Raw genomic sequence first — 144179 nt, 5'->3', positions numbered from 1 at the left:
TTTTGTATGCCTTGTGACTACCTTTATGTCTTCTTGAGAAAAAGGATCAGTTTAGTTCATCTGCTCTTTATTTATTTTTTGATGCTGAGTTATATGAGTTTTCTGTATATTTTGGATGTTAACCCTTTGTCGGATATACCATTTATAAGTAACCTCTGTTATTCAGTACGCAGCCTTTCCATTTTGTTGAAAGTTTCTTTTGCTGTGCTAAAGCTTTTTAGTTTGTTGTCACATATGTTTATTTTTGCTTTTGTTTCCCTTGCCTGGGGAGAGAGATATAAAAATATACTAAGACTAGTGTCACAGACCATGCTGCATATTATTTGTAACTTTTCTCCTTTTTCCTTGGTTAGACTGGCTAGATATTTTATCAGTTTCATTGACCTTTTCAAAAACTAGCTTTTGGTTTCATTGATTTTTCCTCTGTTGTTTTCCTGTTTTCTATCTCCTTAATTTCTGTTCTAATTTTTAAATTTCTTTTCCTTGCTTATGTTTAAACTTTTTTTTTAAACATCTAGTTTCCTGAGGTGGAAGCTAGGTTACTGATTTTAAATATTTCTTCTTTTGGATATATGCATTTAGTGTTCTATAATTTCCCTAATTATAGCTTTTATTTCATCCCACAAATTTTGATAGCATATATTTTCATTTCATTTCATTCATAACATTTTAAAATTTGTCTTGAAACTTCCCGTTGGTTCTATGTGTTATGTAGAAGTATATTTTTTACTTTTCAAACATCTGAGGATTTTCCAGCTACTTTTGTTATTGATTTTCATTATAAATCCATTACTATCTGCAAATATGATTTGTATAGTTTATATTGTTTTACATTCGTTAAAGTGTTTTTTGTGAGCCAACATGTGGTCTATCTTGGTAAATGTACAATATGAGCTTGAAAAGGATGTCTATTCTGTTGTTATTGAGATGGAGTATTCAAAAAATACTGGATCAAGTTGATTGATATTGCTGTTCAAGTCCATTATAGTTTTACTGGTTTTCTGCTTACTTGATCTATTAATTACTGATGGGGATAGGTGTTAAAGTCTCGATCTATAACAATGCATTTATTAATATTTTTTCTTTCTGTTTTTAAATCATGTAATCTGGTGATCTATTGTTTGACAACTTTAGGATTCTTGAAGAATTGTTTTATTGAAAAATTTACTCCTTTACCATTATGTAATGTCGAAGAAGGGGATGACAGAGAATGAGATGGCTGGACGGCATCACCGACTCTATGGACATGAGTTTGAGTGAACTCCGGGAGTTGGTGATAGACAGGGAGGCCTGGTGTGCTATGATTCATGGGGTCGCGGAGAGTCGGACATGACTGAGCGACTGAACTGAACTGAACTGAACTGAATGTCCTTTTTTATAACTAGATACTTTTCTTTGATCTAAATTCTACTTTCCTTGATCTAAAATTAATGTAACTACTTTAACTTTCTTTTGATTAATATCAGTAAGATAAATCTTTTCTACTTCTTTACTTCTAGCCTATTAGAATTTTTACATTGAAGGTGAAATTTTGTAGACAAAGTAGTCAGATTTTTTTTTTAGTCCATTGTGATGATCTCTGTTTTAATTGGTATATTTTACTTTGACCATATTTAAAGTGATTATTGAAATAGTATTGAAACGTAACTCCATCACGTTTGCAATGCTTTTTATTCATTATGTTTGTTCTTTGGTATTTTTGTTTTCCCCCTTTTTTGGGGCTTCTCCAGTTTTAATTGAACATTTAATATAATTTTATTTTATCTATTCTCTTTTAAATAAATGATTGTTATCCTAGAGTTTGCAATACTTTTAAGCTAATTTAAATCCACCTTCAAATAACTATAGCACATAATCTACAATGCATTGATTTTATAACAGAGTACAATCATCTATTAGTATCCATGGGGGACTTGGTTCCAGGGTCCCCCACAGAGGCCAAAATCCATGGATTCTAAGGTTTCTTGTATAAAATGACATAATATTTGAATATATCCTATTCATATCCTTCCATATACTTTAAATCATCTCCAGGTTACTTATAATACCTAATAAAATGTAAATGCTATGTTAATAGTTGTAAATGCAATGTAAATTATATGTAAATAATTACCAGCATCTGGCAAATTCAAGTTTTGATTTTTAAACTTTCTGGGACTTTTTTTCATACATTTTTGATATGTGATTCATTGATTCTACATATATGGAACACACACATATGGACTGCCAATTGGATTCCTAATTCCTCTCATATTTCTTAGCATTGCTGTCATCCATTTAATTTATTTATATGCTATCATTGCCAAATACTTTACTATTATTGATTTAAATAGAGTTATATTTTAGATTCAGTTCAGTTCAGTTCAGTTGCTCAGTCGTGTCCGACTTTTTGTGACCCCATGAATCACAGCACGCCAGGCCTCCCTGTCCATCACCAACTCCCAGAGTTCACTCAAACTCATGTCCATCGAGTCGGTGATGCCATCCAGTCATCTCATTCTCTGTCGTCCCCTTCTCCTCCTGCCCCCAATCCCTCCCAGCATTAGAGTCTTTTCCAGTGAGTCAACTCATTGCATGAGGTGGCCAAAGTATTGGAGTTTCAGTTTTAGCATCAGTCCTTCCAATGAACACCCAGGATTGATCTCCTTCAGAATGGACTGATTGGATCTCCTTGCAGTCCAAGGGACTCTCAAGAGTCTTCTCCAGCACCACAGTTCAAAAGCATCAATTCTTCGGCGATCAGCTTTCTTCACAGTCCAACTCTTAGTTAAGAATAAAAAAATTTTTAAGTTTTATTTAACCTTCACCTATTCTTTTTCTGATGTTCTTCATTTCTTTATGTAAATATGTCAAAGTTTCTAACATATATCCTTTCGCTTCTCACTGAAGCCTTTGTAGGACAGTTTGTCTGAGTGTAAATTCTATCCATTTTTATTTGTCTGAGAAAGTATATTTGTCCTTTGCTTTTTAAGAATAACACCACTGAAGTGAATTCTAATTTGGTGTTTTCCTTTCTTTCACCACTTTAAATATATGTTATTATTAACTATATGACTGTAGTTATGTTTGTGTATATTATAATGTATGCTGTACGTTAGGTTTCTATAGCTTATTTATCTTATGACTGAAAGGTTTAACTCATGATTAAGAACTCCACATTTCCCCCCACCAGACTGGGTAATCATCATTCTACTTTTCTGTTTCTACAAGTTTGACTTTTTAAAAATTTCACATATAACTGAGATCATGCAGTATTTATCTTTCTGTGTTTAGCTTATTTGACATAACATGCTCTCCCAATATCATACATCTTGTTGCAAATGGAGGAATTTTCTTTTTTCCTTAAGGCTGAATAATCATTGTTGATTAGTCCCTAAGTCTGACTCTTTTGAGACCCTGTGGACTGTAGCCTGCTAGGCTCCTCTGTCCATGGGATTTCCCAAGCAAGAATACTGGAGTGGGTTTTCATGCCCTCCTCCAGGGGATCTTCCCGATCCAGGGATCAAACCTGTGTTCCGTATGGCTCTTGCATTGACAGGCAGATTCCTTACCACTGAGCCACCTGACAAGCCCATATTAAGGTCATGCAGGGAGATCAAACCAGTCAATCTTAAAGGAAATCAACCCTGCATATTCATTGGAAGGACTAATGCTGAAACGGAAGCTCTAATACTTTGGCCACCTGAAGCGAAGAGCCGATTCGTTAGAAAAGACCCTGATTCTGGGAAAAATTGAAGGCAGGAGGAGAAGGGGATGACAGAGGATGAGATGGATGGCATCACTGACTAAATGAACAAGAGTTTAAGCAAGCTCTGGGAGATGCTGAAGAACAGGGAAGCCTGGTGTGCTGCAGTCTGTGGAGTCACAAAGAGTTGGACACAACTGAGCAATTGAACAAGAACAACAACAGCAATATTTATAATTGCATCCTTTTATGAATTGACTCCTTGGCCATTGTAAAATAACCTTCTTTGTCTCTTGTTACAGTATCTGTCTTAAAGTCTATTTTGTCTTACATTAACATAGATATTCTCATTCTTTTCTGTTGTTCATTTACGTGGGATATCTTTTTCTATCCCTTCACTGTCCACCTGCATACATTCTTAAATCTGTAGTGAGTCTCTTATAGGTAACATGTAGTTGTTTGCATTATTTGTAATCCATTTTCTGGAGAGTTTAATCCATTTACAATTAATTATTAATAGATAAAATTTTACTGTTGACATTTTGTCTTTTTTTTTTTTTTTTGCTGCTTTGTAGTTCTTTATTGGACCCTCATTGTGAAAAAATCCTGTGAGTTTCCTGGCAGGAAAGTCCCAAAACGTGTGGGCTCCCCTTAGACTGAGTTCCCAGGAGTTTCTTACTTTCATGCTAGCTGACACTCAGTTTCCAACAATAAATCTAAATTGTGAATTTTCCTGTCAGTTAATGACTTCTATTTTGCCTCTTCCAGTAAGCAAATTCCCCCTGTGTATCTTACTGAATACCACTGTCTTTCCAGATTTGGAGTCTGGTGTTTTATTCTATGTCTTCAGTTCTCTGAAGCATATGAGAAAGTCTTTGCTTTTTAGATTGTCAGCTCTGTTTTTTTGAGGCCTCTCACCCTCCAGCAGGTGGGCTTAGTCTTGTTCTGTTGGTGAAAGTAGAGGACAGGAGAAAAGTGGATGTGTATAATGTCTCTTGCGGTCTAAGCTTGGAAATGGCTCAGTCTCTTCAGTCACATTCTGTTGGCCAAACAAGTCATGAGGCCAGCCTACATGTAAGAGGTGGAGGAATGAGTGGTCGTCACTTCTTGATGGCAGGAGCTGCGGTCATACTGCAGAGAGTGTGGATACAGGCAGAGGTGGAGAATGAGACAATTTTTTTGTAATCCACCTACTTTAGTAATCACACATCGGAATGAGGGGTTGAATTAAATGACCACTATAGTTTGTTCCAACCCTGGGACAGAAACTTAATCACACTTGAAAGTAATTCATGATTCTTTTATCTCAGAACTGTGGTTTCCTAAAAGATGTATACCCTGCAGTGCCTCTGACAGGATTAATTGTTGATTTTAATTCTTAATGAGGATGTCTAGGTGTGTCAGTTTGTTTCTCCAATAAGCAGACACCGGGGTGGAATTCAGTGTACAAGGGATTCACAGAAAATACCCGTGCAGGTAGGGAAAGCTTTAAATCTGTAATGCTGTTTAGATACCGGTGCAAAAAAAGGGGGGGTGGTGGAAGGCTTTGGGTAGGGAGAGCCTTGGATCTCAGTGCACTTCTGGGGAGTTTGGGCCATGCCAGTATATAGAAGGGACCCAGTTCAAATATCTCTGCTATGCTCAGTTACTGGCTGGGAGCTGCCTAGGTAAAGTGTATTTTTGTGTGAATACGAAGGTGTGTCTCACAGTGAGGCACCAGGAGGTTTGAACAAACTACGGGAGATAATGAAGAACAGGGGAGCCTGGTATGTTACAACATGGGGTCACAGAGAGTCAGACAGGACTTAACGACTGAACAACAACAATACTCCCTACATCAGCTTCTATTGAAGGGAATTCTGAGTGAATTAACTCTATCCTACCATGAAGATGGGCTGTAAAATAAAATAAGCACTCAAAATTATGAGGGCCAAATTATTTTTGTGTTGGTCATATTAATATAATCAGACCCAAGACTAGCTATGGACATGTGGGTATGCTCATTCATGTCCAGCTCTTGACAACCCCAGGGACTATAGCCTGTTAGGTTCCTCTGTCCTTGATATTCTCCAAGCAAGAATACTGGCGTGAGTGGCCATTTCCTCCTCCAGGAGATCTTCATGACCCAGGGATTGAACCTGCATCTCCTGCATTGGCAGAAGTATTCTTTACCACTAATGCCACCTGGGAAGCCCCTGAACGTATGGGATGCATGTGGGCAGGAGTGAGTATAACAATAGGAATAGAATCCTGTGGATGGATGCCGAAATTGTCAATGGAAGACAGTTCAGTTCAGTCGCTTAGTCCTGTCCGCCTCTCCGCGACCCCACGAATCACAGCACGCGAGGCCTCCCTGTCCACCACCAACTCCCAGAGTTCACTCAAACTCATGTCCATCGAGTCAGTGATGCCATCCAGCCATCTCATTCTCTGTCGTCCCCATCTCCTCCTAACCCCAATCCCACCTAGCATCAGACTCTTTTCCAGTGAGTCAACTCATCGCATGAGGTGGCCAAAGTATTGGAGTTTCAGCTTTAGCATAAGTCCTTCCAATGAACACCCAGGATTGATCTCCTTTAGAATGGACTGGTTGGATTTCCTTGCAGTCCAAGGGACTCTCAAGAGTCTTCTCCAGCACTACAGTTCAAAAGCATCAATTCTTCAGTGATCAGCTTTCTTCACAGTCCAACTCTCACATCCATACATGACCACGGGAAAAACCATAGCCTTGACTAAACAGACCTTGGTTGGCAAAGTAATGTCTCTGCTTTTTAATATGCTATCTAGGCTGGTCATAACTTTCCTTCCAAGGAGTAAGAGTCTTTTAATTTCCTGGCTGCAATCAGCATCTGCATTGATTTTGGAGCCCAATACTCAAGCACAAAAAATGAGCTTCTTGTTTGTTATGGATAGTACTAAACACGCCTTGAACCAGGCCCTTCTACCACCTACATACGAAGCATGAATGTTATGTCTTCCCTATTACTTATGTTATCCTTTTTGCAATGTCTCTTATCTATTCTCCACTTGTCAAACATCCATACTTACTATATCTGTCCAAGTCTCCACTTCTATGACCAGTATAAAGACAACACCCTCCCTCTAAACACCTAAAGGACATTGTTATCATGCTACTTTTTACATCTTAATGTATTTGCTCATAAAATTACTTAGCTTGCCAAGTTCTTTAGAATTTACGTTGAGAGCAGAGACTTCAGGCCACCAACTATCATAATTTTTTTTCTTGTTCTTTTGAGTATTGTAGAGAAAGAAAAAGAAACTGAGGGGAAAACCACCCTTTTTTAAAAACATATTCAGCCAAAAAGATGTATATATATGACATAGGGATAGAAAAGTAAAGGTTATTTGATGTCGTGAAAAGAATTCCAAATATTCAGACTATGCTTATCTGCAGATACAATCTTTGTATCATTTCAGTCACACCGAAACTATATAGGCAGGATCTATGGGACTTTGGAAATTAGTAAATCTCCCTCCCCTAGGATTCTTTATTTTCACACTCCTATTGATTCCATCTCACATCTCTGACAACTCTCCATCCTCATATCAGCATCATATTGGTTGGATGTGTAAAAACATTAGTAAACACAAACCTGAATTAAATAGAGTTGAGAGATCAGAGGAGGGGTTTTCAGGTTCTATGATGGTGGCAGCACTCAAAAAAAGAAGGAAGAAAATCTATTTCTTTTCTGGCAACAACCCGGTCAATGAAATGCCATTGACTCTGTTTATGATAGCCCTCCCAATTACCCTTTCCTTTCTTTATAGAAGAGTTTTCCATCCTTTACTTTGCAAGGATTTGCATGTAGTTTGCCATGGCTGCAGAACTCCAGCTGCAATTCTCTGCTGATACTGCATACATTTGTTTTTGCTGGAGAATTAACTGACAGGTTCTGTGTTTTAGGTCGACAGATAGTAGTGGTAGCCACAGGACTGTCCTCCCTGCTCTCATTACAATTCATTTATTTACCAGCATCCAGACTCATTATATGTTGATTATAAATATGATTATATCACTTCTCTGTGAGAAACAGTGAAGTGAAAATGAAAGTCGCTCAGTCATATCCAACTGTTTGTGACCCCATGGACTATACAGTCCATGGAATTCTCCAGGCAAGAATACTGGAGTAGGTAGCCTTTCCCTTTTCCAGGGGATCTTCCCAACCCAGGGATCGAACACAGGTCTCCCACATTGCAGGTGGATTTTTTACCAACTGAGCCACCAGGGAAGTGTGAAACAGTAGTTCACTACAAGTTTGAAAATATTCAAATCCCAAATATTCTTCATGTGATTTTCTTTCTTTGTGGAAGCTCTTGAAATTTTCTTCATGTATTATAACTCAATGGTCCTTTTAAATCTGGAATTCATTTCTTCAGCTCTGGAAAATTTATTGTTACTCTTTTTATAAGATTTTCCCTTTTTTTCTTTTTTCTTAAATTTTTCTAGATAGATCCTTTGGCTTTCTTACATTTTAATCCTAATTTCCATTTTTCAGTTTTTCACTGGGAGATAGAAATGATTTACCAGAATGTTATTTCCCAAACTTGCTTGCAAAGATTATGGTTTTAATGAGCTTGACCTCAAAGTTTATTTTGATGTGCTTAACCTTTCTGTTAAGTGATGAACCAGGATTAGTTTTCATTTTTTCCCCTGCTATCTCTTCAGTAGTTTCACACATCTCATCTTGCACTGATGGGTTTTCTAAGAGTTTAAGTTAAAAAATCACTGATAGAAAACTCACAGTCCTTCTCCTGTGTAAGGAAAAACCCAGTTCTTTTCTATTATATGTTTCTTTTCATTGTGTGTCTCCATTACCTTCTCAAGAACACTTCAATTCTGGTCCCCAAATATATGAAGGCTTCCCCACTCTCACCAACTGGTTCTCCTGCTATCTTAAATTTAATTCAACTCTGACATTCTACCCAGAGATAGCATCAGATTACACAGGTTGAGGGCTCAGTCTTACAAGACTGCACACTGCCCAACTTCAGATGCCAATCACAAGCCCAGGGTTTTACCTTAGTTCTGACCAACAGGCTTTAAATCAGAGGTTCCCATAAACCCATCCTCCAGTTCAATTAATTTGCTAGAGTGGCTCACAGAATTACAGGGTTTTTATGGAGGCATCATTTCATAGGCATGATTAACTGAATTGGCCATTGGCCATTAATTCAGCTGCTAGCCTCTTCCCCTGCTGCAGAGGTGAGGGAATGGGACTGAAATTTCCAGCCCCCTAATTACCTAGGATTTCCAGATGGTGCTCGTGGTAAAGAATCCACCTGTCAATGCAAGAGGCTTGGGTTTGATCCCTGGGTCAGGAAGATCTGCTGGAGAAGGGAATGGCAATCCATTCCAATATTTTTGCAGGGCAAATCCCATGGACAGAGGAGCCTCACGGACTATTGTCCATGGAATTGCAAAGGAGTTGGACACAACTTAGCGACTAAAACAGCAACAATAAATCACCTAGTTGGCTCCTTTGGCAACCAGCTCCCATCCTTAAGTGCTTTACAAAAGTCATCTTATTAACATAATTGGTGTTCAGCAGTTAAGTCATGTCAGACTGTTTTGCAACCCCATGGACTGTAGCCTGCTAGGTTCCTCTGTCCATAGGATTTCCCAGGCAAAAATACTGGAGCAGGTTATTATTTCCAACTCCAGGGTATCTTCCTGAGCTAGGGATCTAACAGGAATCTCTTGAGTCTCTTGTATTGGCAGGTGGGTTCCTTACCATCTGAGCCACCAGGGAAGTCTATTAACATTATATAAGACACCATTATCACTTTCAACACTTAGAGAAATTCTGAGACCTGTGAGCCAGGAACAATGGACAAAGATGAAATATATATGAGAAATGTATTTTATCTGAATGGACAAATATATATTTCTTATAGACCACAATATCACATTTACCAAGAAGTATGTTCACATCATTTTTTTTCCTTTAAAGCAGTGAGATAAATTGGGTTGTTAGAAGTGAGGGCAAAGTTCAATGTAACATAAATTTAGAAAGTAGGTCAAGTCCTACATCTGTGTCAGGAATAAAAAATGAGTCTAAGATTCAGAAAGGGAATATTCAATAATTGACACAAAGACAGAGCTCCCCAAAGTCAAAGTCATTTGTCAGTTGGTTATGGAATTCAGGAACTTTAATCAACAGCGTAAACTCAAGGGATGGTAACTCCAGGCTGTTCACTGTAGAATTTATAAGGTATAATAAAATTTTAAAAGTAGAGGCTATAAGAGAAAAGAAGAGCGAGGAAGAGAGGGATACCAGTGGTCAGGCAGCATAGAATAAAGGGAAAATCACTGGATTTGAAATTGAATTTCATTTTGGTTCAGTACTTGTGACCAAGGGCCAGGCAGACGTAATGTCTGTTGTGGCTCATGAGCCTGTCATAAAATGAAAGCATGAAATAAAGTAGGTGACATCTTGGAGAAGTATACTTTTTATAAATTTAATAATTCTTATGACTTACAAACTATTCAGTTTACAGTAGGATCAGTGATACATTTTAATTGCATTTTATTATAATAAAAATTGCATTTCCTTTATCATCTTTTTCACATTAGAAAATTGTCACCAAATGAAAGTGAAGGATCTCAAAATACATAAAAAACATAAAAATACATAAAAAACTGTATAAATTTTGGTCCATTAAACATAAGGAAATTTAGCTGAGAATTTATGATGACCTGCTCCACATGCAAGGAAATTGATGTCTTCAAAGGCTGTGATGACTTTTTCTAGTGTGGTTGATAAAATATATGGTGAGTTTGACACATTGAAACATTAATTTTACATTCTTTGTGCTCTCATTTGTCTATGGTAATTAGTCCTATCCACAGCAGAAACAGACAGTATATGACTCTAAGATTATTTATTGAAAGAATTTAGAAATAAAATAAATCTTGTTAGCAAATGGAAAATATTTGAAAGTGTATAAAGGTTTCCTTTATTAATGTCCACTTGGCTGGCATCAGTAAGATGCTATGTGGCACTATTTACAATAGCCAGGACATGGAAACAACCTAAATGCCCATCAGCAGAGGAATGGATAAAGATGTTGTAGATATATAAAATGGAATATTAATTAGTCATAAAAAGAAACAAAATTGTGCCATTTGCAGAGACACGGATGAACCTAGAAACTGTCATACAGAGTGAAATAAGTTGGAGAAAAACAAATATTGCATAAATCGTTTATGTGTGAAATCTAGAAAAATGGTACAGGTGAACTTACTGACAAAGCAGAAATAAAGATACAGATGCAGAGAACAAACTTATGGATTCCAAGGAGAGGACAGAAGGATGGAATGAATTGGGAAATTGGGATTAGCATATATACACTACTATACGTTAATAACAGAGAAGGCAATGGCAACCCACTCCAGTACTCTTGCCTGGAAAATCCCACAATAGAGGAGCCTGGTAGGCTGCAGTCCATGGGGTCGCGAAGAGTCAGACTCGACTGAGCGACTTCACTTTTACTTTTCACTTGCATGCATTGGGGAAGAAAATGGCAACCCACTCCAGTGTTCTTGCCTGGAGAATCCCAGGGATGGCGGAGCCTGGTGGGCTTCAGTCTATGGGGTCACACAGAGTCGGACACGACTGAAGTGACTTAGCAGCAGCTTATATATTAGTTATAACATATTAATATGTTAGTATACCCACTGCTCGGAGAAGGCAATGACATATGTTAGTATAACATATATACAATACTGTATCTATAAAATAGATAACTAATGAGTCCATTCTAAAGGAGATCAATCCTGGGTGTTCATTAGAAGGACTGATGCTAAAGCTGAAACTCCAATTCTTTGGCCTCCTCATGCGATGAGTTGACTCACTGGAAAAGACTCTGATGCTGGGAGGGATTGGGGGCAGGAGGAGAAGGGGACAGCGGAGAATGAGATGGCTGGATGGCATCACCGACTCTGTGGACATGAGTTTGAGTGAACTCCGGGAGTTGGTGATGGACAGGGAGGCCTGGCGTGCTGTGATTCATGGGGTCGCGGAGAGTCGGAAACGACTGAGCGACTGAACTGAACTGAACTGAATGAGAACTTACTGCATAGCACAGGGAAGTCTACTCAATGCTCTGTGGTGATCTAAATAGGAAGAAAATACAGAAAGAGGGAATATATGTATATGTAGAGCTGATTCACTTTGCTGTACAGCAGAAAGTAACAGCATTGTAAAGCAACCATACTACAATAAAAATTAATTAAAAATTAAAGTTTTTAAAAAGATGCTATGAGGCTACTAACAAATAGATTGGTTAGATAGACTCTGGAGAACAATTCTAGCTCTAAGAATAGACCACAAATTAGTCATTGATTTCTGAACCATTCCCTACGTGAAATATTGTTCTTAGAATATTAGAATATACATCTTTTCACTTATAGTTGCCTCTGGGAAATGTTTTTCCTTTATTCTTAGCCCAACTTTGCATCTTGAAAGCTCAGTATGTGTCATTTCACAGATAAACCTTTACTAATGTTATTTTTTATTTAAATATTAAGTCTCCATGTTCCTATCTGCATAGTATGATGCTTTTTACATTATCTGAAAATTGTGGGTCATTAGTCTGTGTTTCACATGGACTGCATAAACATTAGGGCAGGACCTTATATAATTATGTTTTCCTAACTTCTCACACAATACTAAACCAGTTATCATCAGTAAAGCAATGAAGTTAAAGGAAACAGCATGGAATTTATAATTGGAAGACCTGAATTTGAGCCCCAGTTCAGTTTACTTCTAGCCATTTCACTTTGGGGAAATCAATAAACCTTTCCAATGGGGGATAATAATAACTTCGTTATATGCTTTTTGAGAGGTAAATGTGAGATTTTGTAAAGCTACTTTGTAAGCAAAAACGCTCTACTCTAATACTACCATTATTATTCTACAAAAGGAAAGAGGTGGTATAACTCTCCCATCTCATTATACCAGACAAATGCTGATATCAAATGCCTTTCCATTTAAAAAGTATCAAACCCCTCTACAAATATGTTTCCCAACTAAAATTCTATTATGAAACTCAGAAGTATCAAAACTCCTGACAAACATCACTGAGGGAGATGATCATGTTTGAATGCTTGAAGTCAAGTGTGGGGCAGGAGTGCGGTTAATCTGTCAACGATGTCACAGAAAGGGAGATTGGAGACAAAAAAGTCATGAAGTAGAACTTGAATTTTGTTGCTGTTAGTCACTAAGTCATGTCCTACTCTTTGCAACCCTACGGACTGTTGCCCTCTAGTCCATGGGATTTCCTTGGCAAGAATACTGAAGCTAGTTTCCTTTCATTCTCCAGGGTATTTTCCCTACCTAGGGGTCAAATCCACATCTCCTGTGTCTCCTGCATTGGCAGGCAGATTCTTTACTGCTGAGCCACCAGAGAAGCCCATTAGAGCTTGATTTTATCAATCTTTAAATGAATAATTAGAAAACACTCTTCTATAAAATTTATAAGTAAAGAAATTCCTATTCAGAAATCATAAATATAGATATTATCTAAAAGCTAACAATTACAGGAAAACTGGTTTTGATGGTTTCTCTTATCAGTGGCTGTAGATTAAAAAATATCTAGCAACATTTGGAAAAGATTAACTAAGTTATGATGTATGGATTTTCCTTCCTTCGAAATAAAATTTTGTCAGTCTTCATTTGTATGCTGAGAAGCCCTGAGTAAAAGTGATTTGATATGTGTCCAGAAAATCTGAAAGTAACTCCCATGTAGAAGTGAAAAAAAAAATGAGGAATGACATTTATTTAATTTATGTAAAAGGCCAAGTCAGGATTTCTGCACTGAGATAGGAGCAAGGAGACCAATGCTCCTGCCAAAACCAACTAGAAAAGTCAGATAAAATAAACATTTTTTAAGATTTAATGTGCCTGAGAACAATGGAATTGTGGGGACTAGAGAGTAAAATTCTAGGGAGAGGAAAGCTTTTAGATGGTGAAATCCAGACATTCAGCTCTCACTGTGGACATTATCTGATTCAGGGCATGTGCTGAGAGTCTGGGCTCAGCCTAGGTTGCAAGCTACTTCTAGAGTATAAAACAAGCACCAGAGATTGGAGCAGTCATGAAAGGTTAGTGTGTGCTCAGTTGTGTCCGAATCCCCATGTTCTGTAGCCTGTCAGGCTTCTCTGTTCATGGAATTTTCCAGGCAAGAATACTGGAGCAGGTTGCCATTTCCTACTCCAGGACATCTTCCCCACCCAGGGGTGGAACCTGCGTCTCTTAAGTCTCCTGCATTAGCAGGTGGATTCTTTACCACCAGAGCCACCTGGGGAGTAACAGATTTAGAGATGTGGACGTTTTTAAACAGATGGCCAATTTCCCTTTAATACATGAGCTGAACTACAAATCTACGTAGAATAGGAGACTAAAGAACTAAACCCAAATCTCAGAAGAGCTGAGTGGAATTTTCCACAGTTTCCTGCTATTTAGAAAACAAATACTTGCAAGAGGCAGGAAACTTGAAAGCAAGAGGTGAGAACTGAAAATTCTTTTAGGACTGGTGAGCTGACACAGATGCAAAGCTCCAACTTTTTCTATGGAGGCACTTGCAGATCTGATACAGCTATAATCTGAGAATGCAGGTTTGACCTCTGAAAGAGGACCATTGCTGTAGACAGAGAAACCAGCAGAGCTTTTGTGATTTACTCAGAATTGGAGTGATAAAATTGGAAACTTGATGGGACTTTAATCACAGTTGGCCTCCTTCTCAAGACAGTTGTCAAGCTGTGATGTTGTGTGGGATGGGAGGCTAAAGAGCTAAGCTGAAACCCCTGGAATTAGAGCAGAAATTCCTGGAGTTCTTCATTGCTGAGGAGACAGAGATTTACAAAGATCTCAGTGGAAAACCATGAGGGGCCATGCCCTAGGAACCGGTTCAAAAAGGAAGTTGACTGAGTCTTACCACATTGCACCTCAGCATTGGCCCAGAGAAGCCTTGATTAGATTAATGAGCTGGTCTCCTGCTAACTATTTAGCAAAGGAAATAGGAAACATTTTTATGGTATTTAAAATAATTGGAAGCATCTGCACATTTTTTTGCCCAAATATATGGCATTCAATAAAAAATTACTAAGCATGTAAAAAGACAGAATAAAGGACCAAATGCTAAGACACAAAACAGACACTAGAGGTAAACCAGTCAGTAGCCCAGATACTGGAGTTAGCAGACAAGTTTTTAAAAATAAATTTGATTAGAATGTTCTAGAAAACAGAGGAAAAGAGGGAAAATAGGAATATTGTACAACTTTAATAATGGAGTTTGAATACATATAAAAAGTCAAATGGACATTATGGAGCTGAAAAATGGCAGTCTCTGAATTGGTGGTTTTGGTAGCAAATTGAACGTAACAGTAAGTCATATCTGACTCTGCGACCCCATGGACTGTAGCCCACCAGGCTCCTCTGTCCATGGAATTTTCCAGGCAAGAATACTGGAGTGGGTTGTCATTTCCTTCTCTAGGGCATCTTCCTGACCCAGAGTTTGAACCTGGGTCTCTTGCATTGTAGGCAGACTCTTTACCAACTGAGTCATGAGGGAAGTCTGAACATAATAGAAGACAGAACAGTGACTAGGAAAAACAGCGAAAAAGATCCAAAGAGAAGCACAGAGAGATAAAAAAAGAGTTAAAAAATTTACTAAAATTATCGTATGTTGGACTGTGAAGGAAGCTTTACAAACAAATAATTAATAAAATTTAGTTACAATGTCTCCTCCCCAGTGGAATTAAACCAGAAATACATAATAAAAAGACAACTTTAAAATTTCCAACCTTTTAGAAATTAAACAACACACTCCTAAGTAATTAGTATGTCAAAGAAGAAACTACAACTCAAATTAGAGAATATTTAAATGGAATTATAGCAAAGATACAACAACTTAGACAGCAACTCATGAGATTCAGCTAAAGTAGGACTCACGCAAATTTTTAATTTTATATGTATGTATTAGAAAACAAACTGGTACATTTTTTAAAAAGCAGGAAAATGAAATTAAATATGAGAGAAGGAAAATAATAAAATTAACTGTAGATATTAATAAAGTATAAAAGAATACAGACAAAAGTTGATTCTTTAAAAAAAAATTAAGATTGATAAAAACCTAGAAAGAGTGATCAAAAAAAAAAAAAAGAAGAAACGAAAAAGAGGGAAGGAAGGAAAGAAAGAAGAAAGGCAGCAAGGCAGAGGAAACACAAATTATCACAGAAAGAATGACCATCGCCACATATGCTACACACATAAAAGTGATGAGGATGTTAGAAACAGCTTTCTGCCAATAAGTTTGACTATTTGGATGAAATAAATTCCTTAAGAAAAAACTACTCAAACCGAAAGTAATGGGAACAAAAATCTCTTACTTAAATAGCAAAGAAATTGAGCTCATTATTAAATACTTTCCATATACAAAAATAACAACAAAACCCCAAAACATCCTCTTGTAATTGTACCAATGAATGTTTCCAAATATTTAAGGAAAAAAATCCCACCAATTTAAAAATATTATCAAGGAATGAGAACAAAAGAAATAATTCCCTATTCTTTTTGAGGCCAATATAAACTAGAATTCAGAACCTGATAATGACATTGCACAGCAATTTTTCTCATGGACATAGATGCAAAAATTCTTAACAAAATTTTAGCATAGTGAATTCAGCTACACATACACGCATACACTCATAATTATATATGATAATACATCTTGACTAATCTCTCTCCACTAATATGAGTAAGCTAATATTTGAAAATCAAGCAGTGTAGCAATTCTCCATATTAGCAGGAAAATGAAGTGTGTGAGGGAAATCAAATTATCTTTTCTCTTGATGCAGAAAACCATTGGAGAAATTTCAACACCATTCAAAGTTAAAAACAAAAACAAAAAATGAAACCTTTCTGTAGACTAAAAATACAAAAAGTATTTCCTTATTCTGGTAAATATGGATGAATTTCTCATTGTATCAAGGCAAAAAACCAAATATGCAGAATGCATACCGTGTAATTCTAGTTATACAAAATTAAAACCAAGGAAGAAGAATTTATGTTGTTAGAGGTCAGAACAGTGGTTACTATTTGTCTCAGTCTGTTTGGGCTGACATAACAAAATATTGTGAATTGGGTGGCTTATTCAATATAAATTGGTTCTTTTATGGAGGCTTGGAGTCCAAGATCCAGGTGTCAGTTTTCATTTTGAGGCCTCTCCTCTTGGCTTGTAGGTGACTGCCGTCTTAATGTCTGTGCACAGGATCTCCTTTTTGTGCATATATAGGGAGGGATCAGGGTCTCATGTATCTCTTCTTTAAGGGCACTAATCCCATCATAGGGGCCCCACCCTCATGGTCTCATCTAACCCTAATTATCTCCCTCAATCCCATCTCCAAATGCCATCACATTAAAGGTAAGAGCTTCAACAAATGAATTTTGAGAGGGTACAAACATTATACACAGCATCATCATTCAAGAGAAAGTGATGGCCAAGTTCTGATTATTGAATTGGTCACTGTTTTCATGGATGGGATCACTGTAAAAATACAACAATTTATACATTTAAAGTCTGTGCACATTTTGGTGTATATGTTATGTTTTTTAAAAAGTGCTCAGAAACTTTACATGATGTCCTTCTTGTATATATTATAACTTTATGGCTCTTGCCCCTTTTAAGATTTAGGGAGCTGGACAAGATAATCTATATAAATTTCAATCACTTTTCCCATCCTAGGTTTTACTTAGTATTTCTCAAAAAGTTGTCCAGTCTTCTAAATATGAAGCCTTTTTTGAACATGATTTATGAAAATTCAACACAAACAACAAATCCATTTACAGATTACAATTTTTAAGATTTAAAATACAGAATTGGATTGGATTTCCTTCTTGATTCTTTTTAACTTCGGATTCATTTTGTTTTTATTGCTTCCCATTCCCTGCAGCTCTATTCTTACAGAGCTGTGGCAGGACATTTAAAAATTTCAGTAGAAAACATTAGAAGGCAAGTCTATACAATCACTAGTGACTAACTGCTGGGAACCTATTTTCTCAATTTTCCTGTATGTTGTGTGCTTTGTATTCTTAAGATGATAATATATTGTGTATTTGGATTGTCGAAAATTGAAAATGAAGTTTAAGATATGTATATATAAAGCACATGTATATTATGTTGGAGAAATAAAGATAATTAAAAATATAGAAAAAAATTTAGCAAGAACTTAATTTCCAGTTAGCATTCCTACATAATTCTGAATCATTCTATTTCATGCCTTGAGTCCCCAGGGTGCCATTAGTATTGTGGGGAAAGGTACTTGGAAGAGAGGTAAGTGAGGGTCACGTTCTGGTACTTTTCTCATCCTGGTTTCCCTGGAAAATCATAAGTAGCTACTGTTTTTACTGTTGTTTTTTTTTTTTTTTTTTTTAGGGGGAAAGCCAAGACTAGTGCAAATTTGTCTTTGACCTGTATTCATGAATATATGAGAGAGAAATGAAGGGAATCTGTTTCTGGGGATGCTAACCAGATGATTTTAATTGCAATGCCCCTAGAGATCTGAAGGGCTTTCCAGGTGGTACTAGTGATAAAAAAAACCTGCCTGCTAATGCAGGACATGCAGGAGACCTGCATCCCTGAGTCAGAAAGATCCCCTGGAGGAGGAAATGGCAACCCACTCCAGTATTCTTTCCTGGAGAATCCCATGGACAGAGAAACCTGGCGGGCTACATCATAGGGTTGCAAAGAGTCAGATGTGACTGAAGTGACAGCATGCACACACGCAGGGATCTGTAACTTTGTATTTCAAGGGCATGAGCTAAGAGGTAGTGATAGATAATGAGCTTTGACCCCTCATAAACAGGCTGTTGGTCTGGGGCTGTAGAAATCTGTCCTCTTTTGCAGAGGCTGACTCATGTAGCATCAGAACGAAGCTGTTTATGTTGTCTCACTTTTTAAAACTATTGTTTATAAGCTCTATGACAAAGGCTGCTAAATAAATCTTCCTGCTTGGAATTAACATACATATAATGCAACAAGAGAGGCAATTTTCTTGTTCTTAATGACCCTGGCCCATGAGTTTAAAATAACTTGGTCTACTAATCACTAAGCAGATTTTCCAAATTGCCAAATAAATATTTACTAGTGTGCGAATCCTGTCTAATTGTGCAGATTTCCATCATCCTTTGGAAAATACAAAATAATAAAATGATGTTAGTATCTGCTTTAGAACATTGCTGTAACCCTTGAATTATGGTACAAACAAACAAAAAAAGTTTGTTTATTACATCATTCAAAGTGATTCCTTTCCCAGTTTCTGCTCATCCTTTATCTCAATATGGGCTAAGGCTTTCTAATTGGACCTAATTTGCTTTTCTCTGCCTCTAATTCCCCTTTTCTGCCTCTTCATCGCCAAGTCTATCTTTATAAAATGCAGATCTGAGCATGCCATTCTTTTAGTTAAAATCCTTCCATGTATCCCCATTGCTTTCAGAGGAAAACTTGAAGTCTAACTTGGAATATAAGACATTTCATCACTTGGAGTTTGCCTAGCTATTGAGCTGAATGGCCTTGACCATCATAGCCTCTGCATCTCAGTTCACTCCTCTTCAAAACTGGGATAATGGATAATGAAGTTTCTACCTCACAGGGCCCTGGTGAGGATTAAATGAAATAAGATGTTTAACAGACTTTGCTCAGTGCACTGAATGGAGTAACTGAGCAAGATGTTGGCCTTATAACTATAATTGTTTAACAATAATTTTAATGACTGGGCTTCCCAGGTGGCTCAGTGGTAAAGACCTTGCCTGCCAATAAAGGAGATGCAGTTTTGATCCCTGGGTCAGAAAGTTGCCCTGGAGAAGGAAATGGCAACCCACTCCTGAAAAATTCTTGCCTGAAAAATCCCACAGACAGAAGGAGCCTGGCGGGCTACAGTCCATGGGCTTGGACACGACTTAGCAACTAAACAAGAAGAAGAGCAACAATTGTAATTGTTATCTCCAACCACTTCCACCACACACTCTCCTTCCAGTCTTAACAAACCTTACTGGTTGCCACATCAAGTGCTTCTTTCATTCTCCCGCACCCAGCCATTTATTTAACTTGGTACAATTTGACACCAGTTCCAATCTATGTGTTTGATTTTTTTTACACATTGATTTCCTTGGGACATTCACCAAATGTCCCATAAATTCAACTCGATTCTGATACTATCTACCTGGACTTAACATCAGATTCCACAGGTTAAGCTGGGTTCAGTCCTACAAGTCCACTTCCACTTCAGATGTCCATCTTAAGTGCAGGTTCATATCTGTACCTCTGGCTGCGTATAAATGAAAGGTTCCCATGACCCCCCTCCTTGATTGATTAATCTGCAAGAAAGGCTCACAGAACTCAGGAAATCAATTTACTCACCAGATTACAGAATTCTTACAAAGAATGTTGAAGGTAACAGCCAGATGAAGACATCCATAGGGTGAGATCTGGGAGGTACCTGAGCAGGGGAGCTTCTGTCCCCATGGAGTTCGGGTGCATCACCTCCAGGTACTCACCAGCCTGGAAGCTCTCTGAACCATGCCCTTGGGGTTTTATGGAGGCTTCATTACCTAGGCACCAATTTATTAAGTCATTGGCCATGAGTGATTGCAGCCCCCCTCACTCCCTGTGAGGTCAGGAGCGTGGTACTGAAAGTTCCAATCCTCTAATCCCAGGGTTAGTTCTACTGGAAGCCAGTCTCCATCCTCAGGGGTTTTCCCAAAGTCACCTCATAATCATAAAGAAAAACATCTTTATTGTGCCCGTTACAGGAAATACCAAAGATTTTACAAGCTCTGTGCCAACAGAGGTGAACAACAGTGACCTCAGACCAAATAGGTATTTCTTATTATAAATCACAGTATTATACCTGGCTGTTTCCTTTGAGTTTTATCTGAAGAATGACCTGATCAGAATGATCTGTTCCAATAACATTGTACAGAGTGTTTCTACTGCACGTGCCTTTCACTTGGCTTCCTTTGTCTTTTCTGCACCATTCTTGCTATGCCTGCAGTCTTCAATGAGACAATCAAAGCATGTTATTGAAGATGGGGAGATAGAAACTTAATACAAATGTCTGTGGATTTCTTTTCCTTTTCTTCTTCTTTTTTTTTGTTTTTATGATGTGGATAATTTTTAAAGTCTTCATTGAATTTGTTTTGGGCTTCACTGGTATCTCAGCTGGTAAAGAATCTACCTGCAATGCAGGAGACCCCGGTTCAATTTCTGGGTTGGCAAGATTCACTGGAGAAGGGATAGGCTACCCGCTCCAGTATTCTTGGGCTTCCCTGGTGGCTCAGCTGATAAAGAATCTGCCTGAAATGTGGGAGACTTGAGTTCAATCCCTGGGTTGGGAAGATCTCCTGGAGAAGGGAACAACTACCCACACCAGTATTCTGGCCTGGAGAATTCCATGGACGGTATAGTCCATGGGGTCACAAAGAGTCAGACAGGACTAAGGGACTTTCACTTTAATTGAATTTGTTGCAATATTGCTTATGTTTTTTGTTGGTTTTTTTTTTTTTTTTTTTGGTCAAAGGCATGTAGGATCTTAGCTTCCTGACCAAGGATCAAACCTGCACCCCCTGCTTTGAAAGGTGACGTTTTAACCACTGGATCACCAGAGAAATTCCATCTGTGGATTTCTTAAGTGGAAATCTAGCACTAATTGCATTCTTCGTTTATGCTTAATAAGTTTATTTATTTATTTTTGGTTTGAAGTCTCTATATTTTTCACCCTTTGCTCAGTTGCTCAGTCGTGTACAAATCTTTGTGACCCCATGGACACAAAGAGCTAGGCTCCTCTATCCATGGGATTTCCCAAGCAAGAATACAGGAATGGGTTGCCATTTCCTTCTCCAGGGGATTTTCTCAACCCAGGGACTGAACCTGTGTCTCCTGCATTGGAAGGCATATTCTTTATCACTGAGCCACCCAGGAAGCCCCTTGCATCCTTTAGGTGAATACAATATTATCAAGTGGTTCTTTTCTCTATAGCTTGACAGAGATCTGTTCCCTTGTTATTATTCTGGGGAACCCTGACAAGCACATCTTAGGATGGAGTCAATGTTTTGTTGTAATACAAAGAGAGAGGTGAGAGCATTTTCAGTCTTTGATTCTGATGGATGGAATGGCTGTGAGATGCACCTCAGTATGACAGCTGAGGGCCTCTTTCCTAGGGTTTGCAGGTGACAATCTGAAATGCCCACAGCAGGGATTGTCCCCAGGTAACCCGACAGTGACAACGACAAACTTTTCAATGAGGCCCAGAGCTCCTGGCATTTTGAAGTCATTGCTGCAAGGAAAGGCAAGTTTAATTACTGCAGATGAAATAAATCAGAAGGCTCTCATTGGAAATGCAGGCATACCAGACAGCCTTAGCTGCAGTCGTCTCAGCCATCTGCCAATAAGGGTAATTTGTTTTAGCTTCTGAAGGAACAGACTGCACAGTCTAAGGGGAAAGCTTAAAGGCAGAGACTCCAAATGCCTGTACACTCTCTGCCTTTAGGAAAGCAACTAAGGAAATGTTGATGAAATTGAGGGGAAATAAATTCAGTTCCAGTACCTGGGTGCCCTCTCTGACCCACTTCATCTCCACCCACACAGCTTAGTTTCCAGCTTCTGGAAGCTTTAATTTTCACTGTCCCTTAAATATGCTCATCACACCTTCGCACAAACTAGGACTGACTGTGTCCTCTACCTGAAATGCCCTTCCGCAACACAGTTGCAGAGGAGGAGATGGTCGTAGGCATCATTCAGTCAATGGACATGAGCAAATTCCGGGAGAAGGTGAAGGACGGGGAAGCCTGGTGTGCTGCAGTCCATGGGGTTGCAAAGAGTCAGACACGACTGAGCGACTGAACAACAATGCATTTGTCTCTGCTGTGTTGCATCTTTATATATGTCTGTCTCTTTACCCATGAGGATCTTGAAACACATGCAATTTCATGCTTATGTACCTACACTTACCCATATCTCAGTATTTGTTAAATCCTTGAATCTCTACACTTCTGCCTGAATCTCTACATAAAGCACATAGTACCTACTCAGAACAAATATTAGCGTATACAACATATTTTTGGAGTATCTACTCTTGGAGCTAAATCTGACCACCTTTTGTGCATTTTCTCATTTAATTTTCCAAAATGCATATAATCTTGATGATGTCATCACTCCAATTCTATGGAGGTATGTAGTGCCAAGGAACTTCAGTGACGAGTGCCATGTCACAGAGCTTGTAGGTGGCAGAGGTGGTTCAGTTCAGTTCAGTTCAGTTCAGTCACTCAGTCGTGTCCGACTCTTTGCGACCCCATGAATCACAGCACGTCAGGCCTCCCTGTCCATCACCAACTCCCGGAGTTCACTCAAACTCATGTCCATCGGGTCAGTGATGCCATCCAGCCATCTCATTTTCCGCCGTCCCCTTCTCCTCCTGCCCCCAATCCCTCCCAGCATCAGGGTCTTTTCCAATGTGTCAACTCTTCACATGAGGTGGCCAAAGTATTGGAGTTTCAGCTTCAGCATCAGTCCTACAAATAAACACCCAGGATTGATCTCCTTTAGAATGGACTGGTTGGATCTCTTTGCAGTCCAAGGGACTCTCAAGAGTCTTCTCCAACACCACAGTTCAAAAGCATCAATTTGTCAGCGAACAGCTTTCTTCACAGTCCAACTCTCACATCCATGCATGACCACTGGAAAAACCATAGCCTTGACTAGACAGACCTCCATCAAATCAAATGATTCAAGGATCCTAAAATTTCACCTAGCACATTCTTCTTAGCTGGCACTGAATTGTGGAGTGTTTGTTATAAAACAACATTATTATAAATTAAATTTTAGTCAGTCATGTGCGACTCTTTGCAACCCCATGGACTGTAGCCTGCCAGGCTCCTCTATCCATGGAATTCTCCGGGCAAGAATATTGGAGTGGGTAGTCATTTCCTTCTCCAGAGAATCTCCCTGACCCAGGGATCGAACCTGGGTCTCCTGCATTGCAGGCAGATGCTTCACTGTCTGAGCCACCAAGGAATAGCACAATCATAAAAACATTAATATTTTTTATAGCAGTAGTCTCACCCTGGCAATATAGCTGATGAAAATAATTCTGTAAAAAAAAGAAGCTGGAATATGGGAATTTGGGATTGACATATATACATACTATTGATATTATATATAAAATAGATAACTAATGAGAACCTATTATATAGCACAGGGAACTCTACTCAATGCTCTTTGGTGACCTAAGTGGGAAGGAAATCCAAACAAGAGGGGATATATGTATATGTAGAGATGAATTACTTTGCTGTAGAGTTGAAACTAACACAACATTGTATAAAACCTATATTCCAATAAAAACTTTTATTTGTTTAAAATGTTTTAAAAATGATAAATCCTGAATGTGAATATTCAGAAGAAAGACAAATAGGTACAGCTTATGAATAAAGACTTACATCTCTAGATTAATATTGTTGATGGTTGCTTCTTAAAATTTTCTATGTTTTAATATATTTATTTAGAAATATTGTTTTAATATATTTTAAGTATACCTCAAGACTAGCCTATCCTTGTTAAGTGACCAAGGAACTTTTCTTTCCTAAATTAACTAAATAACTTCATCTTCATTTCTGCGATAGGGTTCTTGGATTTCTAGCCACAAAACAATATAATCACAATAATATTAATGGCTAACAGTTGTTGAACTTTTAGGTACACACTGTTCTAATGTTTGCATGTGTTAAACCAATGTTCAAACAATCTACAATTATTCCCTTCTAACAGGTGAGAGATGGAGGCACAGGAAGGTTAACTTAACCCCTTTCATCAGAAAAAGGAGGGTGTAGTTATAAACCCAAGTATCTGGCTCAAACTGTATCCTCCCAGGTGACTCTAGTGATCGAGAATCCGCGTACCAATGCAGGAGACATAAGAGATACAGATTTGATCCCTGGGTTGGGAAGATCCCCTGGAGGAGAAAATGGCAACCTACTCCAGTATTCTTGCCTGGAAAATCCCATGGACAGGGGAGCCTGGAAAATCCCACGGACAGACAGGAGTGAAGCGACTTAGCATCCATGCGTGTGTCCTCACCTCTAGCCCTGAGCACTAGGCTGGGTCCCTCTGGACCTCTCTGAATCTTCCTGGTCTGTTCCACACCTGGACTAGGTCTGTCCCTTGGGTATAATGCTTCTGGCATGCAGCTTCCATTCTCAGTTACTGATACACATGAAATCCAGAAGTCAAGATCCTGCTCCATCTGTTGCTCAGATTTCCATCGTAGCCATTTCCAAACTTACATTTCAGTACCTCCTGTGACACTTAACACACTTATGGAAGATTTTTAGTTGTCTCAGCAACTGTGTCAAGGATTTTAAGACCACCTTCAGATTTAGTGATTTTTCTAGAAGGACTCACAGAGCTCAGTAAAACTGTCATCCTCATGGTGAACATTTATTACAAAATGAAATCATACAGATTAAAATAAGCGATGGAAAAAGGTGCATAGTGCAGTGGTTCAGGAGAAACCAGGCTTACCTTTCCTATTGTGTTCTCCAAGTAGAGTCATATAGACAGCACCTACCTCTCCCAGCAATGCTATGGGATGATACATTCGAAGTATTGCTAATGGAAAAGTTAACCTGTGCTTTGGAGTCTAGGGTTTTTATTTTCTCAATAGGTCAGTCCTATAGGCCTAGAGCGCCTGCAAGACCAAGCTTAGTTACTCAGCCTCTTTCCCTCCTCCAACCGCCCAGAGGTCACACTGATACAGCAACACCAAGATCCCAAGCAAATAAAAATATGTGCTCATCATAAATCACGTTATTGTTATAAATCTAATTTGTCTCAAGTCCCCAGGTATTTAAAGATACTCTTATCAAACAAAATTACAGAGACTTAGAGGTTCTCTCACACAAACTTGCACATTTCTTTGGAATGTGCAGGGTTTAGGAACGCAAGCCTATTAAATTAAGCCTTTGTTAGTTGCTAGTCATGTCCAACTCTTTGCAACCCCGTAGACTGTAGCCCACCAGGCTCCTCTGTCCATGGGATTCTCCAGGCAAGAATACTGGAATGGGTTGCATTCCCTCAAGAAATCTTCACAAACCAGGGATTGAACCCTTGTCTCCTGCATTGGCAGGTGGATTCTTTACCAGTAAGCCACCCGAGAAGCCCCCAAATTAACCCTTGACTGCCTAGCAATAGAATTATACAATTCTATTGTATCCTCATCAAACAATAGGAAACTCTTATGGTCTCAGTTCAGTTCAGTTCAGTTCAGTCGTTCAGTCGTGTCCCATGAATCACAGCACGCCAGGCCCCGCTGTCCATCACCAAAGCCTGGAGCTTACCCAAACTCATGTCCATTGAGTCGGTGATGCCATCCAGCCATCTCATCCTCTGTCATCCCCTTCTCCTCCTGCCCTCAATCTTTCCCAGCATCAGGTCTTTTCAAATGAGTCAGCTCTTCACATCAGGTGGCCAGAGTATTGGAGTCTCAGCTTCAACATCAGTCCTTCCAATGAACACCCAGGACTGGTCTCCTTTAGGATGGACTGGTTGGATCTCCTTGCAGTCCAAGGGACTCTCAAGAGTCTTCTCCAACATCACAGTTCAAAAGCATCAATTCTTCGGTGATCAGCTTTCTTCACAGTCCAACTGTCACATCCATACACGACTACTGGAAAAACCATAGCCTTGACTAGATGGACCTTTGTTGACAAAGTAATGTCTCTGCTTTTTAATGTGCTGTCTAGGTTGGTCATAACTTTCCTTCCAAGGAGTAAGCGTCTTTTAATTTCCTGGCTGCAATCAGCATCCGCAGTGATTTTGGAGCCCCCCAAAACAAAGTCTGACACTGTTTCCACTGTTTCCCCATCTATTTCCCATGAAGTGATGGGACCAGATGCCATGATCTTTGTTTTCTGAATGTTGAGCTTTAAGTCAACTTTTTCACTCTCTTCTTTCACTTTCATCAAGAGGCTCTTTAGTTCTTCTTTGGAATATAGTTTGATCACTTTTTTTTTTTTAAAGAAAAAACAAAACTAAACATCCTCTGCATAGGATTCAGCAACTGCACTCTTTGGTACTCCTTGACCAAAGAAGTTGAAACATGTTTATGCAAAACCTGCACACAAATGTTTGTAGAAGCTTTATTCATCATTACTAAAATTGGGAAGCATCCAAGATATTCTTCAGTAGATAAATGATTAAATGTATAGGGGTACATCCAGACAATGGAATATTATTCAGTACTAAAAGGAAATGAGCTATCAAGAATAAAATGACAGGGAAAAAACTTAAATGCACATTACTGAGTGAAAGAAGTCGATCAGAAAAGGCTTCATACTGTATGATTCCAACTATATGATGCTCTGGACAAGGCAAAACTATGTGGAAAGTACAAGGATTTGTGGTTGCCAGGGGTTGTGAGTGTGGAGAGAGGAAGAGATGAAGCACAAGAGATCTTTAGGCCAGTGAAAATATTCTGTATTATCCTGTAGTGATGGATACATGTTATTATACAGTTGACCAAATGCACAAAATGTACAACACCAAGAGTGAACTCCAATGTAAGCTATGGACTTTGAATGCTTATGATATATCAACATAGACTCATCAGTTTAAACAAATGTACTACTCCGGTGGGGATGTTGATAATGGGGGAGGCTATGCAGCAAGTACGGAGAAGGCAATGGCAAGCCACTCCAGTACTATTGCCTAGAAAATCCCATGAATGGAGGAGCCTGGTCGGCTGCAGTCCTTGGGGTCGCTAAGGGTCGGACACGACTGAACGACTTCACTTTCACTTTTCACTTTCACACACTGGAGAAGGAAATGGCAACCCACTCCAGTGTTCTTGCCTGGAGAATCCCAGGGACGGGGGAGCCTGGTGGGCTTCCGTCATGGGGTCACACAGAGTCAGACACGACTGAAGTGACTTAGCAGCAGTAGCAGCAGCATGCAGCAAGTATATGGGAAACCTCTGTACCTTCCCCTCAATTTTGCTGTGAACCTAAAACTGCTCTTTTAAAAGTCTTAAAAATATTGAGTCCATCCTAGAGCATGTCATATAGAGTGAAGTAAGTCAGAAAGAGAAAAGTAAGTATTATATATTAATAGGTTAGATAGATAAGTAGACAGGTTTAAAATTTGCATAAGGAAATTTATATATGATGAATAAATGCTAGTCTATTGTTTTCACTTTTATAATTTTAATTTTGCTTAGGGGATTAAAAGCCTTTTGGCTTATTTTTACAGCTTTGTATTTTTTCCCAACTCTTACAAAGATGAGCCAATGATTCAGGGGGAAATGACTCCTTTAGGTGGACAGTTTCACCAAAATAAATAGGTTTGAGTCTATCTGAGTTTTGGGATCCATCCTGGGGATCCAAAAAATATCCAGTTATAGACACTATCTTAAGAAAGAAGATGATTCAGTTGCTTTGTAGCTGGCTGAATTGTGCTCCTCGTTTCTCACCAATTTGTTTAGAGTCACATGCCCCCATAACTCAGGGGAGGCTGATTCAGAGGAGATTCACACTTGGGAGTGGGGTGCTGTATACGTTCATTTCCCAAGAGTTTAGCATCCTTCCTCCTTAACTAACTGTATCTGGTGAGCTATAGAAAATTTACTGTTTCTATTTTAACTGTTCCCAGAAAACCATCAGAGGGTTTTAGCTAGAGTGTGTCTATGAATATTCATAGACAGTCAGCTTCTGTATTAGAAACCACACCCACATCTCTGCAGTATCTGCAGCAAGATCAAGGGCGTCCTTGGGGACTCACGGGGCAGCATGAAAACCTGACAGCAGTCTGCCTGCACGATGATATGAGGTTTGCTTTGCTGCATTGACCTGTATAGAAAAGCCTTTCTGATGAATTTTTTGGTCTCTTGGAAATGTTTTTCAGTTTCTTTTATCTGTTGAGCATGATCTGCCTAATCACAAAACCCTCATTAAATTAAAAGTCATTTGCTAAAATCAGAGATTGATAATGTAGCTTTAAAAAGAGTACATATATTCTTTCTGTATTATTTTGGGATGTACAATAAAGTGACATTTTACATATAAACATGGTTATGAATGTAGAAAGGTGGTTAAATATATAGACGATATGGTTAAATATATAACTAAATATGATGGTTCATGCTATGCATTTCAATGAGACTATCATTTTGAATTTGAGTTTGATATATGGAGGCATATATGAAAGAGCTGATATATGGGAAAAGATTGGCAACTTGCCTAAAATCACATAGCTATGTAGCTAAATCCAGTGTATATGACTTATTCATAGGTATTATTTATGTAAGTCTATACTGTGTAACTGGAGAAGGCAATGGCAAGCCTCTCCAGTACTTTTGCCTAGAAAATCCCATGGATGGAGGAGCCTGGTAGGCTGCAGTCCGTGGGGTCCCTATGGGTCGGACACGACTGAGTGACTTACTTTCACTTTTTACTTTCACACATTGGAGAAGGAAATGGCAACCCACTCCAGTGTTCTTGCCTGGAGAATCCCAGGGATGGAGGAGCCTGGGGGGCTTCCGTCTAAGGGGTCACACAGAGTCAGACACGACTGAAGTGACTTAGCAGCAGCAGCAGCATACTGTGTAACATGCTGCTTTGGTGGTTCAGTGTAAAAGAATCTGCCTGCCAATGCAGGAGACGTGGGTTTGATCACTGAGGCAGGAAGATCCCCTGTAGAAGGAAATGGCAGTCCACTCCAGTATTCTTGCTTGGAAAATCCTAGAGACAGAGGAGCCTGGTTGGCTATAGTCCATGAGGTTGCAAAAGAGTTGGACATGATTTAGGGACTAAACAACAACAACGATGACAAATACTATGTAACACAAACGTCAACTGGGACCTTCCCGTCCCTATGGGAAGTAAGGAACCCTCTACACAATACTTTTTGATTAGCTCTTATGGCTTAGTCTCTCATATATCCCTCTATTTTGAACATAATAAAGGCAGAGGAACCAGAGATCAAATCGCCACCATCCGTTGGATCATAGAAAAAGCAAGAGTTCCAGAAAAACATCTACTTATGCTTTATTGACTACACCAAAGTCTTTGACTGTATGAATCACAACAAACTGTGGAAAATTCTTAAAGAGATGGGAATACCAGACCACCTGACCTGCCTCTTGAGAAACCTATATGCAGGTCAAGAAACAACTGTTAGAACAGGACGTGAAAAAATGGACTGGTTCAAAAATGGGAAAGGAGTACGTCAAGGCTATATATTGTCACCCTGCTTATTTAACTTCTATGCAGAGTACATCATGAGAAATGCTGGACTGGAAGAAGCACAAGCTGTAATCAAGATTGCCAGGAGAAATATCTATAAACTCAGATATGCAGATGACACCACCATTATGGCAGAAAGTGAAGAAGAATTAAAGAGTCTCTTGATAAAAGTGAAAGAGGAGAGTGAAAAAGTTGGTTTAAAACTGAACATTCAGAAAACTAAGAACATGGCATCTGGTCCCATCACTTCATGGCAAATAGATGGGGAAATAATGGAAACAATGAGATACTTTATTTCTTTTGGGGGGGGGGCTCCAAAATCACTGCAGATGTTGACTGCAGCCATGAAATTAAAAGACGCTTACTCCTTGGAAGAAAAGCTATGACCAACCTAGATAGCATATTAAAAAGCAGACAGCATATTTAAAAAGCATATTAAAAATCTGTCTAGTCAAAGCTACGGTTTTTCCAGTAGTCATGTATGGATGTGAGAGTTGGACTATAAAGAAAGTTGAGCACCAAAGAACTGATGCTTTAGAACTGTGGTGTTGTAGAAGACTCTTGAGAGTCCCTTGGACAGCTAGGAGATCCAACCAGTCCATCCTAAAGGAAATCAGTCCTGAATATTCGTTGCAAGAACTGATGTTGAAGCTGAAACTCCAATACTTTGGCCACCTGATGCGAAGAATTGACTCATTGGAAAAGACCCTGATGCTGGGAAAGGTTGAAGGCGGAAGAAGAAAGGGATGATAGAAGATGAGATGGTTGGATGGCATCACTGACTTAATGGACATGAGTTTGGGTAAGGTACGGGAGTTGGTGATTGGCAGGGAAGCCTGGCAGGCTGCCATCCATGGGGTTACAAAGAGTTGGACACGACTGAGCAACTGAACTGAACTAATTTTGAATATTGTCTTTTAGTCTCTTTCATTTTTTAAATGTTTTTTGGAGTACAGTTGCCTTACAATGTTGTGTTATTTTCTGCTGTATTAAATAGCAAAAGTGGAGAGCAATAGATTTTTGAGAACTGACTACCAACTCCCACACCCAATGCCAGTGAATCCGCAGGCATAAAGACATCAGTGGACTAAGACTTAGCGAAGTTTTCTTTTGGGAGTGAGAACTTAAAGCTGAACACAGAATGTCAATCTCTTCAACCCTATTTCTTTCCTAAAGTTCCTGCCAAGGTGTATCCCTCTGATCTCGCTAAGCATCCTGCCTTTCTTTTGTGTTCTTTCTTCCCCTATTTTTTCTGTAAGGAATTTCAGTTCTTTTTAATGTGCAGAGTAACTCAGCAAACTTGCCTAGCTCAAATTTGCTTACCCTAACCTATCAATCTGCTCTCAAAACAAGGCTTTTCTCTTTAAAATATCCTCTTTAAAGGTGAGGATGGGATGATTTGAGAGAACAGCAATGAAACATGTACATTACCATATGTAAAATAGATGACCAGTGCAAGCTCAATGCATGAAGCAGGGCACCCAAAGCCAGTGCTTGGGAACAACCCAGAGGGATGGGGTGGGGAGGGAGGTTGGAGGCAGCTCAGGATGGGGGGAACACATGATCGATTCATGTTAATATATGGCAAAAACCATCACAATATTGTAAAGTAATTATTCTCCAATTAAAATTAATTAATTTAAAAAAGAACAATTGGGATTATATAATATAAAACATGCTTTTCTTATTAGACACACAAGGCTTTTTCTTAAGTGTTGGTGCCTCAGGGTTCCTGTTTCAACTTACCTCCTTACCTGATATTCTTCCTGGATCCCCTTTGCTTCTCCAGTGCTTCAAACTTCAGTTTCTATTGAAGTGATTTGCAAATTCCCTTCTCAACATCCACCTCCTCCTGTGCAGCAAACCCACACACCGATCTGCATACTGGACATCTAGATTTGGAAGTCCCTCAAGCACCTTAAACTGAGCATATTCAAAGCAAATCTCTTTATATTCCCACAGACAACCTATTCTTTTGTGTACTCCTGTGTTTGTTGATACCAGCACTGTCTTCACAAACACCCAACCCAGAAATCTGGGAGCCATTATTAAGTTCTAACTTTTCCTTATACTTCATTTTGGATTACTAAATGAAGAGAAATTTAGAGAAATCTCTCTCCTCTAAAATCTATAGTTTTCTTGCCAGGGGTGTTAGCTGTCCTTGAGACCTTCAGTATTTTTTTTCTCCTAGGCTCTGGAAATACTAAGTTAGTCTAGGTCCATTTGGCCTTTTCCTGTTAGAATCTAGGGCTTCCCTGGTGGCTCAGTGGTAAAGAATCCACCTGCCAGTGCAGGAGATAGAAGTTCACTCTCTGGGTCAGGAAGATCTCCTGGAGGAGGAAATGGCAACCCACTTCAGTATTCTTGCCTGGGAAATCCCATGGACAAGAGGAGCCTGGTTGGCTACAGTCCATGGTATGGCAAAAGAGTCAGACACAACTGAGCACACGTGCACATTACAATCTATCCTCTTCCACTCATGCCAGAGAAATCTTTCTAAACGACAAATCTTACTTTCTCCTCCCATCAAAGGTCAAGCAAAAGTCCATAAAGTATTCAAATACAATGTCTTTCACTCTCTGGCTCGAGGTGACTATCAGACTTAACTATTTCTGTTTTTCTCCAGATTCCCAATGCTTGTCTAGCTTCTTTCTACATTTCTCAGTAAGTTTTCACATTTGATGTTTTATGTTTCTTTGTGTACCTGTGTAACTGTTGCTGCTTTTGCCTTGAAAAAGGCAATCTTATTTTTCTGTTTAATGCCTCCTCTTCTTTCTGGATCCAATCCCAAAGAATCTTCTCCACCCCTGTTCTTTTCTCTCCTACTTAGCACTAACTCCCTCTCCATCCCTGTGTTTCTATAGTAAGAATGCTTTATACCTTTAATAAAGCATATGATTTATTACACTGTAATTGTTAACTTACCCCTTGATTTCCTCACTAGATGGGAGCTCCCACATCAGGAATGCATCATATTCAAATGTATTCCCTCCTTATTTAGTGCAGTGCCTAGAGCAAGCTGGGTGAATGAATACTGTTGAATTAAGCAATAAGTGGTTCTTATTTAATTATTGATAGCTGGAAGCAAAGGGACTTCAGATGGGCTCTTGAGAAAACCTTTTATGTGAAAAAGACCCTCTCCCCAAACTTTAGTCATGCTCTTCTGAGCTCTCTTTGTGACTTCACATTGTCCTTGGGTCCTTTGGTATGTTGAGTTCAGTTTTAGCAAAAATTCTGTTAAGTAAGTTTAGCAAAACTCCCTGCCTTTCATGTTTTCTCTTAGTAATTTTCCACTCACTGACCTTTAGGTCGGCTTCTTGGCTCTGAGTCCCCAGCTGTCTTTCTGTATTCAGTATTAAGCCCTATCTGGTGACGCAACCCAGTATTCTTGCCTGGAGAACCCCAAGGACAGGGAGCTGGTGGGCTGCCGCCCATGGGGTCACAAAGTGCTGGACATGAAGCGACTGAGTGTGCACATCTCTTCTCTTGTGATAGGCTTGAAACCTTTTGTAATAGTCCTGAGTAAAATATTCCTTAACCTTTTAGCTGAAGTCAGAATAAATGATTTTGCTTTAACATATGCCGTGTTGTTCCCTTTGAGGAACATAAATGAGAATCTCTGAGAGGTACATTGACTCTTCCAGACCACTTTTAAAAATTCTACAGAATTGATGTTCTTTCCAACCTACATGATGGTTAATTTGTGTCTACAGGCTAACTTACTTGTATGTCAGAATTTGACTATCTATATTCAGGCTAATACCATTTTTAGTTCAGTTCAGTTCAGTCGCTCAGTCGTGTCTGACTCTTTGTGACCCCATGAACCGCAGCATGCCAGGCCTCCCTGTCCATCACCAACTTCCAGAGTTCATCCAAACCCATGTCCATTGAGTCGGTGATGCCATCCAACCATCTCATTTTAATATCTCATTAATACATATATGTTCATATTTACACATAAAAAAACTGGTTTTATAAAATAATGCAAAAGTATATGTACATTTAAATAATTATTGATCACTGAAATTCTCTAAATGAGATAAAAATGCTAACAAAAGGAAATCACCCAGTGTCTAAGGAAGTCTAAGCATTTGTTATATGCTACTTTTCCATATTTGCTTAATCAATATAATATCCTTAAGCAACTGTACACTTATTCCAATGATATTGACACTGATTAAATGCTAGAAAACTCTCCCAGGAGCATATGAATTGCAGTATTTTAGGAAAGTCAATACTTCATAATTGCACTTCAGTGTTTCTTAAATATTAAAATGTCTCATGCCTACCTCAAAAGACATATTAAACAGTACATTTCCTGAGTACTTTGTTAAATATTTTTTCAGCACCTACTGCTAGAGTCTAAGAATATGGATAAAAATCCAGAGCAAGTTCTCATCCTCATAGAGTTTATTTTGTAGTATAAGAAAATGACAGTAAGAAACATGGGGGAAAATATAGCAGTGCAAAAAAAATAGCAATATAAAAAATATAGCAATGTAAAAGAGATGGAGTTTATATACAGGATGTTGTTTTACATGAAGTGATCTGAGAAAGATCTCTGAGAAGGTAATAATAGAGGAAAAATCCAGAGAGAGAGAGAGAGAGAAGACCATCCTGTACAAATCCCATATGAACACCCAGTGCAAAGGTGAGGTTGGACTGTTGAATTATTCAAGGAGCAGAAGGGGCTGGTGATAAGAGAAAGGCAGTATACCGGAGATGGTAGGGCCAGATCATTGTAAGGCCTCTGGATTTTAATTTTGAGTAAGATGGGACCATTGGAGGGTTGGGAAGAGAGGAGTGACGTAGCTGTCTTTGTTTTTAAAATGATCACTCAAATCACTGTGTGAACCATTGACTTTATGAGGACAAAGGCATAAGCAAAGAGAGTAGTTAAGAGGTGAGTGTAATAACACAGAGGAAAATGACAGCAGTTTTGACCGGCAGTGTAGTCAAACACTGGGCTGGTTTGTGGATATATTTTTGGAGATAGGCCTGCAAGATTTGCTGATAGAATCACAGTTGGATGAAGGAGGAAAAAATGGAAGAAGGATGCTTCCATCTTGCTTTCTCTTAACAACATGAAGACTAAGATTACTACTTACTGAGATCAGAGGAGTGGTGATTTTGGGAGGAGGGAGTTGAGTGGTGAGGAGATCAGGAGTTTGCTTCTGAATGTGTTAAAAATCTATAACCAGTGCTGTCTTTTAGAAAAGAAATATGTTGCATTTGTTCTTGCCAAGATAGCAAGAGCCTTAAAGCTGTAGTTCTGCCTATGCAGTGAATCGTACACATAGATGGTCAGACATTGTAATGTGAAGGTGGGTTACTCGCCTCAAAACCTACAGGTATGAAGATGGAAGTTAAGTGTCCCAAAGTTACCAACAGTCTTTCCATATTTCACGAAGATAGAAGTGGTCTTCTAATTAGATAATTAAGCTTCAAAGCAGCTTGGATAGAACTCTGTCCAGAGAAAGCCTGCATCTTTCTCTCTCGCATTAAAGTACAGACAGCCTTCTCAGTTTCAGGGACTCTTCAGCATATAAAAGTACCACTTCTAGCCAAGAGGCTTTCTGTGCTTGCTTATAAAGGGTGCTATGTTGCCTCAAAAATAAGAAATCATCAGTGTTGTATTTCTTAAAATTATAGGCAGGTCTGGAATTTGAGGTAGACATTTATGTCTTTTATATCTCTTACATATACAATATGTAATTAGATGTCCTTGCATGCAAAACTCTATGAAATAGGTCGGACTATTTCATAGTTAATGAAATATTAACTATGAAATTGTTAATATCATTATTAGTTATTACTGTTAATATTAACTGTCATTAATAGTTATTACTATCATTATCATTACTTGTTATTATCATTATCACTAGTTACTATTAGTTGGACAGTTATTATCACTGTGAGCTAAGAAATCCAAAGTCCCCCAAGAAAGAAAAGAAAAGAATAGAAGAAACATGGCGGGTGGAAGGTGGGATGAATTGGGAGAGTAGTATGAACTGACATGTGTACACTACTGCGTGTAAAATAGACAGCTAGTGGGAACCTCCTTCACAGCACAGGGAGCTCAGCTCAGTGCTTTGTGACCTAGAGGGGTGGGATGGAGAGTGGGAGGAAAACCCAAGACGGAGGGGTTATATGTACACATATAGCTAACACAACATTGTAAAGCAATCATACTCCAATAACAAAATTTTTAAAATGTTATCAAATTTAAAAATGATAAATTACATTCTAGAAGTAGTAACAGCACAAAGTTACAAACATGCTTTTATCAGAGCTGAGATGAGGGAAAGGTGTCTTAACTTCTGGTGCAGTCATCTTTACAACACAGTAGGCAAATATAATCACTGAGCATTTAACTCTGTGTTTCTTAATTTCTTATGTAGGTTTTCTTTTGGACCCAGCAAGGATCCCTGCAGTCGAGTTTATGTATGAGTGTTGCTGAGATATAATTCAGAGGAAGTTATTGTCAAGTTGAGGAGGGACTTGCTTTTATTGAGTGATCATAAAATATCTTATATAAGCAATTGGAGACTATCCAGTTCTTTCCGGTTGCAGAGAAACTTATCCTTCAGCTCCTGGAGACAAGAATTTTAAATTCAACCAATGAAGTGCAGGCAAATAGCATTACCTCACCCAAAGAATGTTTCATTGGCTGTTCACTTTCCAAGTTGCTTAAAAATAGTTTCTAATACTTTAACCCTTGTGTTTGTAAATCCTACATGATGCAGTGTTAGAGCAAACTCTTAATACTAAAGACATTCTATGTGATATACACAAAATCTATGGTTAGATTAAAGAAGCAAATGCAACTTATCTCCATTAAAAACATACTATAATGCCAATGATCAATTTGATTTTTAAAAAGAAACCTTAATTTTCCTTTTGCTGAATCATAATATCTGTATTTGCATGCTAGAAATGTATCATGCTGCTGCTGCTAAGTCACTTCAATCGTGGTCCGACTCTGTGCAACCCCATAGACGGCAGCCCACCAGGCTCCCCCTCCCTGGGATTCTCCAGGCAAGAACACTGGAGTGGGTTGCCATTTCCTTCTCCAATGCATGAAAGTGAAAAGTAAAAGTGAAGTCGCTCAGTCGTGTCCGACTCTTCACGACCCCATGGACTGCAGCCTACCAGGCTCCTCCATCCATGGGATTTTCCAGGCAAGAGTACTGGAGTGGGTTACCATTGCCTTCTCTGAGAAATGTATCATACTTGAACTAAAAGAGCAAAAAGAATCACAAATAGATGGTCTGCTATGTGTACCAAATCCCACACCTTCTGAAATATCCAGCATTTTCCATGGATTATACTTTCTCATACATTTGTCTTTGGCAAGTTGAGAGTTGCTACTGGTTTATGTGCTGGAGAGGGAAGTAGAAATCTATTTATGTGTGAAAAAATGATGAATCCAATTAAGGAATTTGTTGTTGTTGTTTAGTCACTAAATCGTGTCCGACTCTTTGTGACCCCATGGACAATAGCCCACCAGGTTCCTCTGTCTATGGGATTTTCCAGATAAGAATCTGAGAGTAGATTGCCATTTCCTTCTACAGGAGATCTTCCCAACCCAAGGATCGAACCCGGGTCTCCAAGGAAGCTACCATGGATGCCCCCAAAATGACCATAATTCTTAATAGCTAATAGGATGATGAAAGTTTATTCCAGAAGAGAAGATCTGAGTCTTCTCTCTCTTTTACAGTTTACAGACCTAGTTCTTCTGAGTTTTAAGGTGGTTTAAAGTGTCATGATCTTAGAAAAGATCTAGATTTGACAGTCTATCACTTTCTGAATTGTAATTTCTGACAAGTTATTTGAATTACATGAGCTTTACTTTCCTTGTCTATAAAACTAGGAGAAAAGGAACCCTACAACAAATAGTTGTAGGGATTAGAAAAAGTTGCATAGATTCTTCCCTCTTGCCATCTTCTTTACTGTCTTCCCTTTATTCTGGGTGAAATTTTTTCATTCTGGATGATATTTTATTTGTATTAGTTGCTTAGTCGTATCTGACTCTTTATGACCCCATGGACTGTAACCTGCCAGACTCCTCTGTCCATGGAATTTTCCAAGCAAGAATACTGAAGTGAGTACAGGTTGCCATTTCCTCCTCCAGGGGATCTTCCCAGCCTAGAGATCAAAACTGCATCTCTTGTGTCTCCTGCATTGGGAAGCAGATTCTTTACCACTAGTGCCACCCAGGAAGCCTATTTTTTTCTTAGCAGGAATTTTCTAGTGTCACCTCCCACTTTACTCATTCCTGTCCCATCATGAGATGCTGAAACATTTCACTCATGGCTTAATTACTTTCTGAGTCTCCAGCTAATCTCCATCAAAACAGAAAGAAGTACATACACAGCATCCAGCTCCCAAATTAATGAATATTGCTTTATCTTGAACATCTGAATGTCACAAGGATACAGCCTTAAGCTTTACCTCTGAAGTGTACTTCTTTGTTCTGAACGGCTGTGCCTTATTTTCCTGTTCAACTATTCAGTTCCATGATAAAATAAGTCTTAACCTTTGACATAGCCATTGTTGGTGGCACCAATCTTTCCTCAAGAATGAGCCATGCTAGCCTCTCAAAGTATGGGGACTCTTTTCATGAGCCACAGGCTTAATTTGATTCTATGTTATAACTACTAGTAGAAACCTATTTGTCTTGATCTTTTTGGGCTTTCAGTTCAGTTCAGTTCAGTTGCTCAGTCATGTCTGACTCTCCGCCACCCCATGAATCATAGCACGCCAGGCCTCCCTGTCCATCACCAACTCCCGGAGTTCACTCAAACTCATGTCCATTGAGTCGGTGATGCCATCCAGCCATCTCATTCTTTGTCATCCCCTTCTCCTCCCGCCCCCAATCCTACCCAGCATCAGAGTCTTTTCCAGTGAGTCAACTTGTCGCATGAGGTGGCCAAAGTATTGGAGTTTCAGCTTTAGCATCAGTCCTTCCAGTGAACACCCAGGATCGATCTTCTTTACAATGGACTGGTTGGATATCCTTGTAGTCCAAGGGACTCTCAAGCGTTTCTCCAGCACCACAGTTCAAAAGCATCACTTCTTTGGCGATCAGCTTTCTTCACAGTCCAACTCTCACATCCATACATGACCACGGGAAAAACCATAGCCTTGACTAGACAGACCTTGACTGGCAAAGTAATGTCTCTGCTTTTTAATATACTATCTAGGTTGGTCATAACTTTCCTTCCAAGGAGTGAGCGTCTTTTAATTTCATGGCTGCAATCAGCATCCGCAGTGATTTTGGCTGTGCTGGGTCTTCATTGCTGTGTGCAAGCTTTCCCTAGTTTCAGCCAGCAGGGGCTATTGTCTAGATGTGATGCAAGGGATTCTCATTGTGAGGACTTCTTTTGTTGCAGATCATGGGCTCTAGTGCTGGGGCTCAGTAGTTGTGGTGCATGGACTTGGTTGCTCCATGTCATGTGGGGATCTTCCTGGACCAGGGATCGAACCCATGTCCCCTACCTTGGCAGGTGGATTCTTAACAGTTGGATTACCAGAGAAGTCCTGGGCTTTACATCGCTGGGCAGCCAGCTGGCACACACCCTTCGAGATTAGCTCATTCATTACCTGTTTCATTTTTTCATTCATTCCTTCATTCATTTTCTGAGCATGTAAACGCTACTTCAGACCCTTCAGTAAGTTCTAGGACGCAGAGTAAAATATACTCGAGTTAGTTCCGTTGGTCTCAATCTGACCATGTCTCAGCTTCACCTCATACAGCACTTATCCCAACATGACTTATAGCTGAGCCTGACATATCCTTAAATGCTACCTTTTACTATTTATAGGAAAAGATTTTCCAATGGGAAATGAAAATGCCATTAACAGATCCAAATGCATATTGAACAGTTTGGATATTTCCTGAAGTCTTTAATTCACCTGAAGACAAATAAGCAAATAGTCTTTTCCAAGTAGAATTATTTACATTAAAAACAAAATAAGTTAGAAACAGCAACATCTTTGGAAGTATTTTTAGGTAACATACTGCACTTTCCTAGGGAGAGGCAGAGCATGGGACAAAACAAATTTAATACAGAACTCTGCCTTCTCTACACAAATTCTCTAATCTTCCTAGTGGTTGATTTGTTACAGTTCTAATAAAGTAAATGGAAATGATAAAAATCTTTCCAAGTATTTCTTGCTTTTATTAAAAAAATCAATACTCAGCTTTCCATCAAATTGCAATAAAGAATGAAGCCAATATGTAGACTTTACAGAGTCTGCCAGAAATGTCTATTTAAAATGACCTAATGCAAGGACAAATGCCCTAATGCTTTTGTGGCCCTCCAATGCTTGATCCACTGGCAGCCAGACTTGTGTTCTCTGAGCCAGTCCTTACAGGAACAGTGGTTGTAATTGGCAGTTGCTTTTCTCTGGCTGATCTTGAGATTAAGTCATATACTTCAGTCTGAATTTCAGTGGTCACATGGAATCTCTTTTCATGTCAAGTTGACCTTGGATTTTGTATGTGAAGATAAGGGCATAGCACAGCCAGAATTTCTAGCTGGCCCTAGAACCCCAAGTTGATTTCCATGTTAGGGTTTCTCTCCCTGAATTGTTAGTTCCCATCTGAAGGTTGTTTCTTCTTCTTTTTTTTAATTCGCTCCTATCAAATCTCCCTGGTGGCTCCAAAGTAAAGAATCCACCTGCCGTGTAGGGGATTCAGGAGATGTGGGATCCATTCTTGAGTCGGGAAGATACCCTGGAGGAGGAAATGGCAACCTGCTCCAGTATTATTGCCTGGAGAATTCCATGGACAAAGGAACCTGGCAAGTGACAGTCCACGGTGTCTCAAAGAGTTGGACATAACTTAGCAACTAAATAACAACAACGATGATGACAATGTAGTCTCAATGATTAAGATTCTCTTATTCTCTGCAGTTTTCAATTCATTTATTTTTGAAACAAATATTTATTGAACAATTACAATGTGCCAGCCAGGTACTGGATTATACCAGTAACAAGATGAGATTTTCCCTATTTCCACAGAATTTAGAGTCTATTGAGGTGATAGGTATGTAACAAGACATTACTTTAAAATACAATGAGTGTTAATAGGAGAAGTATAATACCTATCTCCTCAAGGGGCTCAGTTTCGAATCTGCTCAATGAGGAAATTTCCTAGAATCGTAACAACAGTTTACCTGATTGCCAAGAGTCCTGCTCCTCTCCCTTTCAATTTCTCCATACCATGTCCTCCCTACCTGATTCTCCTCCTCCCTCAACACTGATCACTTAGAAACTCATAACTGAGTCTTGTTCCACTATTTCAGTATGCTCAGAGCTACCTGGTTATCTCTTCAGCTGACCTCAGTTTCAAGGTCAGCTCCTTCTAGTGGGGCTTTGGCATTTAGCCTCAAGCTAGCCACTGTGCCTTACTCTTCCTCCCAGCTCTACAAGCAGAAGTCCCAGGATTCAATGCATATCAGCCTATTAGGCTGCAGGTGCGAAAAAAAGTATGTTACTTGCTCAGTTGTGTCCAATTCTCCACCGCCATGAGCTGTCACCCACCAGGCTCCTCTGTCCATAGGATTCTCCAGGCAAGAATCCTAGAGTAGTTTGCCATTCCCCTCCCCAAGAGATCTTCCCAACTCAGGGACTGAACCTGGGTCTCCTGCATTGTGGGTAGATTCTTTACAATCTGAGCCACCAAGGAAGACCATTTGGCTACAAAGATCTCTGCAAGTAAATATTTATGGAAATTTGGATTTGAAACTGACTTTTTCTGTAGTTAAACCATGTCAGTGCCTTAAGATACAATGTATTGTTTCTTTTTAGGAACTTGTAATCTCTAACAGAGAGCCTGATTCATTCCAAGGCAATGTTATAATTTAAACTTCCTTAATGAGGTATGCACTAGTTTCTCATGTGCCAAACAGAAATAATTAGTGTTGAGTTGAGGATCAAAAAGAGATAATACACGGGAAAACACTTCAATGCATCACAGCCATGTGAAATAGTTTTAAAGTTGCTTGCTAAAGGATACACTAGTAAGATGAAAAAGCATTACTACCATCAAAATTGGCTTGCTTATGCCCAAGAGAGTAAAATTTGTTCTTCAGTTTTCTCTGCTATTAAATGAATGATTTTCCAGTTTTAATACTGATTCCATTATACTATTGTATCTTATCGATGCTTAAATATTTTAGTAAGATCAATTAATAACCAAATCCACTATCAACATATTCCGGAGAAAGCAATGACAAGCCACTCTCAGTACTCTTGCCTAGAAAATCTCATGGATGGAGGAGCCTGGTAGGCTGCAGTCCTTGGGGTCGATAAGGGTCGGACACGACTGAGCGACTTCACTTTCACTTTTCACTTTGACACATTGGAGAAGGAAATGGCAACCCACTCCAGTGTTCTTGCCTGGAGAATCCCAGGGACAGGGGAGCCTGATGGGCTTCCGTCTATGGGGTCGCACAGAGTCGGACATGACTGAAATGACTTAGCAGCAGCAGCAGCATCAACATATTCATAGTCAAAGTGTTACCAAAAGGTATGTGTGGTGTCTGGCTGCTCACCATTCAAAAGCCAATGAACAGGCCAGGCTGGTGAAAACGGAAGTTTGCTTTACTTCAGATGCTGGCAGCTGAGAGGAGGAGGGTGGTGGGCATCTGTCCAAAGGCCAACTCCCCCCACTCCCACTGGCAACCAGTGGGGCAAGAGCTTTTATAGACAGAGTGGGGAGGGAACTACATACAGAAACAGCACAGTCAGCTCTAAGAGTCATCTTCAGATTGGTCCACTGTGGTCTGACCAGCATCATCTTGGTTGTTTTAGGTAGTTACTCTTCAGTTCCAGGGTCCATTTGTTCCCGTTTCTTTGTGGCCAGTTCTTGGAATTGCGGCAGCTCATGTCCTGGGTACAGTCTGGTCATCATGTAGTTAACTTCTCCACCTGGTGTTTCAGTATCTATAAGACAGTTCATAGGATAAGACTCAGAATATTATCTGTAGTCCTTGAGAAAGAACTAAAGGTCCTTGACTATCTTTAAGGACTGCATTATTATTATTTAGTCTCCTTTGACTGTTTTCCTTTGTTTCGGCATTTCTCACTTCTCTGATTAAACTTATTTTTTGACTAAAGTTTTCCACAGACAAAAGGAAGGCAGAAGACATGGTGGGAAGAGGCGGGGAGGGATGGTGGTAGCTGGGACCATAGAGTCCTGCTCTGTTTCAGTAGAGAGTCCTGCTGTGTTTCAATTACAGGGCCTGTGTGACAGGCTTCCGAAAGCATTTGCTATTTTTCATATTAGTATTAGATAATTAGAATTATCATTTCTTTCTACCAAGCAGACGATGGGATAAATAGCTCAGTAAATATAGTTTACTGACTCTTGACAAAGAGAAGCATTAGTAGTGCACTGGATTTGAAGTTGCAAGCCTTGGTTTCAGGTTCCATTTTTTCCATGTGTTAGGTAGGTAGAATAGGGAAAAGGGGTCCAAAATGGCAGTGGTCAAAAGACAAGGAAGGGAAGAGCCCACAAAAATAGAACAAAGGAAGGCCCGAGGACCAGAGTGAGGACCTCAGGTAAAACAAACAGCACTCCTGGCTGGCCCAATTTACATAGGACAGGCCCAGGGGGAAAAAAGCGTATAAAAAGAGGAGCCAAAACTAGCTCTCTCTCTCCTGCATGCTGGGGCGCTCTTCTCTTCGCATCTTTGGATTGACGTGCCCTCACGCCTTGAAGATGGATTTTCCTGCTCTCTTCTAAATAGAGCTGTAACACTGATTTATCTAAGAGCTATAACACAGTCTGTCCAAGACCTGAGAGCTGTGACACGCTGAAGTCCATCACTCCAAATCTTTGTTGTGACGAGGCAAAAACCGAGGAGCATACACTCCCATGACACATGAAATACTTTTGGGCAAGTTGTATTACCTCTCTAATGCTCAGTTCTCCCACCTGTATAAATAGTTAAAGTTTTTCTTTACAGAGCTGATTACCTCACAGGGTCATTATGAACTTTAAAAATAAGATATTTAATCATCTGAAAGGTACTACATAAAACGAAATGATTACATGTTGTCTTCTAGCCTGTTTTATTACAAATAATTCAAGAATTTATTCAATAAAATGGGTATGGCACTTGTACACTTTCAAATATTTTTAAGTATAAAAATAGCCTTAGCTCTGGCAGCCTGGATGGGAGGGGAATTTGGGGGAGAATGGACTCATGTATATATATGGCTGAGTCCCTTCACTGTTCACCTGAAACTATCATAATGTTGTTAATTAGCCAAACCCCAATACAAAATTAAAAGTTAAAAAAAAAACTAGCCTAAACTCTTTTATCACTTGTAACTTAATTGATGACTTAACATTGGCAGGATTGGATTAAGCTGTTAAGAAAACTCATAATTATCAGTTTGCGGGGAAAGAGCCCTATGTACAGAATTTGCCACATGGGCAAAAGAGTTGTCAGGAAACCAGCAGTAGGGTGCAATCTGTGCCTCACTGCCAAAGCTTTGAAGAACAACAGACTGTATCCTCTTATATATGTGGTCCAAGTTTCAGACTGGAAGTATATTATACATTAAAAAATACAGGAATGAACACATTACCAGCATTAAGGCTAGCTCTGCTTGGAAGAGATTTTGTGGTGCATTGCAGATAAACAGCAGCTGCACTGCTGAGTCCAGTTCTGGAATCAGCTTCAGTTTCCACTTGCTGCCTTGGTCAATCAGCTAAGGAAACGGAAAGAACCAGAGTTCAGCAGTGGACCAGAAGGGATCCTGAGGCAATTTTCCAGGGAAAGTTAAAAAAAAAATCAGGGAAAAGGGAAAAGACTCTATGCTGCACTGAGTTGCTATAAAAATCAGATTAAACACAGAACATCCCAGGTGAGAATCCTGTGAAAGAAAATAATTAAAAAATGTAATTTGATGTAAAAGCTGTATTCCAGAAGGATGTACTGAGATCAATATTCTCTACCTTTGAAAGAAATGTGAGTGCTTCAGTCGGCTTTCCCAGGTCACGTGTGAACACCTAGTGCTTGATGCTGTAATGCCATTATCCCGTTTATCATTCCCAACAGTCAGAACAGTCCCATTTTCTCACTGGGGAAATGGATAGGGTTTAACTGCACTAAGCTCACAAACTGGCCATTTCCAGGTTTGTTCTTTCTCACTACTAAACCCCAACCATCATTCAAATCTGTCAAGCAGAGAAATTTTATAAAATGCACTTAAAACTTAAGTGGTTGAAAGAGCCCACGGTTGCCTAGCAACAGAGCTTTCAGAAGTAAGCAGTATGACGTGCTGAAGAAGTCTCTAGAGAAGAGAGGAAACCTTGCTTCTAGCTTTAGCTTTCTTGCTTCTTTAAGTAGGGGAAGCATTTCTGCACTTGAGAGAACTCAAGTATAAACTGACGTGCTTGAATTAGATTATCACTAGGGTTCCTTTCATTATTTTATCTGTGATTGGATGAAATATCAAATTATTATCATCTCAGACTCTGAGACATGACCCTTGGGTTTAGATTTTAATTTCGCTTGCTTGCTAAATCGCTTCCGTAGTGTCTGACTCTGCAACAGTATCTGACACTGCCAAGCTCCTCTGTCCATGGGAGTCTCCAGGCAAGAATACTGGAGTGAGTTGCCACACCCTTCTCTAGGGCATCTTCCCAGGGATTGAATCTGCATCTCTTGCATTTCCTGCATTGCAGAGGATTCTTTACCCATGAAGCTATCTGGGATGACCAGATTCTAATGTTTTCATTGATTAATGCATTTTTGACCATTCCCAAATTCCTTGCTTGCCTAACCCTCTAAGTAAGATACTGTCCTGTCAAAATACAATTCTTTTGCATGATTTACTTAAAGAACAAATGTTTCCTGAGAAAGTATAGAATATAAGGCACTATACTTGGGCTAAGGGAATAAAAATGAGTAAATCACAAACTGCATCTTCTAGGAACTTGCAGCCATCCAGAACCAAAAATAAATTAAAAAATTATCTAGATATTCTATTTCTTCTTGTGTTGGACCATTTCTCTTTAATCTTTGTTCCTTCCTCTGTTTTCCAGTACCTGGAAAAATGCAGTTGTTCAAATAATATTTATCGAATGAGTAAATGACTTAAAAGTGGATTTGGACAGAGGACACTGGAGGTCACAGTCCATAGGGTTGCACAGAGTAGGACATGACAGAGCAACTAACACTTTCACACTCACATACATATACGTGTGTGTATATCTAATTCTAGTGTTTAGTTGAGCATGACTATAAGAGGCTTTGCCATGAGGCTTCATAAATCATCTCCAGATGCTTAGGAAGAAGCAGAGTAAACAGACACAGGCTGGGTCAAAACTAACAGACCCAAATGTAGTACTCATCTCTGAGAGCGTACATAAACCTGAGTGAGTTTATCCACAAGCAATGTTAATTATTTCTTGATCTGGGTTATCATTTAAACACAAAAGGGTGTGGTCTGATGGATGGTGCAAAGTAAAGAGAATGTCTAGATAGTAGAGATATATCTAGTCAAGTGAAATCAGCATATGATTGCAGGAGATTCATTTGGCCTCAAACAAAATGGAAATCAATAAAGGATATAGAGAAAACAAATTTTTTTTTATTGAAAGAAATCCATACTTCTTTAAAATTAAGAACTGGATAAGCAGACATAATGAAAACACTTAGCTGAAAAAGTATACTACTGTATGAATACTGTCCTAAGTCATTACAATAGTCTCCTGATAGTAGCTGGCAAGAATAACTTGGAAAATAACTTAATACAGTAGTAGGAAAAAAACATCATCAGTAGTAGTTAATATACCTTTTTTATATGTATATAACTATATGCATGCATGTGTGCTAAATTGCTTCAGTCATGTCCAACTCTTCCTGACCCCACAGACTGCAGCCCTCCAGGCTCCTCTATCCATGGAATTCTCCAGGCAAGAACACTGGAGAGGCTTGCCATGTCCTCCTCCAGGGGATCTTCTTGACCCAGGGATTGAATCCCTGTCTCTTATTTCTCCTGCATTGGGAGGTGGGTTCATAATCACTATCACCACTTGGGAAGCTCATATATCTATATGTGAGTGACAGAAAGTCAGTCAGTCATGTCTGACTATCTGCGACCCTAAGGACTATACAGTCCAGTGGAATTCACCAGGCTGTAATACTAGAGTGGGTTGCTGTTCCCTTCTCCAGGGGATCTTCCCAACCTAGAGTTTGAACCCAGGTCTCCAGCATTGCAGGCAGATTATTTACCAGCTGAACTACCAGGGAAGCCCATACATCTACATAGAGGTCTGCAAATCCCCAAAGTATTAATAAATGCCCGTGAGGCTTCAGTTGTGTGTCAGAGTCCTGTACACTTCAGTTGGACTCCAGCTTCAAATTTCCAATGCCATCAGGACCTGGAGAGCAAATCAGGAAATGGAGACAGAAGCCCAAGTCAGTAGTCTGGAAACTGATAGTATAAATTAATGTAAAACTGCAACACAGTTTACAAACAACTGCCTGTGAATAAATACAGCAGAATAGACCCTGGGCTTGGAGAAGTAAAACCAACACTTGACCCTCAAAATGGCAGCCAGTTTCCTTCCGGATCTCTTTGGTTTTATCTAACTTGACTCAGAGGTGAGTCTTCACATGATGGGCTCACAAACTATAGTCAAGCCTGCAAGACTAGGGCTGGAAGGGGCTCAGGGTGGTGACCCTCTAAAAGGTTTCAATTCTACGCATTCAATGAGGTCTCACTGTAAATAGTATATCTGTTTTAAACACAAAATTAGAAATTGTATTGCCTTATTCCTCGGGTAACAAATCCTTTTTCTCAGTGGAATGTGCAAACTTTAAAGTCATGCATGACATATAGAACCTGAAATAGTGCTTCCCCATTGGGACTTAATGAGAATACATGAAGAGGTAGGGCCAGCAAATTAACAACCTCAAAGACAAAGGTTTACAATAAACATCTTATACCTGTGATATTCTAGTCAAAAAGAATGCAAGCGACGATACTGAATTCAAAACAGGGGAATTAGATAGCAAACCTGCCCTCTGGTCCTCTTTACCAGTTGGAAGAAGATATCTTTTCTTTTCACATTCCTGAGTTAGAGTCATGCACTCTGTTTTATGGAAGTGTATTATCAAAATGTTTTGATTTGTTTGTACTCTAGGATATAAAACCGACTGGGGGATCTGGGATGCATAAGATGTTTATTCTTGCTCTTTGATTATCAGTCATTGCCTTCACTTTCCCTTGCTCTTCACTGGGTATTTCAGGGTTCATAAATACCTGTCATAGAAATTATAAATAGAATAAAGGACTCAGAGTTAATGAAGCTATTTTTAACATAGTGATATTGCTGACACAAACATTTTCTATGTGCAGTTTTTGTCCTAATTTCTTTACATATATTAGCTCCTTTGATCCTTATAACAACCTTATGAGATGGATACTGTTATATTTTACAGTTGAGGAAAATCAGACATGGAAAGCTTACCAAATTTGACCAGGTTTACATGTGTAAGAGGTGTAGTTAAGAATCAAACATAGGATTTATTAATATGAGTCCCTTCTATACACTTAACTACCAAACTCTTCTGCCTCTTAAAGATGTTGAATGCTATCAGCAATCAGAAGACCTATTTAATAAGCCTAACTTTAGTATCGTCTATGAATTAGATACTGGGATCAGATGGTAAAAATATCTGTCTGCAATGCAGGAGTGAAGTGAAATGAAAATGAAGGTTTCTCAGTTGTGTCCGACTCTTTGCTACCCCATGGTCTATACAGTCCATGAAATTCTCCAGGCCAGAATACTTGAGTGGGTAACCTTTCCCTTCGCCAGGGGATCTTCCCAACCCAGGGATCAAACCCAGTTCTTCTGCATTGCAGGTGAATTCTTTACCAGCTGAGCCACAAGGGAAGCCTGGGTTCATTCCCTGGGTTGGGTAGATCCACTAGATAAGGGAATGGCTACCCATTCAGGTATTCTTGTTCGGAGAATTCCATGGACAGAAGAACCTGGTGGGCTATAGTCCATGGGGTCAGATATGACTGAGCGACTAACACTTGTACTTTTCAACACATGCTGTAGATGAGTAACACATTTTGTCAATAGGTCAAAAAGATACATGACCCAAACTACAGACGTGGGAAATGGTACCCATATTCAGATTCTGTGTCTAATATAACTAAAAAAAAAAAAAAATCGGTGCAGAACTAGAAGCAAGTTCAGATTTTTATAGCACCTGTCTTAGGCTTGAGTTGCATCCCCATAGATTTCAGCCACAATATTTCACAGAGAAATTTGTTCCTGCAATGTTTTCAAACCTGCTGGTAAAAGTCTTTTATCACTACTGCATCTCTTGGTTTTCTTTCTGCTTAGGCTCCAAATCACTTTGCATGGTCTATTTCTGTATCTGGAGGTAGGAGGGAAGACTAACTCCCACATCGTAGTTCAACCTCACAGTACCTCAATTTTGCTTAAATGCACTGTTCTCAAGGATTCAGTTCTGGGAAACATGAGGCTAGAGTGTTTGGAGGATTGGTGTTTCTGAGTAGCGGTCACTGCAGTATAAACCAGACTAGCATCTTTGTTGTATTTATGTAAATTTGTGCAGCCTAATTGATAGAGCCAAAGGAAATGGATAGGAAAGAAACTGTATTACACAGTAGCATAGTTTCCTGCTCCCCTACCCCAGAGGATTGGTCATGTTAGGTGGTTTAAGGCTCATGGCTCATTGGATTACATAAGTCATTGATATATCAGTGGCAGTAACAAGACTTCCACAAATCACAACCATGAGCTTCTGTGACTCCCAGGTCCATCTCTGTAATATTTTTCATTTTGCTTTTTAATAGATAGATCTGATACTTTAGTTCTTCGTGGCCCAGGCAATCAATCCTATGCTAAATCTAGACTTAAAAACTTATGGGCTTATCAACCTAAGACATTAACAGAACTCAGGGAACTTTACACGTTGTCATCCTTCCCTACTTCTAAGGAGAAAGCAAGAGCCGTCACTGCTCAGGCCCCAGTCCTTGCTTTTTCTTTTTTCTTAGCCACAATGACTTGCAAAAATCACTCATAAAGCTTTTCCCCATCCAGCAAACAATAAAAAAGGATGCAAAGCATTTGGGAAATGCAAAATGCTGCATAAATTTAAGTGCAGTTCTGTTTATTGTATACCTTGCATGAAAACAAATATGACTTTTGCTTAATTTAAGAGGAGAATTGATGTGTTCAGTGAGAAAACTGGTGCAGTGTGAAAAGCGTAGATTTGGGTTCTGAGAGACAAAAGTTTTATTTTCAGCTTTGACACTTACTAGGTAGAGGATCTGGACAGATTAATCTCTCAGAGCTTCAATTTCCTATACAAAAATATATATTATAATAATCATGAGCACCCTGAACACACACACGTGCACACACACACACACACACACCTCTCAGAGATTTGTGAGAGCTACATGAGATAACAGGTAAAGTGACCAGCAGAATGTCTATCTGACAGTTTTCCTAATGTTTTTGATGCTAAATCACTAGAGCAAATGGCGCCCAATAGAAGACACATAGGCACATGGTGTATCCAGTGAAGTTATCACAAAGGAAAAGGAAACCCTAATGGTGTCTCATTCTTTCTCATCCTAGCAGCTTTGCTTGGAATAAAAATCCATGCGGACCTGGAATCGCATTGAATGAATAGAACTCTTCCGGAAACTACCCAATAACAGGTCATTGCGAGTTCACCAATGATGGGGGAATGACGTTGACGTGGGAGAACGTACCAAAGAAACATGGTGCAGAGGAAGCAGTCCTGGACATGTGCCAGGTGTGGAGGGGTCTGATTCCACCCGGTTGCCAGCTAGTCTTTGTGGGTGGCAGTTTCCTCACCTGAAAAAACATGTGGAAAATGGCTCAATAACCTGTGACAGCCTTGAACTGCATTTTGAATCTAAGAAATGAAATTCCTTCATGAAAAAGAGATTTTCTACAGCTCAGCAAATAGGCTGGCTGCTAAGAAGAGCTATAAGGTTTTTAGAGCAGGAAAGAAACCAGTCTCTATTATTTCCAGGATAGAAATTTAGCTTCAGCCGTCTCTGAAGCACTGGCTGTTGGCAAAGCCATGAGTTCCATCACTGAGGAGTAAAGCACAAATGACTTTATTCCAAGTCGGAAATGTTACCTGTAGATGCAGCAACATTTTTCTAACCAGTATCATTAATAGAGTTGTCCCAGACCTTGAGGATTTTATAAGAAAATGAAAAAGTAAAAAATAAATAAACAAAAGAAAGGTAAGAGAAACCTCTCTTGACTTGAACACTGAGAGTGAGACAAAGTGATTTTAAAAGCATCTTCCGTTTCTAAATTTTCTATTTTTATTCTACATATATAATGGAGTTCTTAATAATCTCACAGTTGTATTTGGAAATGACACATATTTAAGGAACGCTAAAATGACTTTTCTGCTCAGAAGTATAAAATGACTCTTCAGTGTCTAAATAAATTTCAAGATTCCAAAAGCAGGCATTCAGATCCTTTACCACATACAATCTATCACTTCAACATGATATGTTTTCCAGGGTTTTCTGTCAACATACATTACTCAATATACTTTTAAAATTCCCTTTCTTTGTAAAAACTCCCTAAGTAAGGGATTGCAGTTTTATTTTTACGGTAGTCCTTGTGAATGCCTTGCATATAGGTGGTGATAAAATATGTGAAAATATAAAAGAATAAACAACATCAAGTCTTTTTTTCTCAAACACAAAATGAAGGAGCAAAATAATTAAGGAAACCCAAAGAAAATGTCTTCTCTGGTGGCTCAGTGGTAAAGAATCCACCTGTAAATGCAGGGGATGCGAGTTTGATCCCTGGATCGGGAAGATCCCCTGGAGGAGGAGATGGTAACCCACTCCAGTATTCTTGCCTGGAAAATCCCATGGGGAGGAGCCTGGTAGGTTGCAGTCTATGGGGTTGCTGAGAGTCGGACACGACTGAACGACTACACTTTCACTTTTCACTTTCATGCATTGGAGAAGGAAATGGCAACCCACTCCAGTGTTCTTGCCTGGAGAATCCCAGGGATGGGGGAGCCTGGTGGACTGCCGTCTATGGGGTCGCACAGAGTCGGACATGACTGAAGTGACTTAGCAGCAGCAGCAGTGTGATCCTGGACAAATTTCTTAACAACCCTGGGCTTAATAAAAACTGATATCAAGTGAGGAAATGCACAGAACAGCACAGAGCTCCATCCTTCTTTTTTTAGTCTTTATTTAATTTGTTACAATATTGCTACTGATATATGTTTCGGATTTTTGGCCAAAAGGTATGTGGTATTCTTAGCTTCCTGACCAAGGATCACACCCCTCCTCCCTACATTGGAAGGCAAAGTTTAACCACTGGGCCACCAGGGATGTTCAGCCCTTCTTAAATGTTCAGAAACACGGGAGTACTTTTCCTCTCAGCTGATTCTGTATTTCTTATTCTTCTTTATGAGATAATAAAGAAAAAGTCATGGGCAGTCATTTAGATGATCAAAAAGCATACACCAATTTATGACCTGTAATCTTCTGGGGTCCACTGTGAATGGGCTTTGCTTGCAACCATTTCTGGGTCACTTTCATCTCTTGGCCCTTTTCTATATTAGTGCTTCTTTTAGACTGCAAATCAAACATGTGTCATGATACATGTAGCATGAGGCTAAAGAATTATTGACTCATTTTTTCAGAAATGGAAATTAGGGAAACTTCCTTGTGCAGCCATCATTTTTGGATGAGTTTCTGGACATTTTGACAGCTTTGCAGTTTCCGAGCTCAGAATTGTGTCCTAGGTCTATTTATCTGTCACCTCTCCTCTACCAAGCAGAGATTTAGAAAAGCGCCATAACTCTTAACTAAAGATTTCAGGATTTCCAAATGGGCCATGATAGAAGACTTGGCTTGGCTTCTATTGGGTCCTGCATCTTCCTGAAAGTCTAATGTGGTACTTCTGAGGAGAAAAATGAAAAAAGTGAAAATGTTAGTTGCTCAGTTGTGTCCCACTCTTTGAGCCCCCATGAACTGTAGCCTGCCAAGTTCCTCTGTCCTTGGAATTATCCAGGCAAGACTACTGGAGTGGGTAGCCATTCCTTTCTCCAGGAGATCTTTCCAACAGAGCACCATCACAAATCCAAAATTCTGTTACATTAACCAAAATGACTGAAACAATTCCTCCCAGTGGTCTGATCATGTTTAGCTTATAATTTCAATGTTTTTCTAATGATAATTTAAATCTAACATCTAATGTAAATATTTCTATCTAGCTCTCAAGCTCTTCTGCTGAATGGCTTTATCTACTCATTAAATACCATCTTCCCTTTGCTCCCCAGCACCTGTTGCCCACAAGCTGTTAATGTTCTACTTGATACAGCTGCAAGGCCTTGCACCTAGACCACAGAAGCAGAGCCCAGAACCAAGATCACCTCGGAAGCTGACTGAGTCCCTTTGTAACTGTTGTCAAAAGCCCTCCTGATCATCACTAGCCAGCTTTCTGACCCCAAATTAGGCAAAAAAACCCACCCCAGTGTTCACCCTATAGCGCCCTTAGCAATCACCTAATGCCAGCTTTCCAGCAGGAATTTTCTTGGTCTTGAGGCTATAAAAATTGCTACCAACCCATGAAAAGCATCAGTTTGCCTTGAGCCAACCCACTGTTATAACAACATCTCCCACTTGAATAAATAATAAAGTAAGTAATAATAAAAATAATATAATAAATATAACAATAATAAAATTCTCCCTTCTGATGACTCTTCCTGACTGGTTCAGGAGGTCTGCACACTGCACTCGCAGTACCCACTTTATCTTTGCTCTTTGTTCTTGATAAACTCACTCCATTCTGAAATGCTCTGTATCTTGAAATTATTTTCCATCCTGTTTGCACTGCCATGACACCTACTTAGCATAAACGTCACTTGCTTCCTGAAATGCACTCCAAGCTCCCTAGTCCCAAATCTTGGAGATTTTTCTCCAAGATCAAGTTGGTCTTATCTTGTCCCTAAAACTTTTCTGATTAATCCAATGTTTGTAATTATGAATTTCTTACTCTTCCACTAACATCCTCACCATCCCCCCACCGATGTGGACAATCTGCCTTGGAATTGTGAATGCTTTGCTTAGATAAGTTAATGGCCTCCACCAGTGGCCCCCAAACATTTTTGGCATCAGGGACTGGTTTTGTGGAAGACAATTTTTCCACGGACAGGGAGGGAGGAGGAGGGATGGTTTGGGGATGATTCAAGCACATTACATTTATTGTGCACTTTATTTCTATCATTATTACATCAGCTGAACCTCAGGTCATCAGGCATTAAATCCTGGAGGTTGGGGACTCCTGCTCTAGGCCAAGCCTTCCTCCTCATAATCCTACCAGCCATATCTCTTTGTGTCCATATTTTATGCTTAAAAGAGGTGATGTGAACAGGAGCAGCGCCTAATGCAAAAGATGGAGAGGGTAGTTTAAGTTGGTTTTTTTTTTTTTTTGCGTGTTTCCTGAGATTATAGTGAACTGAGTTTCATAATATTTTAATGACTTAGCTAGATAAAAGCCGATTTGTTCTAGAGCCCATGTAATTGCATGTGGCACCAAATGAGGAAAAAGGGTGAATGTTGTCCCCATCTCGGCATGAAACTAAGCAGAATTTTGACTTGTAGTCAATAGGGTCTAGGCAGGTCACAGATGCCACACTCAACTGAGGATAACTGATGAGTATGCATGAAAAGTCAAGGTTGTATATTGTCACCTTGCTTATTTAACTTATATGCAGAGTACATCATGAGGAACGCTGGGCTGGAAGAAGCACAAGCTGGAGTCAAGATTGCTGGGAGAAATATCAATAACCTCAGATATGCAGATGACACTACCCTTATGGCAGAAAGTGAAGAGGAACTCAAAAGCCTCTTGATGAAAGTGAAAGAGGAGAGTGAAAAGGTTGGTTTGAAGCTCAACATTCAGAAAACAAAGATCATGGCATCTGGTCCCATCACTTCATGGGAAATAGATGGAAAAACAGTGGAAACAGTGTCAGACTTTGTTTTTTTGGGCTCCAAAATCACTGCAGATGCTGATTGCAGCCATGAAATTAAAAGACGCTTGCTCCTTGGAAGGAAAGTTATGACCAACCTTGATAGTATATTAAAAAGCAGAGACATTACTTTGCCAACCAAGGTCCGTCTAGTCAAGGCAATGGTTTTTCCCGTGGTCATGTATGGTTGTGAGAGTTGGACTGTGAAGAAGGCTGATCGCCGAAGAATCGATGCTTTTGAACTGTGGTGTTGGAGAAGACTCTTGAGAGTCCCTTATACTGCAAGGAGATCCAACCAGTCCATTCTAAAGGAGATCAATCCTGGATGTTCATTGGAGGGACTGATGCTAAAGCTGAAACTGCAATACTTTGGCCACCTCATGCGACGAGTTGACTCACTGGAAAAGACTCTGATGCTGGGAAAGGTTGGGGGCGGGAGGAGAAGGGGACGACGGAGAATGAGATGGCTGGATGGCATCACCGACTCTGTGGACATGAGTTTGAGTGTACTCCGGGAGTTGGTGATGGACAGGGAGGCCTGGCGTGCTGTGATTCATGGGGTCGCGGAGAGTCGGACACAACTGAGCGACTGAACTGAACTGAACTGATGCATGAAAAGAATAGCGAGAAGAGAATTTGCTATTTTGGAAAAAGGTGTGATTAGGGTTTTAGGAGAGTCAAAAAAGATGGTAAAGCATCTCACGTCTACTCAGTGTCTTCCCAAGTTTTTTTTTTTTAAACTAGGATTTCTCTCTCTTACTAAATATTCAGCACAAAAGCCATGTTTAAGTAAACAGTGGCCAAATGTCTTCATCCTAAGTGCTTATCCCCCGGTAGCACACTGGGTAGGTGGGAAACTCTAAATAGCTTCTTACTTAGGAGAGGGGTGGGCAGAGAGGCTGAAAATGCATGTTAATGATTTGCCTTCAGTGGTAGCAGAGGCTGAGGATGGGATGACCTTGTTACAGAAGATTATTTGTTCTTGTTCTGACTGTTTCAGGACATCGACAAGCCATTTTCTATGCTGAGAATGGAGATGGGAAATCAGGCATGACTCATTTTGCTAAGTTAAAAACACATTATTTCTTTTTAAATTACAAAAAGTAATCTCCATTGGCTTTTAACTAGCAAATTATGCAAACACACAAAGAAAAGTTTAATAATCTTCTTGCCTCCTTTATTTCCTCTTCTCTACAATAACCAAAGTTTCGAGCCTGAAAGATGGCATGTCAGAAAGTCTCTGGGGTTCAAATCCATCCACACTCACATATGAAGTAGTTTACTCTGTGTTCCTTTTCTATCTGGATAAGTGCTTGCCACTTAACATGAGATTTTTTTCTTAAAACATTAACCTTTTTTTCCCCAAGCTGATATAAGTAAGAGACTTGAGAACAGGATGATTTAAAGTATCTTTTGGAGAATTCCCTGGCAGTCCAGTGGTCAAGACTTTGCCTTCTGGTGCAGGGGTGCAAGTTCGATCCCTGGTCAGGGAGCTAAGATCCTATATGCCTCGGACCAGAAAGTCAAAACATAAAAACAGAAGCAATATTGTAACAAATTCAATACAGAAAGTCTTTAAAAATGGTCCGCATCAAAAAATCTTTAAAAACATAAAGTATCTTTTGTGTCCTATCAGATAAATCCTTACCTCCCAAACCAACCAAACCCACACAGCACCAAGGTGCACTGCAGACCGTGTCTTGGGCTTCTTACCATACTCTGGTTGCCATTAGAAATACCAAAGTTTCCTTGGTTATCACTGGCTTTATTAAAAAAGCTAGCTAACTAAAGCAAATCTTGTAGTCTTATTTCTAATGTCTCGTCAAAATGCAAGTGCCTTAAGGAGGAACTTTGTATCTCTTGTAATTAAGGGAAAAAATATATACTTAATAATACGCATAGGCTTCCCTGATGGCTCACACAATAAAGAATCTGCTTGCAATGCAGAAAACCCGGACTCAATCCCTGGGTTGAGAAAATCCTCTGAAGAAAGGAATGGCCACCTACTCCAGTATTCTTGCCTGGAGAATTCCATGGACAGAGGAGCCTGGCGGGCCACAGTCCATGGGGTCACAAAGAGTCAATCATGACTAAGCACATACAACATATACAAAGATCAAAATTTTGGCAGGAAAATGGAAGGATTTTAACCATAGGACTGCAAGTATCAACATCACTGGCTTAGAAGATTTTACCATTTTTCTTATGACATAGCTATTCCTCTTCTGAAAACCATTTTTAGTTATCTCATACAAGTGGGCATTCTCTGACTCTGCTAATAAAATTTTTTCTCAGTGATAAGAAGAAATTGCACTATCATCTGCTAAGTACTATAGTGTAATGCAAGGTAGTCTGATCACCCCCACATCTAATTAAAATAGTAAATCACTTTTTAAAATCCTTCTGTATTATGAAGATTTGATTATAACAGTCCTATATTAGCAGTGACCCTTAAAGAAAAGAGGTTAAGTAAACCCATTACCCAGAAGATATCAGCCCTCAGTGCCAAACTTCCTAGTCAAAAGCAGGATGCTTTGTCAAGTCAGTCAGATTTCTAGTGACACTGACATCTTATGATGCTGTTTCAGCATTATAGCAAAGCTGGGTTCTGTCTTGATCACTCAAAGACTGGTAATCTCATTGATTTACAGAAGCCATGCATTGAATTTCACAATAAGAGAGCAATTTACCCTTTGTATTCATACGTGTGTTTGTTTGTTCAATTTCTGAGTCTTTTCATAGGACTGGGCTTCCCTGGTGGCTCAGATGGTAAAGAACCTACCTGCAATGCAGGAGACCTGGATTTGATCCCTGGGTTGGGAAGATTCCCTGGAGAAGGAAACGGCAACCCTCTCCAGGAATTCTGTCCTGGAGAATTCCATGGACAGAGGAGCCTGACAGGCTATATAGTCCATGGAGTCGCAAAGAGCTGGACACGACTGAGCAACCATCACTCACTCATTCACTTCATAGAACAGTCTGATATCTTTTCTCATCCATCCTCTTTATTGGTTGAACTCACAGATGCCAATGTATATGAGGAATTCACACAAGCCTAGTGGCAGGCACAGACTCCCATCTCTCTAATTATTCCAGACCACCTCCTATTCTACTCATTCCAACAAATTGTCCCTAAATTGCCTAGCTCTCCAATTCCAGTTAACTTTCAATATGCAATTTCTTGACACTTCTTCTACTGCATTTGAAGGACCCACTTTGTATGTGTCTCTTGGGATCAGCCTCAGTTTTGTCTCTTAGTCAATTTTACATTGTCCCTCTGGCAGAATGATTATGGCACAGTCTTGGTGCTTGTTGAATTAACTCCGGGATTTAGTCTGCACTGCCTAAACTCTCCACTAGGGGAAACCAACTTGTAATATCAGTTCAGTTCAGTTCAGTTCAGTCGCTCAGTCGTGTCCGACTCTCCGCGACCCCATGAATCACAGCACACCAGGCCTCCCTGTCCATCACCAACTCCCGGAGGTCACTCAAACTCATGTCCACAGAGTCGGTGATGCCATCCAGCCATCTCATTCTCCGTCGTCCCCTTCTCCTCCCACCCCCAACCTTTCCCAGCATCAGAGTCTTTTCCAGTGAGTCAACTCGTCGCATGAGGTGGCCAAAGTATTGCAGTTTCAGCTTTAGCATCAGTCCCTCCAATGAACATCCAGGATTGATCTCCTTTAGAATGGACTGGTTGGATCTCCTTGCAGTATAAGGGACTCTCAAGAGTCTTCTCCAACACCACAGTTCAAAAGCATCGATTCTTTGGCGATCAGCTTTCTTCACAGTCCAACTCTCACATCCATACATGACCACGGGAAAAACCATTGCCTTGACTAGACGGACCTTGGTTGGCAAAGTAATGTCTCTGCTTTTTAATATACTATCAAGGTTGGTCATAACTTTCCTTCCAAGGAGCAAGCGTCTTTTAATTTCATGGCTGCAATCAGCATCTGCAGTGATTTTGGAGCCCCCAAAAATAAAGTCTGACCACGTTTCCACTGTTTTTCCATCTATTTCCCATGAAGTGATGGGGCCAGATGCCATGATCTTTGTTTTCTGAATGTTGAGCTTCAAGCCAACCTTTTCACTCTCCTCTTTCACTTTCATCAAGAGGCTTTTGAGTTCCTCTTCACTTTCTACCATAAGGGTAGTGTCATCTGCATATCTGAGATTATTGCTATTTCTCCCAGCAATCTTGATACCAGATTGTGCTTCTTCCAGCCCAGCGTTTCTCATGATGTACTCTGCATATAAGTTAAATAAGCAAGGTGACAATATACAACCTTGACGTACACCTTTTCCTATTTGGAACCAGTCTGTTGTTCCATGTACAGTTCTATTTCTGCTTCATTGACTATGCCAAAGCCTTTGACTGTGTCGATCACAATAAACTGTGGAACATTCTGAAAGAGATGGGAATCCCAGACTTGTAATATAGGGGAAAAATTATTGTGAAGATCAGAAAAATGGTGATTTTCAGCCAGAAAATAGACATATTAAATTTTCATCACAATTGTCTACATTATTTTCTTATTTATATGAATCAGAACTTTGATTTATAAATTAGATTACTGAGTTTCATAAAGGATAGCTCTTAGTTCTTTTAAAAGTATCTTTTTTCAAAAGAATAGATGCATGCATATGTAACACCAAAACACTTTGCTGTACACCTGAAACTAACACATTATTAATCAACTATAAACCAATATAGAATAAAATTTTTAAAAATAAATAAAATTTTTCATGAAATACATATAGTTTAAAATATCCAATAATATTCAAGATTTATAATGAAAGATAAGGACTTCTGCTGCATACTTCCCCATTCCTGGTTTCCATCCTCTATACACCAAGCAATCAATACTGTAAGCTATTTCCACTATCTCAATATTTCTAAATAAGTCACTCATGCTTCCCCTTAGCTATATCTCACAATGCTACATAACTGGATACCTTCTTTAGACCTGTCACAAAAATTATTAGTTCTCTCTTTGGCTATATCTAACATGCTGCTTAGCACATCCATTGCATTTTAATTTTTAATTATATTTTATCTATTTTTAAATCTACAGGTTATTTTTGTTCCTAATTTCTTTTTCTGGTCAACTTTTAACTCTTTAAATGTAATTATGTACTTATTTCTTATTTTTGAAACTAATTCCAACATGAATTATATTTGTGAATTTTAGTCTGTTGTTTTTTCCCTACTAATTCTCACTTGTAATGATTTAATTTCAATTCTCCTTTGAAATTTTCTAAAATGTGGTATGCTATTCATTGAATCCTTACTATGAGACAAAAATTGAAATTGTGATTAAAGTGGCATTCATTTAGCTTGCATCTCTGAATCATGTTTCCCATGGTTTCTGAATTCATAGAATTTCCTTTGCTTCTCTGGTGCCTCAGATGGTAAAGAATCTGCTTGCAATGAAGAAGAATCAGGTTCAATCCCTGGGTTGGGAAGATCCCTTGAAGAAAGGAATGGCTACCCACTTCAGTGTTCTGGGCTGGAGAATTCTGGGGACAGAGGCTACAGTCCACAGGATTGCAAAGAGTCAGACACAACTAAGCAACTAAAACTTCCCCTTTCCTTCAGCTCCTCCTCCCTCTCCTCCAGTCAGTAACTCTTCTTGCCTGTTCACTCAATGCCAGCCCCTGTATGCCAGCTGTTGTACTGTACTACTGTACTTTTTCTAATCTGGACAATTCATGAGTTTCTCTCTAACCCATATTCATTACTGTCTTTTTTTCCTTCAAAGACAAGTTTGATCATGCTTCTGTCCCTGAAATCCCTTTAATAAGTCCCACAGCCTTTAAGGTAAGCTCACATAGAATACCCTCTATAGTCACCTTCAACCTGTGCTGATTATACATGTTTTCCTATACACCTTATAATTCAGCTACAGTAACTACTCACTATGAATGGACCCATTAAACCCTGGTGTCCGCAGACTCTCCAGTTCTCCTTGTAGTCCTCATTTTCTGCTTGGTAAATCTTTGTACATTTGTTAAGATCTTAATGAAAACATGCCTTCTTGAAGGCTCCTCCACTCTAACCAACAGTGTACACCTCCTCTTCATTAACCTGGGCAACCTCATCTATTACCTTCCTCCTTCATCACCTGTTTTGCCTTTCCATGAGGCTTGGGTTCCTTGGACTTTCCTGGTGGCTCAGATGGTAGAGAATCTGCAATGCAGAAGGCTCAGGTTCAATCCCTGGGTCAGGAAGATCCCCTGGGAAGGGAATGGCAATCCACCCCAGCATTTTTGCCTGGGAAAACCGATGGACAGAGCACCCTGGTGGGCTACAGCCCATGGTTTCACAAAGAGTTGGGCACAGCTGAGCAACTGACACCTTCACACTTTCACTTTGAATTTTTCATTGTTGTTCAGTCACTCAGTGTGTCTGGCTCTTTGTGACCCCATGGACTGCAGCACACCAGGCTTCCCTGTCCTTCACCATCTCCCACAGCTTACTCAAACTCATGTCCATCCAGTGGGTGATGCCATCCAACCATCTCATCCTCTGTCGTTCTCTTCTTCTCCTGCCTTCAATCTTTCCCAGCATCAGGGTCTTTTCTAATGAGTCAACTCTTCAAATCAGGTAGCCAAAGTATTGGAGTTTCAGCTTCAGCATCAGTCATTCCAATGAATATTCAGGACTGATTTCCTTTAGGATTGACAGGTTGGATCTCCGTACAGTCCAAGGGACTCTTAAGAATCTCCTCCAACTCCACAGTTCAAAAGGATTAATTCTTTGGCGCCCAGCCTTCTTTATGGTCCAACTCTCACAGCCATACATGACTAATGGAAAAACCATAGCTTTGACTATATGGACCTTTGTTGGCAAAGTACTGTCTCTGCTTTTTAATATTCTGTCTCAGTTGGTCTTAGCTTTTATTTCAAGGAGGAAACCTCTTTTAATTTCATGACCACCATCATCATCTGCAGTGATTTTGGAGCCTAAGAAAATAAAGTCTGTCACTGTTTCCACTGTTTCCCCATCTGTATGCCAGATGTGATGGGAGCAGATGCCATGATCTTTGTTTTTTGAACATTGAGTTTTAAGCCAGCTTTTTCTGGCTTAAAGTGAAAGAGCTTTCTCCTCTTTCACTTTCATCAAGAGGCTCTTTAGTTCTTTGCTTTCTGCCATTAGGGTGGTGACATCTGCTGTACCTAGAATAATAACCTCCAATACGGCAAGTATGCAATGAATCCATGCTGAATAATGGAGTAAATGGATAATTAAAGAAGCAGAACCTAAATGGTATTGATCCATATTTGCTATATATTTAGTTATTTTAAGCCATTTTTTCCCTCTGAAATGTATAAGGATTATTGGTCTCTGTTTCTAGGTTTTGCTTGTTTGCTTAAAGAGTTACTGTAAGTGGGGGAATTCCTAGTGAAAAAGATCATATTTTGGCTGTTCTGTGATCCTGGGAATGATTTTCCTTGTAACACTCTTTTTTAAATTGACTTTTATTGGAGTATAGTTGCTTTACAATGTAGTGTTGGCTTCTACTGTGCAGCAAACTGAATCAGCCATATGCATTGCATTCATGCATTCTCAGACAGTCGCTCAGTCATGTCTGACTCTTTGGGATGCTTTGGACCATAGTCTGAGAGACTCCTCTGTCCATGGGATTTCCCAGGCAAGAATATTAGAGTGGGTTGCCATTTTCTCCTCCAGGGGATCTTCCTGACCCAGGGATTGAACTCTCATCTCCCGTGTCTCCTGCTTTGCAGGAGGATATTTTTTACCTGCTGAGCCACCGGGGCAGCTCTGTATGTATACATGTATTCCCTCCTTTTTAGATTTCTCACACTTCTTTCTGAGAGTTGAATATCCAAGTGAACCCAGGGTGCAGTTGACATTATACTGGACCTATGACTGATAATTCATTTCTGAAGGTGGGATATTGCATGTCAAGTGTCCAGCTGGTGATATTTTCAGCATAGAAACCTGTTAAACCACCAAGACAGCATTAATGAGATGGAATAAATTGATTTCTACTCTGGATTGACTGGCACGGCCTCAATACTGTCGTATCAAATGTGCTCTGTGTGCTACTTGGAAGATATTGTTTTCATTCCTTCGGCAGCATAAACACTCCAGTGGATCACAATAAACTGTGGAACATTCTGAAAGAGATGGGAATCCCAGACCACCTGACCTGCCTCTTGAGAAACCTGTATGCAGGTCAGGAAGCAACAGTTAGAACCGGTCATGGAACAACAGACTGGTTCCAAATAGGAAAAGGAGTGCGTCAAGGTTGTATATTGTCACCTTGCTTATTTAACTTCTATGCAGAGTACATCATGAGGAACGCTGGGCTGGAAGAAGCACAAGCTGGAATCAAGATTGCTGGGAGAAATATCAATAACCTCAGATATGCAGATGACACCACCCTTATGGCAGAAAGTGAAGAGGAACTCAAAAGCCTCTTGATGAAAGTGAAAGAGGAGAGTGAAAAGGTTGGCTTGAAGCTCAACATTCAGAAAACAAAGATCATGGCATCTGGTCCCATCACTTCATGGGAAATAGATGGAAAAACAGTGGAAACAGTGTCAGACTTTGTTTTTTTGGGCTCCAAAATCACTGCAGATGCTGATTGCAGCCATGAAATTAAAAGACGCTTGCTCCTTGGAAGGAAAGTTATGACCAACCTTGATAGTATATTAAAAAGCAGAGACATTACTTTGCCGACCAAGGTCCGTCTAGTCAAGGCAATGGTTTTTCCCGTGGTCATGTATGGATGTGAGAGTTGGACTGTGAAGAAAGCTGATCGCCGAAGAATCGATGCTTTTGAACTGTGGTGTTGGAGAAGACTCTTGAGAGTCCCTTATACTGCAAGGAGATCCAACCAGTCCATTCTAAAGGAGATCAATCCTGGATGTTCATTGGAGGGACTGATGCTAAAGCTGAAACTGCAATACTTTGGCCACCTCATGAGACGAGTTGACTCACTGGAAAAGACTCTGATGCTGGGAAAGGTTGGGGGCGGGAGGAGAAGGGGATGACGGAGAATGAGATGGCTGGATGGCATCACCGACTCTGTGGACATGAGTTTGAGTGTACTCCGGGAGTTGGTGATGGACAGGGAGGCCTGGCGTGCTGTGATTCATGGGGTCGCGGAGAGTCGGACACGACTGAGCGACTGAACTGAACTGAACTGAGGTAACAATATCTTAATCGAAGTCTCTCTTCAGAGAGAGCACCACACACATTTCTGAGATCAAAGTCATCTCCATTTATTTTCTCTGGACCTAAATAAACTTGTCCCTGAGTCAGGATCTCAGGTTCCTTTCTTTCTTTTTATAAATTTCACCATTCCTGGGTTATCAGTATAAACTATTATATCAAGAGCTTGATGCTAATAAGGTAAGAGAATGGAAGAGTTTAAATATGAGATGAGAATGATTTTTATTATTTCTTTATTTATTGAAATCAATGGGACATTGTTATCCTTTTTAAAAAATGTTTAAAAAAATATATTTTGGCAGTGCCATGCAGCATGGAGAATCTCAGTTCCCTGATCAGGAATCAAACCCTTGCCCCCTGCAGGGGAAGCTCAGAGTCTTAACAACCAGAGTTCCAGGGAAGTCCCAAGAATGATTTTTAAATGCTGGATGATTTGCCTAAAATCATTTGTTTCTCTATCCAATGAGCCTTTTTTTTTTTTTAAGTCCAGCTGGAATGATGACAGACCTTTGAATATCTCCTTCCCTCTAATCATTAGTTTGAAGAACCTGCAGAAGATATGAAACTGACATTGATATCTGCTGTTTTATGGCAAAAACACAGGCCCACCCACTGCACCTGGTTGGCAAACCACTTTCTAGATCAATGTTGCCTTCCCCAGTAATAAACTCTTAAGTCATTCTGTGACCACCTGTGATGTTGTTTTCATCTTGGGACATGACTCAGTGCTCAGTAGCTAAGTTGTGTCCAGTTCTTTGAAACTCCATGGACTGTAGCCCACCAGGCTCCCCAGTCCATGGCACTTCCCAGTCAAGAATACTAGAATGGGTTGCTATTTCCTCCTCCAGGGCTCTTCCTGACCCAGGGATGGAACCTGTATCTCCTTCATTGGCAGGCAGATTCTTTACCACTGGGCCACCTGGCATGACCAATCAACCTCAAAACTGGAGTGGGGAAGAGTTCAGATTGTGGCTTTGGTCTGAAGCATATGATCATATTTTTTTGTTTTGCCATTTACAGCTGCATATCTGTGGAACGGTTATGCTTGGTTTTCTCATCTGTAAAATAATACTGGTCACAAAGATTTGCAGTGGACATCCCACGGTGAGTGTATAAAAATCTGGAAGTTTAGACCTGGAATCTAAAAGGGTGCAGTACAAATGTCCTCTATTTCCTTACCTATTAAAGATGACCATTCATCTGGTGCATTCTTTATTCAAGCAAGGAAGAAGGTTTCATCAGAGACTGCCTCTGTATTGATGCCTGTTGCTGCTGCTGCTAAGTCACTTCAGTCGTGTCCGACTCTGTGTGACCCCATAGACAGAAGCCCACCAGGCTCCCCCGTCCCTGGGATACTCCAGGCAAGAACACTGGAGTGGGTTGCCATTTCCTTCTCCAATGTGTGAAAGTGGAAAGTGAAAGTGAAGTCGCTCAGTCGTGTCCGACTCTCAGCGACCCCACGGACTGCAGCCCACCAGGCTCAACCATCCATGGGATTTTCTAGGCAAGAGCACTGGAGTGGCTTGCCATGGCCTTCTCCGGTATTGATGCCTACCATCCCCCAACACATGGGCTCCTTTCGAATGTCAATAATTCTGCTGGTTTTCCTTCTCTGCACAGATGGTGGGACAGCATCAGACAGCTTTCCTAGGCGTGCTAAACTGAAGTAGAACATCTCTCAGAGAGAGCCCTGTCCTGTTGAGAAAGCATCTTCCAGAACCTGGAAAGTGAAAGTGTTAGTTGCTCAGTGTGTTGGACTCTTTGTGATCCCATGAAATATAGCCCACTAGGCTCTTCCGTCCATGTGTTTCTCTAGGCAAGAATGCTGGAGTGGATTTTCATTCCCGTTTCCAGGGCATCTTCCTGACACAGTGATCAAACCCAGGTTTCCCGCATTGCAGGCAGATTCTTTACCATCTGAGCCCCCAGGGAAGCCAGAACCTAAAGTAGTTGTAAAACACCAAACACCGAAAAGGTTCTGGGATCACAAGCACCTCCTAGGGAGTGGCCAACAGAATGGTAAAAGAAATTGAAGCCTTATCTGTATCCCCAAACACAGCCCTCTGTGAACAACAGCATCTCAACCAGTGATTGACTAAATTGGGGGGTCACTACTGGGTGGATTCTCTTGTCTTTCCTGGCTGTGTAAACCTATGAATCATTGTCCCTGTGGCTCCAAAGGTTAGGAAGTTTGCTGGATGGAAAATGAGAGTGGGGGTGAGATATATTCATTGCCTTTCCAGGAGTCTGAAATTGAGGGAGTCTGCCTTTTCCCTATCAAAATTATATTTACCCAAGAAGCATGGGAGTGATTGAAAGCATACTCTTTGGAGTTAGACTTCCTGGGTCGATGTCCTGACTATGATATTTAATCAGCTAGCTCTCTCTCAGTGGATTATTTGACTTTTGATCTTAATTTTTCTCAAACTGTAAAATGAGGATAATAATATTAGCTCATATGTACGAATGTGAGAGCTAGACAATAAATAAAGCTGAGCACTGAAAAACTGATGTTTTTTGAATTGTGGTGCTGAAGAAGACTCTTGAGAGTCCCTTGGACAACAATGAGATCAAACCAGTGAATCCTAAAGGAAAACAACTCTGAACAGTCATTGGAAGGACTGATGCTGAAGCTGAAGCTCCAATATTTGGCCACCTGATGTGAAGAGCTGACTCATTGGAAAAGACCCTGGTGCTGGGAAAGACTGAGGGTGGGAGGAGAAGGGGATGGCAGGATGTGGTGGTTAGATAGCATCACCACCTATGGACATGAATTTGAACAACCTGCAAGAGATAATGGCATACAGAGGAGCCTGGCATACAGTCCATGAGATCACAAAGAATTGGACTCGACTTAACAACTGAACAATACTCACAGAGCTGTTTCAATTTAAAAATGAAATTATGCTATTAAGTGCTTAGATTAATGCTTAACAAATAGCATGCACTCCATAAATGCCATCTTTGCTCTCCTGGTAGCAAATCGCTGGTGTCCATGGCTTTTGCAGTCACTTATTTAGGATTGTCTAACATAGCTCTGGCATGGTTTCTTCCAAACTAGCCCTCCTTTTTCTATGTCTTTTGTCTCTGGAGATCCCCCCCCACCGCCGCCCGCCACCGACAAGGTTTAAAGTTATAGCTTCTTTTCTGAGCAATCGATATCCATTACCTATAGCTCAGGATAGCTTTTCCTGGAGAAAGATGTTAATGCATTCTGTCAAAGCCTCGAAGCAGCCACTTCCTTACATAATGGCTTCTGAGTTTCCTAAAAGCCTGACCTTCCGTCAGAAAGTGATCAGGAAGCTGCCAATCAGCTCAGTCTTCCAATTATTTCTCAGTCTTTGGTGATGATCCATTGTCATCAGGGGTCCACCATTGAGTTCCAGCAGTCACACAGGCTGTGGCTTCTCCTGACATTTAAAATCCATTAGGTATTCTGGGTTGGGGGTGGGTGGGGCACCTTCAAACATCTATGGCAGCAGTGGCCAATCAGATGGACTCCAAAAACTAAGTAAACAAGATACTACAAAATTTACAAACAAAAGCAAAATTCACAAGTCTTCGGCAGACTGGGTTATTTGGGGCTATTGACAAGTCAGCTTCAAGAAGACTGGATTTCAAAACAGAGTAAACAGGACTTGTCTTTCCATTTAGAATCTCCAATCAAAGCTTTCAGGCTGCCAACCTGGCTCTCCTTTCTTTCAGCGATATGCTCTTTATTTTCTCCCTTAACTCACGATCCTGGCAGACAGGGAAGTTTTGTCTGTCAAAATTCACCCAGAGCTGCTTCCTTAATAATCAGGAAGAGGACTTTAACAAAACTCTTAGTGCGTTTGTTTCAAGTCACTCTTTCTGACGACTGGTGTCTAACAAAGGAATGGAATCAGGCTACCTGCTCGCAGATTTAGTTTTCTATGTCGCCTCCTAGTGACCCTTCTAGGAACTTCATTGATGGGTTATAAGGTACCGAGAGACCTGCCACAGAAATGGCAAGGAAATGTTTATAAGGAAATGTTTCACTTTCTTCAGAATGATTTCACAATTTTAGCACATCCAAAGTCCATTTTTAAAATTCCACAATCACCTATCAGTCCAGGTGCCTTGATAAAAAGGCAGAGTGGCTTTATTATCTGGTTGATATTTGAGAAGACAGTCAGTCAATTCTCTGTAATCACATTTCCCATCCAGGAATTCAACCAACTATGGATGAAAAAAACATTGAAAAAAAATTCAAAAGTTCCAAAAGGCAAAAATTGAATTTGCCACATCTCAGCTATTATTTATATAGCATTTACATTGTATTTATAACTATTAACAAAAGTATTGTTTTCCTTGCATTAGGTATTATAAATAATAAAGAAATGATTTAAAGTATATTTTGTGTAAATGTTGTACACTCATTGAGCAACTTGTTAGTTGCTCAGTCTTGTCCGAGTCTTAGCGACCCCAGGGACTGTAGCCCGCCAGGCTCCTCTGTCCATGGAATTTCCCAGGCAGGAATACTGGAGTGGGTAGCTATTCCCTTTTCTAGGGGATCTTCCAGATCCAGAGATTGAACCCAAGTGTCCTGCATAGCAGGTGAATTCTTTACCATCTGAACCACCAGGGAAGCCCATAGGTTACATGCAAATAATAGGGGGAAAAAAAAAAAAGAACAACTTCACCATTTTATGTAAGCTACTTGAGCTTGGGAGGAGGTTAGTCTCCCCTGGGGGCCTGGAACTAATCCTCCATTGATACCCACGGAGGACTGTAATGGATGCTACTGTGAGTGCTGGTTTTGTTTTAGTTTGTGTTGTCATCACTGCAGTCCTAGGCTTCCCTGGTGGCTCAGATGGTAAAAACTCTGTGTGCAATTCAGGAGACCTGGGCTCAATACCTGAGTTGGGAAGGTCCCTTGGAGAAGGGAATGGCTTACTGCAGTCCTGGCAGAACATTTAGATAATATATTGTAACAAATACAGATTTTGATTTATTTTTTCAGAGGATTTTTTAAAGTGACTTGCAGAAACTACACTGCAGAATTCATCCCCTGCCCATCCTTCACCCTTTGATATGTACAGTCACTAGTATCTCTGATCAATTTGACTTCTTTTTATATTTTATACTGTTTTTTCTGTGGGGTTCCCTGATCCTGCATCACTCAGTGGTTGGAGATTTGGGCACTGGTTTTGTCCAAATTCTGGGAGCCTATAAACCTTTGGCCCTAGGCATTGATCTGCACGTGGGCTGGGGAGCATAGTCAGGGTTCAGCTGGGTTTCACTCCAGTCTTGGGTTTTCCTCTTTGTGGTGTTCTCCTATGTACTCAACACCCAGGCAGGTCTTTCCCCAGTTAGCTGGGAGGATGTGGGTGGCTCCTCAAACCTACCATGTTTCTCCTATGCCCACATCCTTCTTGTACCATTTCAGGCTGATCCACTCTCACCCTCCCCGTGATTACAACTTCAGTCTAAGTAAGGTGCATTTTTGTCCTATTTGTTTCCTATCAGCACTTTAAAAATTAATTATTAACTAAGTCTTGATTGATATTAATTAAGTCTAATGATTAAGTCTTAAAATAATTAATTAATAACTAAGTCTTATACATGGAATATAGTTGCTTTACACTGCTGTGTCAGTTTCTGCTGTACAACAAAGTGAATCAGCCATATGCATACACATATCCCTTCTTTTTGGGATTTCCTTCCCATTTAGGTCACGACAAGGCACTGAGTAGAGTACTGTGCTATACACACACACTGAGTAGTGTGCTCCCTGTGCTATACAATAGTTTCTCATGGCTGATATATGGTTTGAATTTCTTCTTCCCAACCCACAATGACCCACTGAATGTCATTTAAAAAAATATAAATGCAAAATTAGATAAAAGGTCTTGGAAGCAGCAGCACATGTGATGGGCCCTGAAGAGCCCCAGATTCATTAGCTTCCAGATAAATCCACCTCTTTCCAGGGCAGAGGGCACTTGACCTAAGTGCAGAGAGCCCGTCCAGCATCTCAAGACACAATATTCCAGGCTGGTAGCAAGTTCAGTCTAAGCTGAGGCATTAATAAGTGCTGTTTATTCATGACTGGACAGCAAGACATTCAGGGGGCTGAGGTGGAGGGCAGAGTTGCTTAGATAGAAGGTCTAGCAGGTGTGTCCAATCCCAGAAGGAGCCTTGACAGTGCTTGTGGATTCAAGGGATAGGATTCAAACCTTGGGGAAATGACAAGAGCTAGAAATAAAATCATAACTGCTCCACAACCAGAAACAGAACTGTGTCTACAAGGGGACCACTGGTTACAGGTAGCTGTGAAAATGCTTCTAGGTCTGTAGAGAATATTAGAAGAAGATCCCTAGGAAGTAGAGCAGAGAGAGGCATTTGAAATGAATGTAAAGTCTAGAAGGCCTAGGGTGAGTGATATGGACGAGCATGATGAATATTACTTAAAATTAAAAAGAGGCTTAATTGTCAGAAGGCTCCTGTGGTTGTTTAAAAAACACGGCAGCAGATTAGAAGTGTACAATGATTATCTAGGCAGGAAGCAATGAAGCGGGAGGACTTAGAGAATTCCAGACATTTATAATTGGAGAGAGAGAGAAATTTGGGAAAAAAAAAACAAACACTAGAAATTGGTAGTTAGTTGAATGTGGAGCCCAGGACAAAGGAAATGAGTGGTGATGGGGAGTTTCCTGAAAGAGATGTGGGAACAATAAGGAAAGTAACAAATCAAAAACAAAAAATGATTCTTTTAAAGGGAGAATAAGATATCACCAAAATGTATATTGTTCATCAACACATGTATTGTTCAGGGGACTGGAATATGTGAACATCTCTCCATTTTGTCTATTTTAAAAAGAACAATTTATAGTTGATATACAATGTTGTGTTGGTTTCAGGTGTACAGCAAAGTGAATCAGTTGTACATATACATATACCCACTTTTTTATATTTTTTCCCATATAGGTCATTACAGAGTATTGAACAGTTATCTATTTTTATATAGATGTGTGTGTATATGTCAATTCCAATCTCCCAAATTAATCCTTCCTCCCAGCCCTGTAATGTTTGTTTTCCACATCTTTGAGTCTATTTCTGTAAATAAGCTCATTTATACCACTTTTTTAGACTTCACATATAAGCAGTATCATATGATATTTGTCTTGGACATGAAGATTATTGCTTGCTTTAATGAGGCTAGTGTATATGATATATGGAATTTTTCTTTTTTCAAAAATTTACATAAAATGTTTAAATTACCATGTTTTGCTTTAAGCATGCATTTATCAGTATTTGTTCTCAAGGAATGGCTTTAACAAGAATAGATGCTTACTAGGTATAGCAAGAGAGTTCCAGAAAAACATCTATTTCTGCTTCATTGACTATGCCAAAGCCTTTGACTGTGTGGATCACAATAAACTGTGGATAATTCTGAAAGAGATGGGACTACCAGACCACCTGACCTGCCTCTTGAGAAACCTGTATGCAGGTCAGGAAGCAACAGTCAGAACTGTACATGGAACAACCGACTGGTTCCAAATAGGAAAAGGAGTACGTCAAGGTTATATATTGTCACCCTGCTTATTTAACTTATATGCAGAGTACATCATGAGGAATGCTGGGCTGGAAGAAGCACAAGCTGGAATCAAGATTGTCGGGAGAAATATTAATAACCTCAGATATGCAGATGACACCACCCTTATGGCAGAAGTGAAGAGGAACTCAAAAGCCTCTTGATGAAAGTGAAAGAGGAGAGTGAAAAGGTTGGCTTGAAGCTCAACATTCAGAAAACAGAGCTCATGGCATCTGGTCCCATCACTTCATGGGAAATAGATGGAAAAACAGTGGAAACAGTGTCAGACTTTATTTTTTGGGGCTCCAAAATCACTGCGGATGCTGATTGCAGCCATGAAATTAAAAGATGCTTACTCCTTGGAAGGAAAGTTATGACCAACCTAGATAGCATATTAAAAAGCAGAGACATTACTTTGCCAACAAAGGTCCGTCTAGTCAAGGCTATGGTTTTTCCCGTGGTCATGTATGGATGTGAGAGTTGGACTGTGAAGAAAGCTGATCGTTGAAGAATTGATGCTTTTGAACTGTGGTGCTGGAGAAGACTCTTGAGAGTCCCTTGGACTGCAAGGAGATCCAACCAGTCCATTCTAAAGGAGATCGATCCTGGGTGTTCATTGGAAGGACTGATGCTAAAGCTGAAACTCCAATACTTTGGCCACCTCATGTGACGAGTTGACTCACTGGAAACGACTCAGATGCTGGGAAAGATTGGGGTTGGGAGGAGACGGGGACGACCGAGAATGAGATGGCTGGATGGCATCACCGACTCGATGGACGTGAGTTTGAGTGAACTCCGGGAGTTGGTGATGGACAGGGAGGCCTGGCATGCTGTGATTCATGGGGTCGCAAAGAGTCGGACACGACTGAGCTACTGAACTGAACTGAACTGAGGTATAAAGTGCTGAGTCACTGCTATCCTTTGCTGATTTAACTAGCTCCTCCCATCAACCAATCGGCATTACAACAGAAATTCACCAGGAACAACCAGCTTTCTTCTTTCATTTGCAGCTTTTATTTCATTGAATCAGAAAATTTGCATTTAGCACTTAAAAACTTTCAGTAAATGAAAAAATGATTTTAGATAGCTTGAGCAGTTAATAAAAAAGAAAATAGAGAACATAGGAGAACATGATGAGATGTACTCTTATAAGAAACAGCTGAAATCATTCCCAGGACAACCCCACATACCAAAGTAATCAACTGGAAACAGCACAGAAATTGCACACTGGAGTGCTCAAACCCACATATTGCAAGGATCTCAAAAGCCCTTCATGGAAATTGTATTTCCTCTCTGCTGGAGTCAATTTTTTGAAAATTTTGTACGTCTATGAGTTTTCTGACTAGTTCTTAAAGAAGTCTAAAAAATTAAGGAAGTTAGAATTGATTTCTAGCCCTTTTGAATGACCAGGAGAGCTTCATGTCCTCTTTGGCCACCCTCACAAGTTTAAGAAAGATTTGGTAGCCTAAGTGACTATTCTTTTTCCTCCTTCACTGACAGGGAATGATCAGAACAGCCATTGACCTTTTAATTAGGTAGTGGAATCTGATGCTTCCTGCATGGATTTCTTTGGCATCTCTGCAGGGGAGAACTTTATTTAAACCATAATTAGTGGTAATTATGTCAGGTTCAAATTAAGAGAAGTACTTTTATGTTCCCAAAGAAATAACCTGTAATAAAAGATGTTTTCCTTCTTAGACTCAACATTGTAATTTACTTCCAAGTTTTGACTCATGTTTTAAGTAATTAGATTAATATTTTGTAAGAAAATACTACCATAAGAAGACTATTTATTGTTGTATGAAGCTAAAGAAGCATCTGAAAAAGGATAGATTTTTTTTTTTTGGTATATTAGCATATGTCTAAGCCACAGGTTGTGAATTCTACAAGTAAATGTTATAGAAAGATGCTGCTTCTCTTCAGCGTGTTCTGTCTGGATAAAGAACAGCTGAGAAACTATCAGAATTTGTGTAGCAAATATCTAGGGAAGGTTGAGAAGGTCATGCTTCCAGGATCCTCAGCCTAGCCTCGCACAGCCATTTTGGATATCCAATTTCAAGCTCTAAATAAAAAGAGACGGTTAAAAGTGAATTATTTTCTGCAAAATGTGTAAGCATGTTATATTTCAGTGACTCATTTATATCTGCTAATTACAGTAACCTTTTTACATTCTGTTGTACTACATTTATCCAAGCTTTCCCAGATCTCCTTAGACATGGCTAATTAAGCAGTTATTGTAAAATCGACCAGTCTGTCAAAAAGAAAGAAAACCATTTTGTTTTTTTAATACAGGAAGGCAAACAGTTTGCTTGCCCTAAGGACCATCTCTCTCTGCTCTCCAATATGAGGCAGCTTCATCTTTGTGGAATGGAAGGACTGCTCAAAAACATTTCTGGTGGCTCAGTGGTAAAGAATCTGCCTGCCAGTGCAGGAGACATGGGTTTGATCCCTGGCCCAGGGAAGATCCCACATGCAGCGGAGCTGCATGTGCTCTAGAGACCTTGCTCCACAATAAGAGAAGCCGCTGCAATGAGAAACCCTCACACCACAACTAGAGAGTAGCCCCCGCTAGCTGTAACTAGAGAAAAGCGTGCACAGCTACAAAGACCTAGCACAGCCAATAATAATAATAATAAATAAAATTATATTAAAAAAAGAACAAGTTTCTAAAAAACATTTTCTTCTCCATCCCAAAAGGGAAAGTGTATTGGGCAGGATTTCCAGTAAGAATGCTTTCTAGGGAAAACCCTCCTATTAACCAAGTTCTTTGTAGAGACTCAAGAAAAGTCAATGCATGGATGAATGAGGGAATGAAAACAAAAACTCTAAAATGTAGTCAGTCACACAACGCTCTTTTGTCTCCCTTTGGCAAAAATCACAAATTTTTGATAAATTTTCTATCATTAGACATAGTCATTCAAAATAAAATTATCCGTCAGGTTTAGTGAATTATTGATTTGTAAGTGAAAGCTTTAGCAAAGCAATTATGAAGCAAACTATTCCATTAGAAAGGATAACTTTTCTATAATTGTTGTTTAGTTGCTCCATGGGATTTCCCAGGCAAGAACACTGGAGTGGGTTGCCGTTTCCTCCTCCAGGGAATCTTCTTGAACCAGGGATCAAACTCTCATCTCCTGTATTGGCAGGCAGATTCTTTACCACTGAACTACCAGGGGAACCCATTTTCTGTGATTACCAGTACTGTCATATCTTTGTTTTTGTTATTATTTCCAAAATGTATTCAGATTCTGACACTGTTAAATACTAGCTTGCTCCTTTGGTAAGGCTGAAAACTCTTGGACTAAAATGAGCACTGTTGAATTATCTGTGAGAAATTTAAGCACATCACAGAAAACAAATTTAATCATCTCAATCTTTTGATAAGAACAGAGAATCTCTCCAATCAATGAGTGGGCAAAAAACACAGAAAGAGGCTAGCATTTGAAAAGGAGGGAACCATTTGATATGGGAACTTACCATTTTGGCACTTGAATTGGGATCTGCCATTCCTCTGTGCTCTTTATTTGCAGATTTCTATAATAAACATTTGGTTGTGTCAGGAACTGAACCAGAAGATATCATGCACAGACACACATACACACTCAGACCACCACTTTTTGATCCATGAATAACTAAGACTGTGTAGGAATGAAGTGGGCAAAGGTGGGTGAGGGTGGGGGTAGTACTGGTTAAGTGACATTTTATCAGAAACCATGTTTTTTTGTTAGCCCTGTTGTAACTCCAACAGACAGTGCCACCCTGCCTGTCCAGCACACTCTGAGACCCTTTTGTGTGATAGGAGGATTCTGTGAAGCCATAGACTGAACACTATCTTGGTTACCCCCTTCTATCCATTAAAGAATGCATAATGAGAATTGCTGATTTTATATAGCTGAGCATCTTGGTGATTAGCACCCAGCTCTAAATAGTACATGTTCTATGTGTACTTGAGGATACAGGTGCAGATAAAGACTCCAGTGGTTCAGGTGATCTTAGAGACCCTGTAATCTCTCTCTTCTTTTTGCATCTAAGTAAATGATGACTTCAGGAAGTAAGCCCATCAAAGACACTGGAGATTATGAGATATTGGTGCATAGAGATTACATGATTCACTCAAATTTTCTGTCATGAATAATCATCTCCTAAAAAAGGCTGAGCACTGAAGAATTGATGCTTTTGAACTGTGGTGCTGGAGAAGACTCTTGAGAGTCCCTTGAATCTACAAAGAGATCCAACCAGTCAATCCTAAAGGAAATCAACCCTGAACATTGGAAAGACTGATGCTGAAGCTCCAATACTTTGGACACCTGATGCACAGAGATGACTGATTGGAAAAGATCCTGATGCTGGAAAAGACTGAGGGCAGGATGAGAAGGGCGCAGAAGAGGATGAGATGGTTAGATGGCATCACTGACTCAATGGACATGTGTTTGAGCAAGCTCCGGGAGATAGTGCAGAACAGGGAAGACTGGCATGCTGCAATCCATGGAGTAGCAAAGAGTCAGACACGACTGAGTGACTGAGTAGCAATACGGTGGTTATAATTATAATGGAAACCTATAATCTGGGCTCATTTATCATAAAGAGAGATGTATTTTACTTCTCTGCTTTCCTACTTGTGTACTGTCTCTGTTTTGGCTCCATGTCTCTCATGCACGTGTAATTGGTTTCTCTGTCAACAATATTGATTCAGGAAACACACCTCCTCAGTTAGTGGAAAGCCCTCTGCTGCTCAAGGCCTCTCTGGAAGCCATCATTCAGCTTGACCATTGAGAACCAGGGCTGGGACTAGAGCAGGGTAAGCAAGGCATAACATTTAAGGGCCACAGACAAACTCTGTGATCATAGTAAATAACATATTACTGTGTTTTTTAAAAAAATCAGAACTAATTCCCAAGAATTCATGATGAGACAGTTAGTGGTCTAATTAAAGACAGCATCTGTGTACTTATAGGAGTCATTACACTCCTATCACCGTAATCCCAGCCCTGCCGAGAAGTTCCTATTTCTGCCCAGAGTCAGAGAGCTGTGTTATATCACTGGACCTTTTCAAGGAACTGATGAGTGGTTAAGTGGCACCAAGATCCTTAGTGACATGGACGCAGACTAGCACAACTAATAGAGAGGAGGGACATACCAAAGTGATGTAGTGCGGACTGGAGAAGCTGGTTTGAAGTCTCTCCAAGGACTCTGTGGTTCTTCGCTGGTGAAAAGAGATACTCTTAAGCCTTCAGTTAATGTTCAAACAAATAGGACTATTTCCCATGCCTACAAAATCAGTTTTTGAGTCCTCCCTAGAATACAGTCTTAGTAAATGTACAAATGTTGAAACACACAGAGATAACATTCCTGCCTAGGTTGTTCTCTTGTGAAGGATGAGTCTAGGAACCTACCTATAAAGCAATCATACCTTTTAGAGAGTGGGAGTTTCTTTGCATGTGTTCAGTTCAGTCACTCAGTCGTGTCCGATTCTTTGCGACCCCATGCATTTGTTAGTGCTAAGTTATTTCAGACTCTTTGAGACCCCATGGACTGCAGCCCGCCAGACTCCTCTGTCCATGAGATTCTCCAGACAAGAATAACTAGAGTGTGTTGCCATGCCCTCCTCCAGGGGATCTTCCCGACCCAGGGACTGAACTCATATCTCTGTATGTCTCCTGTAGTGCAGCCAGGTTCTTTACCACTAGTGCCACCTGGGAAGCCCAGGAGTTTCTTTATGTTCTGGCCTAAGTTACCCTTTGTTAAGTGCTGTCTCTTAACCCTCAGTGGTTTCTATAATACAATCAGAAAGAATGGTTTAGTGGAAAAAGAACCAGGGAGAGGCCCTGGGTACCAAAAATCTAACCAAGCATCATTAATGTAACTGAGAAAGAATCCCAAACACCATCCTTCTCCAAACCACAGTTTTGCTAAGAACTAGCCTTTTGATGGGTAACTAATGTATCAAACAGGCATCAGTTGAATCATTATTATTTATATAATTTTATGACAAATAATACCAAAAGCCTAAACAAGAGATGCAAGGACTCAAACTGTCCTATATAATCTGCTGCTGCTGCTAAGTCGCTTCAGTCGTGTCTGACTCTGTGCGACCCCATAGACGGCAGCCCACCTGGCTCCCCTGTCCCTGGGATTCTCCAGGCAAGAACACTGGAGTGGGTTGCCATTTTCTTCTACAATGCATAAAAGTGAAAAATGAAAGTGAAGTCGCTCAGTCATGTCCAACTCTTCGCAACCCCATGGACTGCAGCCTACCAGGCTCCTCTATCCATGGGGTTTTCCAGGCAAGAGGACCAGAGTGGGTTGCCATTGCCTTCTCTGGTCCTGTACAATCTACACTTACAATATATCATCCTATGTGCATGTGTGTGCTCAGTCGCTCAGTCATATCTGACTCTTTGTGACTCCATGGACTGTAGCACACCAGGCTTCTCTGTCCATGGGATTCTCCAGGCAAGAATACTGGAGGGGTTGTCATTTCTTTCTCCTGGGGATCTTTCTGAATCATGGATCAAACCTGTGTCTTTTATGTTTCTTGCATTGGCAGGAAGATTCTTTACCACCGCGCTACCTGGGAACCCCCATATTATTCTATATGACTAAATTCACTCAAATATTTATTAAGCTCTTCTTCTAAGTTCCCCCATTTAACTAAAATTTTGGATAGCTCTTAGGGATTTTGTATCTAGAAGTGCAAGAAATATGCCCTAGGCTCTATTTGAACCTCTGGTAACTATTTATCATTGATCATGTGGTCAGAGGATGAGATGGTTAGAGAGCATCACCAACTCAATGGACATGAATCTGAGCAAACTCTGGGAGATAGGGGCTTCCCTGGTGGCTCAGATAGTAAAGAATCTGCCTGTAATGCAGAGATCCTGGTTCAGTTCCTGGGTCAGGAAGATCCCCTGGAGAAGGGAATACCTACCCACTCCAGTATTCTTGCCTGGAGAATTCCATGGACAGAGGACCCTTATGGGCTACAGTCCATGGGATCGCAAAGAGTCAGACACAATTGAGTGACTAACACTAACAACAGGAGTTAGTGAAAGACAGAGGAAACTGGCATGCTACAGTCCATGGGATTGCAAAGAATCAGACATGACATAGTGACTGAACAACAACAACATATAGTCAGACCACCTTCTCCCGACTACCTTCTCTGAGAGTGAAACTGTTTTGCATATTAATTTAAAGAAAATGCAATTGGGAAAGTTACTGCAACAGTGCATGAGGCATAGTAATTAACAGACATTAAATGCTAAATATATACAAACACGGGGCTAAGTGCAGTTACATACAGTTTCTTATTTAACCCTGACATTGGCATCCTGTGTTTCCATATCAGAAAATCTCAGTGTAAGCTTAAAAAATTACCACACGATATTTTATGTTCATCTGAGTGGACAATGAAGGCTTGTTTCTTGGGGTCACTAATGTCATAATAAAAAGTAAGAATGGATAAAAATGATAAACCATCATACTACCACAGAAGGAGTATACAATCCCGAGTAAGAGAAGTTCAGTAAAAGCCTTTCTGCTATAATGTCGTGGGTATGTCCCTGGGGGTATGGTGGGAGCTTGTTCAATAATTCTGTGCAGTAAAAAGCACAGGACTTATGGGAAATGGAGAATTGGGGCAAGATCACTAACCAAAAAACGTTCCTAATTTTAAAACACTAACGCCACTATATTTTCATTGGCATTTGCATCTATCAATAATCAATTCACACTTCCTTCAAGAAATAGGTCCTTGTGTGCAGTTTCATTGGTATAATCTTATCACCGAGTTTTCTTCATTGGTTAATTTTTTTTAAGAATGCTTTTGTAGCTTCTTAATCAGCACTCACACTTGTTTTCCCCCCACTGAGCCAAATACATTGGAAATCATAACTATTGTTAAAGGTACTAAACAAGCCATGACTTGCTGGGATTTCTCCAGGAGTGTCATCTTTTTTTTTTTTAATTTATTTCTATGGGTATTATTTTAATAAGCTTTGCCCTTTAAAGTAAAAAGATACACAAAGAAATATATGAATAGAAAGTGTTGAGGTGGGTGAATTTTCACAAATGAGCACATCTGGGTAACCAAGCCCCACCAAAATAAAAAAAAGAACTTTACTGCCACCCCCTACCCCCCAAAATCCACTCTTCCCTATGATAACAACTACCCTGACATCTAATATCATAGATTGGTTTTGTCAGTTCAAACTTATGTAAGTTGAATTGTACAGTTTGCCTTTGAGTTTGACATGTTGTCTAGCAGTAAGTTTGTGCTAGTAATATATCACCTATAATAATATGCTGTAAACATCAGTAGTTTGTCCATTTTTCCTTCTCTGTAGTGTTCCATTGTATGAATAAATAGTGAATCGTTCACCTTTTTGTTACTAGATATTTGTACTATTTTTGCTTTTTGCAAATAATGCTGTTGGAGCATTACTGTTGATGCTTTCTGATACGCACATGTACCTCTTTCTGTTGGGTGTATTCATATGACCGAAATTGCGAGATTACAGGGAATGTCTATGATCAGTTTTAGGCCATAATATCAGTTTTACCTACTGGTTGTACCATTTAAATTTTCATTAGCTTTTATGAGAGTTTTCACTCTGTATATCCCCACTAATAATTGGCATTATCATCCTTATTCATTCCTAGTCATTTCATGGGAAAATACAATACAGATAAAAAAACATACACAAAACAGATTCATGGCTTAATGAAACATTTAAGGTAAATACCCATGTAATTACTAACCTGATTGAGAAATTTCAATTTCCCATCATTACTGCCACCCACTTCCTACCCCTCTAAATTAACCACTTTCCAAACTTAAAGTAATGACCTCCTCCTTGCACACAATTATACTTTCACCCCTGACTATTTCTCTCTCAACACTATATACTGTACATTTTTAATTTTTATGAGAAAAAGACTTTTCCCAATATTTTTCTGCCACTGATTTCTAATAGAATTTTATTTTGAGGACATATTTTGTATGACACCAACTCTTTTAGATTTATGAAGACTTGTCATATCCCAGTGGTGGTTTATATTTGTAAAATTTTCCAGCTGCGCACAAATTAGTATTTTATTTAACCAATATATTCTGTTCAGAAATGTCTTGATTTATTTGAGTCCTGGCATTCTTTCCTTCCCTACATGTCAATAGAAGATCATTGATGTGGAATCATGTTAGACTATTCTTCTACATTTCCCACTTCACTTAGCTTAGGGATAGTTCACTTCAAACATACATACAGCCGCTTTTGCAATTGATTAAAACTACTGCAATCAGTATTTTCTCACATGTAGAGGATGAATATCAGGTAAGATGGGCTCAGTCCTTGTCTGCTGCTCGTCACCAAAGTATCCTTTGTTCTCCACTCCTAGGGCCTCTTGAGGTGGGCTGTCAAGAAGGAATTGAATATTGATACCAGCTGTAGTATGGGATAAGCCTGTGATTGATATTAAATCATCCAGGAGATTTTTAAAAGACTGAGTGATACTCATGTGACACTCTATAACAATTAAATCTGAAGGAGGAACCAATTTAGTGTTAAAAGAAAACAACTTGTAATTCTGACGTGCAGAGAAGTTGGGAACCATGTGGCCAACATCTGAATGAGAATGAAGTGTGTAAAAGCTCAACTTGTTACACTTTTACTTGGTCTTCAGTAAGAGGCTTACACCTTCTTCCCATCAAATATTCTTTGTGGCCACAAAGTTCATATTGTCTCGGTAATGGTCCCCTTCAACACATAAAAAATACAGACCTACCTCTGAACTTGCTTCAACCTAATACATTTTTTGTAACGAATTAGTAATATGACAACCACAACACCAAAAATAACCAGGACAAGCACGACCACCAGGATGGAGATATCTGTAATATTAAAACACATGAGCTTCAGCCAAGACATCAACCTTGGAACAATGGAATCTTAACATTTAACTGAGAAGTTACAATTATGTTTCTGTCTTCCTTGAAGGACTTTAATTCTACCCGCCTCTGTTTTTTATTTTTTTAATAAAGTCAAAGACCAGAACATTGTACAATTATCTGTATTAACAATGGACACTCCACCCAAGATTCCATTGTTTAAAAGAATCCCAATCAGTGGGAAAATTTGGATTATCAGTAACTGACTATAGAAAAGGCCTTACTGGGTTAAGGGTTCTTGGAGGAACTAATCCAGACTTAACTGGAAGAAGATACATTTATTCCAGATTAATTGTAGTAAATTCAAACTTGGGTATTTAAATATTAACAATAAGAAAAATATCATACAAATCCATACAGAAATACAACACATGTGCAGTAGGCCTGGCATATAAGCAGAAAGTATTCTCACTGGTGAGGTTTCTGATATATGCAAGATATTATGTATATACACTTTGTTGTTTTATTATTTAGTTGCTAACTTGTGTCTGACCCTTTTGTGACCCCATGGACTGTAGCCTGCTAGGCTCCTCTGTCCATGGGATTTCCCAGGCAAAAATACTGGAGTCAGTTGCCATTTCCTATCCCAGGGGATCTTCCCAACCCAGGGATCAAACCCATGTCTCCTGAATTGGCAGGTGAAATCTTTACCACTGAGCCACCAGGCAAGCCATTATATATTTTTAAATTATTATTTATTTATTTTTCAGTCACAGTTCATAGAATGCACTTCCCTGACCAAGGATCGAACCTATGCCCCTTTCAGTGGAAGGACAGAGTCTTAGCCACAGGACCACCAGGACGTTCTAAGATAGTATATTATTCCGGGATGCTCACTGGTAACATTTAAGGTTTCCTCCCATTCTGCAGATGCCTGAATTCCCTCGCACCGACACTCAAGTTCACCGTCATCCACCTGGAAGAGCCATCAATCAAATAATTAATCACATGACTGACATAAAGCTTGTGTTTTCCACCTCATTCAGCTTAGCGTTCACACACACCCAAAATACACATACCCACACACTCATCAACTTTTTATTGATTAATTAACTAATCCAAAATCAAGGTTGGGAAAAATAAGGCAATAAAATACAAGGAGCAGCTATCTTTGAAGATGGCCTTGGAACAAGAGTAGGATTCTGACAAATTTGAAACTGAATGAACCAGATGGTTTGGCTTATCTTTCCAGAAGCCATCAACCTTATTGAATGAATAGCTCTTGCTAACGTTGGGCATATCATAACCAAAGAGAAGACTTCAACTAGATTTAGTGAGATAACATTAATGCAAGGAAAAAAAGCAGTGGCATAAATGTTTACTTCATCCAAAAGCTTTCTGTTTAAGGACATACACTGTTTCTATACTGACAGCTCAGCTTTTCCTTTCACAGAATATCAGTGTGATTGCTTCACAATCTCTAAAAGAGGGCATAGGAATAGTACTTATCTTTTAATGTGATTATGAAACTTTTAAAATTTAATATATACATAAAACTCTTGAAAGAGTACAACTCTATATAAGTGTTACTGATTAATTTGACTTAGGAAAGATGTTACCCACAAAAGCAAACTGCTAGATACTGCTAGTGTTGAACAGCGTCAAAATGAGTGAAAAAATTGTTTTTGCTCTTTTGTTGTTTGTTTTTCTCAAAAGCTTTGGGCTAATTTAATACTGGTATAATTTAACTGTAAGAGAAATTTTGATAGATGCAACTTTTAAAAATATTTTTTTGGAAGTAGATCATTTTTAGTCTTTATTGAATTTGTTACAGTATTGCTTCTGTTTCATGCTTTGGGTTTTGGGCCAATAGGCATGTGGGATCTCAGTTCGCCGATGAGGGATTGAACTGCATCTCTTGTGTTGGAAGGTGAAGTCTTAAAGTCTTAACCATGGTCTGCCAAAGAAGTCCCAATAGATCCAACTTTAAACTTTTGGTTTAAGCTTCATACATATATAAATTACTGGGTTTCTAGATTACCAGTCCAATGATAAGACATATACTTGCAATATTGGCATTATCTATGTATAATACTTGGTTTGGCTCTTTGGTTCAGTATTATTAATGCATGAAACAATATGGATTCCAAATGCATATTTGATTTAAAAATCACCATGCACGCATGTATACATATATACACACACACTCATGGGTGCACCTGTACTCATATACAGGCTCGGGAATGAAGTCTTATGTAAACAAGTGACTGGTAAGACATCAATTCAAAAAGGAGTCAAACCTTACAGAATTTTCATCGCACTGAGCAGAGCAATCAGTTGAATTGTAGGCCTTTTCAATAGTCACGCATTCACCATTGCTGCACACCTAGAAATGAAGTCACCAAGATCAATTAGAATTACACACTCAGAATTTGCATTATTTGTCCTAATGAAAAGCCACATGTAGAGTCTTCTGTGGAAGAGGAAATCTTCTATAAATGTTAAGTGGGTATTTGGAAAAAATGCAGTGTACAGTCAACTATTGTTGTATACAAGTACATTAATCATCATAACGCCTATGTCCTTGTGACTTCTTCAAATGTTAACCTATCAACGACTCTACCATTGCAATTGCACCAATTTCTTCTATTATTCTACCACATTTTCTTCTAATTTGATAAGGATCCATGTTTGTTATATCACAGTTGCTAGATGGGAATTTTGTCAATATCCATTAATCTTATTATTATGATTTATACTTATTTATTTTGTTTTAAATTATGCTTTTGGGGGGTAAGTTTTATGACCAAATTACTGTTCTGTTGCTCTTGGTTATGACCTGGATTATCTTAGCTCATTTATTTGCAAAGAGTCAGACATGATTAATGAACTAAACAGTTTCTTTATCTAGAATTCCTATTAAATCTGTATCAGATTTCTTAGAACTGCATTTCTTACTTTAATTCACTTTCTTTTCTTTTTAGAAATTTAATCTTAGTTTTCTTTTTTAAGAAGAGTAGCTTTCAATTTACTGATTCTTTATAGTTTTGATTCTATGGCTTACTGCATAAATTGCATGAAAGCAGTCATGATTCATTTTGTACCCTGGATTTCAAATTGTATCATTTTTATAACTTAAGTATCCTTTTCAAAAAAAAATTTTTTTTAATTAATTAATTTAAATAATAGCATCTTTTATTTTTTTAATTAATTTTTAGTGCTGCATAGTTGTTTTATAATGTTATGTTTATTATATGTTATATATAACGTATACATGTTATATATGTTATGCTTCTTCTATGTTGCTATATAATGTTATATACCCATTAAAATATAAATTTAATATATTTATAAAGGATTTCCCTCTTTCTAAAAATGTATCAGTTTCACAGGAACTATCATCTTTGATTTCTCAGACTGTATCCTTTATTTACCATCCTGGTTTCTTTCATGCCTGTTTTTTAGTCTTCTTTCCTTATGTTCCAGTTCAGTTCAGTTCAGTCACTCAGTCCTGTCTGACTCTTTGTGACCCCATGAATCATAGCACCCCAGGCCTCCCTGTCCATCACCAACTCCCGGAGTTCATTCAAACTCATGTCCATCGAGTTGGTGATGCCATCCAGCCATCTCATTCTCTGTTGTCCCCTTCTCCTCCCGCCCCCAATCCCTCCCAGCATCAGACTCTTTTCCAGTGAATCAACTCGTCGCATGAGGTGGCCAAAGTATTGGAGCTTCAGTTTCAGCATCAGTCCTTCCAATGAACACCCAGGATTGATCTCCTCTAGAATGGTTGGATCTTCTTGCAGTCCAAGGGACTCTCAAGAGTCTTCTCCAGCACCACAGTTCGAAAGCATCAATTCTTCGGCGATCAGCTTTCTTCAGAGTCCAATTCTCACATCCATATTGACCACGGGAAAAACCATAGCCTTGACTAGACGGACCTTGATTGGTAAAGTAATGTCTCTGTTTTTTAATATACTATCTACGTTGGTCATAACTTTCCTTTCAAGGAGTAAGCGTCTTTTAATTTCATGGCTGCAATCAGCATCTGCGGTGATTTTGGAGCCCCCCAAAAATAAAGTCTGACACTATTTCCACTGTTTCCCCATCTATTTCCCTTGAAGTGATGGGACCAGACGCCATGATCTTTGTTTTCTGAATGTTGAGCTTTAAGCCAAACCTTTTCACTCTCCTCTTTCACTTTCATCAAGAGGCTTTTTAGTTCCTCTTCACTTCTGCCATAAGGGTGGTGTCATCTGCATATCTGAGGTGATTGATATTTCTCCCAGCAGTCTTGATTCCAGCTTGTGCTTCTTCCAGCCCAGTGTTCCTCATGAGGTACTCTGCATATAAGTTAAATAAGCAGGGTGACAATATACAGCCTTGACACACTCCTTTCCCTATTTGGAAACAGTCTGTTGTTCCATGTACAGTTCTGACTGTTGCTTCCTGACCTGCATACAGGTTTCTCAAGAGGCAGGTCAGGTGGTCTGGGATTCCCATCTCTTGAAGAATTTTCCACAGTTTATTGTGATCCACACAGTCAAAAGCTTTGGCATAATCAATGAAGCAGAAATAGGTGTTTTTCTGGAACTCTCTTGCTTTCTCCATGATCCAGCAGATGTTGGCAATCTGATCTCTGGTGCCTCTGCCTTTTCTAAAACCTGCTTGAACATCTGGAAGTTCACGGTTCACATATTGCTGAAGCCTGGCTTGGAGAATTTTGAGCATGACTTTACTAGCGTGTGAGATGAGTGCAATTGTGTGGTAGTTTGAGTATTCTTTGACATTGCCTTTCTTTGGGACTGGAATGAAGACTGACCTTTTCCAGTCCTGTGGCCACTGCTGAGTTTTCCAAATTTGCTGGCATATTGAGTGCAGCACTTTCACAGCATCATCTTTCAGGATTTGAAATAGCTCAATTGGAATTCCGTCACCTCCACTAACTTTGTTCGTAGTGATGCTCCCTAAGGTCCACTTGACTTCACATTCCAAGATGTCTGGCTCCAGGTGAGTGATCACACCATCATGATTATCTTGGTCATGAAGATCTTTTTTATACAGTTCTTCTGTGTATTCTTGCCACCTCTTCTTAATATCTTCTGCTTCTGTTAGGTCCATACCATTTCTGTCCTTTATCGAGCCTATCTTTGCATGAAATGTTCCCTTGATATCTCTAATTTTCTTGAAGAGATCTCTTGTTTTTCCTATGCTGTTCTTTACAGAATGGGTTTTCTATATACATGATTAAACACTGAGAAACTTTGTTTTAAAACCCATGCTGACCTCTTTTCAAGTATTTCAGGCTCAACCAAAGGAAAATACTGAGATACTTCTTATTTTTATTTTACAATTTTGAATGTTTACTAAAGAGATAGCTATAGAGACCAATTTTGAGCAATTCTGTATGACAGAACAAACCAACAAATTTCTTCTTTTCTCTACTCTTATTCTCTCTGCAGTCTACTATCTTTCTCTCTTACCTTCTCTTCTGTTTTGTTTTTTGTCTTTTTTTTTTCTTATCTATGTTGTATGTTCTGTAGTATAACTAAGGAAAAGGGCACCTAGTTGTAATGGCATATGTTTGCCCTCTTTTCCTATGCCAAATTAAATTGACCAAGAAAGAATAACAACTAAGAGAAACTAGAATGCATTCAAGGCATTTGAAGTTCCTCATGTCTAAAAAAATAGTAACTCAGTGCAAATATGAAAATGACAAATTCTATAAGTAGTGTCTTTGTGCTGTCTCTATAGACTAGCACTTGCTCTGCATGGATTCCCTTATGAGGAACTGACTCAAGAGCTGGCACCTTTATGAGAGGTGCACTTCTGTACTGAGATTTCTCCTGAAGGAACTAGGCACTTTTTGTGGTGGTGGTACCCAGTCACATTGCATTTGCACCATCATCAAATGCTCCTTAACAACTGCGCCCCTTTCAACCTCTTTGTTGAATCCCAGTCACTCTATGAAGGGGACCTCATACTTTTGCTTGATACCTCTGGCTGATTTTCCTTACCTGAAGTGAACAGAAAACTATTTGATATTTTCTTTAAACTGATGCCTCATATATTCTGCTACTGAAAGCTCTTGACCTTTCTAGATTGTGGTTGGTAGACAAACAAATTTTCATAACTATTGACTCTTTACCATTTTTATATTTATTTAGTCATTTTCATGAGGTGTGTAGCTCAGTTGTGTCCAACTCTGCGACCCATGGACTGTAGCCTGCCAGGCTCCTCTATAATTAAAATTATGCACTTGAAATATAGGTCTCTATGAAACTAACTTCTGACTCCTTTTTTATACGCTGAATTTTTACTTTCCAATTAATTTTTCTATCTCATATGAATGATACTGTAATGTTTGTGGGTGGTGGTATAGAGGGGAGCCATGTCATAGATACTTCTCAGTTTCAAAGTTGCTGATTTTAATACAGTATTATATTTTTCAAATACTCTATGTTTATAAACCTTGATGAGCTGGCTATTGTTTTTAGTATACATTCTCACATTTTCATCTCAGAGGGATAAAACCTTTCCAAATCTAGCTTCATTCTACCTGTTCAACTTAGTTTTCTACCATTTCACTTAGAACTCCAATCACACTAAAACTGTCAGTTACCTGGATATGTCATGTATTATACTTTGTACCTTTGTATATTATGTATTTATGCCTTTTTAAAAAAGCATTTTCTCAAACCATGAATAAAATGAAAAGACAACCCTCAGAATAGGAGAAAATATTTGCAATTGAAGCAATGGACAAGGGATTAATCTTCAAAATATATCAACAACTCATGCTACTCAAATATCAAAAAACAAGCCCCCAACAAAAAAAAGAGCAGAAGACCTAAACAGACATTTTTCCAAAGAGGACATACAGATGACTAACATATACCTGAAAATATGCTCATCATCACTAATTATTGCTGCTAAGTCACTTCAGTCGTGTCCGACTCTGTGCGACCCCATAGATGGCAGCCCACCAGGCTCCCCCGTCCCTGGGATTCTCCAGGCAAGAACACTGGAGTGGGTTGCCATGTATTAGAGAAATGCAAATCAAAATTACAATGACATATCACCTCACACCAGTCAGAATGACCATTATCAAAATACATACAAACGATAAATGCTGGAGAGGGTGTGGAGAAAAGGTAACCTTCTTGCACTATTGGTGGGAATGTAAACTGATACAGTCATTATAGAGAACCGTATGTAGATTCCATAAAAAACTAAAAATAGAGCTACCATGCTGCTGCTGCTAAGTCACTTCAGTCGTGTCCGACTCTGTGTGAGCCCATAGACGGAAGCCCACCAGGCTCCACCGTCCCTGGGATTCTCCAGGCAAGAACACTGGAGTGGGTTGCCATTTCCTTCTCCAATGTGTGAAAGTGAAAAGTGAAAGTGAAGTTGCTCAGTCATGTCCGATCCTTAGCGACCCCACAGATTGCAGCCTACCAGGCTCCCCCATCCATGGGATTTTCTAGGCAATAGTACTAGAGTGGCTTGCCATTGCCTTCTCTGAGAGCTACCATATGGTCCAGCAATCCTACTATTGGGTATATACACAGAGAAAACCATAATTCAAAAAGACACATGCACCCCCAATATTTATTGCAGCACTATTTACAATAGCCGTCTAGTCAAGGCTATGGTTTTTCCCGTGGTCATGTATGGATGTGAGAGTTGACTGTGAAGAAAGCTGATCGCTGAAGAATTGATGCTTTTGAACTGTGGTGTTGGAGAAGACTCTTGAGAGTCCCTTGTACTGCAAGGAGATCCAACCAGTCCATTCTAGAGGAGATCAATCCTGGGTGTTCATTGGAAGGACTGATGCTAAAGCTGAAACTGCAATACTTTGGCCACCTCATGTGACGAGTTGACTCACTGGAAAAGACTCTGATGCTAGGAAAGGTTGGGGGTGGGAGGAGAAGGGGACGACCGAGAATGAGATGGCTGGATGGCATCACCAACTCTGTGGACATGAGTTTGAGTGAACTCTGGGAGTTGGTGATGGACAGGGAGGCCTGGCATGCTTTGATTCATGGGGTCTCGGAGAGTCAGACACGACTGAGCGACTGAACTGAATTGAACTGATTTACAATAACCAGGACATGGAAGCAACCTGAATGGAACAGAGGAATGGATAAAGAAGATGTGATACATATATACGATAGAATATTATTCAGAATAATATTTAAAAGGAACAAAATCGGGTCATTTGTAGAGATGTGGATAGACCTGGGGTCTGCCATATAGAGTGAAGTAAGTCAGAAAAAGGAAAACAAATATATATTAATGCATATATGTAGAACTGAGAAAAATGATCTTATTTGCAAAGCAGAAGCAGACACAGATGTAGAGATCAAACACGTGGACACCAAGGGGGAAAGAAGGGAGTGGAATGAACTGGGAGATTGGGATTGACATGTATACAATATTGATACAATATATAAAATAGATAACTAATGAGAGCCCACTATATAGCACAGGGACCTCTACTCAGTACTCTGTGGTGATATAAATGGGAAGGAAATCCAAAATAGAGGGAATATATGTAAATGTATAGCTGATTCATTTACTGTACAGTAGAAGCTAATACAACATTATAAAGCAACTATACTCCAATAAAAGTTAGTTAAAACAGAGAAACGTGTCTTTTCTCTTCTTCTGTATGTTGAAAACTGTTCATAAAGTTGAAGCTGAAATGTCTCTAATGGCATCAGGAGATGCCATTCCTTGTTCTCTAAAAAATGTGAGTCACTTCCTTTGGATTTATAGATATTGATCACATCACAATGAAAGCAACTGAGTTGAATTGTAATGATACACTTGATTTAATCTAAGAAATTCTCAAGTACACACATCTTTACATCACCTGTGTCCTGCACAGATACTGGCATCGTAGTACAAGCCCAGTAAATACATCTGAATGAATAAAATAAATGAAGATTGTATGGATACTTCACAGTCAATTAAATTCAAAACATTAAGTCTATAATTTCATTAAGCATCTACTGTAAGACACTAAGCACATTTGTAACACTTACATAATTGGTATAAAATATTGAAATGAATATTTACTATAGTGTTATTGCTGCTGCTGCTGCTGCTAAGTCACTTCAGTCGTGTCCGACTCTGTGTGACCCCATAGACAGCAGCCCACCAGGCTCTCCGGTCCGTGGGATTTTCCAGGCAAGAACACTGGAGTGGGTTGCCATTTCCTTCTCCAATGTGTGAAAGTGAAAAGTGAAAGTGAAGTCACTCAGTCATGTCTGACTCGTAGCGACCCCATGGACTGCAGCCTACCAGGCTTCTCAGTTTAAAAAAGTTGCAGATTTTTTTCTGTGTTCCCATAGATAGGCCCTCTGGGGCCAAATACATGATCCAATGAAGTTTCAAGTGACTGAACAAGAAGTTTTAATAAAACAAACGGCATTTATCTTACCATTCCATCACCACATTTTGTGCCAGGTGCAACCAGGCCAAAATCCGTAGAATCATGGTATAAATAGAAGGTTTTGCATTCACTGGTATTTTGTTTCAGATGCTTCTTAAGGTGGTAGATCTTCTCTTCTCCAAGGACAGAAGAGTGATGCCCACCTGTGCAAAATATCTTTCCGCATTTGATATCTCTGAAAGGAAGCAAGAATATTCTCACACTTGGGACAAGAAATAGAACTTTAGAAACTAGGCTGGTAATGGAGTGGCCTGCTTATTTTTTTCTAAACCTAGGCTTGCCAGAGCCCAGGAGAGGCCAAGTAAGCCTCTGGACAAAGTCCTGACCCTGAAAACTGAGATGAGCAGACAAAGATACTAAATGACTACATTTCTTTATGATACCTAGGTAATTCTCATAAAACAATACAATATTACCTCAAGCTTACAGGTGAATATTATTAGTAATTTGGATGAGCATAACTTGAATCAGTAGAATGTTGGGCACCTACCAATCTGGGGAGTTTATCTTTCAGTGTCCTATCTTTTTTACTTTTCATACTGTCCATGGTTTTTCAAGGCAAGAATACTGAAGTGGTTTGCCATTCCCTTTTCCAGTGGACTACATTTTGTCAGAACTGTCCACCATGACTCGTCTGTCTTGGGTGGCCCTACATGGCTCGTAGTTTCATTGAGTTAGACAAGGCTGTGGTCCATGTGATTAGACTGTTTAGTTATCTGGGTTTGTGGTTTTCAGTCTGTCTGCCTTCTGATGGAGAAGGATAAAAGGCTTATGGAAGCTTCCTGATGAGAGAGACTGACTGAGGGGGAAACTGGGTCTTGTTCTGATGCATGGGGCCATGCTCAGTAAATCTTTAATCCAATTTTCTGTTGACAAGTGGAGGTGTGTTGCCTCCCTGTTATTTACCTGGGGCCAAACTATGGTGGAGGCAATGAAGATAATGGCGACCTCCTTCAAAAGATTCCATGCATGTACAGCTACGCTCAGTGCCCACAACCCTGCGGCAGGCCACCACCAACCCACATCTCCACTGAAGACTCCTGGACACTCTCGGGAAAGTCTGGGTCAGTCTGTTGGGGGTCACAGTTCCTTTCTCCAACAGGAGATAGCTAGAGTGATGTTTTAGGAATCTGAGAGCTAAAATGGAGTGGAATGGGTGAATTTAACTCAGATGACCATTACATCTACTACTGTGGGAAAGAATCCCTTAGAAGAAATGGAGTAGCTATCATAATCAACAAAAGAGTCTGAAATGCAGTACTTGGATACAATCTCAAAAATGACAGAATGATCTCTGTTCATTTCCAAGGGAAACCATTCAATATCACAGTAATCCAAGTCTATGCCCTGACCAAGAATGCTGAAGTTGAATGGTTCTATAAAGACCTACAAGACCTTGTAGAACTAACACCCCCAAAAGATGTCCTTTTTATTATAGGGGACTGGAATGCAAAAGTAGGAGGTCAAGAAACAACTGGAGTAACAGGCAAATTTGGCCTTGGAGTACAGAAAGAAGCAGGGCAAAGGCTAATAGAGTTTTGCCAAGAGAACGTACTGCTCATAGCAAACACCCTCTTCCAACAACACGAGAGAAGACTCTACACATGGACATCATCAGATGGTCAACACTGAAATCAGATTGATTATATTCTTTGTAGCCAAAGATGGAGAAGCTCTATACAGTCAGCAAAAACAAGACTGGGAGCTGACTGTGGCTCAGATCATGAACTCCTTATTGCCAAAGTCAGACTTGAATTGAAGAAAGTATGACAAACCACTAGACAATTCAAATATAACCTAAATAAAATCCCTTATGATTATACAGTAGAAGTGACAAATAGATTCACGGAATTAGATCTGATAGACAGAGTGCCTGAGGAACTATGGACAGAGGTTCATGACAATGTACAGTAGACAGGGTTCAAGACCATCCCCAAGAAAAAGAAATGCAAAAAAGCAAAATGGCTGTCTGAGGAGGCCTTACTGTGAAAAGAACAGAAGTGAAAAGCAAAGGAGTAAAAGAAAGATATACCCATTTGAATGCAGAGTTCCAAAGAATAGCAAGGAGAGAAAAGAAAGCCTTCCTCAGTGATCAGTGCAAAGAAATAGAGGAAAACAATAGAATGGGAAAGACTAAAGATATCTTCAAGAAAATTAGAGATACCAAGGGAACATTTCAAGCAAAGATGGGCACAATAAATGACAGAAATGGTATGGACCTAACAGAAGCAGAAGAGGTGGCAAGAATATTAAGAAGAGGTGGAAAGAATACAAAGAAGAACTATACAAAAAAGATCTTCATGACCCAGATAATCACAATGGTATGATCACCCACCTAGAGCCAGACTTCCTGGAATGTGAAGTCAAGTGGGCCTTAGGAAGCATCACTATGAACAAAGCTAGTGGAGGTGATGGAATTCCAGTTGAGCTATCTCAAATCTAAAAGATGATGCTGTAAAAGTGCTGCACTCAATATGCCAGCAAATTTGGAAAACTCAGCAGTGGCCACAGGACTGGAAAAGGTTAGTTTTCATTCCAATCCCAAAGAAAGGCAATGGCAAAGAATGCTCAAACTACCACACAATTGCACTCATCTCACACAGTAGTAAAGTAATGCTCAAAATTCTCCAAGCCAGGCTTCAATAGTATGTGAACTGTGACCTTCCAGATGTTCAAGCTGGATTTAGAAAAAGCAGAGGAACCAGAGATCATATTGCCAACATCCTTTGGATCATCGAAAAAGCAAGCAAGTTCCAGAAAAACATCTACTTCTTCTTTATTGACTATGCCAATACCTTTGACTGTGTGGATCACAATAAACTGTGGAAAATTCTCAAAGAGATGGGAATACCAGACCACCTGACCTGCCTCTTGAGAAACCTGTATGCAGGTCAGGAAGCAATAGTTAGAACTGGACATGGAACAACAGACTGGTTCCAAATCAGGAAAGGAGTATGTCAAGGCTGTATATTGTCACCCTGCTTATTTAACTTATATGCAGAGTACATCATGAGGAACGCTGGGCTGGGAGAAGCACTAGCTGGAATCAAGATTGCTGGGAGAAATATCAATAACCTCAGATACGCAGATGATACCACCCTTCTGGCAGAAAGCCAAGAAGAACTAAAGAGCCTCTTGATGAAAGTGAAAGAGGAGAGTAAAAATGTTGGCTTAAAGCTCAACATTCAGGAAACGAAGATCATGGCATCTGGTCCCATCACTTCATGGCAAATAGATGGGGAAACAGTGTTAGATTTTATTTTGGGGGGCTCCAAAATCACTGCAGATGATGACTGCAGTCATGAGATTAAAAGATGCTTGCTTCTTGGAAGAAAGGTTATAACCAACCTAGATAGCATATTAAAAAGCAGAGGCATTACTTTGTCAACAAAGGTCCGTCTAGTCAAGGCTATGGTTTTTCCAGTAGTCATGTGTGGATGTGAGATTTGGAATATAAAGAAAGCTGAGTGCCGAAGAATTGATGCTCTTAAACTGTAGTGTTGGAGAAAACTCCTGAGAGTCACTTAGACCGGTAAGAGATCTGTCTATTCCATCCTAAAGGAAATCAGTCCTCAATATTCATTGGAAGGACTGATGCTGAAGCTGAAACTCAAATACTTTGGCCACCTAATGCAAAGAACTGATTCATTTGAAAAGACCCTGATGCTGGGAAAGAATAAAGGCAGGAGGAGAAGGGAACGACAGAGGATGAGGTGGTTGGATGGCATCACTGACTCAGTGGATATGAGTTTGAGTAAACTCTGGGAGATGCTGATGGACAGGGAGGCCTAGCATGCTGCAGCCCATGGGGTCACAAAAAGTGGGACATGATTGAGTGACTGAACTGAACTGACTGAACTTGAGTCAGGACATTAAATTTTTTTCTTTCTTGCATAGAGCACATTAGTTGATTATCAATTAAAAAAATCTATGAATGAAAATGGAGAGATCACAACCGACAACACAGAAATACAAAGGATTATTAGAGAATACTATCAGCAATTATGTGGCAATAAAATGATAACCTGGAAGAAATGGACAAATTCCTAGAAAAGTACAACTTTCCAAAACTGAATCAGGAAGAAACAGAAAATCTGAACAGACCCAGCACAAGCACGAAACTAGAGGCTGTAATCAGAAATCTTCCAGCAAACAAAAGCCCAGGTCCAGACAGCTTCACAGCTGAATTCTACCAAAAATTTAGAGAAGAGCTAACACCTATTCTACTCAAACTCTTCCAGAAAATTGCTGAGGAAGGGAAACTTCCAAACTCATTCTATGAGGCCACCATCACCCTAATCCCAAAACCTGGTAAAGACCCCACAAAAAAAGAAAACTACAGGCCAATATCACTGATGAACATAGATGCAAAAATCCTTAACAAAATTCTAGCAATCAGAATCCAACAACACATTAAGAAGATCATACATCATGACCAAGTGGACTTTATCCCAGGAATGCAAGGATTCTTCAATATCCGCAAATCAATCAACATAATACACCACATTAACAAACTGAAAAATAAAAATCATATGATTATCTCAATAGATGCAGAGAAAGCCTTCGATAAAATTCAACATCCATTTATGATAAAAACCCTCCAGAAAGTGGGAATAGAAGGGACATACCTCAACATAATAAAAGCTATATATGACAAACCCACAGCAAACATTATCCTCAATGGTGAAAAACTGAAAGCATTTCCCCTAAAGTCAGGAACAAGACAAGGGTGCCCACTCTCACCACTACTATTCAACATAGTTCTGGAAGTTTTGGCCACAGCAATCAGAGCAGAAAAAGACATAAAAGGAATACAAATTGGAAAAGAAGTAAAACTTTCACTGTTCGCTGATGACATGATCCTCTACACAGAAAACCCTAAAGAATCTACCAGAAAACTACTAGAGCTAATCAAAGAACACAGTAAAGTTGCAGGATATAAAATCAACACACAGAAATCCCTTGCATTCCTATACACTAATAATGAGATAATAGAAAGAGAAATTAAGGAAACTATTCCATTCACTGTTGCAACAAAAAGAATTAAATACTTAGGAATATATCTACCTAGGGAAACAAAAGACTTGTACATAGAAAACTATAAAACACTAGTGAAAGTAATCAAAGAGGACACTAATAGATGGAGAAATACACCGTGTTCGTGGACTGGAAGAATAAATATTGTAAAAATGAGTATACTACCCAAAGAAATTTATACATTCAATGCAATCCCTATCAAGCTACCAACAATATTTTTCACAGAACTAGAACAAACAATCTCATAATTTTTATGGAAATAAAATAAACCTCGAATAGCCAAAGCAATCTTGAGGAAGAAGAATGGAACTGGGCAAATTAACCTGCCAGACTTCAGGCTCTACTACAAAGCCACAGTCATCAAGACAGTATGGTACTATCATAAAGACAAAAATATAGATCAATGGAACAAAATATAAAGCCCAGAGATAAATCCACGCACCTATGGACACCTTATCTTTGACAAAGGAGGCTAGAATATAAAATGGACAAAAGACAGTCTCTTTAACAAGTGGTGCTGGGAAAATTGGTCAGCCACTTGTAAAAGAATGAAACTAGAACACTTTCTAACACCATACACCAAAATAAACTCAAAATGGATTAGAGAGCTAAATGGAAGACCAGAAACTATAAAACTCCTAGAGTAGAATGTAGGCAAAACACTCTCCAACATAAATCACAGCAGGATCCACCAAGACCCACCTCCCAGAATATTGGAAATAAAAGCAAAAATAAACAAATGGGACCTAATTAAAATCAAAAGCTTCTGCACAGCAAAGGAAACTATAAGCAAGGTGAAAAGACAGCTTTCAGAATGGGAGAAAATAATAGCAAATGAAGCAACTGATAAAGGATTAATCTCCAAAATATACAAGCAGCTCCTGCAGCTCAATTCCAGAAAAATAAATGACCCAATCAAAAAATGGGCCAAAGAACTAAACAGACATTTCTCCAAAGAAGACATAAAGATGGCTAACAAACACATGTCATAGCAAACACTCTCTTCCAACAACACAAGAGAAGACTCTACACATGGACATCACCAGATGGTCAACACCAAAATCAGATTGATTATATTCTTTGCAGCCAAAGATGGAGAAGCTCTATACAGTTAGCAAAAACAAGACCAGGAGCTGACTGTGGCTCAGATCATGAACTCCTTATTGCCAAATTCAGACTTAAATTGAAGAAAGTAGGGAAAACCACTAGACCATTCAGATATGACCTAAATCAAATCCCTTATGATTATACAGTGGAAGTGAGGAATAGATTTAAGGGACTAGATCTGACAGATAGAGTGCCTGATGAACTCTGGACGGAGGTTCATGACATTGTACAGGAGACAGGGACCAAGACCATCCCCATGGAAAAGAAATGCAAAAAAGCAAAATGGCTGTCTGAGGAGGCCTTACAAATAGCTGTGAAAAGAAGAGAAGTGAAAAGCAAAGGAGAAAAGGAAAGATATAAGCATCTGAATGCAGAGTTCCAAAGAATAGCAAGGAGAGATAAGAAAGCCTTCCTCAGTGATCAATGCAAAGAAATAGAGGAAAACAACAGAATAGGAAAAACAAGAGATCTCTTCAAGAAAATTAGAGATTCCAAGGGAACATTTCATGCAAAGATGGGCTCGATAAAGGACAGAAATGGTATGGACCTAACAGAAGCAGAAGATATTAAGAAGAGGTGGCAAGAATACACAGAAGAACTGTACAAAAAAGATCTTCACAACCAAGATAGTCACGAAAACGTGATCACTGACCTAGAGCCAGACATCTTGGAATGTGAAGTCAAGTGGGCCTTAGAAAGCATCACTACGAACAAAGCTAGTGGAGGTGATGGAATTCCAGTTGAGCTATTTCAAATCCTGAAAGATGATGCTGTGAAAGTGCTGCACTCAATATGCCAGCAAATTTGGAAAACTCAGCAGTGGCCACAGGACTGGAAAAGGTCAGTCTTCATTCCAATCCCAAAGAAAGGGAATGCCAAAGAATGCTCAAACTACCATACAATTACACTCATCTCACACGCTAGTAAAGTCATGCTCAAAATTCTCCAAGCCAGGCTTCAGCAGTATGTGAACCGTGAACTCCCAGATGTTCAAGCAGGTTTTAGAAAAGGCAGAGGCACCAGAGATCAAATTGTCAAATCCGCTGGATCATGGAGAAAGCAAGAGAGTTCCAAAAGAGCATCTATTTCTGCTTCATTGACTATGCCAAAGCCTTTGACTGTGTGGATCACAATAAACTGTGGAACATTCTGAAAGAGATGGGAATCCCAGACCACCTGACCTGCCTCTTGAGAAACCTGTATGCAGGTCAGGAAGCAACAGTCAGAACTGGACATGGAACAACAGACTGGTTCCAAATAGGAAAAGGTGTACGTCAAGGCTGTATATTGTCAGCTTGCTTATTTAACTTATATGCAGAGTACATCATGAGGAACGCTGGGCTGGAAGAAGCACAAGCTGGAATCAAGATTGCTGGGAGAAATATCAATAATCTTAGATATGCTGATGACACTACCCTTATGGCAGAAGTGAAGAGGAACTCAAAAGCCTCTTGATGAAAGTGAAAGAGGAGAGTGAAAAGGTTGGCTTGAAGCTCAACATTCAGAAAACAAAGATCATGGCATTTGGTCCCATCACTTCATGGGAAATAGATGGAAAAACAGTGGAAACAGTGTCAGACTTTATTTTTTTGGGCTCCAAAATCACTGCGGATCCTGATTGCAGCCATGAAATTAAAAGATGCTTACTCCTTGGAAGGAAAGTTATGACCAACCTTGATAATATATTAAAAAGCAGAGACGTTACTTTGCCAACCACGGTCCGTCTAGTCAAGGCTATGGTTTTTCCCGTGGTCATGTATGGATGTGAGAGCTGGACTGTGAAGAAAGCTGATCGCTGAAGAATTGATGCTTTTGAACTGTGGTGTTGGAGAAGACTCTCGAGAGTCCCTTGTACCGCAAGGAGATCCAACCAGTCCATTCTAAGGGAGATTGATCTTGGGTGTTTATTGGAAGGACCGATGCTAAAGCTGAAGCTCCAATACTTTGGCCACCTCATGCAACGAGTTGACTCAGTGGAAAAGACTCTGATGCTGGGAAAGGTTGGGGGCGGGAGGAGAAGGGGACGACGGAGAATGAGATGGCTGGATGGCATCACCGACTCTGTGGACATGAGTTTAATTGAACTCTGGGAGTTGTTGATGGACAGGGAGGCCTGGCGTGCTGTGATTCATGGGGTCGCGGAGAGTCGGACATGACTTAGCGACTGAAATGAACTGAACTGAACTGAACTGACTGAACAAACACATGAAAAAATGCTCAACATCCCTCATCATCAGAGAAATGCAAATGAAAAGCACAATAAGATACCATTACACACCAGTCAGAATGGCTGCTATCCAAAAGTCTACATGCAATAAATGCTGGAGAGGGTGTGGAGAAAAGAGAACCCTCTTACACTGTTGGTGGGAATGCAAACTAGTACAGCCACTATGGAGAACAGTGTGGAGATTCCTCAAAAAACTGGAAATAGAACTGCCATTGATCCAGCAATTGCACCCCTGGGCATACACACCAAGGAAACCAGAATTGAAAGAGACACATGTACTCCAGTGTTCATTGCAGCACTGTTTATAATAGCCAGTACATGGAAGCAACCTAGATGTCCATCTGCAGACGAATGGATAAGAAAGCTCTGGTACATATACACAATGGAGTATTACTCAGCCATTAAAAAGAATGCATTTGAATCAGTTCTAATGAGGTGGATGAAACTGAAGCCTATTATACAGAGTGAAGTAAGCCAGAAAGAAAAACATCAATACAGTATATTAATGCATATATATGGAATTTAGAAAGATGCAAATGATAACGCTGTATACGAGACAGCAAAAGAGACACAGATGTATAGAACAGTCTTTGGGACTCTGAGGGAGAGGGTGAGGGTGGGATGATTTAGGAGAATGGCATTGAAACATGTATGTTGTCATATGTGAAATGAATCACCAGTTCAGGGTCGATGCATGATACAGGCTGCTCGGGGCTGGTGCACGGGGATGACCCAGAGGGAGGATAAAGGGAGAAGGGAGGTGGGAGGGGGGTTCAGGAGGGGGAACTCATGTACACCCGGGGGAGGATTCATGTCAATGTATGGCAAAACCAAACAATATAATATTGTAAAATATTTAGCCTCCAATAAAAAATTAAAAAAAATAAAAAAATCTATAAAGTTCCTACTATCATAACCCCCTTTTCACAGATGACACAACAGTTGGAAATAAAGCAAATGAAGTAACTGTCCATTTTTAGAAGTATATTTAGAAGCAAAGTTGAACTTGACTCTAGGTTTTTATTATTTTTGTGTTCAGTACAGATCCTGTTTGGGAGAATACAGAAACCATGTCAAAATCAGAAACAAACCCAGAAGATGGGTTTAGCACATGTGTTTTAGAAATTGGATCAAATATTCAGTTCTCCCATTCTGTCTTTAATGTCAGTGTTTATCATTCTTTCTTCTGATAACTTTCCTTCTTTCTTTTTCTTTTCCCCTTTTCTACTTATTTCCCCCTCCTTCGTTTTCCTTCTCTCTCTCTCTCTTTTTGTAGTTTCTTCCCCTCCTTTTATTTCTAAGAATCTTAAATCTTTCCCATCTTTCTTCCCTGCATTCCATGATTTTCAATTACAAAATACAGAACATAAAACCATTTATTTCCATCAGGGGTGTGTGCTCTCTCCCTCTTGCTCCCCTTTCTTTCTAAAAAGCAAAAGTTTTAGTCGCTCAGTCATGTCCAACTCTTTGCCACCCCATGGACTGTAGCCCACCAGTCTCCTCTGTCCGTGGAATTCTCCAGGCAATAATTCTGGAGTAGGTCGCCATCCCTACTCCACAGGATCTTCCCAACCCAGGAATCAAACCCAGGTCAACTGCATTGCTTGCAGATTCTTTACCACTTGAGCCACCAGGGAAGCCCTCTCTTCCTAATCTCCTGAGTGAAAAAGAGAGACTGTCGGCTGTCAGAGTAAAAGCTGTTCTGATTTTGCAAAATGCTTTGAGAGGGCACATGCTTTTCTTTACAAGGTACTTACTTTTCTTCACAAGGAATTAATATGCGTCCCTTGTCTTTGCAGTATCCAAATTTATTTCCAATTGTATTCATCTTGTAGCAAATATCAGAACTGGCTTTCGCTCCTGGGATCCAAAGCAGTATGATAAAAGTAAAACAATGACAATGTGAATGTAACAAATCATAAATGCTTTACTTTTCTAATATTACTGAAATTTCATTATCACTTACATAGTAGTGAAACGGAATGGGATAAATAAATAATTTTAAAACTATCTTATTGCCTCAGGAGGATATTTTAGGAAGGAATATGGATATAAAAAAGAAACAAACATACTTTAACCCACATACTTGATAGTCAATTATTGTGTTTGTGTGTGCGTTTTCAGTTGCTCAAATTTTGTCTGACACTTTGCCAAGCCATGGACGATAGCCTGCCAGGCTCCTCTGTCCGTGGGATTCTCCAGGCAAGAATACTGGAGTGGGACGCCATTTCCTCCTCCAGGGGATCTTCCCAACCCAGGGACTGAACCTGTGTCTCCTACATCTCCTGCATCGAGAGGTGGCTTCTTTACTACTGAGCCACCTGGGAAACCAGTCAATTAATATTAGAGGTAAAATCAATGAATATTAAAGGTATTATTTAGAAAGCTGCCAGGTCATATCTGCCATAAATGATATTATCTCCAATCTTGCCCCCAAATTCCTAAAGAAGAGTAACAGAAAAATAGCGGTTACTATCTTTATCTATCATTCATTGTCACTGTCTCTTACCATGATCAAACAATTCAGAGCACTGATCATCCCGGGTGGGACAGTTCCCCATGAAGCAGTAGCCTTTTGCGTTCTTGCAAGGAAATCCATTTACTTGGAATTGGTCCTTAGGACACCCCGAAGAGTGGCCAGTGCACTTCTCAGGAAAATCGCATTCAGTTTTTGCTGGTCTGCATATAGACCCTGATTTCTTCATCTGTGGAAGAAAAATGAAGAGATTTATTCTTGGGCATCCTTAGGCAGGCAAGGAAGGGTCAGTTAGGAGGAAGTAAATAGGTTGACCCATTTAATTTAACTAAAAGAAGTTTTAAGGATGGATCATGAGATCATGATTTCCTTCTCCTTTCCACTGAGAATTACTATCTTTATTGGCTTGTATATAATTTTAGGAATGACAAGCTGGTGGTATTGAAATTTGGTATTAGAACAGCCTTGGGGCAGAGTTGGAATGGTTATAAAATGGGGACATGAACTTGTGTTCTTCTCATCTTGCCTTCTTCATTCCTTCATCCCTCTCCCCCAGCCCACCATACACACAAAACTGGGAACCCCTGACTATAATGAGAAATCTCCACTCCCAAGAAATCAGATCTTTTCAGAAGAACTAAATATATATATATATATAGATAGATAGATAGATAGATATATGCTGGCTTTCATTTAGGGAGGACATAACATGGCAATATTCTCTCATTTATTCATTCAATATGTATTTGATTGCACTGTGATTTTGGAAAGACTTGAAGATGAATTAAACACACTTCCTTTCCTTTTCTAGTTCATGATCCAATGGCATGAAGGAAGAGTCAGTGAACCCTTGGACAGAAGCATCTGGGTTTCTGGTCATCTTTCCTAGAGATCTATCTCTAGATACTAGTTACTATTGCTTTCCAATTCCAATATAACCATTTTCTCTGTTAGTTCACTGCAGTTGGGATGCCATTTTTCCCCTCAGCTAAAGTGAAATCAGCTAGTAGTCATTGAAAAAAGACCAAAAATAATGTTGGTTGTATGACTCCACTTCTAAAATTCTAAGCACTGCTTACCCACTTCTCCACTTCCTAAACCACAGCACAGATCAGGGTTTAAAAGTCAGAGCATTTCAGAAGAGGCTCTATTGAGTACCAGCAAATCTGGCTGCAATCTGGGATTGGTAATGTAAGGTCACTCAGTGATCAGACAACTCTTTAGTTCTATGTATACTTCGGTTCGGTTCGGTCGCTCAGTCGTGTCCGACTCTTTGCGACCCCATGGACTGTAGCCTACCAGGCTTCTCCATCCATGGGATTCTCCAGGCAAGAATACTGGAGTGGGTTACCGTTTCCTCCTCCAGGGGATCTTCCCGACCCAGGGATCGAACCCGGGTCTCCCGCATTGGAGGCAGACGGTTTAACCTCTACTGAAAATAGAGACACCCAGTCCTAGCAGAGTCTCTTACCTGGCAAGATTCACAGCATTCTCCTTCAGCACAGGTAAACCCTGGCTTCAACATACATTTGCGTGCATCACAGCAAGGATTAGTGCAGTCCTGGCAATCATCAGAAATGAAAGATCAGAAGTGTTTTGTACTTTGGCTCCTGTTTAAAGAGTTCATTCACTGCCTTTCTGTGGAACTTAGCTTTAGTTGTTTTTCAGAGTTCAATTTAAATGCATGGTCCTTGACTATGATATATGTATAAAGGCTACTGCTTGCAACTAGTGTTTGGGACTTTTACTTTGTTTCCTTCCCTTGGAGCTGTTCAGTACTACACAGCTAGTGAATTCTCACAAGCTCAAAGTTTGTGACCTTTTTGGTGCCAGGGACCAGTTTCAAGGAAGACACTTTTTCTGTGGACTGAGAGCATGAGGGATGGTTTCAGGATGATTTAAGTGCATTATATTTATTATACCTCCGAAGATATGATGGGAAGCAGAGCTCAGGTGGTAATGTGAACAATGGGAGTGGCTGTAAATACAAATGAAGTTTTGCTCACTCTCTTACTGCTCACCTGCTGATGTGCAGACCAGTTCCTAACAGGCTACAGACTGGTCGATGGCCTGAATTAGGAACCCCAAAGTAAGGTATTTCAAGTGTTAGAATGAAGCTGTAGCAGTATTCCAAACAATGCACATGGGCAAAAGCATCAGTTTCTGAAGTTAAGATTTTCTTCACATTTAATCCTAGACATTTGAAAACTAGACGCTGTAACCTCTGGACCTGTCACAGTCTCCACTCTGATCACGGAGTCTCTTTGTGGTCATCTTACTACACTTTTTTTGAATTGTGCAATGTCTACACCATAGCTACTAAACATGTGGTCCTTGGACTTCCAGCATCATCACAATGTTGCAGGTTGACAGGAATAGGATCTCATTTCTACTCCAGACATACTGAATCAGAGTCCACATTCTAACAACAAGCTGGGGTGACTGATGAGCACTTGATAATGTGAGAAGTCGTTATCTAGGACACATACCTATATGATGAGCTCCTGAAAGAAAGAGCTTCTATGTAGAAGAAAAGCAGATTAAGAATTAATTTAAAATATGCCTGAAAGGCTTATTCTAAATGTTCCAGAGACTGCTGTAAATCTGTGTTATGTTTGGAAGGTTTCTGCTCAATTAAATTTTCTAATAATGTGAACTGGTCAACAGGGATATAGACTAGCGTCATAAGGCCCTGAGTCAAACTCAACTGACTGTGAGGGATTTTGTAGAACAAATCCTACTGTGCAAGAGAGATTGGACTTAAGGAGACCTATGGGCCCTTCGCACTAGAAGAGCCAATTAGCACATAAACCAGACTAATGAGACGCTTTGGACCTGAGGCAAGATCACTACACATAATTCATGACTTGGGAAGAAACTTTGCAAAGAGGCTACCCAACAGCCTGTTTCCAATTCTTTTTTTTTTTTTTAAGCATACTTGTTGAAGCTTTACAAGGATTACCATGGTTGATTAATGGCTACATCCCTGACTAGGTTCTAGCTGAGTTTACACTTTGTAAATTGAAAGACAGCATCATTTGCAAATACCTGAACAAGGCCACAATCACACTCCTCTCCATCATCCAACCTGTTGTTTCCACAATATGGGTAATCAGATAACTTGTCAAAAAATGGAACATTGAACATGCACGTTAGCCTGTAATCCTTGAGAAACTGCTGGTACTGGGTTTTGCTGCATTTACTGAATTTCAGTGCAGGAATGCTAGAGATAGGATGAGTTAAAAATAAAGATTAATCATATCAATGCATAGTGGTAGAACAGCCGTGAAAATTCTATGAAGAAATGAGAACAAAAAACAGAGGACTGCTCTGGTGGTCTAGTAGTTGGGAGTCTGCCTGCCAAGGCAGGGGACATGGGTTCGATCCCTGATTCAGGAATATTCCACATATCTCAGGGCAACAGAGTCCATGCACCACAACTACTGAACCCATGCTCTAGAGCCTGTACACCACAAGGAGAGAAGCCACCGCAATGAAAAGCCCATGCACCACAGCTAGAGAGCAGTCCCTGCTCGTCTCAACTAGAGAAAGGCCCACATGCAGCAACAAAGACCCAGAGCAGCCAAAACAAAACAAATAGAAATGATGGACTCAAAGTTAATTTACCTTTCTTACTCTTGCCCTACTGTTATAGCAGAGCAGTAACTGGGCTCTTTATTATATGAAATGTCTTTTTGAAATACAGCAAACACAGGCTAGTTTAGTGAGAATATTCAGACTATATATCTTCCAAAATATGCCTCCTGAAGCCTGTGTGTGTACGTGCTAAACCACTTCAGCCCTGTTCACCTCTGTGACCCTATGGACTGTAGCCCACCAGGCTTCTCTGTCCATGGGATTTTCCAGGCAAGAATACTGGAGTGGGTTGCCATTCCCTTTTCCAGGGGATCTTACTGACCCAGGGATCAAAGCTGGGCCACCTGCATTGTAGGCAGATTCTTTACCCTCTGAGCTACCAGGGAAGCCCCTCTGAACAACCAGGGAAACCATAGCCATAAAATAACCATATAGCCCTACAACACTGAGTTTTAATCAAAATCATTCCTCCAATATTGAAATATTTTCTCTATAATGTTGGAATCTCACCTCCCATCACTGTTCATCACACATTTTTCCAAAGTACAGGTACACGGGTCATCATCATGACTCATCCCAAGGCTATGCCCCAACTGGTGTGCCATTCTGCTCGCAATTACATTGAGGTCAGGTAAAAGATCCTGAGGCCAAAAAAGTCTTGCATTAGAAACTTCTATAAAATAGCACACTACAGTACATAAGCTTAGAAGTAGTCACTAAGATCTGGTTTCTAGCTTCTGGCTAATTAGTATCTTATCTGAGAGATTGTGGTCTTAATTATCTACCATTCTTGAACCTTAATTTCCTCACTTATATAATGAAGTTGAACAAAACTTTTCTAACTCTAACATTTGTAATTTTTTTGGTGTGTGAAGTAATAGTCATTATTGATTTTATATAGACTCATTCTTACAAATAGTTCAAACTTATTAATTAACATCCTAACAATAAAATAAATATTATTGATTATCTCCTATTCCTAGATATTCAAAGGGCATAAAAATAAAAATATGTGAGTTTAGGGTTTTCAATTTATAATCTCACATTAGGCAATAATGTCATACAATCATGAGGAGGGAGTGACTACCGTGATAAAAGTCAGAAGATCAGTAATGGAAAATCCAAGGCAGCATTGATTGCTATCACTGTTCTTAGTTCTATTTTATATTTTAATCTCTATGTTAGTGGAAACTTTTAATTTCTGAAGGGGGGTGGGATATCAGGTTACTATAAAGGAAAAACACCCCTAATTTGGTAATTTCATCTTACTCATATGACATTTAAAATGTATCCTAAATGGGTTATAATGTCATAATTGGAGTACACAGTCTATATTAGATTAATTTGACTCTATTATACAAAATTTTATTTCTGAAATACTATAGGCAAAATCATAATCATAAAAAGAACCATGGGAATAAAAAATCAGGTAGTCATCTTAATAAGTACTAGCTTTTAAGTTCAAGGTCTTACAAGACTGTCTTGAGCATATCAACAACTGGGTAAAGACACTAAAGGAAATCAACTTTGATACTTTAAAGTTTATCTTAAAATCCAGTCACTGGAAGCCTAGTGACTTGGGAAGGGATCAGGTAAACAAGGGGTGTTGGCAGTTTGTAGATGGTAGGCTTGCTAAAACTGAATGGTAAGGCCATCTTGATATGATATTTGAAGTGGTTTATACATTTTCTGAATAAAAGCAATTATGTTCACTTGCTAAATCAGCCATCAAGTTTTATGTACATCACATGTCCTTATAAATAACTATATGTAATAGGCAAAAGAGTTTTCCTAGTCTTTGTATGTTAATTAATATATTAACATAAGTACTTAATACTCTTTTCATACATAAGAATCTTTAAGTAGGCTTATAGCATTAATAGGAGTTTGATAGAAAGTTGCTGCTGAAATCTTCAGATTTCATAGTTTGTAAAAAAATAGAAGTATATACCAAAATTCTATCAGTGTGATTATTTTTATCATGCTAGAGAAGGTTTCAAAGGCAGGAAGAATTATCCAAAATCCAATGTTCTTTTAAATTCTGAAAAGCACTGGTTTATCTTCATTACATATCTACAGTTTTTATAATACATTTCCCACTTAAAAAAGTAACAAGACAGCCACATCACGACATATTTTGATGGGAATATATGGTAAGATGTATATGTGGTTCCTTTCAATAGAACACAGTAAATTACAGTAACAAGGTAAACTTTCTAATTATGTAACATAAATAAAACACAGCCCACCTTAACAACACTGGAGGAATAATAGGGCAGGCACATCCCCCCTGGATAGGAAGTTCCATGCGCCTGTGTGTAGAGCCACTTTCCACTATGAACAAGATACAAATAAACCCATAGTTCAATTAACACAAAGACTGAAGTGAAGTGAACCCCCCAGTGCTAGTACCCTGGCACATGAAAAGTGTCTTTTCTTTTTCCTGGAGTTCTGGAATGGAGGATGACCTTAGTTGATCTCAAGCTCATTTTAAACCTGTGGCATTGAGAGTCAATATAATCTTGAAATTAAATCATAAATATGACCTTTCCCAAAAAAGTAATAAGGTCAGAGTCCATTTGACTTAACTTTAGTTTGCTCTACACTCAACTTTGGATAAGGTCACTTAAAAGACCGAAATATTTTTAAGGGTTCAGAGGGGAAAATACAGCATAGTGAACAGACTCGAGACCATGATTAATTTGCTGTGCTTGAAAATTAAAACAAAAATAATTAACCATAGAAACTCATGGAGAATTTGATAACTATTATAATATATTTTAAAACACTTGTCATGTAAAAAAGGCCTATTCTTGGATTGTCTAAAAAGACGGATGTAGATGCGTATACAAAAGGCACCCAAATCTGATATGCTTTCCAGAAGAACATTTAGAGTTTTATCACTCCAAAAAGAACTATCATAGGTTGGAGGGCCATTCTTAGAGTATGATAAAGTGAAAGTAAAAGTCACTCAGTCATGTCCAGCTGTTTGCTATGCCATGGACTGTATAGTTCATGGAATTCTCCAGAACACAATACCAGAGTGAGTAGCTGTTAACTCTACAGGGGACTTTCCCAACCCAGGGACTGAACACAGGTTTCCTGAATTGCAAGCAGATTCTTTACTGTCTGAACCACCAAGGAAACTCAGAGTATAATACAGAGGGTTCAAATACAAGAAAGGTTGTCAGGTGATGTGACCACTCAGTCTTCAAATTTTTTCATCAAGAAGAGATGCTATTTTTCTGTCTTCACTATTGAAATATTTATCTCTCTATATTTAAAAGTCTTAGTATTTGACTATGCATCTTGGAAGAATTTAGGATTCTGATCTTTCCAGACTCTGGGGGTCTTGAGAGAATATCAGCTATGGAGATAAAGCACCAGAGAAAGCACCATCTGGATTCTAACTTAGCTCATCATCACTGAAAACCAAAAGTCACAGCATGACAATGTCATATATGGTATCCAGTCACTTCGAGATCTATGTGAATATAGAAGGAAAACACATAAGAAACTCAATACATAAGAAGTTTCAAATATGATGCTCAGTTAAACATTTAGCATTCCCCTCCCCATGTTCCTATTTGTAGACATACTATTAGCATGTGAAGCTACTGCTCAGAATAAGAGACATTAGTGGAAGTAAAAGCTTGTCTACGTAAAACAAATTAATATTCCTAGACTAACTTATTAAGTATTTTAAGACATACATCCATGGATTAGGCAAAGGGGTTAGTCTTGCCTGCTATGAAGGTCATGATGATATTTCAGCTTACCCCCCATGCTTTTGGGACATAGTGGTACATGAATGTGTGAAACTAAACCAGATACAGTTATTCCCCTGGAGATATGTGTTACAGCCATTGTGATACCAGAAATGATATCTGGGGTTCTCTTTTGCTCATCAGTCTGCAAAATGACTAGACCTGAGCTCCGATTATGGGCCTTACAAGCTTCATAGTTCTGAGCTCAGACTGAAAGTTAACATTGAGATAATGCTGTTGTTATTGTTGTTCAGTCACCAAATCATGTCTGAGTCTTTGTGACCCCATGGACTATAACATGCTAGACTTCCCTGTCCTTCACTATTTCCTGGAGTTTGCGCAAACTTATGTTCTTTGAGTCAATGATGCCATCCGACCATCTCATCCTTTGTTGCCCCCATCTCCTCCTGTCCTCAAGTTTTCTCGGAATCAGGGTCTTTTCCAATGAGTCAGTTCTTTGCATCAGGTGGCCAAAGTATTGGAGCTTCAGCTTCAGCATCAGTCCTTCCAACATTCAGGGTTAATTTCCTTTAGGATTGACTGGTTTGATCTTCTTTCAGTCCAAGGGACTCTCAAGAGTCTTTTCCAAGACTGCAATTCAAAAGCATCAATTCTTTGGCACTCAGCCTTCTTTATGATCCAACTCTCACATCCTTACATGACTACTGGAAAAACCATAGCTTTGACTATACACACCTTTGTTGGCAAAATGATATCTCTAGTTTTTAATACACTGTCTAGGTTTGCCATAGCTTTCCTTCCAAGGAGGAAATGTCTTTTAATTTCATGGCTGCAGTCACCATCCACAGTTATTTGGGAACCCAAGAAAAGAAAACCTGCTGCTGCTTTCACTTTTTCCCCTCTACTTGCCATGAAGTGAAAGGATCAGATGCCATAATCTTACTTTCTGAATGCTGAGTTTTAAGCCAGCTTTTTAACTCTCTTCTTTCACCCTCATCAAGAAGCTCTTTATTTTCTCTTCTCTTTCTGCCATTAGAGTGGTATCATCTACATATCTGGGCTTCCAGGTGGTGTGAGTGGTAAGGAAGCCACTTGCCAATTCAGGAGACCTAAGAGATGTAGGTTCTATCCCTGGGTCAAGAAGATCACCTCGAGGAGGGCAAGGCAACCCACTCCATTATTCTTGCCTGGAGAATCCCATGGATAGAGGAGGAGCCTGATGGGCTACAGTACACAAGGTAGCAAAGAACTGGACACAACTGAAGCAACTTAGCACACGTACACATCTGCATATCTGAAGTTGTTGATATCTCTCCTGGAAATCTTGATTCCAACTTGTGATTCATCCAGCCTGGCATTTGGCATGATGCAATTGGCGTGCTGTGATTCATGGGGTCGCGGAGAGTCGGACACGACTGAGCGACTGAACTGAACTGAATCTGCATGTGACAGGCAGGGTGACAATATACAGCTTTGTTGTACTCCTTTCCCAGTTTTGAACCAGTCAGTTGTTCCATGTAAGGTTCTGACTGTTGATTCTTGACTCACATACAGGTTTCGCAGGAGACAGGCAGGGTGGGCCGGTATTTCCATTTCTTTTAGAATTTTTCACAGTCTGTTGTGATCCATACAGCATATTCAATGAAGAAGAAGTTTTTCTGGAATTCCCTTGCTTTCTCTATGATCCAATGGGTGTTGACAATTTGATCTCTGGTTCCTCTGCCTTTTCTAAATCCAGCTTATACATCTGGAAGCTCTCTGTTCACATACTGCTAAAACCTAGCTTGAAGGATTTTGAGCATAATCTTAACAGCATGTGAAATGAGCACAACTGAGCATTCTTTGAAATTGCCTCTTTGAGATTGGAATGAAAACTGACATTTTCCAGTCCTGTGGCCACTGCTGAGTTTTCCAAATTTCCTGGCATATTGAGTGCAACACTTCAACAGCATCATCGTTTAGGATTTGAAATAGCTCAGCTGGAATTCCATCACCTCCACTAGCTTTGTTTGTAGTAATGTTTCCTAAGGCCCACTTGACTTCACACTCCAGGATGCCTGACTCTAGTTGAGTGATCACACCATCATGGTTATCTGGGTCATGAAGACCTTTTTGCCACCTCTTCTTAATCTCTGCTGCTTCTATTAGGTCCTTATTGTTTTCTGTCCTTTACCATGCCCATCCTTTCATGAAATGTTCCCTTGATATCTCCAAGTTTCTTGAAGAAATCTCTAGAAAGCGTATTTGTGGGCTGTTTTGTAGGCCTTAGGAGAAATACTGGGATTACAGGTAGATGATATAGGTAAAGCTGGTACCACCCTTATAGAGTAACTTAAAGGACATCAAAAGAGATGCTGACAGACCATTATTAGGAAAAAAATCATTTACAAGGTCATTTGGAAATTTTTTATATAACCACACATAATGTTTTATTCCTATGACTTTTATCCAAAAGTCAACTGCTTTAAAAATATTTTAGTTTATTTGTGTTATTTTCTTTTTAGAAATAATCCATCTAATATACAGAAAAATAGAGCAGTTACATACCTGAGTAACATACTGTGATCAAAATTTTTTCTTTTCTTAAGGATTATTTCTTGCCAAGCTGAAAAACGCAATAAGGTAGTTTCTATGTTTGAATCTATTTCTATTTTGTCTCCATTTGTCCATATTTCAAGGCCAACTAATGTCACATGAATGTTCAAGGTTTTATAAATCTGTTCAAAAGAGAAACAATTTTTCACAGTGTCAAATTGCAGAAGGATCCTTTATTGTGACTATATTTCTTTATATTAAAAAAGGAATTTTAATGTGTGAAGTACATAGTCAAAAGTTCAGGCCTCATTTTATAAACAGTTGTATTGAAACAGAATGTGAGGTTGAATCATCCAGAATATTGGGTGAACCGCCATGGCCAACCAAGAAACTTGACTAAAAACATCCGATTCTCTTTGAATTATAATTCTGATAGGCACTGGGCTCAGGATATGTCTAAAATAAATACATAAGTAAAGCTCTGAGATAATACCTGGCCTGAAAACATGAATTTATGAACACTGACACACAACAGAATGAATATTCCTTATCCATCTCTCTACTGAGGTCATGAGTTGGTTTAGTAGTAGACTAGAATGTTGATATTGCATTGTCTGCAAAGGGATTTGTGCAAAAATGTTCATAACAGCTTCATTCACAGTAGCCCAGATTGGAAACTACTCAAATGAATATCAATGGGAGAATGGGTGAACGAATTGTGATTTCCATACCCTAGAAAATTACCTAGAAATGTCAGAGAACAAACCACACCAATAAATGCACAGCAACATGAATGCATCTCAGGCATTGTTCTAGGCAAGAGAAGTCAGACACAGACGAGGACACATGGTATAATTCCATTTGCATGAAGCTCTTAGAGTAGAACTAATCTACAGTGAAATTTTTCAGAAAAGTGGTGTGGAGAGCCAGCAGGTTACTCCTAAGGATACAGGAATTTTGTGGGAAATGGATTCTATTATGATCATAGGAGTGCGGCTCACATAGGTGGGTTCATTATTCAAATTTTTATAGCTAAGACTTGTGTGAGAGTGAACTTATCACTCTCAAATCTGTAAAATAATAATAAGAAGAAGAATTCAGACATGCGTATTTCAAAGTTTTGAATTTACCTCCCCAAACTTGTAAAAATACAATAATAATCATGCAAGTGGTGGGCATTGGCTAGTGATATTGATAAAGAGTAGAATGATGATAATTGTTGAAATTGGATGATGAATACATACAGGTTCATTATACTGATTTGCTTACTTTGTATATGCTTAAATTTTTCCACAAATAAAAAGTTGTAGAAATTTTTTTAAAAAAAAGAAAAAAACAGTAACCTAGCTGTCATGTTTGTGCTCCATGTTTGATTTTTGGAACTACTTTGTTGTGTAAGAAAACTTAATGGTAATCGCTCAAAGCCTCAAAGCAGACAGAAATAGTTGTAACTCAAGCCTTCTCACTCTTATTCCCATCTGCTTTTATAAACACATATATAATTGATGCCAGGACAAAAAGAATTTAAGCAAATATTATGAAGATTTTGAGACAAAGAATTATGTGTTAAATCAATTTCATATCTCAAAATAGCCTGAACAAGTCAGTTGAAAGGAGGGGTGGATGATAAACTGTATACACTGAGTTAAGAACAGAAAAAGAGAAGTCAACTTGATAATATACATAGAAGATGTAACTGATTATTAACAAGCTTAATATTCACATCATTGCTACAACAATAGTCATGTACTATTTTTTCACTTTTCTTAACCTGCATAATATGACTATATAGAATTTCATGTGCTGACACAATAATCATGACTCACGGTCATTTCATAACCATAAAGAACTATGGTTTTCATAAACTCTTATAAAGTTAGATCTTTAGCTAAACCACAATCTCAAACCTAACTAGCTGTCCACTCCTTTGTCTTTCTTGATGAGTTAGGTCCTGTGAGATTTTTTCTTAACCTGGGTTCTTTGGACTCTTTTACTTCTTGGATGGATTTCAGGTTCATAAAATCATAATCAAGTGCAAATATAAATGATATTTGCCATTCTCTGGATATATTCTCTTCTAATCACCACAGATGGTGATTGCAGCCATGAAATTAAACTTTCCTTGGAAGGAAAGTTATGACCAACCTAGATAGCATACTAAAAAACAGAGACATTACTTTGCCAACAAAGGTCCATCTAGTCAAGGCTATGGTTTTTCCAGTGGTCCTGTATGGATGTGAGAGTTGGACTGTGAAGAAAGCTGATCGCTGAAGAATTGATGCTTTTGAACTGTGGTGCTGGAGAAGACTCTTGAGAGTCCCTTGGACTGCAAGGAGATCCAACCAGTCCAGTCTAAAGGAGATCAGTCCTGGGTGTTCATTGGAAGGACTGATGCTAAAGCTGATCCAATACTTTGGCCACCTCATGCGACAAGTTGACTCACTAGAAAAGACTCTGATATTGGGAGGGATTGGGGGCAGGAGGAGAAGGGGACGACAGAGGATGAGATGGCTGGATGGCATCACCGACTCGATGGACATGAGTTTGTGTGAACTCTGGGAGTTGGTGATGGACAGGGATGCCTGGCGTGCTGTGATTCATGGGGTCGCAAAGAGTCGGACACAACTGAGCGACTGAACTGAACTGGAGTGAAAAAATATCATTGAACTGAACTGAAAATATTTAGTACAAATTCAGCAATGTGCAACATTTTGGGGTTTGGAACTCAAGGAGAGAGATAGATCTGTGTTATATTTGGATCTATGTTAGGGGAGTAATAAAGGTAATTGCAAGAAACAGGAGAAGCAGCCCTTGAGATTCCCCCAGAGCAAGGCCCCTTCTGGACTGGTGAAAACCCCTGAAAGATGGGCATCCCAGCAGTGCTCAGCCTAAGAGATGGGCTGCTGCTGCTGCTAAGTCACTTCAGTCGTGTCCAACTCTGTGTGACCCCATAGACGGAAGCCCACCAGGCTCCCCCATCCCTGGGATTCTCCAGGCAAGAACACTGGAGTGGGTTGCCATTTCCTTCTCCAATGTGTGAAAGTGAAAATTGAAAGTGAAGTCGCTCAGTCGTGTCCGACCCTTAGCGACCCCACAGACTACAGCCAACCAGGCTCCTCCATCCATGGGATTTTCTAGGCAATAGTACTGGAGTGGCTTGCCATTGCCTTCTCCGAAGAGATGGGCAGACAGAGCTAATAGTCTTCAAGCAAAGTCAGTGATCCTGCTCAGCTAGGAAAGGGGGTCAACTTGACTTACAACAGCCAACAGAGTTTTACCAGTTTCAGAGCTGCTTCTCCTGATGTGCCCAAGCAGGGAATCTGATCTGCAGCACCGCTCATTGCTGAATATAGACTTCAGCCTGTCTGACCAGGGACCCTCACCATGAAATCTTCATAACCCATTCAACAGCACTAGGCCCAGTAGAATGTGAACAGAGGTCAGCTCATGACTTCTCCTATCTGCAGAGCAAAACTGGTGGCCTCACTTAGCCCAGGAATTCAGTGAACAGTCAGGGCTGGTTCAGGTCCCCAAACATTCTAGTGAAAAACTAGAAACAGATCAGCTGGTGAATGAAAACAATCACTGACCGAAAGGGGCGATTTCTACAGTGTTTTTTTTGGGAACCTTCTTTATCCTAGTAAAGGAGCTGGCTAACTCAGGAGTCAGTTTTTAAAAGATGTGTAAATTTCACAGTATTGTTTATTTAAAAGGGTTCTAGTTCATTCTAAGTTAGACAAAGTAATCATTTTGTTGCTTTTCATAGAAATATTTCCCCTGATCTCTCTGTCTGAAGATGGACTATAAATTAGTACTTGAAAGCCTTTTTGCTATACAATGCAAGGTCATGGAACAGTAATTTCAAAGAATGGGTTTGATTATTAATGGTGGGTAGTGAAGTCTTTGTACACTGCCTTGTAAATTTTGTGCTTAATAACAAATGCTTGAAACTTATCTAAATATTAAATGTAATTTACTTAGAAAACTTAAAACTTACAGTTGTGAATCATTTGTTGCTTTGATTTTTTTTCCAATGGAATTTTGTTAATTAGCCATCTTGATGAATTGTATTTTGGGCTGTCTCAGTATCAAGATTACTACAAAAATCCAACTGAGATCTAGCCTAAAAGCTTCTTTCTTTTGTGTTTTTGGCTTGATTCAAACTGTGTCAAATCTTACCATGTTGACAAAATTGACCATTCCCCAAACTCGGTTCCTCAGTCTACCGTGAGGTTGATTATTCCTGCGATACTGGAAAAACAAGCATTCAATTAACATTCATTGATCATAGAAACTAAATGCAATTTCAACAAAATTCTTCCCATCAGGGTATATTTCAAAGAAAAAAATTCATTGGCTTTCCTTCCAATGAGCTGAAAAATCTAGACAACTTATGCAGAAATACACTTTTAATATAAAATAACCAGATATAGCAGTTTCTAACCCACTCCAGTATTCTTGCCTGGAGAATCCCATGGATGGAGAAGCCTGGTAGGCTACAGTCCACGGGTTGCAAAGAGTCGACATGACTGAGCGACTGAACGGAACGGAAAGGCAGCTTTAACTTGATACTATTTTAAGGTGTTTCTTTATAACTCTGTTCCTTCTTCACATTACATTATATAACATTATACTGATTTATTAAGCCAACTGATAACTGTTCTTTAAAGCAGGGGTCCCCAACCTCTGAGATCAAATGCCTGATGATCTGAGGTAGAGCTGAAGAAATAATAATAGAAATAAAGTGCCCAATAAGTGTAATGCACTTGAATCATCCTGAAAACATCTTCCCACTTCCTGGTCCATGGAAAAATTGTCTTCCAAGATCCAATTCCTGGTGCCAAAATGGGTTGGGGACTGCTGCTTTGGAGTCCATATTTATAACAAAACTTATTGAAGATGCATAGCAACTACTATATTGCAAAAAAAAAAAAAACTTAATCAGCCCTCCTGTATCCATGGTGGCCACAGACTCAGGAGCATATAATCAAGGATCACTCTGAAGCCAGAGATATGACGGAGAAGGATAAGAAATTGTGGTCCACCCCACTTCTCTCCACTTGGGCTTCCGTGGTGGCTTAGCAGTAAAGAATCTGCTTGTGATGCAGGAGACTGCCAGTAATGCAGGAGACACAGGTTCAATTCTGGGTCAGGGAGATCCCCTGGGGAAGGAAGTGGCAGCACATTCCAACATTCTTGCCTGGGAAAGACAGGGTAGCCTGGCGGGCTACAGTCCATGGTGTGGCAAAGAGTCAAACACGACTGAGCAATTGAGCACAAACCCACATATAGATTGTGAACATATTTTCAATTTTTTTTTTTTGTAAGTTGTTCATCATTTCCATGTGTTCATAATGGAGAGGAGGGTTCTATTTTGGCTTAGTCTGCTGTATACCCAGGAGCTCTCCCTGTAGCTCAAACGGTAAAGACTCTACCTGTGATGCAGGAGACCAGGGTTCGATCCCTGGGTTGGGAAGATCCCCTGGAGAAGGAAATGGCAACCCAATCCAGTATTCTTGCCTGGAGAATCCCATGGACAGAGGAGCCTGGTGAGTTACAGTCCGTGGGGTCACAAAGAGTCGGACACGACTGAGTGACTAACATAACATACATACCCAAAGGACCTTATAGTCTCTTACATATGTCCGGGGAAGCTAAAAACAGAACTTTGAACCTGGAATGAAATTCTGATGAAAATACTACCTTTTCTTTGCTAAAAAATCACAACTACAATAGAGAGCAAATGTTTGAGTGAAAACTTACCATGTTATCATCAGCAACAATGAGCAGTTCAATATGCTTCTCTTTTTCCTTGCTCTGCAAATATACAGAAAATCGAATGAAGTATGGTTAATATTTCTTATCTTAACATTTTAAGTTAAAATTTTCAAGGTGAAAAATGTTGGTATTATGAGGTCCAAGAGTATATCTAATAATTCTAGAAATTTAGGTAAATAAAACCCACTATGTTAGTAAAACATGTGGTTCTATTCATCAGGTTTTAGTGAAACTGAAGCAACATTCCATATTTTATATTCCTTCATTTCTTTGTTTAGTCTTTCAGGTAAAATAAGAGTTATAAGTAAAGAATCATGAATACAGTTTTTAACATTTAGTTGTTGTTTTTTTTTTTAATAAAGTAAACACAAAGTAAGTTCATGTAAATAAGGCCATCTATTGTTGAGAGCAGTCAATAGGACTGACTGTATTCCTTCTACTCTTCTGCCTCCCAGTCTCCCTTTGTTGAAATTCAGTTCCAAGGAAACTTATAAAACATTGCTAATTATAGATCTTTATTTTATAAAACATAGTTCAAGGAAATTCTAAGTTTTCAGCCTTCAGTATCAGGTGCTAGGTACATGCATATTCTCTTGAGTATAAACCAGAGGAATATCATTCAACTATTTGACTAAGTTATTCTTTTCTGAGTTAACTAATCATTTATTAACTGATTGATTTAATCAGAAAACACCTCTTAGGCATCTAGAAAGTTTCAGACACAGTCTAAACCGTGGATGTGTGAAGAAGACAAACACTCACAGATCTTAAGGTTAACACCTCGTGGGGATTTAAGATAATGTGAGCTAGTATGGAAAAGCCTAAAACACAGAAGACTAACATTGTAGTGTCGTTCCACTAGAAATTCCACCTTAACAATTAGACTATTTGGCTTGATGTGAGGGAGATAATCTGGCTTATCATCAACAACTCCTCCCCAAAAAACTGTGGCAAGAAAGACAAAGAAAGAAAAGACAATATGTAGGAGCAATTTCAAGATGTAAATTTCATTCCTTCCAACCACGTTTAGCTCTAATATATAAATCTACATATTTAAATATATATAAATGTATATTTTACATATATATATAAATATATATATTTAGGGTTGTAGATATCCACCTTCTTTGAAATTGGTGAGACAAACTGAGATTTGCTATAGGAAATGAACACTTTCCATAAAGATAAAAACAATAAAAAATTGACATTTCAGATTTCAAACAGTGAAGAGTTAGATTCAGGTAGCATATACACTACACTCATAGGGCTTATAATCTCTCTCTTGAGATGAGAAGGAAAATAAGAGGTATTTGACATGGGATAAAATGATTTAAAAATAAAGCACTCACTGCCATTTTGGAATCATCCAGGGATTTAGTATTATCCTTTGGAACAGTTGTCCTGGTAAAGTTGAGCTCTGTACAAGAATAATTGACAGGCTGCTGCATCAGGGGGTCATATTTGAACACCAAATGTTCTCCCTCATCTGAATATTTCACTGGTTCAATGAGATATCTTTGATCTCTCACCCTGAAGAACCCCCTGTGGAAATTGGGAATACAATGTTTATTTAAAATCTCTCTCATTTTACTGCTACATTGCTAGTACAGTATTTCTCTGTTCCACTTTATGGAGTTTGCCTGTTTAAGAAAGGGAAAAAATATTATAAAGCAATTATCCTCCAATTAAAACAAATAAATTTTAAAAAATAAGAAAGGGAAACAGTGGAGTCAAGGCCTCAAGTCAGCAGGTAGCCAGGTATTCTGAGTGAATAAGAGGTGATATCCTTGGAAGGAAAGTTATGACCAACCTAGATAGTATATTAAAAGCCGAGACATTACTTTGCCAACCAAGGTCCGTCTAATCAAGGCTATGGTTTTTGCCGTGGTAGTGTATGGATGTGAGAGTTGGACTGTGAAGAAAGCTGATCGCCGAAGAATTGATGCTTTTGAACTGTGGTGCTGGAGAAGACTCTTGAGAGTCCCTTGGACTGCAAGGAGGTCCAACCAGTCCATTCTCAGTTCAGTTCAGTCTCTCAGTCGTGTCCAATTCTCCGCGACCCCATGAATCACAGCACGCCAGACCTCCCTGTCCATCACCAACTCCCGTAGGTAACTCAAACTCATGTCCACAGAGTCGGTGATGCCATCCAGCCATCTCATTCTCTGTCGTCCCCTTCTCCTCCTGCCCCCAACCTTTCCTAGCATCAGAGTCTTTTCCAGTGAGTCAACTCGTCGCATGAGGTGGCCACAGTATTGCAGTTTCAGCTTTAGCATCAATCCTTCCAATGAACACCCAGGATTGATCTCCTTTAGAATGGACTGGTTGGATCTCCTTGCAGTCCAAGGGACTCTCAAGAGTCTTCTCCAGCACCACAGTTCAAAAGCATCAATTCTTCAGCAATCAGCTTTCTTCATAGTCCAACTTTCACATCCATACATGACCACGGGAAAAACCATAGCCTTGACTAGACAGACCTTGGTTGGCAAAGTAATGTCTCTGCTTTTTAATATACTATCAAGGTTGGTCATAACTTTTCTTCCAAGGAGTAAGCGTCTTTTAATTTCATGGCTGCAATCAGCATCTGCAGTGATTTTGGAGCCCCCAAAAATAAAGTCTGACACTGTTTCCACTGTTTTTCCATCTATTTCCCATGAAGTGATGGGACCAGATCCAAGATCTTTGTTTTCTGAATGTTGAGCTTCAAGCCAACCTTTTCACTCTCCTCTTTCACTTTCATCAAGAGGTTTTTTAGTTCCTCTTCACTTTCTGCCATAAGGGTAGTGTCATCTGCATATCTGAGGTTATTGATATTTCTCCCAGCAATCTTGATTCCAGCTTGTGCTTCTTCCAGCCCAGCGTTCCTCATGATGTACTCTGCATATAAGTTAAATAAGCAAGGTGACAATATACAACCTTGACATACACCTTTTCCTATTTGGAACCAGTCTGTTGTTCCATGTACAGTTCTGACTGTTGCTTCCTGACCTGCATACGGGTTTCTCAAGAGGCAGGTCAGGTGGTCTGGGATTCCCATCTCTTTCAGAATGTCCACAGTTTCTTGTGATCCACACAGTCAAAGGCTTTGGCATAGTCAATGAAGCAGAAATAGATGTTTTTCTGGAACTCTCTCACTTTCTCCATGATCCAGCGGATGTTGGCAATTTGATCTCTGGTGCCTCTGCCTTTTCTAAAACCTGCTTGAACATCTGGGAGTTCACGGTTCACATATTGCTGAAGCCTGGCTTGGAGAATTTTGAGCATGACTTTACTAGCGTGTGAGATGAGAGCAATTGTGCGGCAGTTTGAGCATTCTTTGGCATTGCCTTTCTTTGGGATTGGAATGAAGATTGACCTTCTCCAGTCCTATGGCCACTGCTGAGTTTTCCAAATTTGCTGGCATATTGAGTGCAGCACTTTCACAGCATCATCTTTCAAGATTTGAAATAGCTCAACTGGAATTCCCTCACCTCCACTAGCTTTGTTCGTAGTGATGCTTTCTAAGGCCCACTTGATTTCATATTCCAAAATGTCTGGCTGTACAAAAAAGATCTTCACAACCAAGATAGTCACGATAATGGGAACACTGACCTAGAGCCAGACATCTTGGAATGTGAAGTCCATTCTAAAGGAGATCAATCCTGGGTGTTCTTTGGAAGGACTGATGCTGAAGCTGAAACTCCAATACTTTGACCACCTCTTGCGATGAGTTGACTCAATGGAAAAGAGTCTGATGCTAGGAGGGATTGGGGCGGGAGGAGACTGGGACAACAGAGAATGAGATGGCTGGATGGCATCACCGACTCAATGGACATGAGTTTGAGTGAACTCCAGGAGTTGGTGATGGACAGGGAGGCCTGGTTTGCTGTGATTCATGGGGTCGCAAAGAGTCGGACACGACTGAGCGACTGAACTGAACTGAACTGATTGATACTGGTGAGATGATTCGATGGCATCACTGACTCAACGGACATGAGTTTGAGCAAACCCTCAAAGATAGTGAAGGACAGGGAAGCCTGGTATGCTGTAGTCCATGGGGTCACAAAGAGTCAGATATGACTTAGAGACTGAACAACAACAAGAGGTGACATGGCATGTGACTCTTTGCTAAGAGACAACTCATCTGGATTTCAGAAGTTTGACAACTCCATCTTTCCTCTGAAGCATGAATAGAGTAGCAATTCCCACTCATGGTTGAGGACCCCTGGCAAATCTGAGTTCATGCAAAAATTTTGTGAATTTGTACATATTAATTAAAAAGTAAATATATGAAGGTACAGACATGGCTATGTGGTAATTGTGTTGTTAAAAGGGTTTTTTATTCTTGGAAATACTGAAAACTGAACATGTAAAATCCTCATAAATGAAGATACAAGTTTCTTGTTTTTCTACTTTGCCTCCCAACATCTTCCTTTGTCCTTGAGCCCAAGATCTAGAGACAACTTATACAGGCTTTACTTCTGACATGTTTACTTTCCAGAGACTGGAAACACTGCCTAATTTACTAAAAAGCTGCAAAGGATTGTGCTGTGATGTGGTAGGAATTTATAGGATTAGGAAGTAGAAGGCCCGTTTTTGGACAGAGTTCAACCACCAGCAAAATGAATGTTCAGGAACAAATCTCTGATGTCAATATCCTGATCGGTAATATGAGAGGCCAGGTTGGATGAATCCCAGTTATCTTCCAACTCTGAATCCCTTGATCATATATTGAAAAATTAATTTTGCTTAGAGCATGTTGTATCTTTTTGTCTAAAATGAACATTAAAAAATGGGCTAGACTGGATATTCATGCCAAAAATATATAGTACCTTTTTTGTCATTAATTTTTCTGTATGAAGTGTCTTTAAAAAAATAAAGAGAATGTCTTTGAAAATTCATAGTCTTTTGAAAATTCTACTCATTTAAGTAGAAAGATACCGTACATACCTCAGACCATGACATGTGCTGATGCTGACAGCAGAATCAAACTCATGTAGGATAGATCCTTGGTAAAAACAGTGATCCTAAAAGAGATGAAGAGGCTATTGACATAAGTACATGTTTTGGTATTATATAAATATTAACATCTATACATTTTATATTCATAATACATCATTATTTTATTTTCACAAATTACACTTATATTCATTAATGCATTCATTCGTTGTATTCTTGTGTTGGAAGATTTTAAAACTACTTTAGAATCCTTTCAATTGCTTGATCATTTTGTTTAAAACAGTATATAAATTCTTCCCTCACAATTTTAACAGTCTATGAGTTGATGCTAACCTCAGAAATGTGACCCTTTTCCTTAGAAATATTATTCCTTAATCCATCTTAATATCTCTATCAAACTACCCTCCCTGTGCTATCATTATGCATTTCCCCCTGTTGCATATGAAATAAAATCAAAGTTTTTGATGATCACAAAAATTAGGTCTCACTCTCTAACCGGCTTCCTTCATGACTTCCCTGCCTCTCTGCTTCAATCAGTTGGTATCTTTATTACTTCCTCCTTGGGGCTCCATTCATGGTGATTCCACCAGATAACTTCCCTTTCCATCAATTCCTTCTGTTCAGTTCCTGTCTGTGTGTGACAATTTCTATGGCCCTAGACCTCAGACCCTCACAGACTAATATCCACTCCCTTTGTAGAAGAATGTAATCCAACTTTCTTACTGTTCTATTTTGCAAAGAGTACATGATGACTTAGATTTCATAGCTAATAACTGCCTTAAATAGAGGTGATATGGTTTAAAAAGTATTCATTTGATAGAAGAGAATAAAGTCATCCTTGGCTAGAAGGCTGCACTGGGCATCTTCTGGAATGGAAAATAAATATAAAAACAGAACTTGTATCCACTGAAATAATACTGTAATAAGTGAACCGAAACTCATTTGGAGATTGAAAGAGAGGACTCAGTGTTGGAGCATCAGAAGGACTGGGCAAGGGGATTTGATTCACATAAGAGTCAAATAGATGGAGGTTTTAAAATTGTTCATATCTTTAAGTTTTATCCTTTAGCTTAACTACTACTCCATCAGGGTACCTCATACTTCTTTGGTGTCCTGCTTTACCCTTCCTCCAGACTTAATACCACTTTGGGTACAGAGAAACCAATAAGATACATTAGCAGTCGTTGATTTGCTTGTTAGGTAGTGATCAGCCGCCTTTAGCATTCAGAGGATCATAACTTCTATTCTAGGATCATTCATGATGGTAGTCAATGCAAGATTAATTTCTTTTTTTAAAATTTTATACTTTATTTATTTTCCACACTCTTTGACCAGAATTAGTGGGAGGAGCAAGTGAACAGTAGTGCTTAGAAGCTCTCATGAGTTGATAGAACCACATTAACTCTTCAGTTTAAAAAAATTTTTTTAAGTTATTTATGATTATTATTTTTTAACTAACACTTCCCGCAACTTTCTGATTCTGATGTAACACTTTCTGCAACTACTTGTAAAGCTAGAATGGTTTCAAAATTATGCAAGGAAATAATATTTTCAAAGAAGAGACAGAGGAAGGTCCTGTAAGATACCGTGATCTGAGGATGTTTGGTGATTTCCTCTCCTTTTGTGGAGTAGTACGTCTCACTGTAATTTAAGGCTAAAAGCTCCCTGGAAAAGAGGACAGGGAGATAGTGAGATTCATTTATTCTAATAAGTGAACAGATAAAGCCTATTATGTGAGAGAGATGCCTCTAGGCTGCTTTCAATTCTCAGCAAGATCCTCTTATGCTAAAGATAAGCAAAATCAATCCCAGTCACATGAGAAGACTGTCTATCTGGATTTCAGGGTGTGGTACAGGCAGCAAAAGGAACAGGAAAAGATCCTGGCAGTTCTAAAACTGCATCATTTTGAGAAGAACCTAGGAAAAATATTATCTAAAGAAAAATCTCTTGCCTTAAGTGCCAAAATTAATGCAAAATATCTGTGATATTATATGTCATATATATATAGTATATATTTTATCAAAATATATACCTGTTGGGTTAATGCTCATTAAGATATATGTATCATGTACTTATGATACATGGACTTAAAAATGATTGCAGTTTTTACATTTTATAAAAAATTATACAATATTCCCTGTGACTCAGCTGGTAAAGAAGGTAAAGAATCCGCCTGCAATGTGGGAGACCTGGGTTCAATCCCAGGGTTAGGAAGATCCCCTGGAGAAGGGAAAGGCTACCCTCTCCAATATTCTGGCCTGGAGAATTCCATGTCCATGGGGTCGCAAAGAGTCAGACACAGCTAAGAGACTTTCACTTCACTTTCATACAATATTAACTGTAAATATATATTTTAATCTCTAAAACAAAAACTTTAAAGCAGAGAGATATTGCTAAAAAGACAATAGATAAACAAAAAGCTAGTAGATAAAGTGAAAAAGAAGTCAAATAATTCAAAGATCCAAAGAAGAGTAGAAAAAGAAAGCCAGAGAAACAAAAATAGAGACAAACAGAAATTAAATATTAAATACAATCATATCATTCATTCATAACATTATAATGTATCATTTATCACATTAAATATTAATGGCTTAAACTTTCCAATTAGAAATCAGACTTTCCAATTAGAAATAGTGTCAGAAATCACTAAAAGGCAGCAACCAACCACTTGCAATCTTACAGGAGACACATTTTACATGTTAAAGCACAGGTAAGTTGAAGAAAATGTATGAAAAACCGTACATTATGGAAACAGTAAACATGTGAAGACAGAGCTGCTGCTGCTGCTGCTGCTAAGTCACTTCAGTCGTGTCTGACTGTGTGACCCCATAGACGGCAGCCCACCAGGCTCCCCCATCCCTGGGATTCTCCAGGCAAAAACACTGGAGTGGGTTGCCATTTCCTTCTCCAATGTGTGAAAGTGAAAAGTGAAAGTGAAATCGCTCAGTCGTGTCCGACCCCTAGCAACCCATGGACTGCAGCCCACCAGGCTCCTCCATCCTTAACATCAGGTAAGATACACTTACCAGCAAGAGTGACATTTTATAATGACATAATGAGAAAAGAGTCAGTCCACCATAAAGAAAAAAACAATAATAAACATGTATGAATCTAACTGCTAAGCTTCAGAATACATGAAGCAATTATTTTAAAAATCCAAAGGATAAAAATTCCAAATCATAATTGAATGTTTTAATACTCACCCCTTGGCAACTGAGAGAGCAAATAAAAGAGTAATGTAAGTAAAAATAAAAGATCTAAATAATTCTATCAACCTAGAACTCTTCATCCAGTATCTGAAAAATATTTTTTTTTCCCAGGGGCATAGGGTATGTTGAACAAGTTAGAACATAGATTTGGCTATAAAACAAATTACAATAAATTTTTATTAAAAAAAATGATATCATACAAATCTTGACAAAGGTTATACCATAAACTATCAGATATTGGTATCAAACAAATAACACACTCTTAAGTAATCCATGAGTCAAAGAAGAAATCTCAAAAGAAATTAGAAAATATTTTGAAAGGAATGATAATAAAAATAAAACATGTCAAGGTTTTTTAGATGCATCTAAATTAATACTTGAAGGAAATATTACGGTTTTAAATATTTTAAATACTTATGACAGAAAAGTTGAAATGTTTCTATAAAAAGAGAAAAGTAAACCCTAGATAAGTAGAAAAATTAAATAATAAAAATAATAGATGGATTTTGTGAAATAAATAGATAAGAGCAATAATGAACAAATCCAAATTTCGGCTATTTGAAAAGATGAACTAATTGATAAACCTCTTCAGATTTGTCAAGAGAAAAGGATGGAGAACTCAGATTACCAACATTAGAAATTATAAAAGTGTTATCAGATACTATAGACATTAAAAGAATAATAACAGAATATTATAAAAACTACTTTATACCAAAAATTTGACATCTTACATGAATGTACATTTTCCATGTGAATTACAATTTTAAACTGATACAAAGTGAAGTAAAAACTTTGAATAACCCTTTCTGAATAAAATTGAATTTGTAATAATAAAACCACTCCCCAACACACATACAAATCCTCAAGGCAGAGGTACTTTCATTCATGAATTCCATCAAGCATTCTAAAACTGACATCTTTTGGGAAATACAGGAAGAGAGACTATTTCCTAACTCATTTTTGAGGCCAACATAATGTTAACATAAAAATGTGACAAACATCACAAAAAGGTAGAAATGCTTAATAATATTCATCATTAACATGGTTTCAAAAACCTTTAACAAAATCTAAGCGAACTGAATACAGCAAAGAGGGCTTTATCACAAGGATGCAAGTATGTTTTAACATTCAAATGTCAATAAGTATAAATTACCATGTGGACATTTCGATGGACGCAGAGGTTAACATTTTCAGAACTTTTGGGAACTAAAAAAGAACTTTGAGGAAAGGCACATAGAAATTTCTCAATAAAGGTTAGCTTCCTTCCATCCTGAGGATGTTAGAATATGCAGATTTTGAACAAATTATCAATATAAGTATATATATATATATATACATACTTATATATAATATAAGTATGTTATTAGGTTCATAATATTTTTAGCTAATAGGCCAGAGTCTCAAGTATTCAGTGGAGTTATCCTTATATTTTATTCAACATTTGACAATTCTTCATGATTTCAATGTTTGAGGCTGGGAGGAAGAGCTATTGTGTGTAGGACCAACAGAAAAGAAAGAAGTGGAAATTAAACAAAAGCAGCAGTAACAGTTGTGAAGAGAGCTAATGAAGAAAGCGTAATGCATTAGAATTATTTAAGGTACACAAAATAACTTGACAAACTAAATTCTTCCCATCCCTTAGAGTCCTCTCCAGCAGAATTCTATTTGTTGTCTATTTTCAATAATTTAGAAGTCACTTTAAAAAAATATAGTTTTCAAGTTTCTTTTGTTCCACTGATTCACAAAGCATTAATGCATGAGCTCTTACAGTGAGCATACTCCAGGTGCCCCAGATATGAAGTAATTTAGGAACAGGGGGCAGTGTATATAATTGTTGTTAAACATTGTTAAATTGTTGAAATGATACAAGCTTATTTTAGAAGAGTAAGAATTCAGATTACATATACAAAAGAAGGGCTTAAGGAATTCACTTTACCAGAAGTTTTTTACGAAAACTAAGATACTATAGACTAATGCATCTATAAGTTATTGAATTATCATAGAACTTACCTTGATTTTAGAAGGTGAATTATTAAGATTTTTCTATTTAGGTTTAGTTGATACAACAATTCTTCTTCATAAGCTTCCTGAAAAACAGTGTCCATCATGTGACTTAAATGTGTGCCCATTGAGTGTGTGTTGGTGTTGGGTAGAGGGGAAAATTACAGATCTTTCACAGTCTACCCAACAACCCGGAAGTCCTTTCAGGCAAAATAATAAATACTGATAAAGCTGAAGATCTATGAAAAATTTTGCTTTCAAGTTATTTTTTTAAGTTTTTTTTTAACGTAGACCATTTAAAAAATCTTTATTGAATTTATTACAATATTGCTTCTGCTATGTATTTTACTTTTTTTGGCCAAGGAGCCTGTGGGATCTTAGATCACCAGCCAGGGATCCAACCAGCCTCCCCAACCCCCACATTGGAAAGTGAAGTCCTAACCGCTGGACTGCCAGGAAAGTCCCCTCAAGTTATTTTTTTTTAATTTTATTTTATATTGGAGTATAGTTTTTTAAGTTTATTTATTTTAATTGCAGGATAATTGTCAAGTTATTTTTTTTTAATTTTGGTGGACTTTTTTCCAGTTATAAAATGAAATTAAATGAAAAAAAATGCATACTTTCCCTACTTTCCCCTTATTCAGAGGTATACAAGTTACTATATATCCTTATAGTTTTACTCCCCTAGATCTTCTGCTTATGTATTCTTAACAGTTGGTATACACTGTCCTATACTCTATATTGTCACATAAAAATAAATCATCACCATGAGCATTTCCTGTTCTAATATATCTTCTTTTACAGTATGTTTTTTTTTTTTTTTTTACTGGAAGACACAAAATGAACTTATTTAATCTACATCTATATTAGAAATTTCATTTGGGATATTCATTACAGTTAGAATTTCACTATCAACAATGTGGGGGGAAAAATGTAAAGCTTTTGGTAAATATTACCAGATAGCTTTGAATAAAAGAAGTTCAAAATTAGAATTTCAACAGAAATTTATATTGATTCTTGTTTCCTTGCCTTAGATGTTGTTGCTGATAAAAGTCTTTTGAATAATGAAATGATAAAGTTGTGATAAATTGTTCTTTTTGATTACTTTTGAAATTGATATTTTCCTTTTATTTGATACAACTTTTCAATTTATGTCTTTTTGTTGTTGTTTTCAGTCACTAAGTCGTGTCTGACTCTTTGTGACCCCATGGACTATAGCTTGTCAGGCTCCTCTGTCCATGGGATTGTCACTTCTTCTGAGGCTCCTCTAAATAGTGATAATTTTTCAGACTTCCCTTATTTCTGATGACCTGGACGGTTTTGAAGAGTACTGATCAAAAATACTGGTCAGGATTTTTGTGGGATGCCTGTCAGTTTAGGTTTATCTGATGTTTTTCTCATGTTTAGACTGGAGTTATGGAGAATTGATAGAAAACAACAAAATCAAGTATCATTTTTCATAGCATCATATCAGAAGAACATACTGCCAATATGACTTATTACTGATGTTAACCTGGACCATCTCACTGAGGCAACATTTTTCAGCTTTCTTCACTGTAAGTTATATATATATTTCTTTCTTCCATATTATTCTATCTACTCTTGGGAAGGAAGTCATGAAGCACAGCCCATGCTCAAAGGTGGGGTGCTATGCTCCACCTCCTGGGGAGGGGGTCGAATTTCTGCATCAAGTTTCTGATTCTTCTTTAAGAGAGATTTGTCTATTCTCCCTCATTAATTTCCTTGTTCAATCACTTTTTATGTAAATATGGACTCATGGATATTAACTGATAACTTTGTGTTATGGTCCAAAACCACGTTATTGACTTTGTTGCTCAAATTTTTCTTTTGGAAACTGGGAGATCCTTCTGTTGATCCCTCTGTTTTCTTGAAACGTTCCCATCAATGTGAGTTTGAGTTTGTTTGAGAACTTCCTCAATTTTTTCAGCTGCAAGATGCTCCAAACTCATATTTCCTGCCCTGTCCAGGCTATTTCGTAGGTTCATCCTGGAACTTTTCACCTTAGTCTGGATTAAGTCTTCAGATAATAGATACCAGAAGAGCCCACCAATTTTTGCACAATGGATAGTAGAAAGCAGGTTTTGACCTCTTGGCTGAGCACCAACGTCCAACCATTAAAAGGTTTGAGAAGATGAGGAAAGAATTGAAGATCAAGAGAAAAACTATTTTCAAGGAGATTATCAAAGAAAAAAATAGTTAGACTTTATTTCCATATGGCAGTAGATGGAGAGTTACTTTTTTAATCATCTCAAGCCATGGGAAAGAGGCCTTATGGGACCATTTGGAAAGTTGAACTGTGTCTTACTTGTGACCGAGAAACCTAAAAAGTGAGAGCCTGGAAGGCTGGCTCCTGTTATGGTGGAGGGAGAACAAGTCATTGCATTTGAAAGGTCTGCTTTCTCAAGGATTGCAGGGGCAAAGTGACAGTCAGGATGCTCCATGGGTCAAATGAAAATCCTAAGTCTCCAAATGGAAATACCTGATAATAAGTATCTAAAAACAGTCATTGACATGTATATGTATGGCTGAGTCACTTTACAGTTCACCTGAAACTATCACAACATTGTTTGTTAATCAGCTATACCCTAATACAAAATAAAAAAAATTTAAAAATTAAACAAAATGATTTAAAAATAAAAACTATCATTGAATGTCTTTGACTATGCAGTGTTGCTCAGTTGCTAAGTCATCTCCAGCTCTTTACAACCCCATGGACTGCAGCAAGCCAGGCTTCCCTGTCTCTTACCATCTCCAGAGTTTGCTCAAACTTATGTCCATTGAGTCAGTGATGACATCCAACCATCTCATCCTCTGTCATCCCCTTGTCCTGCCCTCAATCTTTCCCAGCATCAGTTTCTTTTCCAATGAGTCAGCTCTTCATATCAGGCAAAAGTATTGGGGCTTCAACTTCAGCATCAGTCCTTCCACTGAATATTCAGGGATGATTTCCTTTAGGATTGACTGGTTTTATCTCCTTGCTGTCCAAGGGACTCTCAAGAGTCTTCTCCAGCACCACAGTTTGAAAGCATCAGTTCTTTGGCACTCAGCCTTCTTTATAGTCTGAGCCACCAGAGAAGTCCTCTTTGACAATAGTGGGCATTGAAAAAAACCTAATTTTGAAGCTTCCTCCCCATTAGGAGTATTGTGCATTTTCTACATAAATATTTATTATTTTCGGGGTTAACGTTTTAAATGTTTTTAAATTTTAACACTTGAATTAAACACTCTTCTCAGCAGCAGGCCTATGTATTTCTGTGAAAGATGTTCAGCCATGCTGTAGAATCTGTGAGGTCAATAAACCTGCAGATCAGATCACTGGGAGAGCAAAATGCTCAAGGGTGACACTCCATGGCCACCAGCTCAGAATAAATGAGGCTGTCTTGGGTCAGCCTGGAAAAATGTTAGTGGAACTCCTCAGGTAAACCAGAGGATTTTAAATACTCCCCACCCACCAACAAACCTGAACTTTTTTTTTTGTTTGTTTTCTAATCCATTATGGGATTGGTTCCCCCCCCAACCCCCCAACCTCTACTCCACTCTCCACCCAAGCATATGTGTTAAGAGGAGTAAGAATCCTCAGAAAAGACAAGATACCGCATTTGTTTGCTTTCTTCATACCTGTGAAACAATGCATTTTATTTATTAAATCAAAGCCCATACCTGTATGTCATCCTCATGGATGTGCCAAACATCTCGCTTCTGAATCAGAGGAAGCCTTTTAGGATGAACCAGTTCTTGACCCTCTACTCCAAGGATGACCTTTTCTGAAAGGGAACATAGGTGGAGGGAGGGGGTGGGGGGGTAGATATATTTGACATTAACATTCATCTATGGTAACTGGATAACAGAATTATTCTCATGGAGTTCATTAGCTCCCAATTAGCAGCCAGGTAGAAGAGCATCCCCACTTTACAAGTATGGAGGTTGAGACTGATATTTCTAAGTTAGGAAACTATGGACTTCCCTGGTGGTTCAGACACTAAAGAATCTGCCTGCAATGTGATAGACCCAGGTTCAATCCCTGGGTTGAGAAGATTCCCTGGAGAAGGGAATGGCTACCCGCTCCAGTATTCTTGCCTGGAGAATTCCATTGGAAAGCAGGCAAACAGACTGGGGTCCTTCAGTTTCTTACATATTTTCACTTTATTCTGCAGGTGTGACCTTTGTCTTCTCCTGCCTGTCTCTGGATCCTGCCTCCTGTTCAAACCAGTCACTGCAATAGTTTGTTTCAAAGTAAATTACTGCTTTTATCTCTATGGGGCATTGTATTCGAAGTCAAACTCTCATAGCTACATATAAGACTTTCCCATGTGAAAGGGATTTTAGAAACTTTGAATCAGTGCTAAAATAATATCTATAATACCTATCAGATTGGTAATCATCTGTCAGGTGATCCCTGCCATCCTCACTACAGAGTGATGTAGAGGAAAGAGCATAGTCTTTTGGAATCTGTTCTTATTGGAGCCAGAGTTTTACTAGTTTATTAGCAGTATGACTATGAGTGGGGTTTCCCAAGTGCTGCAGTGGTAAAGACTGCATGCCAACGCAGGAGACACAAGAGATGTGGGTTTGATCTCTGGGTTAGGAAGATATCCTGGAGGAGGAAATGGCAACACACTCCATTTTTCTTGCCTGGGAAATGTCATGGACAGAGGAGCCTGGTGAGCTACAGTCTGGTTGCAAAGAGTTGGACATGACTGAGCAACTGAAGGCACGTAGACGGCCATGAGTAATGTGTTTAATCTCTCTGATCTACAGATATTAATCTCAGTTTTCTTACCGTTAAAGTGGAGATAATAAAGAACTTTAAGGGTGCTAATACACAAAGTGGCTAATGGCGAACATGTCTCAGTTCCAGTTCAGCTGTTCAGTCGTGTCCGATTCTTTGTGACTCCATGAGCTGCAACATACCAGGCTTCCCTGTCCATCACCAAGTCCCAGAGCTTGCTCAGACATGGTGTCTGCTGCCTTGCAGATATTCAATAAAATCCTTCTCACCATCTATCAGAGTATTTAAGATTAATACAGCATTTTATAGAACTATTGAATCTCAAGATTAACCATAATCTAGTCCAAATTCCATGCTATGTTCTCAGCAAAATAAGTGAATATTAATTTTTATCATTTACAATTTAAACTTGGTGACAAAAGAGATGTTGCCTCACAGCATACCAATAAAACTATCATAAAAAGATTAACACATACCTTTAACCTGAAAAATGAGTAAAATCATGAAACATAAACTCCCAGGAAACATTCTGAATGATTCTGGCAAACTGGGGCACATGTGTTTGAAAAAAGACGTGCACAGTTCTTGGTCCTTGCTGCCAAAGAGAGAGGATGAAGACCCTAGCAGATAGACAGGCAGTTTTGATCCAGCACAAGGAAGTGTTCTTTATCGTGTTACACAATTTGTGAGGTGCTTTAGGCTAAAACCTGGAGGGTGGACGTCACGAACTAATTAGAGGCAACCACTGAGATGGCGGTGGTGGAGGAAGTGGGCTGGACAGAGATCCCTATATTATACCTGTTATAAATATGACTCCAGATGTACTAAATTATTTTTAAAGTGAAAACATCACATTTGTCTTGGGAAAAATTACTGAAGCATGTTCATCTAAACTGTGATGGAAGAAAGTCATCTATGCTGAAAGCCACATGTAAGAACTGTCAAGGAAAATTTGATAAAATAAAGTAGGTAGAAATATTGAAAACTTTTTTTTTCTTAGCCAAATAAAGGCCTGGACCATGTAGGATGTGAGGATAATGATGTTTATGGTACTAAATGAAACACAAGATATGAATCCATATTTCATCCCCACCCTGATAAAAGAATCCAGAGAGTCACTAGGGTAAGAGGGAGAGATGAAGGGAAATAACTTTCCCTTTTCTCCCTGGTTTTATTAAGATATAATTGACAACAGATTAAGGTATACGTCGTACAGGTTTGACAGTATATTTTATGAAATGGTTCATGTCATATAGACACCAAACACCACCCCCCACTTTTTTCCTTTTGATGAGAACTCTAAAGATCTATTGTCTTAACAACTTTCAAATATACAACCTAGCCCTGTTCACTACAGTCATCATGTTGTACATTATATCTCTAGTACTTATTGGTCTGATAGCTAGGATAGATCACTTTCCTCCAAACTTATTTATGAAAACTCATTTATGCTATAAATCACAAATTGATTTCAAAAAAAGGCAAATAGAAACTCCAAAAATATATACAACATATATAATAAAATGTGAGGGCACAGATCCTGATAATATAGAACTCTTTCAAATCAATACAAAAAGAAAACATTAATGGGCAAATGTGCAAAGGACCTGTACAAACCCTTCTATATGCAGGTGTTCTCTCATTATATTAGAAGAGATATACCTTTGCAATATAACCCCATATCTGCTTGGGATTCTGTCCCTCCACTATCTCCATTATTGATTATCCCCATAATATTCCCAATAACTGAACCAGTCTACCATAACTGGAAATTTTCTCTTTTTATTTTGTATTGGGGTATAGCCAATTAACGGGCTTCCCTGGTGGTTCAGATGGTAAAGAAAATGCCTGCAATGCAGGAGACCCAGTTTCAATCCCTGGGTCAGGAAGATTCCCTGGAGAAGGGAATGTCTACCCACTCCAGTATTCTTGCCTGGAGAATCCCATGGATAGAGGAACCAGGCAGGCTACATTCCTGGGGTTGCAAAAGAGACATGACTGAGCAACTGAGCACACATATTAATATATTGAAGAGTTTGCTGCTGCTGCTGCTAAGTCGCTTCAGTTGTGTCCGACTCTGTGTGACGCCATAGACGGCAGCCCACCAGGCTCCCCCATCCCTGGGATTCTCCAGGCAAGAACACTGGAGTGGGTTGCCATTTTCTTCTCCAATGGGTGAAAGTGAAGCCACTCAGTCTCGTCCGACTGGTAGCGACCCCATGGACTGCAGCCTACCAGGTTCCTCCATCCATGGGATTTTCTAGGCAAGAGTACTGGAGTGGCTTGCCATTGCCTTCTCCGATTGAAGAGTTTAGATACTTGCTAATAGTAAGCACCCAATAAAAGCAGACTATAATTACGTAACTTAACTAGGAGGAGGTTTTATAATACAGTAAATAAAAGCGGACATTTAAATCCAAGCCACCTGGGTTCTGTTCTCAGCACTTATTTTTCCTGCCTACAAACCTTGGACAAGGTCTGACCTCTCCATACCTCAGTTTTCTTTTCTCCCCAAATGAGTATAACAACAGTATCTTGGGGGTTCTCTGTTGGTTCAAATGGTAAAGAATCTGTCTGCAATGCGGGAGACCTGGGTTCAATTCCTGGGTTGGGAAGATCCCCTAGAGGAGAGTAGAGTTAATAGCCAGGATTAAATAGGGTTAATTTAACTGAATCACTTAAAAGTGGTATCTGCTCCATATTAAAGGCTAGATAAGTAATGATTTTTTAAACAACTACATAAATGTTGAATTTTACTTTTATTATTTTTTCTGTACCGATTTTATCCACTTCTCATCTTCCTCTCCTTCCCTGAGACTCAGGAGCTCTGGCTTCCTTTCTTTACCCCACCATGCTGTTTTCTCCTATCCAAGAACCTCTGGATACACTTGTTTCTCTGCCTCTTTGTGGCCAGATTAATTCCTCATGCTTCAATTCTTAGTTCAAAGGTCACTCTCTCGAGAAAGACTTCTCTAACTTCAGGGTCTAGAACAAGCTTCTTGTTGAAACAAGATACCCTTTGCTTTTCTGAAAAGTTGTTAGTTTATCACAAATTTATTCATCCAATTGCTTATCTGTTTCCTGCAACAAAATATAACTTCCAGAAAGCAAACTCTGCTTGCTTTTTCTTACTCTGGAACAACAAATGTAGAAGTATCTTGCATATAAACAGTGTATTCAATATAAATTTGTTGAATGCAATAAAACTAATTTGCAATATGAGTAGGATCTGCTTCCATCTTCATGTGTTTCTCAAATTTTTGAACGTAATTGGAATAACTTTAAGTGATCACTTCTACTAGCAGAGTTTCTTTCAGGTCAATACAAGAGACAGTTGAAGACCAAAGGGCATACTTAATATATCTGACCTGTCATCAAACAAGTATTCATCCACATATCAGATGGAACTTACCAGCTTCATTCACAGTGATGGTTACAGAGAGCATTTTAAATTGGGTGATAGGTAGGAGCCATATTGAAGTTGCCTTTATTATAGTCAAAATAGAAAAAAAAAATTAAATACCAGTTGTGGAATCCTAATTACTTATGGTGTCATGTTAAATGATAAGGCTTAAAAGAATTTATCTGATGCCTTTAGCTATGGCTGAGCTAACTTTCCAGCATGTCTAAAATACTAGAGATGTGGCATTATCCACAATTAATCCAGATGAAGCAACCCAGAACTTTCAAAGAAGAAAAATTTTTGTAACTTAATCAGGCCCCATACTCAATAAGGGGAAAGCAGACATTACAATTTCTGCCTGACCCCATGTTCTTTTTATATGCTAGTGGCTTTTTGGACATAGAAACAAGCTTTATTTTCTCATAATCACTCTATAAACAAGGATTCAAACCTGAAGAATATTATACTTCAATGCTGAACCCTACCAAGTGATAGAGTAGGACAGTGAAATATTATAGCTAGTTTATATATTTTTTTCACTCTCAAGTCACAGCTTTCTGTTTTCAAAATAATAGCATCACTAAAGTATATAAAGCTTTAAAACAAACAAACAATTAACCCTGAAGCAGATTTCAGTGAAAGTGGCTCTGGGAAGTCCAATTATCATGCAAAAGCAGATTTAAAGGATTAAACAAATATGAGAATATTCTGTTTCCTCCTTATTTCTCTGCTGCAAATTTGTGGAGCAACCTCTCATAGGAGGTTCTCAAATCTACTCCTATCTTGGCTTCAGTGAGGGGTTTGGAGGTTGTAGATTCTTTTTTTTTTTTTTTTAATATTTCAATGATTTTTATTTAGTTTTTTGGCTGCGTCATATGGCTTGTGGGATCTTAGTTCCCTGACTAGGGATTGAACGCATGTCCCCTGCATTGAAAGCATGGAGTCCTAACCACTGGACCACCAAGGAAATCCTGAGATTTTAGATTCTTGTGTCCAATCCTTATGGTTGCTAGGGTCAATCCTTTAAGTCCAGCAGGAATGTGTGTCTCAGGGGCCTCCCAGCTTTGATAAGCGCGTGTCTGCTTTCTCCCTTTGACCTCCCTCACAGTCCACATACCCCTTCAGGTTTCCTCTTGAGCTTCCTTCTCCCTTTCTTCTCCTCAGTCATGCCCCCTCTCTCTGAGTTAGCAACTTAGAGAGCAAGTCCTCAACCCTTCTTAAAGACAGAGTGAATTCACAATCGTGGAGGCCCAGGAAGAGTGACAGATCATAAAGAATATACTCTAAGTCAGAAACAAGAGGCGGTCCACTACGCAGACTTAAACAGCTTATTCTCTTCTGTCCTTTGCAAAGAGAAGCATGGAAAAGGGGGCAATAAATTAAGTGAATAAAGAAAATCTTATCCAAATTACGATAGAAATGGCAAAAACTAAACACAGAAATACTGGATGAAAGATTAGCATTTTCTATCTGACTTTAAAAGAAATATCATTATAAAGTACTCCAAAGTCACATTCTTTAAAGGGAACTTGCAATTCTTTTTGTAGAAGCTAATTTTAGCCCATTAATTGTGTTTCCAGCGCATTGAAAAGAACACTAGATTCAAAATAAGGAACTCTGTGTTCACCTGTGAGTAATTATTCTTTCTTTGGCAAATCATTTATTTGCTTGGCCCCATTGCTTCATGTATAAGTTAGGGATATTAGATTGTTTGATCTCTAAGATCTTTCTTTTTTTTTTTAACATCAGGGTGCTATGTTTCCATGCTCTTACTGAATTTTCTCTTTCCTTTTCTAAGATGTCTTCATTGTAAGTAGAAATTTTGACTTGTTAGAATAACGACAGATTTGGATTATTTTTTCTCACTATCATTTTATGTTGTTGTTCGCTCTCCAAGTCATATCTCTGCAGCTCCATGGACTGCAGCAGGCCAGGCTTCCCTGTCCTTCACCGTCTCCCAGAGTTTGCTCAAACTCATGTCCACCGAGTCAGTGATGCCATCCAACCTTCTCATCCTGTGTCACCCCCTTCTCCTCTTGTCCTCAATCTTTCTCAGGATCAGGGTATTTTCCAGTGAATCCTACTGTCTATAAATAGATATACACAGTAAATGTCATGATATAGATGCCACAAGAGCGATAAAAATATTGACTTACTTTGCCTTGCGAAAAAAAGTTATTTCTGGGGAGTAGCAGATCCTGAGTAAAAAGAGTGCATAGACATTTCACCCTTTAATTCTGATAATCAAATTACTTAGCTAATGACATTGAACAAATTACTTAATATTCCTAGAGTTTTGGTTTCTTCATGGCAAATTAAAGATAATAGTGCTTCCTACACCAGATCACTGTGTAGATTAAGTTAGATCATTAATGACAGTACTAATACATAGCACACATATTACTCTCAATTTTGTTGAAGGGTTGACATTATTCCTCACCTTCAATTTAACTCTACTTCATAACAACTTTAGGAAATACATTAACATCAGCGAGGTCAAAATGTTTAAACAACATAGACTTAAAGTCAATGGGTGACAAGGTATGAAATGAAATGTAATGAAGTTTTCTCCAGTTGGATAAGTGGCAGCATTCATGATCCTATCCATAAGTCCAGTTCCTACAGAACTATGTCACATTTTCACCTCACTTCTCAGCAAACTGTAATATTCATATTTTAATAAATTATAGTAACTCTCTTGATCTCTCATGCCCTTCCAGCAACCTCAATATCTTTCTGATCCCTTTATAGCAAAATCCTCTCAAGGAGTTATCAATGATTCCTGTTCTTGGTTCTTCATTTTCTCTTTAAGTCATTATTATGTCTCCTGTATTGACAGGAAGTTTCTTTACCACTAGTGCGGCCTGGGAAGCCCTTCTTAGTAGCATGAATGGTCAAATGTAAGAAGACATGCGTTATTCTAGCTAGCCACTGTTTACACAGTATTTTAAGATCATCAACTAAAAAAGTGGTGGAACTTTACTTTGAGTGATTGTTCGGTTGGTTGGCCTGTTCAGTTCTTGGTGCCCCTGCTCCTTTCATCAATACACCTGTGTGAGTTCTCCTATACAGTTGGTCACCCTTTCATCTGCCTACAGAAACATCTTTTTCAAGGTTGGTTAAATAGAACTCAGAGTATACTTGTCAGTCTTTTGTGGTTTCATCGTATTCTTCATTTCATGCTATTCTTTGCCTCCAGTTTGACAAATATAATAAATTACTCTCTGAGTGAGGGGCCACCCTGCCCACCTTCCCCAAACCCTATCTAGTACCATATTCTTCATGATATTTCCATTAGCCACCATAGCACACACTGGTCCTTCCTTCCCGTGATTCCTAAAACCATGCCTAGCTCTGGTGTACTGTTGGCGTATTGGTATGTAAGCATCTTTGAGTGAATCTTTCTTCTCTGCTTATTATAATAGACTTGATATAATGGAGCCTGCAGTATTGAGTGAACTTTCTTGTTTATATCTTAATAAAGTAAAATGAGAGTTGGACCATAAAGAAGGCTGGGTGTTGAAGAATTGATGCTTTGGAACTGTGGTGCTGGAGAAGACTCTTAGTCCCTTGGACTGCGAGGAGACCAAACCAATCAGTCCTAAAGGAAATCAACCCTGAATATTCATTGGAAGGACTGATGCTGAAGCTCCAATACTCTGGCCATCTGATGTGAAGAGCTAACTCATTGGAAAAGATCCTGATGCTGGAAAGATTGAAGACAAAAGGAGAAAAAGTTGAGAGAGGATGAGATGATTAGATAGCATCACTGACTCAATGGACCTGAGTTTAAGAAAACTCTGAGAGATGGTGAAGGACAGGGAAGCCTGGTGTGCTGCAGTCCACGGGGCAGCAAAGAGTCGGACATGACTTAGCAACTGAACAACAACAATATCTGAGTTATCCTGTGCCTATCACTGCTCTCAAATATCTGCAATGATAGAGATCACTAGTATAATTTTCACCTAATCTCCTGAATTATGTGCGAGCCCTTTGAAAACAGAGACCATGGTGAATATTCACATGTCCCCTGTGGAGTCTAGGAGTACCAGAGCTTGCATGTTGTTGGTACTCAATAAATAGCAATTTAAGAAGTTGATTGTAATTTATCATGACATTATTGCTGCACTCAATTTACAAATGATAAATACGAGTTTACCACAACTGAACAAATATTCTACTAAAATTCCTATTTTCCTGAATCTTTGAGCTTTTTTGGATCTCCATTATAGCTAACCCAAGGCTTAAAAGTCCCAGAGTCACCTGGGACTAAGAGCCATTCATGGACCATCAAGCACTAGGAGCCAGGGTCATATTAATATTTCAAATAGCTTGGATATCCCTTGTGCCTTTCTTCTGAAACCAGGAAAGGATGTGATACCATCTCTAGAGTCTGCCCATTCAAACTCTGCAGTTTACTTTCACCCACAAGGATACCTTCCGGCACAACTTGATCTCGGTGTGTCTGTACCAGCAGCACTTAATTAATCATGGGGCAGAGGCTGGGAATGGCCCTGAAGCCTGTGCCAGAAACTCCCCCACAGGGCCAACGTCGTCTTCTCACAGAGGGAACATTAAGGGAGGGAGGGGATGTTGGCACCTGGATATCTCTTAACTCAGAATGTATAGTCTTAATTCATCCTTGAAATTAACCCCACTACTTCGTAATGATATAAAACTTACACCCTGCGCACTCACTCTGTGAGGCATTTTCTTGTTCAGAGTTAAAGATAAGTGGCAGTTAAATGAAATAATAACTCAGCCATTTGACAAATGAAAGAACTGAGTCTCAAAAAAGAAATTCATCCATTTGAGGGTGATCAGCAAGTGGTGGAGCTTTGTGTACACCCAAGTCCCGAAGGCAATGTGTAGTGGTTTAGTTGCTAAGCCATGTTTGACTGTTAACAACCCCACAGACTGTAACCCTCCAGGCTCTTCCGTCTATGGGATTTCCCAGACAAGAATACTGGGGTGGGTTGTCATTTTCCTCCTCCAGAAAATCTTCCCAACCCAGGGCTCAAACCCAGGTCTCCTACATTAGCAAACAAGTACTTCACAGCTGAGCCACCAGGGAAGCACTCAAAATTAATGTGTGAGGTTCCCACTATTCTGCTCTCTCCCTTCTGAGCATCACCAAGAATTCCTACAATAATGATAATCTTAAAAAAAATTTTTTTGATCTTTCAAAGTAACCAGCCTCTGCATAAGGTTTGAAATTTCCTTCCTGTTTCAAACTCCAACCACATGCCATACAAATATGAGGGGAGTATTTCAAACCTTTGATTTCCATGGTGTTCTGTTGGTAATGGTCCTACAGCCTGCTTGTACCCATGGTTCAGTTCAGTTCAGTTCAGTTCAGTCACCCAATTTTGTCCGACTCTTTGCGACCCCATGAATCACAGCACACCAGGCCTCCCTGTCCATCAACAACTCCTGGAGTTCACTCAAACTCATGTCCATCAAGTTGGTGGTGCCATCCAGCCATCTCATTCTCTGTCGTCCCCTTCTCCTCCTGCCCCCAATCCCTCCCAGCATCAGAGTCTTTTCCAGGAGTCAACTCTTCGCATGAGGTGGCCAAAGTATTGGAGTTTCAGCTTTACCATCAGTCCTTCTAATGAACACCCAAAACTGATCTCCTTTAGAATGGACTGGTTGGATCTCCTTGCAGTCCAAGGGACTCTCAAGAGTCTTCTCCAACACCACAGTTCAAAAGCATCAATTCTCCGGCACTCAGCTTTCTTCACAGTCCAACTCTCACATCCATACATGACCACTGGAAAAACCATAGCCTTGACTAGACAGACCTTGGTTGGCAAAGTAATGTCTCTGCATTTTAATATGCTATCTAGGTTGGTCATAACTTTCCTTCCAAGGAGTAAGCGTCTTTTAATTTCATGGCTGCAATCAGCATCCGCAGTGATTTTGGAGTCCAAAAAAATAAAGTCTGACACTGTTTCCACTGTTTCCCCATCTATTTCCCATGAAGTGATGGGACCAGATGCCATGATCTTTGTTTTCTGAATGTTGAGCTTTAAGCCAACTTTTTCACTCTCCTCTTTGACTTTCATCAAGACACTTTTGAGTTCCTCTTCACTTTCTGCCATAAGGGTGGTGTCATCTGCATATCTGAGGTTATTGATATTTCTCCCAGCAATCTTGATTCCAGCTTGTTCTTCTTCCAGCCCAGCGTTCCTCATGATGTACTCTGCATTTGGAAATTTAATAGTTTAATCTGTGTTTTTGTTTTCTTCCAAGAAAAAGAAATTAGGATAATTTTATAAAGTTATAGAGGATAAATGGCATTCCAATGGCATATGTTCACTTAATCATAGGATCAAGACTCAAACATAATTTTCCTAAATGTCACAGATTTGTTTCCTATTTATTTATGGATTATTTATTTCTAAACTGAATTGTTTTATTCAGAAAACTTATTAAAATTGCTTATAAGAATGATAAAAAAAGAAAGAAAGCATATTAGCAGCTGTCACAGGCTGGTGGGAGAGGGAGGTAACTGCTTAATGGGTTTGGGATTCGGGGGGTGGGTGATGAAAATGTCCTGGAATTAAATAATTGTGATGGTTTCACTTTGTGATAGACTTGAGAATAAACTAAAACACCTAAATTATACAGTTTAAAAAAAAAATAAGAAGGGTGACAATATACAACCTTGACGTACTCCTTTTCCTATTTGGAACCAGTCTGTTGTTCCATGTCCAGTTGTAATTGTTGCTTAAGGACTTATTTACTGTTCCAACACTGTCTGGCCGTGATACAGACTTGATAACAGGTCCCAATGGCCAGAAAACGGAGCTTTCGATTATAATACTCTAAGGGTCCAAGGGCTTCCCTGGTGGCTCAGAGGATAAAGCATCTGCCTGCAATGCAGGAGACCCGGGTTCCATCCCTGGGTTGGGAAGATCCCCTGGAGAAGGAAATGGCAACCCACTCCAGTATTCTTGCCTGGAGAATCCCATGGACAGAGGAGCCTGGTAGGCTACAGTCCACGGGTCGCAAAGAGTCGGACACGACTGAGCAGGATTACATATTACATATAAAAGGGACCAAGGTAACTTCTGCCACTGCAATGGCAAGTGGTTAGAAATCCCTTATGTTCAGGCTTTCTTTGCTGTTTGCTCTTGACCCATTCTCTGTGAATCCTGTTCTACTTCTTAAATACTCTTAGCCCACTCTGGGCCACATCCTCCTCATACAATGTCTCCTGATCCCTGTTCAGACTTTTCTTCTTCTTCTTTGAACTTTGCAACCACAGCCCACCCCCTATCACTCCCAATCCCATTTCAGATCCTGTTCTGCAAACTCCACCTTATGTCCCCTCCTCCCTCCCTTCTTCTCAAGTGCAGGCCACAGCTCTCAACCCCCATCCTCAGCCTGTGCCTGAGGCAAGCTCTGAGACCTCAGCCCCACCCTCTACCCTAAGGGTCCCTAGATCCCCTCCCCAAACAAATTTAAAAGAGGAAACCTCACTGCAGAATCCTGCTCCTTCCCCTGCTCCACTACTCCCTTTATGGGAAGTAGCTGGAGCAGAAGGCATTCATGTCCCATTCTCCCTCACCAATCTGCCTCAGATTGAAAAGCATCTTGGCTCCTTTTCCTCAGACCCCGATAATTATCTAAAAGAATTCAAGTATCTTACCCAGTCTTACAACTTAACCTGGCATGATACTTACATCATACATTCTTCCACTCTTCTCCCAGAAGAGAAGGAAGGAGGATGACAAGCCTCTCAAGTGCATGCTGATGAGATACACAGGACAGATAACACTAAGTCTGTAGGGGCTGTCCCTGGAGATGATCCCAACAAGGATTATCAGGCAGGGATTATCAGGCAGCTTGTGGTAATCATATGGTTGCTTGCCTAATTGTGGGCCTTCAAATCCGATCCGATCCGATCCGTCGCTCAGTCGTGTCCGACTCTATGCGACCCCATGGACTGTAGCCTACCAGGCTTCTCCGTCCATGGGATTCTCCAGGCAAGAATACTGGAGTGGGTTACCGTTTCCTTCTCCAGGGGATCTTCCCGACCCAGGGATCGAACCCAGGTCTCCCACATTGGAGGCAGATGCTTTAACCTCTGAGCCACCAGGCATAAAGCCATCAACTTCGATAAGTCCCAGGAAATAACTCAAAGACTAGATGAAAACCCAGCACAATTTCTAGCCAGGTTAACGGGAGCCCTACAAAAATATACAAAATTAG

The 144179-nt window shown here is 39.3% G+C and overlaps 1 protein-coding gene across 1 annotated transcript; it reads right to left on the bottom strand.

Annotated features, from left to right (window-relative positions):
- Positions 1–73844: 73844 nt before the first annotated feature.
- ADAM7 (ADAM metallopeptidase domain 7) lies at positions 73845–133114 on the bottom strand. The gene is made up of 23 exons (XM_088837714.1): positions 133033–133114; positions 131488–131591; positions 127816–127892; positions 124183–124261; positions 122588–122664; positions 119008–119200; positions 117644–117697; positions 116060–116131; positions 111893–112062; positions 107867–107951; positions 106128–106258; positions 105069–105243; positions 103492–103581; positions 102054–102249; positions 101302–101404; positions 91162–91348; positions 84019–84099; positions 82611–82689; positions 81611–81716; positions 81140–81239; positions 76965–77030; positions 75305–75361; positions 73845–73889 (listed from the first exon to the last, which is right to left on the bottom strand). The coding sequence occupies exons 1-23, from the start codon at positions 133112–133114 to the stop codon at positions 73845–73847; spliced, it is 2409 nt and encodes an 802-aa protein (XP_088693840.1).
- Between the last annotated feature and the right edge of the window lie 11065 nt (positions 133115–144179).

The sequence above is a fragment of the Moschus berezovskii genome, chromosome 7, assembly GCF_049115385.1.
Source record: "Moschus berezovskii isolate FMDL1 chromosome 7, NW_MosBer_1.0, whole genome shotgun sequence".
In the NCBI taxonomy this organism is placed as follows: Eukaryota; Metazoa; Chordata; class Mammalia; order Artiodactyla; family Moschidae; genus Moschus; species Moschus berezovskii.
The sequence above is the reverse complement of the archived record's forward strand: the minus strand, read 5'-3'. Positions and strand labels throughout refer to the sequence as shown.

What these genes read in the sequence shown, in the direction of transcription:
- ADAM7 (XM_088837714.1), bottom strand. Translation starts at nt 133,114, where the DNA reads ATGTGCCCCAGTTTGCCAGAATCATTCAGAATGTTTCCTGGGAGTTTA. An exon ending in ATTCACCTTCTAAAATCAAG is followed by an intron (nt 124,262 to 127,815) that starts GTAAGTTCTATG and finishes CCTCTTTTCCAG; the next exon opens with GGAGCTTTTAGCCTTAAATT. An exon ending in TTGTTGCTGATGATAACATG is followed by an intron (nt 116,132 to 117,643) that starts GTAAGTTTTCAC and finishes TTGTTTTTCCAG; the next exon opens with TATCGCAGGAATAATCAACC.